Source organism: Alosa sapidissima, chromosome 11 (assembly GCF_018492685.1).
Source record: "Alosa sapidissima isolate fAloSap1 chromosome 11, fAloSap1.pri, whole genome shotgun sequence".
NCBI classification, from domain to species: Eukaryota; Metazoa; Chordata; class Actinopteri; order Clupeiformes; family Clupeidae; genus Alosa; species Alosa sapidissima.
This window is the reverse complement of record NC_055967.1, coordinates 17762961-17906022: the sequence shown is the minus strand read 5'-3', so window position 1 is coordinate 17906022 and position 143062 is coordinate 17762961. Positions and strand designations below refer to the sequence as shown.

At 41.1% G+C, this 143062-nt stretch overlaps 9 protein-coding genes across 16 annotated transcripts; 6 read left to right on the top strand and 3 right to left on the bottom strand.

The window, feature by feature from the left end:
* Positions 1–27213: 27213 nt before the first annotated feature.
* Positions 27214–30495, top strand: LOC121724010 (arg8-vasotocin receptor-like). The gene is made up of 2 exons (XM_042110311.1): positions 27214–28287; positions 28677–30495. The coding sequence occupies exons 1-2, from the start codon at positions 27414–27416 to the stop codon at positions 28973–28975; spliced, it is 1173 nt and encodes a 390-aa protein (XP_041966245.1). The 5' UTR covers positions 27214–27413; the 3' UTR covers positions 28976–30495.
* An 18239-nt stretch (positions 30496–48734) lies between these two features.
* tdg.1 (thymine DNA glycosylase, tandem duplicate 1) lies at positions 48735–54205 on the top strand. Of its 2 annotated transcripts, XM_042110296.1 has the most exons (11): positions 48735–48883; positions 49527–49582; positions 50310–50464; positions 50613–50908; positions 51189–51258; positions 51369–51504; positions 51605–51687; positions 51797–51891; positions 52003–52174; positions 52273–52434; positions 52528–54205. In XM_042110296.1, exons 2-11 carry the CDS (start codon positions 49527–49529, stop codon positions 52632–52634), a joined length of 1332 nt encoding a protein of 443 aa, XP_041966230.1. In that variant the 5' UTR covers positions 48735–48883; the 3' UTR covers positions 52635–54205. The 2 variants fall into 2 exon arrangements, with proteins under 2 accessions (XP_041966230.1, XP_041966231.1); XM_042110297.1 differs by lacking the exon at positions 49527–49582 and having other exon boundaries at positions 48738–48883.
* Positions 54206–54642: 437 nt separating this feature from the next.
* On the bottom strand, positions 54643–61549 carry LOC121723997 (patatin-like phospholipase domain-containing protein 2). Of its 3 annotated transcripts, none has more exons than XM_042110292.1 (9): positions 60731–61549; positions 56920–57152; positions 56631–56696; positions 56135–56344; positions 55685–55745; positions 55399–55608; positions 55169–55301; positions 54899–55000; positions 54643–54791 (listed from the first exon to the last, which is right to left on the bottom strand). In XM_042110292.1, the coding sequence occupies exons 1-9, from the start codon at positions 60930–60932 to the stop codon at positions 54671–54673; spliced, it is 1338 nt and encodes a 445-aa protein (XP_041966226.1). In that variant the 5' UTR covers positions 60933–61549; the 3' UTR covers positions 54643–54670. The 3 variants fall into 3 exon arrangements, with proteins under 3 accessions (XP_041966226.1, XP_041966227.1, XP_041966228.1); XM_042110293.1 differs by having other exon boundaries at positions 54899–54997; XM_042110294.1 differs by lacking the exon at positions 55685–55745 and having other exon boundaries at positions 55399–55627.
* Positions 61550–61653: 104 nt separating this feature from the next.
* Positions 61654–72416, top strand: efcab6 (EF-hand calcium binding domain 6). 3 transcript variants are annotated; one of them, XM_042110213.1, is made up of 30 exons: positions 61654–61776; positions 62225–62388; positions 62619–62839; positions 62923–63002; positions 63086–63155; positions 63279–63415; positions 63898–64016; positions 64156–64280; positions 64380–64528; positions 64625–64708; positions 64800–64911; positions 65013–65192; positions 65297–65422; positions 65526–65686; positions 65929–66051; positions 66308–66482; positions 66575–66689; positions 67105–67229; positions 67419–67648; positions 67993–68125; positions 68234–68352; positions 68484–68672; positions 69294–69396; positions 69529–69726; positions 69884–70111; positions 70217–70426; positions 70611–70800; positions 71503–71687; positions 71845–71994; positions 72121–72416. In XM_042110213.1, the coding sequence occupies exons 2-30, from the start codon at positions 62244–62246 to the stop codon at positions 72241–72243; spliced, it is 4305 nt and encodes a 1434-aa protein (XP_041966147.1). In that variant the 5' UTR covers positions 61654–61776; positions 62225–62243; the 3' UTR covers positions 72244–72416. The 3 variants fall into 3 exon arrangements, with proteins under 3 accessions (XP_041966147.1, XP_041966148.1, XP_041966145.1); XM_042110214.1 differs by lacking the exon at positions 61654–61776 and adding an exon at positions 61783–61930 and having other exon boundaries at positions 64156–64277; XM_042110211.1 differs by lacking the exon at positions 61654–61776 and adding an exon at positions 61783–61930.
* A 214-nt stretch (positions 72417–72630) lies between these two features.
* Positions 72631–80350, top strand: samm50 (SAMM50 sorting and assembly machinery component). Its single transcript, XM_042110288.1, has 15 exons — positions 72631–72788; positions 73281–73391; positions 73479–73580; positions 73664–73751; positions 73829–73935; positions 74082–74212; positions 74672–74759; positions 75789–75917; positions 76064–76135; positions 76296–76382; positions 76565–76635; positions 77625–77692; positions 77975–78121; positions 79641–79782; positions 79978–80350. Exons 1-15 carry the CDS (start codon positions 72768–72770, stop codon positions 80021–80023), a joined length of 1410 nt encoding a protein of 469 aa, XP_041966222.1. The 5' UTR covers positions 72631–72767; the 3' UTR covers positions 80024–80350.
* A 631-nt stretch (positions 80351–80981) lies between these two features.
* si:dkey-10o6.2 (uncharacterized protein LOC100124608 homolog) lies at positions 80982–86164 on the top strand. 3 transcript variants are annotated; one of them, XM_042110317.1, is made up of 7 exons: positions 80982–81058; positions 83854–83978; positions 84076–84142; positions 84253–84406; positions 84796–84941; positions 85402–85512; positions 85647–86162. In XM_042110317.1, the coding sequence occupies exons 2-7, from the start codon at positions 83866–83868 to the stop codon at positions 85842–85844; spliced, it is 789 nt and encodes a 262-aa protein (XP_041966251.1). In that variant the 5' UTR covers positions 80982–81058; positions 83854–83865; the 3' UTR covers positions 85845–86162. The 3 variants fall into 3 exon arrangements, with proteins under 3 accessions (XP_041966251.1, XP_041966250.1, XP_041966253.1); XM_042110316.1 differs by lacking the exon at positions 80982–81058 and adding an exon at positions 81768–82039 and having other exon boundaries at positions 85647–86164; XM_042110319.1 differs by lacking the exon at positions 80982–81058 and adding an exon at positions 82831–83722.
* A 467-nt stretch (positions 86165–86631) lies between these two features.
* Positions 86632–132095, top strand: cacna2d4b (calcium channel, voltage-dependent, alpha 2/delta subunit 4b). Its single transcript, XM_042110342.1, has 43 exons — positions 86632–86981; positions 88776–89195; positions 92829–92910; positions 93862–93978; positions 94367–94426; positions 94548–94710; positions 95040–95171; positions 95333–95393; positions 96202–96352; positions 96882–96956; positions 101666–101755; positions 102237–102350; positions 106617–106695; positions 106813–106946; positions 107191–107208; positions 107497–107574; positions 107665–107745; positions 107942–108016; positions 108206–108295; positions 109457–109528; positions 110219–110280; positions 110422–110489; positions 111141–111186; positions 111513–111610; positions 111841–111934; positions 112027–112119; positions 112746–112876; positions 112977–113045; positions 119456–119517; positions 119714–119728; positions 119972–120016; positions 120352–120414; positions 122302–122372; positions 122608–122683; positions 122859–122911; positions 123506–123561; positions 123899–123919; positions 124193–124310; positions 124736–124851; positions 129347–129429; positions 129648–130896; positions 131365–131788; positions 131950–132095. The coding sequence occupies exons 2-41, from the start codon at positions 89089–89091 to the stop codon at positions 129738–129740; spliced, it is 3312 nt and encodes a 1103-aa protein (XP_041966276.1). The 5' UTR covers positions 86632–86981; positions 88776–89088; the 3' UTR covers positions 129741–130896; positions 131365–131788; positions 131950–132095.
* On the bottom strand, positions 114626–116734 carry LOC121724011 (leucine-rich repeat and transmembrane domain-containing protein 2-like). The gene is made up of 3 exons (XM_042110312.1): positions 116577–116734; positions 115690–116367; positions 114626–115298 (listed from the first exon to the last, which is right to left on the bottom strand). The coding sequence occupies exons 1-3, from the start codon at positions 116587–116589 to the stop codon at positions 114820–114822; spliced, it is 1170 nt and encodes a 389-aa protein (XP_041966246.1). The 5' UTR covers positions 116590–116734; the 3' UTR covers positions 114626–114819.
* Positions 132096–133673: 1578 nt separating the features above from the next.
* On the bottom strand, positions 133674–138467 carry si:dkeyp-73b11.8 (BPTI/Kunitz domain-containing protein). The gene is made up of 6 exons (XM_042110328.1): positions 138368–138467; positions 136097–136300; positions 135491–135667; positions 135074–135118; positions 134725–134803; positions 133674–134500 (listed from the first exon to the last, which is right to left on the bottom strand). The coding sequence occupies exons 1-6, from the start codon at positions 138432–138434 to the stop codon at positions 134416–134418; spliced, it is 657 nt and encodes a 218-aa protein (XP_041966262.1). The 5' UTR covers positions 138435–138467; the 3' UTR covers positions 133674–134415.
* Between the last annotated feature and the right edge of the window lie 4595 nt (positions 138468–143062).

Below are 143062 nucleotides of genomic sequence, written 5' to 3'. Positions count from 1 at the left end.
TGCCTTTGCTATATTTACTCTCACCAGCCCTAATTCGCTCAGACTAATGGCTGATTGAGCCCTCGCCGGTTGTGATGCTTTTATGAGACCAGGGCTGTGATGCATTTATGATACTTTTGTATATGCATTTCACTGCATGGGAGGCCCATCAAGAAGTCATGCGAAGTTGACCTCACTTGTCACTGAAGTCAACAGGAAGACTATGTCCATAGTTTTTATTGTCCAGATCCTCCCAAGTGCGAGTCTGGAGAGAAAGTCTGGAAGCCCTTGAATTCACAGGGCCCCAGAGCTGCTGTTTGAAGAAACTGTCCACTTCCTGTTGATCTGAAAGGGATGCAAAGCACTTTTCCACCTACAGTACAATAGGTGGGAAAAAAGCTGAGTGAAAGTTTGCAATAAGTGGCACACCACCATATCTCTGGTGTTTCTCTTTCCAGAAAATACAAAGCTCATTAAAATTATTTTGAAAGAAATGTTTGAATGTCCTCTAACTCTTCACAGCAAAGGGATTCTACAAATGTTTGTTCACTTCAACAAAAAAATAAAATAAATAAATAAATACAATATTACCGGTACTTGAATGTTCTTTTTAAAAAAGATTCAAGAGGGTTAGCCTTACCTGCAATTCTCAGTATGGTTATTTTTTCCTGGATGTCAGTTGCTCATAAATGAAATGTGTTAGATCAATGCAGCATTTCTCTTTTGGTTTATGAAATTGATTCATGCCTTTAAAACACAATGTGAGCAACTAAATTCAAATGAAATAGTTTAAATTAAGTTTACATGAGGTATACAGAAAGAAAATGTTTTCTTGATATGTTAATATATGATAAAGTCAATTGGATCTTGTAAATGTATAGTCTTCTGGAGTCCTTCAGTCACATACTCCAGTTGTGGTATATCTCGAAATTTTAGTGACATATTGCAATGCTTTCCCAGTTCCAGTCGTCCAACCAGTTTTGAGTAAGTATCTATGCAGATATTTATCACAAAAGCTCAATTTTGTTAAATAATCAATTCTATTAAAGTTACATTTAGCAGACACTTTTTGACAAAGTGACTTATTGTGTCAACTATATTTCAAGGGATTACATTGTCCAGAGCAACTTGGGGTTAAGTGCCTTGCTCAAGGGCACAACGGTGGAAGCCGGGAATTGAACAGACAACTAGCCCAGCTCCTTAACCACTACACTACCACCGCCCCGCATAATACATACATACATAATAGTTACAAGTTCGCTGAAGTAACTAAAAGCCAAACTAAACTTAGAGTGCACTACAGTGTGCTGATGCATGCCGATTCAGTGCTCTTGTACACTGCACTCTTCCTGTTGTGTGCAGTCTCAGTGGAATGACACTTCACACAGTGTCAGGTGTGCACTTGCTTTATCTGCACTGCTTCTGACCCAATGAAGATATTGACTTTTCCGACCTCCTATACTTTAATTTAAATACGTGTTCTATTTTTTTGAAAACTGCTGCTCTGTGTACCATGCACTTTCAATCAATATTTCTATGTGTCTTTACAACAGCCGATAAAAAGTTTCAGGAAATGAAGCGTTGAGATTGGACACATTATCAGGAGACAGCACCATGACAACCAATCACCCCAAGCTCCAGTGGCTGTGTTCTCCCGATCTTTATATGCTGAAGTCTGAGGTGAAGTCTGGGTGACCGATTTAATGACAAGTGACATGTCTGATGAAGGATAACAGAGAACAAAATATTGCACTGTATATGACGCACACCTCTACCTGATTACGCCCCTTAAGTAATGCTATTTAAAACCTGACAAACACTAACAGTTTTGATCTCCACTCATAAAAGGATATTAAAAATGTTTTTAGAATGTAAAGTTGTCTTTAATTCTGCAAAGGTTCCATGAGAAGGAAAAACATGTCAAGTTATGTTTTTTTTTTTTATCAAAGCAAATTGAGTTTTGATAGGTGTGGAATTTGTCTGGGGGCTGAAGGTTCAGTGAAGCCAGAGGAGCAGGATTAAGTAAACTATGTGAAATCTCTCATGTTGGAGGGCACATCTTGAAATAGGGATTATAAAACAAAAGCTTTGAGGATGAAATAACAAACATTTTGCGTACCCTGTTCAAAGCTGCACTCCTTGGTGGCATTACTCTCTCTCACACACACACACTCTCTCTCTCTCTCTCACACACACACACACACACTCTCTCTCTCTCTCTCTCTCACACACACACACACACACACACTCAATCTTGAGAGCCACGTGAGAGTGTCACCTTATGGGACTGCCAGTTATATCGCACGTCCCACATCAAACTCTTTGGTGGCTGGCCAGGGCCAAGGCTGTGACGCCATCCCTATCCCCGCTAGGGCCTCGGTCTACTTCAAAACTAGAGCCAATATGCCCCTCAATTCCAACACCATTACACTCTATGATCAAGGCACATCAGTGAGAGGAGCCATCTCAAGGGTCCACACACATTTCTTCTCCTCTTTTTACGTCTGACTGTGTGCCTGGGACCTGCTTTTTTTGTGTCATTGGATTTTTCCCTACCCCAAGAGCACCTATTACGGACTATATAACTCTACCTGAGCGCCGGGTTGAACCTCTTGCGGTCCACACACATCCTTCGACCAGTCAATATCTTTGCTGAAATGTCCAGATGGGAGAGGAGATTGTGTAACCTTAATCTGATCATCTGTTCTCATTCGCAAACTTATCAGAAAGGGAGTATTTAATCTGGCAGCAGGGCAGGTATTTTACATGCACCCCCATCTGAGTGTCTTGTTAGACTCTTCCTGAACAAGGAGTGAAAAGTACAGCAACTATATTGTCATAGTGCTGGGTAATCATGGACTTTTTTCATCCCCGCTCACTCTCTATGATAAGACCCCAGATAACACGTGATTAATTATTCGGAGTGTGGACGGCATTGGTACCGTTTTGCAATCCTTCTGTTAGTAAATTTTGTAGTAAGTAAATCTTGTGAAATCACATGTGAGAAGAGGGTGAAGAGTTCAATTTCTGCTCTGAAGTTTCAAAATCAACTCAAGCGTGTGTGGACATCTCTTGAACTGTAAACATGCTAGGCCAACTCAAAATCAGGCATTTGGCAAAGAAGACTGTTCTAGCTTACATGTACACAGTGTGGGAGAGATATGGGCGCAATGACGGTTTCCCAGCAGGGTGCACTTTCATGCTATTTCATGTCTCCTTCCTTGCTTAAAAAGTCTTAATAATGTAAATTGATGTTGTGGCAAACAAATGGCAGGCCTATGCAGTCAACAATGAACAATTTACATACAAATTAATCATTCTTTATAGTCTCTGAGTTCACTTGGAAGGTTCACCTGTGTGAATAATAAGAAGCAATAGTTATCCTTCAGTGAAACTTTGAACACTCTGTTCAGAGAAGCTGAGCACATTCTTCATTATTTGTGTTCATAATTCTCTATGGTTTCAGTTTTCAGTTGGATGATTATTTGAGTAGTTCAGCAAGTGCTCATGGATTTCCATCTAAACTTTGTTATCAGCGTAAGCCTGGGCTAAGTCCTACAAAAGAGGTGGCTTTAAATAAAGATAACACAAAGGCTCCTGATTAACGGAACAGACATAAAGGGCCTGGACTCTTGGCCACAGTATTGCAGTAAAGTATCTTTCCTCTCAGTGTCACAAGGTGAATGCCATTTTTATGGAGTGCTCCTCAAGATGGAGTTGGCTGTTTCCTGTAATTGTGCAGGTCAAACCGCTCTAGTCTTCATATTGGAGACTCTGTTGGTACATTGGTGCATGTCAAAGGATAAGAAAAGGACAAAGAACATTAATCAGATAGAGCTCTCACTAACTGCCTAAGCCTATTTAAGTTGCACAAAAATAATAGAAATGATAGAGAGTAATTAATTTCATTAATTACACACTGCACACTGTAAGGCATTGGACATCATGGTGTCTTTAAGAGCGGCATAGGGCTGCTCACATGATATGGATAATAGTCTTTGAGGCTCAGAGAGTTAAAACGTTTTAAGTGAGGACAAGGAGATTAGTATATATTTTCTGATAGCACAGCCTGCAGTGCAGGCCTACTGAGCAATATGTCACAGGAACAGAAATGGATTGCTGATGCAGACAACAGTTGCTGTGATTGAATTACTCCCCAGAAATTCAGAAATGATAAAGCTAATGAAGCCTCACCAGGCGAATTACTGCTTGAGTCATGTTTTCACATCAAAACAAACTAGACTACAGGACTAGTTCTTTCATTTTGCCTTCAGAGAAACACCATGCCTCTCTCTGCTTTCTCTGAATAATCAGGTTAAAATGTCAGCAAATTGATTTGGGCTCAGGCCTGTCCTTGGTGCAGATTTTCCAAGGCCAAAACTTAATAGATTATATGATTCTTCCCCTTTGCTGGTCCTTTCTAAAAGAGGCTACAATCATATTTGTAAGGTTGTTTACTTTGACCAGTACTTGCCTAGTTTAGCACCTTTGAAAATATGTCTTTACAGGCTGCTGAATTTCAAGAGATTGTCAGATGGTCAAGGACACAGACAGAAAAGTGTCCGATTTCAGGGGCATTTGACAGTTTCAAAACAAAATGTACCCCAAGGCTTAAAGCAGTTTCCTGTATAACAGATTACACACTACACTGAACCATGAAGTCTGCCTGACCACACCATCGACCATGCTGACGGTGCTGATTGCAACACAACTCACATATCGGTAATCATATTCAAGGCCAGCAGAGTGTCTATCGGCAGTGCTAACTGCAGGTTGCTGCAGTTGGTCAGATCTAGGTTCAGCAACATTATGTGCCCAAAGACTGAGGTCAGCTGACTACCTGAATATACTGAATGACCAGATTATTCCATCAATGGATTTTTTCTTCCCTGATGGCACGGGCCAGAGCCGTATATACGGCTCTGACACGGGCATATTCCAAGATGAAAATGCCAGGATTCATCAGGCTCAAATTGTGAAAGAGTGGTTCAGGGAGCGTGAGATATCATTTTCACACATGGACTGGCCACCACAGAGTCCAGACCTTGCGACCTTAACCCCATTGAGAATCTCTGGGATGTGATGGAGAAAACTGCGCAGTGGTCCGAATCTCCCGTCATCAATACAAGATCTTAGCAAAAGATTAATGCAACGCTGGATGGAAATAAATGTTGTGACATTGCAGAGGCTTGTGGAAGTGATGCCACAGTGAATGCGTGCCGTAATCAAACCTAAAGGTGGTCCAACGAAACGAAAGGTGTAACCTTTTTTTTGGCCAGACAGTGTATATAAACTTGGACTATCTATCTATCTATCTATCGATCTATCTATATAACATGTAAACTGCAAAATCTTGACTTGATGTCACATGGGACAGTCAGTTTGCAAGGGCGCGGGAAGGGGGGTGCTGAGGGTGCTGCAGCACCCCCTGCTGGCAGGAGAGAGATTTTTGAAATGTATTATATATTTAAATAATTACTAATTTGCTGTCTGACATGATGAGTCAAATAGCAAAAAAGGGTTATGGATTGGTTCGAATATAGGCTACTAAAAATGAACAGTTATAGAGATCAACGTGAACGTGAGTCAGTTACTGTAAGAACCGTAGCGTGGTTTCAGCTATGTGATAGCGATCAAGTGTGTAGGCCTACGGTTGATATAGGCCTACATATTCTATGCTATTTACACGTTCAAAAAAGCATGGATAAGCTGAAAGAAACTTTAATTGTGTTGTACAGTTTTGCAAAATTAATAAATTATAGCTAGTGAAATCATTTCACTAGTCGCTAAGATAGAAATTATTAGGATACATACTTGCTGTGGAGACGACACACTTTAGGCTATTCAGGAATTATTTGCGAGATCATTGCTGCCTGATTATTAGCCTATATTTAAAGCCAAACATCTCTGGTGTGGTTTTGACGATCAGAAAAGTAATTTTCCTTAGCTATACTGAAATAGGCTAATAATGTCAAGTGCGCTTCTTTTGGGTTAGGGTGGGTGCAGTGGAGTCGGAGTGCTGTTGCGGAACATTGGAATTTGTGGCTGCCCAGGACTTTTCTAAAACTTCTCTCTATCACCCGCACACTGCACTAAAATGACGTATTTAGCAGTCAAAATCCGAAACATGTCCAGGAGGGGAGAAATCGTCGGACATCCATTATTTTTGTTATTCAGCACCCCTGGTCAAAAATAGGTTCCCGCGCGCCTGTCAGTTTGTGTGTCTAGAGCTGCCTCCTTTGTAACCTGCCTTTTCTTCTTGCTTTCTCTGCCAGTTTGCTTTAATTTTGTTAGTTAAAAAACTCCTTATTTATGACCGCCACTAGCGGAGCTAGCTAATGTCAAAGTTTTTTTTTTTTCATCTACTTCCTGAATTTTTGGTCAACGATACCTGGGACACCGAAACACCGGTGCACATGAAATTTGGTGGGTATGTAGCCCCACTAGACTTTTACGGAAAAATTTTGTTTCGTCCCCGGGGGCCACTCCCCCCCCCCCCCTCCCCCCCGTGCTGGGCCCCCCGAACCGCAAAAAAGCAGTTTTTCCTAAATAACTACCTGAACCGTGGCACTGAGGATGAAGAATCTTTTATGGTATGTTGGTCTCAAGGGCCCACATCAACCTGGCCCATAATCACTCATTTGTGATTTGCACCCCCCCCCGGTAAAAAATGAAAATGCAATATCATTCTGCTTTAATCGCCCCTATCTTCAGTTAAGATGTTCAGAACTGCACCAAATTTTATATGTATGATTGACCTGGCATTCTCTGGGGATATGCCAAGTTTCGTAGAATTTCATCCATGGGGGGGTCTAAAAAAATTTAGGTTATGTGTACATTTTGTGACTGTACACTCATTGGCCTGTAGATGGCGGTGCACACATATACACATGCACACACATTGGTATTAGAACGGCTGATACATAATTACAAATTCAGTAGGATTAAAAGAAAGCCAAATATTCATCATCATCATCATGGCTGCATTTCCAGTATTGGCGATAAGTAGTCGTTTGTCCACTAGATGGCGCATCGTTGCAGTGAGAGTAATTTTGTTGGAAGTTAAAAGTGGGTTGGAAAAACAATGGGCGCTTCCTACAAGGAATGATAGCTTCAGCGAAAGTTCTACTAGGAAGACTCGTAGTGTAGCTTACTCCTCCCATGCTTACACGGAGCCAATCTTAGCTTTGCCTATACTTTCGGGAAAGCCCTGCAATCTGATCATTCACTCATTCAATCAGCGCTAGCCTATAGGAATTCAGTGGGCTCTTTAAATATGTACCACCTAAAGCCTAAAGTATGGTCCCGCGTCTGCGTCCCGCACACGCGGCACTGGTGAGCGCGTGACGAGAATTGCGTCATTTTTACAGCATGCGTCGCGTCTTTGAGTCGACCGAAATTTAAGACCGCGCGTCAAAGTGACGCGTAGACTGCGCATGTGTGAAACGGAACTGCTGTAAACACTCCCCTCCAGTAGGTGGACCACATAGAAGAACAACACTTAAACGTAGAAACAAACCTAGACAGAAGAAGACTTGTTTGGTTACCATAACGACGATGGAACAGAGCGCCTGTCCTCAGCTTGCCTGGCTTTGAGTTACGTGAGACACCACGACATGGAGTCAACTTCGACCGATGTAAAGCCACAATCCACAGATACATTCTTTAACATTATATTTAATGGTCACTTTACCATCTATGATGTAGAACCCAAAGTATTTCAAGACACCACATTTTAGATGAGTTGGGGACGTAATTATCTGTCTGCTGGCCGTTCTGTGCGTTACCTTTGATTGTCGAAACAGGGTGGCTGCATGGGCTCATTGTGGCTACTGGCTATTATATTGGCTTGATTTGGTAATGAGCCCTGGATCATATAGCACTGAATGAGATGGTAAACAATAAAATAAAACTAATCATAGACAGTGACAGCCTTTACTCCATGCATGGAGAGCTGACATGACTTCGGATTAAATGCATCTTTTAAAAATGAGCGTATGCTGAAATCAAATCGCAAAACCCAGAGCCAATTAAAGGTATCTATCTACAATGCTCAGGCGAAACCCAGTTGCTGATCGAGATGCATTCTCGCCTGTTCCTTATATAATGCGTTATCAATAGTGATTATAATAATAAAGGGAATGTAGCCTACCTCTCCCAGGTGCAATCATTATCACCTAGCCTACTCCTGAACAATGCTGAACTCAAATCTCGAAACTCGCCTGTCAACACCGGGAAATGCGCTACACAGCACTAAAAACCGAATAGTTTATTTATAGTTCGACTACGGATATTTCACGTCATGTTCGAATAAAAGTGACAGCCCTACTCCCTGCATAGAGAGCTGACATGACTTCGGATTAAATGCATCTTTTAAAAATGAGCGTATGCTGAAATCAAATCGCAAAACCCAGAGCAAATTAAAGGTATCTATCTACAACGCTCAGGCGAAACCCATGTAACACTTGCTGATCGAGATGCATTCTCGCCTGTTCCTTATATAATGCGTTATCAATAGTGATTATAATAATAAAGGGAATGTAGCCTACCTCTCCCAGGTGCAATCATTATTACCTAGCCTACTCCTGAACAATGCTGAACTCAATCTCGAAACTCGCCTGTCAACACCGGGAAATGCGCTACACAGCACTAAAAACCGAATAGTTTATTTATAGTTCGACTACGGATATTTCACGTCATGTTCGAATAAAAGTGACAGCCCTACTCCCTGCATAGAGAGCTGACATGACTTCGGATTAAATGCATCTTTTAAAAATGAGCGTATGCTGAAATCAAATCGCAAAACCCAGAGCCAATTAAAGGTATCTATCTACAACGCTCAGGCGAAACCCATGTAACACTTGCTGATCGAGATGCATTCTCGCCTGTTCCTTATATAATGCGTTATCAATAGTGATTATAATAATAAAGGGAATGTAGCCTACCTCTCCCAGGTGCAATCATTATTACCTAGCCTACTCCTGAACAATGCTGAACTCAATCTCGAAACTCGCCTGTCAACACCGGATAATGTTATCATAATAATAATTGAAGGAATAACCTAGGCTACCGCTCGCTCTAAATACACCCATTATCACAGTGAGACATACATTATGAACACAAATAGTTACTTCAAAACTTTTATTGACACGTCATATTTACAGGTTTTTGGTTCATACTTTTTGGTATGAGGCAGGTGTGAAGACTCAATACAAATTTAATTGAGGACATCTGTACGCACAACTCTTTCTTACCATGACACTACTGCATGTGTTCAGAAAAATGTCTTTACTTTGTATCGCACCAATATTGCTGCCCTCGCAGCACCGAGTCACTTAGCTACATGAGTAGTCTAATAAGCAAGTAGGCTAAGCTAGTCTCTCAGCTATACCAACAGGTGTGCTGTGTGTGTTCTGGTGGATGATAAATGGAGCGATGCGATGGGCCAGCTTATCAAACTTCCCAGCAGACAGGCGAACGTACTCGTGGTGCTTTTTCCTTCATCAGCTCTTCCTTCGTTTAGTGCTCGCACATCCCAAGTTCTTCTTTTCTTCAGGCGTTTCAGGCTTCTTTGGTGGTTGTGTCCTACTTTCAGGCTCGACGTACCGCCCCCAGTTGGTGGGGCAGAGTATCACAGTTAATCCGTAGTGCGCAGGCGCTAACCTTAACAATTTAACGCGCATTCAGGACAGCAGAAATTGGAGTATGCTTCACGTCCACGGCAAAAATGACGCACGTCTTGGACACGCGCAAATGTGACGCAGGAGCATGCCAGAGCCTTAACACTGCTTCTGCTTCTCAGTACGCTGACTTTGACGTCCCCTCCACCTCCCCTCCAGCCACCTCTGCCAGCAGTCCACGTCCATCGGGCACGGTCTGCCTACCACATCTTCCTTCAGCCACCGCCACCAGTTGGTCCCCGTCTCGTCGTGGGGGGTAGGCTCCCCGCCCCTGCCTTCATCCATCGGCAGGAGACGAGATCCGCTCATCGCTGGACGGATCCGAGACGGGGCCTACGCCAAAGACTGTTACCTATTCAGGACTCTATCATGCTTGCATCCAAGCCGTTCCTTTACTAATTAAATCGTTAACTGATTCTATTCTGTCTACTGAGTCTTTCTGGTAGAACTGTAGTTTACCGCAGAGAACGTCTAATAAGGATAGGACGATGTTCACATGAAATGTAATTCCCATTTCTTCTTGAAGCCGATATAAATCTGAGAATGTTTATCGGACATGCTTGGTTTTTACTGCAGGTACGTTAATCTTATAATATCAATAAGGACCTAGGTACAATAATGTTATATATAATACCATTAGCGTTGGTTGAGTGATGGAGGCCAATTTGATTGCATTTGTAGAAAACTATAAATGCGGTTATACCAAGCAAATTGATAGCAGCACTGTAATTGTATCTTTCGACTGTCATTTGTTGCAAGTGCTACAAAAATCATTCTGTGCAATGGAAGATTTACCAACGTTACACCGGTCTGATACAGTTTTGCCTATACATGCGTGAGACTGAGACGCCTGTTTATTTGTTTTAAGTGCGTGCAGGGTGTGAGAGGGGAATCGATGTGCTTTGATTCCAGCTTGGTAGTTGTAGTCTGTGAGATTAAGAGGCCGTTTACACGACACCGCCGGGTGGATTTTCTCTTACCGCTTTCACACCTTTAACGACTCCGGCAAGAAAAAACCTCGCGTGTACACACAGAGGTGTAACCGGCTAAATGTGCTGTAGTGCATATGCCAGACCGTCGATGGCGCCGCTGTGCAGAAGCTTCACAATAATTTCGCGTGAATCGCGTAGAAGAAAACATTGTTAAAACAGTTTGTTAAGCTAGAGAATGTCTAATAAGTCCTCTGGTTAAGCTGTCGCATGAAATAAGGAGACTACAGACAATTCGGTTTTCAATTCAAATGTTAAACTAATAAAGTTCATTTTCAAGGTATGTGACTGCTATGTGACATTTCAAATGCTTAGCCTACGCATTGCATTAGGTCTGAGCACCACTGGAGAAAACACTAACATGCAGTAAGCTAATGTTTAACTAAGTTTTTTTTTTTTATTACTTTATTTAAATGTAGTGCTTTCATTTACAATCAAATCATTATGACAGGTCTTCTACTGCACTACTATTTAAAGGAACCATATGTAAGATTGTGGCCAAAACTGGTACTGCAATCACTTTCAAAATACTGAAGAGCGATGTATCCCCTCCCCCTCCCCCCTGACTCGAGGTTGCCAACCCTGATGGCGAAACACTACTGACTTCGTGATTAGTAGATAGGTGGAGGGTGGCGCATCAGGCCAAAACACAACATGACATGACAAAACACAACATCAGTTGAGGGCTGCAACTTCACTTTTTAAATGACAATATCCTGGCCGGACTACTGTTGTCAGTGATATAAGTATTTGAAATGAACATGATTTCTTAATGTCTAGTGACATATCAGGGCCATTTTATGATTAATTGAAATATTTTTCTTACATACGGTTCCTTTAACATTTTTACATTTTGTCCTTCAAAAAATAAACAATCACCAACAGAAACAAAACACAAAAAACATAACATTGACAGACATTACATTGACAGAAAAAAAAAAAGGAGGAACATCACAACAACAAAAACAAACATCCCCAGCAAATGACAAAGACAAAGACATAAATACAAGACATAAGTAATTAAATAATAGACATAAGTGAATTGGCTTACCTGTGTTCATGTATGTATGTATATAAGTGTATGAATGTGTGCATGAGTGTGCACCTGTATGAGTGTCATTGTAGAGGCAGGTCTGTTATACACATATATTTTCAAAGTTTATTTATTTATTTATTTATTTTGTTAAGTATAAGTTCTGGATAAGTTTTATTCGATATTTCTGAACGGTTTCTAGTTTTTAATATCATTTTCTCCATTTCCAAAACTTTTTCTATTGTATTGTACCATGTAAGTATTACAGGCAAGATTTAAATATTCTTTAAATATTTACAAGTTAGAAGTTATATTAAACAAAATGCAGAAAAGGAAATCAGAAATGAGGTATTAACTTTTTTATTAGAAACCAGAAACAAAAGTAGTGATGGACTCGCAAGTGCTTATAAGATATTGCAAAAAATGACAAACGTAGAATATAAAGCAAAAGAAAAATGGGGAAAAGAGCTATCTGTAAACATATCAGATGAGGCCTGGAGCGACTCTTTAAAAGAAAACTTTAAAACAACTCAAAACACTGGAAAGAGTTTGCATGGAAAATAAGCCAGAGGTACTTCACTACACCTGACCAATGTGGAAAACACATTTTAGGAACAGCATGTTGGAGAGGATGTGGTGAAGGTAAGGCAAATCACACTCACATTTTTTTCTCATGTCCGGTAATAAGGTCCTTTTGGGAAGAGGTAGGAAGAGCCATTTCACACATCTTTGATTTAAAAGAACCCCTCACATTAGAAAACTTTTTAGGCATTGGCATAAAATCTAAGATTAAAACAAAGTACTGCAAACTTTTTAATATCCTGAGACTAACGGCACTTAAGCAACTCACAAGGCTATGGAAACAACCAAAACAACATGTTTAACTAAGTTAAGCTAACGTGTGCTTCTAACTTAGCAACTAAAGGCTGATAGGCTACATTGTGCACATAAATCATGACAGTGGAAAGAAAAAACATTTTATTTTGATAAATAAATGGTTTGGTTTGTTTTGACAAGCAACATGTCAGGTCGAGTGCCTTGGCTGAGTTGAGAGGTGGGGCTATGTCGTCATAAAGTTGCCGGCTTCGCACCTACAGGCGTCTACACGGCGAAAGTTAGCCGGCGGTTTCAAAAGTTCCCACTTCGTAAGCCGGTTTCAAAAGCTATCGGTTTCAGTCTCCTAAACTGCCGGCGTCGTGTACATGCAAGGCGTAACCGTTAACAAAACCTCACCGGTTTCACAAAAACCGGCGTCGTGTGCACAGCCCCTAAAAAGCATGTGTGTGTGAAGTATCCAAACAATGACACCTTCATTTCATTATGGCTGCTTTAGCAACACACCTTAAGCTACTGTGTAGTGGGTCCCATTTAGAAGTGGCTTCATTCGCGCTTTCCTTGACTCATGGAGCTGAGTGAATTTTATTACAACTTTTCGCACGATATGGCAGTTTAAGTCCGCTTGATACTGTTAGGTGTAAGCCATTGGTTTCCAAAGGAGATTTTATTTGTGTCGCCAGCATAGCCTATTGACAATTTATGTTGTAAATAGGCCTACATTATAGGCCTACCTGTAGCTTAGGGAAGCTAACAGCTTTCTATTAGGATCTAGTTTGTTAGTTACAGTTTTGTCATAACTCCCTGATGCATTTTTGCATTTAGAATAACCAGAGCGTGGATATCTCAATCGGAAAATTAAACAATATCGGGCGCCTATGGACTAGGCTGGGTGAACCCAGCCTGATCTGCCAGCTATTTATTTTTTGATTTCTTAAAAGATTGAGCTTGGTCTGGTGAAAGCCAGACAAGCCATGGACCTCAGTTACACAATGCAAGGGAACATGAATCAGCCTATATTTGCACGAACAACAACGGACAACAGCTCTTCAACTTTGGCCCGTTAAAATGTGTATGAACAGTCTAGCGACGCATTTCATCAAGGCCCATTTGGACATGTCAGTTATTTGCACCACTGGTTAAATGTAAAACAGCATTTCGTTTCAGACTACAGTTACTTAATTTGTGCATTGAAAATAAAGTATCACATGAACTAAAGATGACTAAAAGAAACATTCACAAAAAATCCATCCATCCAAAAATGACCTTTGTTTTTGATAGCTGTTGAAAACGGCATGGAACTGGCAGAGATGTTTTTGTTTATTAATAAATAATAACATTATGCTGATACCTTTTGCTTTTCCCAAATACAATGTAGCCTACAGGTGTAAGTGACCTTTCATCAATCCAGTTGCAATGGATGAACTATGATGAACTGCCCTACTTGTGATTGTTTAGAGATTTTAAAGGTTTTATAACAATGCTACAACTTCTTTGGCTATTCTACAATCTATTCACCTTTTCAGCTAGCCTTTAAAATGTAGGGTCTGGGCACTCACCGTTCGCAGTGCTCAGTCCGAGGGGCGGGATAATCAGTTGTCTTTCAAATTCCCTCTGCACGCAATAGGACGCAATAGGATATGTTTCAAGTAGCAGGGAATTCAAGCCAAACCGTTGCAACTCTGCCATCAATCATTATGTTAAGCCCACCAAACGACTCTATACACGATTTCAATGCCCTGAAGTTTCGATTTCTGGAGCTCACAAGCCAACGGAGAGTTGCTAGACTAGCCCTGGCAGCTAGGCCCTAGGGGCGCGTCTAGATTTCTAGGCTACTTTTCAGCACCAGTAGGCTACTTTCTGTGCAGCCACACACACACACAGGCATGCCAAACAAGCATACACAAAAGTTTCAAGAGTGGGGGATGGAGTAAAAGATGGAGACAAAATGATTAGTGTGATTTATCTTCGCAGAACGGATGTACAGGACTGAGCGGTGGTCATATTTTGTACCGCTATGCGGTACATCTAGTTTGGGGTAGACATCCACAAAATACATTACACACAGATATCTGATGGATAGTTTGTCTATGCCAGTGTTTCTCAAAGTGTAGTCGGCAAGCAATCCCAAGTGGTCCGCGAGCAGACGTGGTAAAATATAATAGGCTATAGATTAGTTGAAGTATTGAACCAACTTGTATGTAAATCCAAACAGTTCTGCAACACTGTCTATGTAAGCTACGCCAGTTTCATATGAATCCTCTGACACAATAAGCAAGGTGCGAAGACAATAAGCAAGGTGGTTCAGTGAGTAGGCCTATTGTGTAATGTACTGTTGAAGTAGGTCTATTTTTTAAAAAAAAATTTAAGCTAGATGGTCTGTGATTTTTTTTTTATTGGTTAAGTGGTCTGAAGTGGTCTTGGTCTGAAAATGTTTGACAAACATTGGTCTATGCCCATTGGTCATATCCTCTATGCCCCAACAATCACTTACACTGACCAAACATTATGTTTGCCTGGTCCTGTTGGTGCGAGAACAAGGTCAATCAAAGTCGTTTTACACTTGATACATCCCACACATTCCGGCATGCAATTCTTCTGGGCTGGTGCTCTGAATCTAATGATGGAGGGTGAACACAAACATTTCTGGCCATCCGGACAGCTTTAATGCCACAAACAAATCAAAACCAAGTGCCACGCAAACAAATGCATGCCTCCACACTGGCATTATTTAATTATAAATTGTCAACTCAAATTTAATTAGTTAATTAAGTTGTCACACCATTGAGTAAATACATGGATTAATACTTTGGAATGTGCTGGAAGTCATGCCAATGTCAACACCACATGCATGAGCTGACTGTTGTTTAGCATCAAGAGGACGGCTCCATGCCCCTCTCTCTGCCTGAAACAGGTGCCACTGTATGCTGTGAGTCAGTTCGCACAGGAATTTTAATCCATTTTGGTTTTATAAACACACCATTTTGGGGTAATTTGGTCATTGTAGGACATCCTGCCAAGCTTTTGTTTCACCAGTGGACAACATTTGGGCCTGGGAATGGATATACTTGCTTTTTGACCAACGTGGATATGGTTGCTTTGTTACCAACATACTTGCACAACCAACGTGCCAAATGGATGCAGGATGTTGCAGCCATGATGTATAACAAGTACAAGTATAACCCAGGCCTTAGAATGCCAACTCCACCTAGTATTTCTACGAAACCAGACTAATCTTTCCCTGAAACCAGATTACATCCTGGAGGGCCCTATAAAATGGGTTCCTGTAGGCAAATACAGTAGCAGTGGATGACTGCATATTTAACAACAAACAGCTCTCGAAGTGGATAACTGCATATTGAACAATTTTCGGGGAGAGCGCCAATGTTCTGATGATGCACACTATGTCCTCTGAGACATTATTTTCCCCCACTCCTTGTGAGCTGAAAAATAAGTAATGTCAAATAAAATAAGTTAGATAAGATTGATATGAAGCAAAACAAGCAGAACTAGAGATCTCACAAGAGTAGACCCTTGAACCTTCCCTCACAATGTGCCCCTGGGTGAGTTCTTCATGAGTCAAGGTTACACCAACACAATCCATCATTCTGACTAAGATGCTCACCAAGGCCAACACTGCTCTCATAAAAGTTGTCATTAAGCTGGATCATTATCGGTGAAATGTTGCTGAGAGAATTCCACGAGTATTAGAGGGAGGACAGGACAGAGAAGGGAAAGAGTACTAAAATGGCAGCCACCCTCCGCTCTGAGCGCAGTCATGGCACACTCCCAGATGGGTGACTGGCCAATATGAGGTGTTCTGAAAAAAAGCTTTGGCCTGGAAAAATGCCACTCTTAGTAGACGTGATGTAATACAGGCTGCTCGAGGTGAAAGTATGTCAACAAAGGAAGACAGTGTAGTGACACACTGTCTCTCTGTCATCATTACTCATGACATCAGCACTTCATCAGGCTCCGACTTTTGGGTTTTGCTCACAATGTAGGAAGACAATTCCTTGGCCATTCCAACACACTGCTTATCACATTTTCCAGAAGAGCAACCATTTGACGATTTCAGTTACCATAGGTGTGGATAAGTTATGCCTCTCAGAGGCCATGTCAATTAATCAGTAATACACCACTGCTGGTGAATTTATGGAAATCTTTTGAAATCTGTTTTTATGGTCAGAGCAGTGGCACCTGGTAGTGTGCTATTATGTGCATGATATACTGTATTTTCCCTAGTCATTCATTTAACCTCACCGATTGTTTTGTAAACATCCAGAACATGCCAGTTTAATATTAAAATTAATATTAATATGAACAAAAAAAGATTTGAAAAAGTGCTGACATCACCTAGGTCAGAGTGGTTTGGCAGTTCATTCCTATAGTATTTAAGAATTTCACAGCTCCCTGTGAGACCTCTGACGGTTGCATGTGTGTGTGTGTGTGTGTGTGTGTGTGTGTATAATACACTCCACTCATACTGTATACTGTAGCTATGCTTCTGTGCACTCCTTCAGGAACAGTTACTTCCTTTGTTGATGTTAAGCACTTAACAACCCTTTGACAAGTGACATATAACTTACATCTCTCTTAATAAGGTAGAAAGTAGATGGAATGTGAAATACAACTCTGGCCAATACTTACTGAGGGGGAATGAAGTTGTGAAAATGTATTTTTCCTATGTTGTTGCGCTAGTTCTATACTACTATAACACATTAGTGTTGCTATGTTTTCATTCAACACAAGAAGATTACGGACAGGTAAAGCTGACTCATTTGCTCATTGTGTATGGCACGGGTCAAACGCACTGTGCTCAGTGAAACGGTGGAAATTACATAATACTCCCTATTCAAATATAGCATACATACGCGCAATGCAGAAAAAATGATGCCGTGAAATTCCATGGACCATTTGTAGGCACTGGTATGGTATTTGCCCTTGTGTCCATATGCATGGAGACAAAAAGCAGTACACACAAGCAGAACTCTGCACATGCAAGGAGACTGTTCCCACATACACGTAAGCAAGCAATGAAATTTTACAAAGTATACAATGCATTAAGAGTTATTGTCATGTGTCACATGTTCAACATCAGTTGGTAGGAGAAAATCAGAGATGACGGACTGAGGAGAACGATGTCAAACATAAAAGTGGATCATGTGGGGTTAAAGCATGAGCCTAGCATGATCTCAGCCTTGCCAGACTGAGGTGCCGAGCACAAGGACTACTCCCACTCACGTTCACAGTTATCTATAGGTCGTGTGTGTTCTGTGGACAGATAAACAACTGCATCTGCTGCTCACAGGACACTGCATAACCCATCTGGACGACGGAGATTCGTGAGAAGAGAGTGGTCTCTGTTGTAGGGAATACAGGATGTAGGCTACTATCAACATCCCAGGAAGCTCAGTGCATTGTCCCTTGAGTTTCACTGGCAAAAAGTTTTTTTTTTTTTATCCAGCTTTGCTGTTTCACACGTGAGCTTTACTTCCTGTAAACCAAGTACAAAAACCAAAAGGGGTCAAAGCTAATAAGGCTGCCCTTAAGATCGTGGCTTAGCTGCTATTAAGTCCTCAGAACGTGAGAGACTGACCGGTTAGGGGACAACAACAAGAGGAAAACACGTCCGCTGTTCCCCCGGGGCCGGCACTTGTGTCCAGACAGTCTCAGGCGGGCACGGCAGGACTCAGTCGGCGCGGGCGCTTTAGCTTAATCATCAATCTCGGACCAGCATAGCCCAGTGGAGCATGGTGCACCAGCCAGAAGTCGCTGAGGGGAAAAGGAAGCATTTTAATTGGCTTGCGATAGGGGCAACCTGGAAAGGCCTTGTGCTCTGTTATCGCAAGCGCTTTCTCCAGAAGGGCCTGGCGGAGGCTATTTCTGGGCACAGCGTGCTCGCTCCGTGTCCTCACGGGGAGGCGTCAGGAGAGGCACGGCTCGCGCAAGATGCGACACGAGAGCGATAACAGGCCAGAGAGCGGTCGTTCTTGCGGCCTCAGACAGCCGACAACCCATATTTTCAAGGCTGATATGAGGCGCTCATAAAAACAGCTATTTATGCTTATTTTCTTTCGCGGAGGCCCAGGGCCTGTTTTTCACCACGTCGGTGAGGGCTGCTCTGGGAGGCCGCAGGGCAGTGGGGGCGGCTGTCGGCCGACATAACTCAAACTCGGACTAGACACCACACATGAAAACAGAGCCCAGCGTGCGCTCACAGGATTGGCTGAGATATGGGGCTGGTGGTGGTCATCGCAGGGGGGTCGGGGGTGGTAGCCTATGTGGAACCGTGCTGTTTGCCGTTCTCCACCACTCAGCTACTACACTACAAGCTCACTCCCAGCCACATACACACACTTGTCAGAAGTCTCTCAGCTGTGCCCAGATGTGTGGACATGTGAGCGCATTTCTGAATGTATTTGTGCTCCTATGTGTGTGTGTGTTTGTGTGAGTGAGTGTTTGTGTGTGTGTGTGTGTGTGTGTGAGTGTGAGTGTGTGTGTGTGAGTGTGTGTGTGTGTGTGTGTGTGTGTGTGTGTGTGTGTGAAAGAGAGAGAGAGAGAGAGAGAGAGAGAGAGAGTAGGTTGTTTGTGCCAGCAGGAATGTAAGCAATCTTGCCTTGTTTCTACCATGAAATGACTTGGCAGAAGCAGCGTGACATGTGTTCCATTTGAGTGAAAAATAGGAAGGGATGAAGCTCCTCCCGTGTGACCAAGGCGTAGAGGGGTGGAGGCAGGGACGGGGCGTGGGGAGGAGAGCAGAGCAGAGGAGAGGAGAGGAGATGTTTGACTGAGGCAAAACCCAGCATAAACCCTCATGTCTTCTCCTTCACATGAGCTCTGCTCCACGGTCACAGTTTCCCACGTGCCCCTGTCCAGACAGAAGTTCACATGACACCCACAGCCACAGGAGGATGCGTTTCCTTTGCAGGCGGCTCATTATATCATCCCTACAGAATGACGAGTAATGAAGACTCGAGCTGTGCTATTCTTGGAAGGCATTCCTTTTTGTGGCTGAATTAAGACGTGACTCACATGAAAGGGGAGTGAACTGTTGAGAAAGTGGGGTGGACGTCAGGCCAAAAAACCTTTGGGACCTTTTGGACTGGGATAAAAGATTAGAGATACAATGTCCAGACAGGGCTAGTGGAGTGACTTCCATTTGCAAGAGCATGTTATTTACACAGGGTCCCTCCCATGTGGGCTGAAATCCGAACAGTGTTTATAGGGAGCTGGAAAATCCTAAACCTTTGTTGTGCTGTGTGAACATTTTGGAAGTAACTCCTGAAATTGGACCGAACGGAGATTAAAATAAAAACAAAACAAATTTATCTCCCAGTAGTCCATAGATGGAGGGTGAGGACATAACCCTTGAATCCACATTGTCAGTACATTTGATTAATGTTTTTTTTTATATTGTTATTTCATATTTACTCAGATTTGCGTTCTTGCTTTCTGGTTTTAGGAACATAAGATCACTGAATTCCTTGGTCGGTGCAGAACATGCATAACAAATTGACCCCAATTAGAATTCAATTAGGGTGAAATTGAAAGTGGTAGGAAGGCTTTTCTTGGGAGACGGTTAGAGTCATATCTAGCAGTTAAAAAGTGACTGAATGAAGGTTTGTGTAAATCAAACATAGCTGACATAGTCACGTAGACCTTAGCGATGATAAATGGCATAATTATGGCTCCCTTTAGATTGCAACAAATGACCAGCTGTTCACATGCCGTCTATTTCCACAGCTATTTTTAGCTTTTTGATACAGTTCCTCTGGTGCAGACCAACATGTATCAGCTTGTGTTTATGTTTTCTGTGAGTAAAGGGAGTACTTTCTAAGAACATCTCAGACGAACAATATATATTTTAAAGACACATGTTCCATTCTACTCTTACATGATCAGATTTGATGAAAAACACACATTTCTGAAAATAATGACAAACAAAAACAACTTTGTAAAGTTTGTAAATGTTTAGATATTGTAGCATGTCATTTACTAGATGTTGTTACACATCACTCTTAGATAACACTGACTGAAGTGAATGTACTGCAGCTATTGATTTTTTCCCCCATCATGTCTTGAACAAGTGTGGATTGAATGAGCAATAGCACTTTAATTAAAATGCTCACAAACCCATAATGCATGCAACATGAGACTACAGGGATAGATAAATACTAGCTGGAGTATCCTGCCTGGATTGTTAAAAAATGCATTGGTCTGTGTTGTAATCAATGTCCAAGTCAGTGGCTGTATCAGCTGTCTGATATGCTCTAGTTATACAACAGCGAGTACACATACAACATGTCCTGACTAGCTGGAGCCGTGCTAGTTGGAAATCTTGGCAATACAAAGACAGACTGACAACGTCAAATAAGCCTTTCATAAAGTTCCATGATTGCAGGTTATATAAGCCCGTAACCCTACAGGTGTCTGTCGTTGACCTGTAAAAAAGGGCAGTCCCTGTTTGCTGAGCTTTCTCTAGTGCACTTGTACAGAAACTAAAGCACACATATCAACACATATAAACTTACATAAGTCTTCATTTATTGCTTTTACCGATCTCCATCAGTGTCTGCTGTCCAGTTGAGTTTGGAGCAAACTCATAAAAACTGAAATTGAATTTCCTTCTTCGTCAAGAGTGGGTCATTCTGCCAAATTTCAATAAAATGCTCCACCCTTGTGATGCTATTTGTTTAACCCATAATCAAGGTGGTGGGGCAGATCCGAGGAATGTTAAATACTTAATAGGCATTTTTATCTTTAAATTATGGCCTGTTAGAATAGAAATTTTGTTGCCAAAATTTACATTTATACAACTTATTATCATGCAAAGCTACATATGATGTATGTGTATTCAGTAATTTGTGTATAGACCCTTTATTATGACACTTGTAATTGAGCTCTGGTGCATCCTTTTTTGTGGAGTGTTGGAGTATTGTGTGTAGATTGATGAGTCTGAAACATAAAAAAATTAGGCAAAATGAAAGCACTGTGAATACTTTTCGTATGCAATGTATATATAACTATTATGTGCTATTATTGTTATTTCATTATTGATAGTTTCAGGTGATCCTTTTATACTCTCTGTGTGTGTGTGTGTGTGTGTGTGTGTGTGTGTGTGTGTGTGTGTGTGTGTGTGTGTGTGTGTGTGTGTGTGTGTGTGTGTGTGTGTGTGCGCGCATGTGTGACTATTTATACATATGTGGAGTGGTTTTATTTTAACACAAATAGTTGGGTCCCTGGCAAAGGGAACTGTGGGAAACCAACAGAAGACTGATGAGCATCACAAAAGATATCCGAGCACACTGGCCTCTGGAGCTGCTGCCTGCTGCTGAGCCAGAGTCCAACAAATAAAATAACAACACAAATAAAGCAGCAATAAAGCAATTTCCTGAGACTTGCTCATATGTAAACTAGAAGACAACTTGTGGGGGGTTATTGTAATCTTCTCCCTCCCATGCAGACTCTTCCAGACTTCTCCCTCCCATGCAGGCTCTCCCAGACTCTTCCATCATTTGCTCATGCTGTGAAACAATAATTTTCCCATTTTCACTCATTAATATGATACCTTGATTGATTAAAAAAAAAACTTAAAGCAGCTGGAACTCTGCTCACTGTCTGAGAGGCAAACACTTTTTTTCTGGGGCAATCAAGACTTGATTGACTGAATTGAACACAAGATGCAACTTTTTGAAAGTTTAACTGGCAAAAACCTCATCAACTTGACCTGTTAGTGAAAAACTATATCACCAAACTTTACCTCCACATCCGTTTTATCAGCACTGTATGGCTAGTGAAGGGGAGAGCATACGGGTTAGGGAGATATTATATTTCAAAATAAAAATTATATATGATTGACCTCAATTCAGTGGTCAGTCACTGGACAAGCTTATTATTGTAATAAAAAAAAGAACTGGCCATCTTTCCCACACACTCTAGCTGAGAGGTTCTGCAGTCTTTTATAGTATATTCCACACATAAAGCAAAAGCCTAACAGGAATGTCTACTGGCTAAAGATTGAGAAGCAAATGACATATATACTTCCTCAATTTATTAGCTGACCTTTCCCTTTAAGACCTATGAAATAGTTGGGGGGTATTATGTAAAGAACATCCACAAGTTTAAACAGGGCTTTAATCACAGAAATGTCCTGGAACAAATTTCATCTCGGCGTGAGCATTTTTCTCTTCCCAGACACGCTGCTTACACGGCTGACACTGAACAGGCGATCGCTGGGAAGGAGCTTCCGTCACTAATGAAGCGCACTGAAGCAGAAAAAAAGGCAGAGAGAGAGAGAGGGGTGGGGAAAACGGACCGCTAGTGTCAACCCACACAACACAGGGCACAGGGCAAAGTCATTTTCTGCCATTGCTGAGAGCAGAGAGGTGATCATCAGGGACGAGGCGAAGAAACACACACTCTCTCTCTCTGACACACACATACACACACACAAACACCCTGCAGGCTGAATGGGCTATTGTCTGCACCAGTTCAGTTCTCCACTCATTTCCTCATAGGAATGTATCGTCCTCCGTTCAGTTGGGTGGTTCGACTGCGAATTGTGGCTCCACTAAGAAGAATGACTCACTCTGACACCGGTAAAATGTCACGTAAACAAATCCACAATAACTTCACTGCAATAACTCAGTTGAAATGACTTTGGCATCCCTGTGAACACGGGTTTAAGGTTACATCTGGCATTGATAAAATAATTGCTGGTAAGTCCAGAGGACATTGTGTGGGTAGGCACAAAGTTTAGGCAAGTGTCATTTTGGTAAGACATGACTGTCATTGTGTCCTAAAATGAGTGTAGTGACCTGCAGGAGGAACCACAGTGTTGCTGGAAAGGAGCTCTTAAGAGACTTCATATGCCAATCATATTGAAAGTTTGGGTAAATATTGCATGCTTCCCAAAACAAAATCCACAGAGGTTCACAATGAATCATCTCAAAAGGTTCCCCTCAATACAGTCAAATTTCTTTCTTTTTTTTTTTACTGTATGTAATGGAAAAGTCAGGAACGGTTGAACTGCAGTCAACATTGTGTTGGGTGATGAGCAGAGGTCAGAGGAATGACGGGACGGGACTGACCACAGACATATGAGACTGTCCTCTGCTATGAAACGAAGCCTGCTTCCCATGTCAGTGGGGATCTGTAGAAAATAAAGAGACGGAATTAGACAAACATGCCTTGGTGCCGCAGAGATGCTGACAGCAACAGATTAGCACAGGGTCCCATCTCTCAGCGAGGGAAACCCTTCGGCCTGAGAGGCTGGCTTAGCATTTAGAGTAATCTGGAGAGTTCACGCAAAGAGAATATCGCACAAATGTGTACACGAATCTTCCGATGACTGCATGATTGACTAGGCCTATTCAATTGATGCTGGCACTGTCTCTTGGAGAGCAGTCTCCTGCAGCCCTTTCCCTGGGAATTCATCTCATTACCAAAACATGGAATTGAACAAAACTCAAAATATTCGTTCATCTTTACTTTTCGGTCTGGGTTGCATATCTGTGTCGAAGGCTGAGTTAACTGCCACAGCTAAATCGAGCTGAGTCTCAAAGGACTACGACATATAACATACAGGCTCTGACTGGAAGTACTGAGAGACTGGGATAATTATATTTTCTGACTATATAAGTTTAAACATATATTGAGTTGAGTTCCACTCTAAAGAGTTAGTCCATCAGGTGGTTTTCTCAGAGGGTATGTCAGGGTATCAGTGATCAATACTTGATTTACTTGAAATGAGCTGGAATGCTTGAGGCTTGTGTGAAAGTCATGTGATTTGTTGTTGCGCTGAAACATTTTGGCCAAATCTCTTATTTATAATTCTGGACATTTTCCAGTTAGATTATTATCACAAATGTAATCTAAAAGATTGCAAATGTGATGAATTGTTGAGTACTCCTAACTAAAGGTTGGATATTGATAAAAAATGTTCAGCTAAACACCACACATCACTACCCATCCCAGGCTATTCTTAATAACACTATGATGAACAATCAGCCGTTTGACACTAAAGAATACCCTTTGGGTGCTTCTGGTGTTAATCATTTGAATAAATGTAGTGGTTAAGCAAGAGAACTAAAATACACTCTGCTGAACAACAGGTTAGAAGCAACTCAAGGCTGTCACGCTGAAGACCGTTTGCATTGTGTTTATCTTATCTCTTATCAGGGCTGCCTGACTTCCACATATTGTTCCTTTGTTACTGTACAATGCAGTGACATACCATGACCCAAAATGTAACGATTCTTCCAGAATCTTTGCATGCCTAGACACCGTTGCCATGGCTGCTCAGAATCCAAACTAAACAGTGCAGTGCTGACACAAAACTTTGTCTCAGTTGATTAATAGGCAAAGTTTGGGTTCAAACTGACATTTCACCACATTTCAGGAGGGGGTGTCAAATACGTAGTATTCACCTTAAAACACCAGGGAGGGGATTCATCAAAAAGAACGGGATTTAGGTGAGCTCAATGGAATTTCCTCTTCCTATTACACAACCCATGAAAGACTTCACCAAGGGGACATTTTCTCTCTCCTGTCAGGACAGTCTGTTTACTCTCACAGGCAAGAATGTCAGATACCTGAAGGATTACAACAGACTATCTTCAATATGAATAATTAAATAACATACACAAAATATTTTGATTCCTTGAATGAAAATAACATTAATTTAATATTGTATAATGACTTTTGGAGGCATTATTATGATTATTTATCACACTTAAAAAACATGTAAATAAAAAAAACTGAAATGTAACTGAAACAAAAAAACATGTATGTTAGGGTAGAAAGACTGCATCTCAGAAATTAGGTACTTGTGGATTGAGAGAAGATAATATGACATTTTTCCAACTCACACACATGCTATGTAAATAGTATCCTCAATGCTTTTTTTGATGAGGGAAATGCTTTATTTACACAACTTGTAGATATGGTCAAATGCTAATTAAGATCAACTACTGCGCACTCTTTTTGTTTTACACAGGATTGATTATGCTGTCAAACTCAAAATCTTAATCTGGAACTCCAGACTGCATATGCTTCCTATGTTGGGCACAGAGTGACATTCAGTGTTTTCCTTACATTCAAAATATTATGCTGGAGAATGGGTGGGCACTCTTTATCAGGACAAGAGAGCAGTGGCCATATATGCACCATATGACTGGTCACTGAAGTAAACATCGGTGGGTTTGGTTCATGACACAGTGCGCATGCATGCCAGGCACGTGCAGAGAAAGGGGGCTACAGGGGCTCTAGCACCTGCCCTTTTGCCCCTTTGATGTCCAAGTGCCCTTTTGACAAGACCCGTTTTTTACTTTTTAAAATGTGTAATACTTCCGCTAGTTCCAACGTGAATATTCGCTAAAATGTCTCATTAATAGTTTGTGAAATTAGAAATTTACAAAAATAAAATTTTTCTGTGTTAATTAAAATGCCTTGCGGCCACCAATCCGTGACGTCATACATTCAGTGAACTCTCAGAATGTGCACGCAGACACAGTGCTGCAGGAGACGTTTGGGAGCACGTTACGGTCACTTGGCAGTTAGCCTATCTGAACATGCAATAGTATTCAGCTTAGAGATAGAGAATACAATGTTTAAAGTTGTCTCATGTTTAATTAAGTAGGTAGGCTATCAAACCCGTTTTAACCATGTCATGGTCCATCCATTTCAATAACCTGGCAGCTTCGAAGGCTGAACGTTCATAACATATTCTGATTAGGTTACTATGTTATAGTAGCTTAGGTTAGTAGACCTAGTTCATAAAACAGAGTAGGCAAACCTTTTCTAAATCGTCATAAGCCGACGACATAGGCTACTGTAGTTGTTTAACTAACCCAACTCCACACGTCGTTCTCTGTTTACAGAAGGCTACATTACGCGTCATTTCACTCAGTGGCCACACGCACAGCACGTGAATCTGACACCAGCTTGCTAATGGTGGTAGTTCACTGTGATAAACATTAAAATTATAGCCTGACAAGCCAGACTAGGCAATAACATATTTGCTGCCGCTAGGGTGCGTCTAGATTTCTAGGCTATTAAAATTAGTTTTGAATTTAATCAATAAGATGTAGCCTTATAGCCTATGATTGATAATGACTGACTGACTATTATTGTGTTACATGCTTCAAATGTAAAGCACTTTGAGCTGCATTCTGTGTATGAAAGGTGCTATACAAGTAAAGCTTATTATTATTATTATTATTATTATATTATTATGATCTCCGTGTAGACAATAGCCTAATGAAAACTGAAAAGACCTATCTGTCTGTGCCCTGGCTACAGTAGGCCTACAGTACATGCACTCCTATTGAATTTTCAGAACCAAGGAGAGAAATGAGAAAAATGTGTTACAGCTCTGTCTGCTATTAACACCCATTCTCCTTGATACATAATGAATAAATGTGAAAATGTATAAAATGTGGATACAGTGTGATGGAAGATGTTTTATTTTGATATAATTTGCATGTAGCCTATGTATTCTTTAGTGGGTTGTAATCAAAATTAAGTTTTAAATAAAGTTAACACGTTTTCTGAAAATTTTGTTCCATGTGCCCTTTTTTTAAATTTGAGCCCCTGCCCTTTCAAAGGTCTCTGCACGCCCCTGATGGTTGCTGGAATATGACTCCAGTTTAAAATACAAGGAGACCCAGAGCGCAGGCAGTGTGCGCTAGGAGGGCCAGTTGACGCTGTCTGAGTTTGGAGACCGTTGATACGAGAGACGCAGCCTCTACGCCACATAGCCAACCACACAGAGCGCACTGGAGACATTCTGCCATGCGTTTTTACGCAAACGCGTTTTACTTGAAATAATTTTTATTCACCTTCTACCAAAGATCATAATAAGCAACCAGGTCTGACAACGAAACACTTTTTAAAATGGAACTACAACAACTCAACGCTTCTTTTTCAAAAAACGACAGCGACCCATTTGGAAGAAATGAAGAAGTCGCTAAAATTGAAATAACCGTTTTGAGCATTACTTTTGTTGTGGCAGTCATTGGTAACATTAGTGTACTGGTAGCTATGTACAATACCAAGAAAAAGACTTCCAGAATGCATCTTTTCATCAAACACCTGAGCTTAGCCGACTTAGTGGTCGCTTTTTTCCAGGTTTTGCCACAACTGTGTTGGGAGATTACATTTCGTTTTTATGGACCGGATTTTCTCTGCAGGATTGTAAAACACTTACAGGTGCTGGGAATGTTTGCTTCTACATACATGATGGTAATGATGACTGTAGACCGCTATATCGCAATCTGCCACCCGTTGAAGACTCTCCAGCAACCGACTCGCAGGTCCTACATCATGATCATCAGCACCTGGGTCGGCAGCCTGCTGCTCAGCACGCCGCAGTCCTTCATCTTCTCCCTGAGTGAAATAAAGAACGGGTCCGACGTGTACGACTGCTGGGGGCACTTCATCGAGCCGTGGGGTTTGAAGACCTACATCACCTGGATCACAATTGGGATCTTTTTAATCCCAGTTTCTGTTCTGATGGTTTGTTACGGATTCATATGTCACAGTATTTGGAAAAACATTAAATATAAAACGAAAAAAACCACGTCCGATGCCACGCATAAAAAGGGTTTAATTGGCAAGAACTCCGTTAGCAGTATCACCACTATATCCCGTGCGAAGCTGAGGACAGTCAAAATGACTTTTGTTATTGTTCTGGCATATATTATTTGTTGGGCGCCGTTTTTTACGGTCCAGATGTGGTCGGTGTGGGATGAAAACTTCTCATGGGCCGGTATGTATTTTTATGAATATACTATGTAGATTCCGATTATCCCTTGCCATAGGTTTCTTTGTTCTGTTTTTGTTTTTGTTTGATTTTTTGTTTTTTTCTTCTTAAGGAGATCAAGAGAGTTTTCTTGTAAATAAATTGATTATTTTGAATTTGTGCACTGAAGCTCAAAACAAGTTTCCCTCTGCCTTGTTATAGAAATATTATTAACTAACTTTCAGCCATTTTACGTTTTCACACTGGCAGATAAAAACTTTAACTTGAATAGACTGTATTTGTGTACCACAACAGCCTACTTTTTAAATGATAAACATCAAAATTACAGGAACTCGCAATTACCCTTCTAAGCACCTCTTAATGTTTTTTCCATTCCCGCTCTTCCTCCATGTCAGATTCTGAGAACACCGCTGTCACTCTCTCTGCACTGCTAGCCAGTCTGAACAGCTGCTGCAACCCCTGGATATATATGATCTTCAGTGGTCACCTTCTGCAGGACTTTGCATACTGCTTTCCATGTTGCCACAAAATCCACCAGAAGTTCAGGAAAGAAGACTCAGACAGCAGTATCAGGAGAACCACGCTCCTGACTAAAATAACAAACAGAAGTCCCACGTGCAGTTCAGGGACATGGAAAGATCTGGATAACTCACCGAAGTCAGACAGGTCAATTCCATTGGACCTGCAGTCTTGATTCCCTGTATCAGTGCTCCATATTTATTAACTTTTTTATTAAAATGGTGGCACGAGGTACCTCAAACTGAATGTGATCTTGCCATAGACTCTGCAGGACATGCCCTGCCACATTTAGGGCATGTCCTGTCTGAACTAAGGGGCATGTTATGTCTGACTTAAAGAGTGTTGGGGGGGGGGAAGGCACAATGTGGTGTGAATCGGTCTGAGCCAAGGTCTCTCGTTGGTATAGGTCTGGACCGGAGAGCCCAATCTGTCTGATTCTGTCCAGACAGAATTTGCTTATCTACATTTACCCTCCATCCCTCAATCTGCTTTCCAAATGCCAAGTCTGACCGTTTGAGATTTCATAGGGGCAGCAGGGGCACGTGCGTCAGCAGAGGTATTTGAGCAGCTCAAGAGAGGATTACTAATGGAGAGATGGCCGGTCCCTTATGAGACCAGAAAGTGACAAGCCAACTATAAAATACCAGTCCTGATTGCAGTATAGTTTTCACAGATTTGATAGCTCTCGGGGTTATTGGCCGGGAATTCACAGTGCACGAAACAGGTCAGTCGAAGGAGGTTGTGAAAGCACTCCCTGGATCTGTCCATCACTGTATATAGACTTGAGATGTTCCATATGTGCTACTCATGAATGTAAACATGTGTGTGTGTGTGCGTGTATGTGTGTGTGTGTCTGTGTGTGTGTGTGTGTGTATGTATGAGTGTGCTTGTGCTTGAGGTGGAAGGGTATTTCTCCATTCTTCCACTATGCTGAAAACATCTTTGTGGTTGCACAATCATGCTGGGAATGAATATGTTTAAATCACTTCCATCAACTCCACACACATTGCTTCTTACTCCAGAATGTTGAAAAAAGTTCCCTTTGCTCTATTGTATTTCACAAGGCACCACGCAGTGCACGCAGTGTAAATATAAATATAAATGTCCTCTTTAGTGGTTAGTGTACAAAAGCACTAGTTGAAATCACAGCAGGGTTTTGAAGAATGTATATGAACTATGTGGGGGTGGGAGACCAATGCATAGGGGACAGGAACTGGTGGCCAAGCGACTGCAGAATCTGTTCTGCAGTTATATGGTGTGAGGAAAGGGGTAAACACATTTTTCACATTTAGGGCAATATAAAGAAAGCATGCTTTGCCATTACGGTCATATGACTCTGTCTGGGGTATAGGAATCTATAGGCTATTTTGTCAAGCAAATTCTATGTCAAGGTTCTCTTAACTGACAAAATGTAATGTTATTTATCAAGGGAGCTTGTCCCCTTCACCTCAACTAGAGATTGTGCATTCTTGTCAACACGTATAAACATTATTCATCATTTCTGAAATCATTGTCCTCAGATAATACTTGTTGTAGGCTATATGAAGAAATTGCACATCAAGTCAAAAACACAAATGATGTTACCTGTATGTAACACCTAATCATTTCAATGTTAAGTGATCTTTATGCTGTTCTGCTTGTACACTGTGTAAAGAAAATATATATTGCGTAATATAAAAGGATGCTATGCTCTGACTGCTCGTCTTTTTTTTTTTCATTCTGACTTGGACCACACAGAATAGTTTTGAGTCTTTGCAAAAATGTAAAATGTAGCAGAAGACATATCCACCTTAAGAAACACTGCTACATTTTTTTTCGCTTGAATTACACTTCTGCATGTCCTGGAAGCAGCAATAGAGGGGTTTAGAATTCACATGGGGTTTAAAATGGCTGTGACAGGACAATTGAGTTAATTCTGTTAATGTGCTACAGTGGCAAAAGTCAGTGGGCTCTTCACTGCTAGCAGACACCTGAGGTGAAACGTCTGAGCCTTTGAAATCATCAATAATTAGGAGGAATACCTCCATGAGATGTATGAGAGGCATACTTAAATGTGACTAGATGAAGATGTTGAAGACAAATTGCTTTAATGACACAGAGAATCCAGCCTGTTTAAGTATAAACTCTGTGTGCGTGTGTGCTTGAGTACCATGCTGAGAGAGAGAAGAGGGAGGGAGAGAGAGAGAGAGAGAGAAAGTGAAAGAGATACACTGCCAGCAGTCAGTTAGTGCCTTCCAAAAACGACAAACTCTCCTTGGCTCTAGTGATGAGCTTCACTTGCCCTGAATTAACCAGCTCCTTATCCCCAGCTGGCCATGACCGAGCCCAGCCACAGGCCAGGCCGGGCCAAGGGAAAGGGCTGGTGACCCTATAAGAGGAGGACCCCCCTCCCAGCTCCATGTGACGGAGCATTCATCATCATAGCGGCCTCCACACTGCCCTGTCCGGCACTGGTCCTCTAATACATTCCAGACCGACCTGACAAGAGGGGGCCATCTGACAGCGCTGGCCTCCTGTCTCCTGCCCAGTATGGAAGTGGAGAGGGTAAGAGTGTGTTTGTGTGTATTAGTGTATTTGTGTGTGTATGCAGTGTTGGGAGGGTTACTTTCAAAACGTATTCAGTTACAGAATACAGAATACATGCCCAAAAATGTAATTTGTAACATATTCCGTTACGTTACTTAATCTGAGTAACGTATTCTGAATACTTAGATTACTTCCGCATTGAATTGCATTTTATAAGTGTAGGAATGCGGCCATCAAATCCTGCTTAGGCCTACTACACAGGCCTATTCTGGTGTGTTCTTCTGTTCCAAATGGCTGAAGTGTTATAGGCCCACATAGGAGAATGTAAAGTCAACTAAGCAACTTTAATTACCCCCCTCCCCCACCTCCCCCCAACATTCTAAATCAATTGTATGCACCATATTGCTATGTAGCATAGTAATGTTATACACCATTTCAAAGCTTTGACTGTTGGGAATCCAAAAATGACAACTTTTTTCATGTACAATCTGTATAGTGCTTTACATTCTTAGATTAATCTTATTATGTCTCAATTAAATTTGATCCAAAATGCTCCCCTCCACCCCTTCCGCTTTTGGTGCTACCCTGACTTCTGGCTGCAGTGTAGCTGCAGCACAATAAGTAGATGCAACATATTGGGTAATGAAATATTCACAAGAATCCATAGAAATTGAATCTTCATGTTGTGTTATCCAATATTAGTTGTACAGATGTATAGTCTATCTTATACACACTCATTGAACCAACAAAGTAAATGCAAAAATAGAGACATTTTTGTAATCATTCCATATTTAGTGTAGTCATTCCATATCAGAACCCCTGAAGTATAATCCAAATACAAGCATGAAACCTCAAAGTGTTACCTTTCATTTGAGACCGGGATTATGCTTCTACACAAAGGGGTTCATGTGCAGTAAGCATTTGATTGTCAGTATGCATTTTGGATAACAAAAAGTCCTATGGGGAGTATCCATAGGCATTTTACAAAACGCATGGGCATACCTTGGCAAATAATAGTCTAAAGCACTCATATTTTCATTCTATATTGATCTACTTTTGCACACAACTTCACAAGACCTGGTGCTAGGGCTCAGTTGTGTTTCTAAGGGATATCAAAAGACCTAGAGGGCTGAAATGTGGTCAGTTCAGAGATGCTTGTAATCCGGCAGAAAGAAAAAAACTATATTCTAGCCTCTGTAACTCTTTGTGAGTACATCTCACATTTATTTTAACTGTTTCCTACGAAAACTAGAGGTTCTCAGCTTTCTATAGAGGTCCAACATTTGATGGTAGGCCCCAGAAGAGGTGGGAACAATGCCCTTGTAAATAGGCACAGTGCAATTTCAGGCAAAAACTTGAAATTCTTTTTGAGAGTTATGCTGTTAAAATAGCAAGGTGACCACTAAAACTACAGCAGGCGACTAGGCTAATTAAAACAAACAAAATAAATAGGCTACTTTAAGGGCGTAGCCAGAAATTATAATTAAGGTGTGCCTGTGAGATTTTTCGGTGGCATCAACCCAGTACAAGTGAGGGGCGCATATGACAGGTGGAATGCAAATGACCTGTAAATGTAAACACTATGCTATTGTAGACTATATCAGTGCTCTCAAAATGAACGTGATCGCGTAATGAAAATCAAAAACCGCACGTTAAAATATGCTACTAGCAAGAATAATTCTTCAGAGGCTGCACCATATAATTCATTTTAAAACGTAAATGTAAAAATAATAATCCATAAAGCTATTTTAAGTTAGAATAAAAAACTTAGAATGCAGTGCCTATTTTAGAGATTGGTTTTATTGTAGGTCTAAATCAACACGTGAACTAGGCTTTGTTTATTGATTAGCAAACTGTGTAACCGATTGGCTGAAGTAGCCTGAGCTATTAATACTGCAAACAGTCATTTCAGGGTCTCGGTGCGTTTTGAGGCTAGTGCAAGACTGCGAGACTTGTATTTAAACATGGAAACAATTTCATCAGATTGCTTTCAGGAGCTTCTGGGAAATGGAGTTGCCTTCATTTATTTAGAGAGTGAATAAACTTATAAAACAGAGAAGTATCGTCATGTAATCCATTGATTTTAACAATGTAACTGTATTCTAAATACCAACTATTTAACTTGTAACTGTAACGGAATACAGTTACTCATAATTTGTATTCTGAATACGTAACGCCGGTACATGTATTCCGTTACTCCCCAACACTGTGTGTATGTATGTGCATGTGTGTGTGTGTTTGTAGCAGGGGAATGGGAAGGAAGGGGGGTGAGTGTGTGTATGTGTGTGTTTGTAGTGGGGTAGTGGGAAGGAAGGGGGCTGGATGTGTTTGTGTGTGTGTGTGTGTGTGTGTGTGTGTGTTTGTAGTGGAGTAGTGGGAAAGAAGGGGGCTGGATATGGGTGTGTGTGTGTGTGTGTGTGTCCGTGTCCGTGTCCTTATGACTTCCAGTGATTGGAAGTAATGGAACTGAATGAGTGCTGGACCAGCCGTATCAGATCACTGTAGCACTCTTAAGCTCCAGGGGCCCCAGCTCCCACATCTGTTTCAGACACACACACACACACACACACACACACAAAGACACATTCACACACACACAGACACACATGCACGCACACACACACACACACAAACACACACACACACACACAGACAGACACACACACACATACACAAACACGTACACACAACACACACACACACACACACACTCACCCTGTGAAGTTGCGGCAGCCGGTGTGTAATCAAATGAAATTATGAAATACATGCCTTTGAAATCAGAAGAAAAGGACAAATGTTTCAGATTGCATCTAGTGTTTCCTGTGACTTCGCTGTAAAAGATCAAGACTACACAGCATAAAAAAGAACACTTCTGGAACAAAGACTCGAGTGCCTTGGTGATTACACTCATGCCCTTGTTCTTGAGGTATGTGCATAGGAGCAAAATTACTGTCATATTCGTTCACTCATCTAGTCAGCAGAACAGCAGAATCTGGGTCACATGGAAAATAGTACACACTTTGAGATCATATGCCACAGCACAAGCCCAAGTCTCCTGCAAATTCATTTGTTAAGATTCAGAACATGCTCAAATGTATTGATTGTTGTTAAGTGATGTCTATTAAGAAGATCCATTTGTGGGTCAAGTGCACAGCAGCTGTCTTTGTAATAAAGGGGGATGATGCCTAAGGATTAGAATCATTTTCACAGCTGTCTAGTTGTCTAAGGATTGCTGACGACGCAATACACATAATGCTACTTGCACACTGCACGTGGCAGAACCATACTTTCAAAAGATGCAATGATTACACATGCTTTTAGGATCAAACAGCCAGAGAGACAGACAGACAGACAGACAGACAGATAGACAGATAGATAGAATGCAGGCATATGAAGAAAATATTATAAATATAAAATAAGCAACTAGGTTTTAATTATAGGTACAGTAATATGCCAAAATTGTAACTGATAGTCCGAACACAAACTCAAAGTTTTCTTCTCACAGTTATACAGTTGTGTAATGCTATCATTATGGAGTCTACGACTGGGTGAGCGCCAAAGTTTACATTTCAGCGAGTGCTTACGAAATGGACTATTTCCTGAAGCCAACTGGCCTCAGGGTAAACAATACAGCATGAAAATACAGTTCATTCACTATCACTCACTCACTTTCTCACTCACATTTCTCACTCACTGGCCTTTGCTCAGCATGGTCAGTCATATGGACACACATTCTTTCCCTGTGTTTTTAATAAGCATTTGACTGATTCATGGCTTCAACCAGCAAAACAAATCTGATTTAGGACTTTCACTAATAGACCGATATTAGTGTCTTTTGAAGCCAGTGTCTCCTAGGTCTTATAAAAATAACCCTGACAGGACATAAGCCTTGGTTGATTATCGCACTGTTCATTTTCATAAACAGGGAACTGGGCTGTGTTCAACATGGCAAAGGGAAGGCAGTGTCCGTTATGGACCCTTTCAAGAGAGTTCCATTATCAGCATCATAGTTGGCCCCACAAGACTTCCTTTTTAACATTCCATATGTTATCTTAATGCAGAGGAAGTAGATTGGGGCCCAAATAGAACGTTCAAGCATTGTTTTTGTTTTTATTGATGAAAGGGTCTAGGTTGGGATGCAACCCCACCTAAGGCTCGCATGATGATGAAAGTGCCTGCTCCCGCATAAACGGTCCAACAACGTGTGCACTTCCAATCCCAAAACAGCACGCTTCCCCTTCCCCTGTTATTGTTCTCCCGCACTCTTTACGACAGCAGAACGGCCGCCATGTACAAACGTGCGTCTGCCAGCGAGGCTCGGAGGGCTTGCCAGCGTTTCCAGCGGAGGCCAGAGAGAATAGGGGGGAAACTCTGAGCCACTCTCCACTGGAAGGGCTTTTGGACTGGCCTTGAGAGATTCCACAGGCCAGGGATCCTGCCACTGATTTCTAAGCTCTTGTGGGTAATGGATGTCGAAGGCAAACACTCCAGTCACTCTGAGCTCAGAGATATTCGGTCACAGCTCATAAGTCATTGGGGCTTCTCAGAACTGCATGCTGCGTTCTCTCCGCATGTCCATCTAGCACTGGGAACGGGGCCCGGTGCAGTAGCAAGCATGCTTAGCAGGGCTCCATCTTGATTTGGGACTATGAACACACAACTGACATGGCACGCAGTAAACGAATGTGTCTCTCCCGCCACATTAGACCATGTGTTCATCTTTTTGAACCAGACAGACTTCTGCTTGAAGTAAATAAGCAGGGGAAGGAAAGAAAGATAGAGAGAGCGAGAGAGCGAAACCAGCTGTGTGCTGTTGGTGATAGTACAAGACCCGATGAGCAAGGCCTGCTCCGATTAAAATGACAGAGAGATCCCAAGGCTCTCCTCAAGGATCTCTGAAAAAAGGGAACCTTTCATCTCCAACGTGCACTTGTGTCCCGAGGAGTGGAGGAGACTGGAAGTTGTGTTTGTTCCAAAGCGGAGAGTTTTGGGATGAAATCAACCGCAGCAGCAGAAGGGTTATTCTGAGTTTTCAGGGTCCACTATCGTTTGTGCAATGGGGCCCCCCCATTCCAAAAGGTCATGACAAGCAGCTTAGAGGAAAAAGGATGAAAACAGCTATTGATTTGCCGCTGGCATCCAAATCTGCAGATGCTTTAATGCCCGTGCCACGAACACGCAATCACTCAGGTATTCAAGAGGAGACTCTCTGGATAGCATAGTTCTGAACTGAAATGACTGTTTGGGGCTAAACATTTTATTCATGACAAGAACGTGATGTGTAAACCTTACACAGATTTAAAGAGTCGGTAACTACTTACAGGTCAGGCAGAAAATTCACAAAACTATGTTCAAAATAATGTTTCCAATATTTTTGTTTGCGAAAAAGCCATTGTCTCTTTATTGTTAAGCCCATGAAAACCTAATCAGAGTTATATTGTTCTCCTGACCTAGCTCAGCTTAGCTAATGGCAAGCAGGTTGTTCTAAACACACTAACAAGCACATTTGTCACAGCACAGTGAGAGGAGCACATAACATCCTCATTAGCACTGTGACTGTATTAGGAAAAAACACGCGAGAGGTGAAATGCCACAGCAAAATGCATCTGAGTCATCCATGATTACATCCATTTAGAACAGGGGTCTCAAACTCAAATGAGCTAGGGGTCAATTCTGCCAACGTCATCTGATTGGAGGGCCGGCTATTTCTGAAAATGCAATGTTCTTTTTTTCAAATACCACACAAAACTGCAAACAGAAAGTGCAAGTGTTTTTATCTAGTTTTAGACACCTGTGCTAGCAACCTTAGCTTATAAATAAAATAATGATAAAATAAATATTAATACAAATGATAAAATAAATGAAAAACACAAAACAGGTATGTGTGTGTGTTTCACACCAAATAAAAATATTTCCTCTCATAACTTTTTTAAACCTGGCAAACTAGGCATCAGGGTTAAGAAAGCCATTGCCAACACCATTGGATTTTTATATCAAAATTTCAAAAGGCCATGGCTTGAAAGTGGTCAGAGATAAAGTCCTACTGTAAATGTAAAATCTACTTCACATGATTCATAATTATTACTATGGGTGCTTGATGACTTGATGAAAGATCTTGATTGAAGATTTTAAAATATCTTGTCGTTGACTTCGTTGATTGTCGTTTTCATTGCACACTGCTGCCACTCTTAATGCAAGATATAAACAAGTGACACCAGCAGTGCTCAGGACACAAAGTAACTTACAACCAAATGACATGTTAAACAAACTGTCATGGTGTACTTATTTATTATGGAGCTTTTAAGACCAACATGTGGAATTTAAGAACAGAATATGTTGCTGAGTGTGACCATAAATATTGATGTAAATGTAACAGCATTGTCTTTTGTAAATCGATGGCCTTGGCCTATAGACACCTAACCTTTCACTTTTCTTTTATGCATAACAGGAAGACTTTGATGCTACAACATGGGTACGTTATGTCCCTGCAGATGTAAATGCATTGTTTTACCTACCCCTAACTCAGATGGGCTTGTAACCATGGCCTTGTCCTTGTCAAGAGGAACCCATGAGGAAGAGCCGTTCAAGGTGCCACTGATGAGAGCACCAACCCATCACAGACTTCAAACGACACATGAGGCAATGCCTCTGATGTTTATATTGTGTGTAAGTTCTGAGGCATCATCTTTGCTTATCTCTCCTGACATTTGCTGTCATGTGTTATTGAAAGGAAATGTCGGCTGTGGTGTTTGCGAAACCATCAAAGATCAATATTTTGCTGTCAAAAAGAAGAAGTTTGCTTCCCAGAGTTGACACACATTTTCTCCATCTATTTGCAGTAATCAGCCGCATGTTCAAAAAATGCCAGGGAATAATTTTCACCATTTGTCTTCATTAAGGAGTATTTCAGTCTGGTGCAAACTACAGAGAGAAAGTCAGTCAGTGAAAGTACGACAAGTCATGTTGGAGAGGAAACCCCATCTGATATTTTGAGAGATGTTTCATTCTAAAAATGTCAGGCTCTTTGTGGTGTCCCCGCGAGGCTGCTCCCTGACCTAGTCTTTGTACTGTGGCCGACAACTGTCTGGGCGATCGGGCCTCAGGGTGAACTGAGGTCTCTCAATCTGGGATCAATCAGGGATTTATTGTGTGAAAGCCCCCCCGAGGGAGCCCTGTGGTGGCATCATCGGTCTTGGTAATTTGTCGTGTCTATGAGAGAAATTATTTTTAAAACGCCAACCTCTATTGGTGCGTGCTCGGCTGACTGGGAGAAGATCATCGCAACTTGTCTGAGTCTCAAGGGACGGGACTCTGCGCAATCGATGACATCCTGCAACAAAACATCTGCCTCCGCATCCTCCTCTTGCAATTCCAATTAAATTTTCCACAGTTGATATGGGTCCAGGAGGATTAAAAGTAATAAAAATCATGATTTATGGGGTTGCGCTTGGATCAAACTCTGTGAGAGCCATGGAGCAGGACTCTATGCTCTTAATTGCATGGCCAGAGTATGCAACACCTTCCTCGGCCATAAATGCAACACACTAGTTAGAATGAAACCCTAGGATGCACTGCCCCCCTCTGGCGGACTGAGTACAGAACAAGCTTTTGTCTTTAGAGTTGACTCCTCAGTCTCCACGTAAGAAGAGATGAGTATAGTATAGTATAGTTTACTCTTTTGATCCCGTGAGGGAAATTTGGTCTCTGCATTTATCCCAATCCGTGAATCAGTGAAACACACACAGCACACAGTGTACACACAGTGAGGTGAAGCACACACTAATCCCGGCGCAGTGAGCTGCCTGCATCAACAGCGGCGCTCGGGGAGCAGTGAGGGGTTAGGTGCCTTGCTCAAGGCCACTTCAGCCATGCCTACTGGTCGGGGTTCGAAACGGCAACACTCCAGTTACAGGTCCGAAGTGCTAACCAGTAGCCTACGGCTGCCCCAATGAGGTCATGGTTCAACTGAGAAATGAAAAGATGCAGTTATTATAATAACCGTGTTTCAACAGCTAGACAGGAAAAAGTTAGATTTGTGAAATGTATGAATCAACAAACGTCTATCAATGACATTATAGATCTCCACATACCCTCTTCCCTCAGAGGGTAGAAAAAACATATTTTCAGAAGAGCAAGTGTTCCCAGTTTCCTTACTTTTTTCCCCCATAAGAGTATACAAAAACCATTTTCCACGCTGGACAGGGGGTGTTTGAGCCAAGAGGCAATAAAAATAATAAACTGCTCCGAGGGCAAATCCCTGAAGTCAGCGGCAGAACATCCTAAGCTTAGCATCGCAAAGTAGCAGATGTCAGTGGAATTTGTGCATGTTGGGCCGATAAATCTCTCCATCAACACACAAGCATGGCTTGTTTTCAGCACAAACTCCCTGCACAGCTGCCGGTAAGAGTGTTTTTGGAAGGGAAACACAGTCCAAAGGAAGGACTCCCTGCTCTCACTCAGGTACAGATAATGGACTCTCCAAGTTATGAGTTGCTCCGTGAGTCCTGGAGGACCCTCCGTCAACCCTATCCTGAAACACCCTCTAAAAACACAATCTAATGCAATGTGGGTGTGAGTGTGTGTGTGCACACACTTAAGGGAATGACACATCACCTGTGGCTGATGAAACTGACATGTTCTGCAGATTTCACTGTACTTTCATGGCTTTTCTAGAAACGTGACTGGTCATTTACATTGGACATCCAGTTCTGATCTGAGTGACTCTATTTAGGTTATAATACACAGGAGAATTGATCCATGCAGTGCAACAGTGCAGGCATCTATAAATAAAATTGTAGTCTGTTCCCCATTCCCCTTGTTGACACTTGAAACTGAACTATATATCGGAATGGGCCATGAAGAGAACATTCAATTTGAACATTTAGCTTCTTTTTGATTTAATGTATCTCTATAATTAAGCATATGCACACTCATTAAGCTTTTCAGTCTTGTAAAAATAAAATCATGTAGGCCTATCACCCTCCATGGCACTCGTTCTAGGCATAACTTTGCATAGGCGAAGACAGAGAGAGAAAAATTCCATATGGATTTGACAATTAACAGACATATCTACATGAGAGGCAGAAGCTGTTGCTTGAGGGATTTTAGACAGGAACAGGAGATGTTTCCTCCATTCCTGATAGCAAACCTGACTCCGTAAGCAGCATATGGATAGGGCGAGGGGCAAACATTTCAACACATGCCATAACATCACACATACTCGCATACGCATACCAACACCCCCAGCTGTGATGAGGTCCATTTTGGAAAACATGTTTTGGGTATTTGACGCAAAGCTGAACTGGAATGGACCAGCAGGAACCAGAGACACGGCGAGAAACTGCAATTAAATGAATTAAATGTCATCATCTTTGGCTCCACGGATGTATGAGTTATAGCCTGGCTACAGGTGAGATTAAAAGAAGCCGGGGGAAAATAGAACACATGGTGTGTATATTGGTTCCAAGTAGACCTACATGACCTGCGGTGGACAGCAAGTCTTCAATTATTTCAGTATCTTCAGTACTCCGATTACTGCTTAATTATAGGGTGGATTGTATTAGCTGGTTGGGTAACCCACTGTGCGAGCTGGTTGGGAAGAAGCAGTCCGCCAGTTGGGCAAGCTGTGCACTGGAAACCCCATTATTTTTAACGAATCAATATGAGAGTCTTCAAATTTAGTTTGCAGCTTCTGCGCTCTTTTACAGCCTCTGCGAGTTTATAAAAAACCTCAAGGACTGAATCAATTGACTGCTGTGCTGAGGCATATGTTAGCGTAAGCCATAGAGCATGTGAAGTGGGCTAAGCTCTGACCTCATCCACTCCCTGGCACAGACATGCATGGAGTCCACCTTGAGAGCTCCCATTATCCCTTTCATTACGACAGGGGCTCCTCTACATAGCGCGGGAATGATGCCAAAAACATCCCTTCCTACCAACCGGTGGATCCATCAAACGGCATGTCAAACGCCTACCAGCACGTTGATGCTTTATCATGCAACAACAAATGTGTAGCTACCTCTCCGGAGGTTTTGTTTTTGGTGCATTTTGTCTGTTTGTCTAAAATCTAAGACAGTAGAAAAATATGTTTAAAGACTTTAAACATATTTTTCTACTGTCTTAGATTTTAGTTTCACTTTGCAAGTAACGCTTAACATGACCAATAGGGCTACAAATTGTGGTTAAAGGAACCGTATGTAAGAAATGTATTTCAATTAATCATAAAATGGCCCTAATATGTCACTAGACATTAAGAAATCATGTTCATTTCAAATACTTATATCACTGACAACAGTAGTCCGGCCAGGATATTGTCATTTAAAAAGTGAAGTTGCAGCTCTCAACTGATGTTGATGTTGTGTTTTGTCATGTCATTCTGTGTTTTGGCCTGTTGCGCCACCCTCCACTTATCTACTAATCACAAAGTCAGTAGTGTTTCGGCATCCGGGTTGGCAACCTTGAGTCAGGGGGGAGGGGGAGGGGATACACCTCTCTACAGTAATTTGAAAGTGATTGCAGTACCAGATTTGGCCACAATCTTACATATGGTTCCTTTAACTAGTGTCGATAGCATATTGCGAGTAGTTGTGAACCATAGGAACTTTAATCGTAGCCTACAGTATAGCCAAATTGAAATAAATGCAAATTTATGATAAGCCTGTCAGTTCGACTGGCGATCCACAGTTGGATAAGCAGGTTCCCCCGAGCAGTCTGCATTGCTACACTGAGGGCTTCTCTGTCTGCTGATGTTTTGCTCAAAGGTCCAGGCGGTCCACATATAGCCTTCATGCCATTTCAGCTGGAAACACTTTTCATTTGTTAGCCTACTTAATAAACGTATCTTTATTAGTGTCAACATTACAGTATTTAGGCTATGTTAATCTCGCCACTCTAAGAAATGGCCGTTGGCCTACTTTTACAGTACCTACAGCACAGCAAAATCTATTCAAATTGCAGTCCGAGGGATATTGTCCATAAAACGTTGTTTAACTTAGCCTATAGGCTAGGATAGGCTACATAATCACATATTTGGAGATGATTTGAAGTGGGCTCATATGCTTCTATATTGATGTAGGCCTAAGAAAGAGAACATGTGGTAATGCCAGCCTATGGCATTTATCATATCTCGCAGATAATTGGTAGCCTAGTACTGTTTTGCAGATGGTTATTAGGCCTACACATAATAGTTTAAACAACAGTAATAGCTTGTCACTAATAACGACATGACTAATGAATGTTCATTTAATGAAGTTTCCTACAGTTTTACTACATGTATCCATCATGTTCCAACAGAATAAGTAGCCTACATGTTGCACCAATTCTGGGCACATGTTGGATACGTGTAGGTTAATGTAGGTATATGTAGGCTGCTTATAAAAAGGCAATTATTCTGATACATGTAAGTAAGGCGGGTGGTATGACGTTCGGTTGGTCGATCGGTTGGTTGATCAGATGGACGGTCGGAAGGTTTTAGGCACGATTCCCGCGCCATAAAGGAGAATATCCTTTTGGAGATTATGATCGATCGTCTATTAACAGTGATAGTCACGGTGCGTCTGTGAATGGAGGTGCGTCTTTGCGTGTATACGACGGTGTCCACGCTTATTTCGACCCTCTGCCCAACATAGCTTGGAGGTTGCAGTGGTAATCGTGATGAAAGTGGTACAGACAGCAGGTCTAGTAGAAATAGGGCTCTAAAGAACTAGGGACTGATTTGACCAGAATACTTGTAATAATTGTAGGCCTTGTGGTTTAGTAATAGGTTCTTGTGGTTTAGTAATACATTATAATACATTATAATACATTACTAAACCATATACATCTTAGGTGTTGGTATACATCTTAGATGTTTTCCTGTTAATTTGTTATGTGGGTAATATGAAAAAAGGAAAGTAAACCTGCTCAAATATGTTCATCCAGTATTTACTGAAAGGTGCATAATTTGAGGTGCTTGCCATCCAGTGATGGGTACATTAACCCCCTTCATAAACTTTTGTTTATACTCAAAGATTTTTACATTTACAGTAGGACTACAGCAGGATCTCTGACCACTTTCAAGCCATGGCCTTTTGAAATTTTGATATAAAAATCCAATGGTGTTGCTTTCTTAACCCTGACGCCTAGTTTGCCAGGTTTAAAAAAGTTATGAGAGGAAAATATTTTTATTTGGTGTGAAACACACACGTACCTGTTTTTATGCTTTTTGTTTGTTTTATAATTTGTATTAATATTTATTTTATCATTATTTTATGTTTGCAATTTTGCTTTCTGTTTGCAGTTTTGTGTGGTATTTGAAAAAAAGAACATTGCATTTTCAGAAATAGCCGGCCCTCCAATCAGATGACATTGGCAAAAGTGGCCCCCAGCTCATTTGAGTTTGAGACCCCTGTTTTTAACGATGTTAGCCGCTGTGGTGAACGGTTCGCGAGACAAGTATATAATATGATTAAATTGAATCATAAATTCTAGGTTCTGCGCCTATCTTCCTACCCATTCATCTCGGTGGAATACTTCACGAACCCTTTGTTCAACACATGACAAACCATATATCAAAATAAACAGCAGACCTTACCGAACACAAAAGTTAAAGCAGTCCCCTGTACAGTTTGCCGTTCCAGAGTAATCCAGTTTTGAATTTGCAGCAAATTTCGACATGCATGCTCCAAATTTGGGCTTTAAGTTTCACAATGTTACATTTTTCTACGATTTCATAACAGGCCAAATACAAAATAAATGTTACAAATATCGCCTAGATATATCAGTAAATATTAAAATCAGAGGATATACAGCTGACTAAGAGTTTGTGAAAGTAGCCTTAATGATCACAAAATGCTAAGCATGCATCTATAGGCCATTTGAGTTTCTTAAAGCTGAGCTGTGCTTAAATTGTTCAATACATGATTTCATAACAGGCCACATATAAAATAAATGTTAAATATAGCCTAGATATCTGTAAATATTAGATGATCAGATGATTTACAGTTCTATGTAATATGTCATGTTTCATGTTTTTGTAATGTTTCTTACAGTGATGCAGGTCTACTGCTGTGAATAGGCTAAATACAATTTTGATCATTTTTATAGCCTACTACTGTATAGTTAACTTTGGCCTTGGTGCCCTGACATGTGGCCTTTGTGCCCCCCACCAAATATGCCCAACTGAAGGCCAAGTGGCCTTGCCCCTAAAATGGTGAAATTCCAAACCTGGTCAGCAGTCAAGACAGTATGGTCGGACAGAGCTCCACACCGACCCCGTACATGCTCCGTGCCCGTGCCCACGCAAGTGGTTATCCTTGCTGTCTGCTATGGATGTTGTGGTAGCATGAAATATGTCAGGCTCTCAAGAGTGAACTCAACACGGCCTTGGTGGTTCAGTGACCTCCCTGACAAGCTTTCTCAATCGCTTACGTAAAGAAGCTGGGAGTTCAGGCCTTTGGGATGGGGGGGGGGGGATTAAAGTGTGAGAGAGTGAGCAGACACTGTGCTGCCTGCAGACACAAAAAGAAGACAGAAGAGATTTAGCGGTGCTTACTCTGGCTTGCACACATCACAGGGTATTTGTAGTCTGCTCAAATAAAGGCCCATTAAAGAGATGACTGTACAGCCCCAGACAACACAACTTCGGCTGCCAACCGAACAGCAAAGACTGGGGCCAAAGTATTTGCATGCTTGTCTGGGACAACACAAGAACAAAATGACCAGAGCCTCTGAGGCCGTCTCTTAACTTCACTCACAATCCTTACAAATATTTTTGTTTCTGAGAAAAGACAAACTTTAGAGAACGACAGTGTGACAAATGCATATTGAGGCAAAAATATTTAGTCCCTATACAAGACTGATTAGATTGTACATTTTGTTATAAATATCTCAATATTTGGATGGAAATATGTGGGCGATTTATCAAATAGCCATAATCCCTGTCAAATTATTTGTGATATTAATAATCAACTTCTTGTATTTTGGCCTTTTGATAAAAGAGGAGCACGACTGATTTTGATCAGCTATGCCATATGGCTTGGATCCATCCATAATCAGAAAACATCATGTTTCAATTGCAGTGTCTGCAGTCTCCAGTTACAGGCTCCGGGTTTACAACAACAATGAATTTCCTAATAAATTGCCTGAAACAAAACATGTTTATGAACAGTCTTAGTAGACTGTCAAACCTCTGCCGTTTGTCTGTGCTCAACAGTACTGCCTAGCCAGGGAAAGAAAGCCTGAGAAGTTTTTGAAACGGTCATAGTCTAAATCATGTAATGTGGTTCTTTATAGTATAGGCCTACTTCAGAGGGATTCAGTGTCTCCTCTAAAAATCAGACTTTGGCTTCACTCAGTGCTAGCAGATGGGATCACATTCTCAAGAACTTGTCAAGAACTCAGCTACTGTGGAGTGGAGGCCAGGAGTATTTCAAAGCCAATTGATGTCACTGGTTATCAGTGCTCATCTCATATTAGGCATCATGACCTGTGTGCCATCCATTCTGAAATAGCCTGGAGACTGGTAATGATGAGCCTACAATATATTGTAGTAGGAATCTATCGAGACAAGCGTATGGAGGCGTCTGTAATTGATGCAGAAGTGCAACAAACCCTCTTTTTTCTTCTTTTCCAGGACCCAAGGCGTGGCCAGGGAACACTGCCTGGCTCAGTGACGCTGGCCTCTACCATTTCCTGGACTTTCTGCTCTGCTCCTGCTTGATTGGCTTAGCTGACAGGCCTTCAATAGCCTGTATGATCTCAGCTACTGCTGCAAGACCTTCAATAGCCATGATCCCAGCTACTGCAAGACCTGCTAAGGCTTGAAGTGTGAGCTCCTCTTGCCGGTCATTGCTGAACATGGGGTAGTAAGTGTAGAGCCTTAGGTCACTGCAGCCAGGCATCCCCAAACTCTTTCTCTCGCACTGACATTTAGTGACAGGTTTATGTCTTCCATTGTCGGCAAACACTTGACTGACAAACTTCACATTCAGACCAGCCCTTGCTGACCAGCCCTTGAGCACAGCAGCCAGCTGTACTTGACTAAGGTACGTGCAGAGCTGTATGGAGAGTAACCTAGAAAACAATGGGATAAGTTCTGCATGGCACCCAGCCGATCAGAATACAGTCACGCAATATCTATGACAACAACAAACAAACCTCACCTTTCTCTGCTTGTAGAAAGTTAGAGACTCTCAAACATGCTATCAAGCCGTGGTATGTCTGGATTCATTTTACTCTCTATGAGAAAGAAATACTCCAAATGTGACTTTTCTGCTGTTTTGAATGTTGAATGTTTTGCGAGTGCATTGTGTCCCTAGTTCCACAACTGCAGAGTGGCTTGCACTCTGTACATATGAAAATGTGCTATATAAATAAAAGTGACTTGACTTGACATGTGTGATACTTCTCTGGAATCATTCCACCACTAGATGGTGCCAACTGAGATATTTTCCTTAATCTCTCCATATTTTACCCAGGGGTGTCAAAGTCATAGGCAGTGGGCCATATTTGTTTGAATGAGACTTTGTGGGGGCCATCATTGTCATTATACATTTTCTGCATGCGGGATTCAGAGTGTTCTTTGATGATACTTCTTTACTATACAGTACACACTTATGAGCAAACAAGTACATATGTATGTACTGCTGTCATTTACTGCTCTTTCTCTCTTGAAATACCTACTACCATACCATGTCAGTTTTTTCGGCCCCTTTCTTCCTGAGGATGGTTTGTAGTTTGAATCATTTTGATTTAATGTGTGTGTGTGTGTGTGTGTGTGTGTGTGTGTATGTGTGCATGCATGTGTGCGCTTGTATGTGTCACTTGACAAACATTTTGCAGACCTAACAAAAGCAAAAAGGCCCCTTAAGAAGACACCACAGCGAGAGGCTATCCGAGAAGAACACATTGATGATTGTCGTAATGCTCATTTCTCACGAGTTACATTAACATGTAATAGAGTGACTCTTTTATGTAAAGTGTTTCTTCATTCTTTCCCAATAAATGCCACAATACCACCTCAAGCAAGCTCCTTATTATATGATTCACTTACCAGTAAGAGTAGTAGGCCTATAATCTCTGTATAATATTTAAATATTTGAAACAAGTGTAGGCCTATTTTGTGTGTCATCCTTTTGAATGTATTTATTTATTTATGTAGGCCTAAAGATTCCCTTTGATGTGTCATATGCTCCATATACTAAAAGTTGGAATTAGAACCATATCGTAGGGTACAAATTTGATGTGTAGGCCTATGTCAACAGCACAAGTTTAGAACCTGACTTTATCCAATATTCAGTTTACTGTTTTGGAAATTTGCCAAATTATTGCTTATTCAATATTGATTCAAATCAATAATGCCTCATCGGAAAATTATATCATAACATTTCTGAAAACTTGTAATACAAAAACTAATGTCCTTTACATTACATTAGGCATACATTACATTTGGCTGACGCATTTGAGAAGACAACTGATGAAGGTTCATAATTATATCTATTTATTAAAATATTCCCCGTATTCATCTGTAGTGCCCCTCACCTAGTGTGAAGTTTAGGTCATGGTTATGGTTAGTATTTAGCAGACATTTTTGTCCAAAGGACTTTTTTTAGGCTACATTTTTTTAAAAACTTTTTTTTAGGTAAGCCTAAATTAAACAAAATGGTAATGGTTATAACAAAAATCAATAACAATATCAAATATCAATAATACAAATAAACAAAACCATATGTATAGGCCTACAACCATAATTCTAAGAGAATTAATTAATTAAATGTAAGCTGAAGAGATGAGTCTTTAAACCTCTCTAGAAAGTCCCAAAACTAGTGCAGGAACGCAGAATACTGGGCAACTCTTAAGAAAATGATGTGTGGAGTAAGACGCATCTGACTGCCTTAAGAACCTTTCCATAGTCATATTTTATTTCTAAATACAAAAAGCTTTGGCTTTGATGGCAAACATGACATGCTCATCTCTAAAAAAAAAAATTGGCTACTATTTTGTAGATTGTATGTGGTAAAAAGGGGGCATGGGATGATGATGTAATTTTAATGACATGCTCAATTTTTGAACTAGCACCTCTTGAACATTTTCTGCAAAAACATTGCATTCGGAACCGTCCATCACGGTTGTGGTGAGGTTCCACTTGCCTACTTAAATATGCAATAATGTAACCAATGACAAACGAGCCACGAGTTCGAACGTCTGTGTAGATCAAACCAAGATCAAAATGTGTGTGTGTGTGTGTTTACAGTCCGCCGGTCAAATTTAGAGGGAAAAAAAATAAATAGATTTTGTCATTATTTCCAAATTAATATATGTTTACTATTATATCAGTAAGGATTTCATTGCCCCTATTCTTACAGCGTTATAATGCAAAAATGATCATGTTTCCGGAAATATTATACCCTGTTTTTCACTTGGTACGTCTTCGTGTCAAAGTTGATTAGCTCCTTTCAGCCTCTTTGTTGAATTGTATGGTTGTTGGTCGCTACAGGATTCCCAAAGCGAACACCATTTTAAGGAATCGTACCTTGGTTTTTTTGCATGTATATTAACAAGTAGTGTTGAACGCTTAACGGTATGTATAATTTTATTATTGGTGACCCCATTGAGCTATCTTGCTAGTAAGCAAAATAGCTAGCTGGCTAGCTGGTGTTAGCTAAATCATTATGGAAACCCATTCATTTCTTCAAGTAACTATGCCACTGGTGGGAAAGATAACGTACTCAGGTCCTTTAACATTTGGTAATAGAAATAACTAGGCATTAAGATATTGTATTCGTTAAGAATCGGAAACCCCTAAGCAAATTGTCCGTTTACTCACTGTTTCGTTGTCTATGCTAGGTTAGCCGAAATTAGCGAACAGCATCAATGGAGGACATGACGTTACGAGAAGTTAAAGCTAATGTCGTCTGTGACTCGCAGTGTTTAGAAAGGACTCTTTTAAAAAGACGGAGGACTTATTTTAGGTAATTTGTTTCAATATGCGCTATATTGTTTTCAGATACGAGTTAATAGACAAGTACAACCCCATTTGCCTAAATTGCTCAGTTAAGACATAAGCAATGTAGCTTGTTGACGTAGCAACTTGATAAAACGTTAACGTTAATCAAAGCATCTTCTAGATAATAATGATCCACTCCAAGGATTAGTTTATTCCCTCTAATTTTGCAATATCACAGTGATACTTATATGAACTAATTTGACATCCCCCTTAAAAGATGGAAGAGAGGCGTTATGGATCTGTGCCTGTCCCCTCGGAATATCTTCAAAACTGGTGAGTTCACCCCTTTGTCAACCAGTGGCACAGGATCGTGCAGTTCCCTCCATTTGGCTTCCAATTCTTTGGAAAGGTCTTATGTGCACTCATAAATAGATTACATTTACCCACTTTCTGAATCTGAAAAGAGTAAAGTTGAGAAATGGGTGTTCTTGGTCGTGTTTTTTATGCAGATGTTAATGATTGTATTTGGGTTAATTGTAGTATGTTAATACATACTACCACATTCATTGGCCATATTCATGTTGTTTTACTCCATTAGCACATACTTTCATATCCACTTTAAGAGGATAGGAAAAAGTGTTTCAAGTAGCATATTTTGATATCACAGACGATTTTAATTTTGTCACAGACATTTCATTTATTCACATGAGTGAGTTTGTAAGGTCTCTTAGGTGCAGTTTGTATTTTTGTTGTCATCAAAAATCCCTCTAGACTTGCATTACATTTTTAATACTCAAAAGAACATTGAACATTTTTTTCTGATGATTTTGTATGCAACCTGTCTTTAATTCCCACTCATCATTGTTGTAGTAAGGCTGTGCATACTTTTTGCTGTCAACAAATACTGCATTCTGTACTTTTTACAGGAAAACATGTGAGATTATTTCTGACATTGACATGTTTTTCACAGTGCCGGAGGAAATTTAGAAATGGCCGTTCTTAAGCAGTTGTGCTCTGTCAGTGTTGTTCATGGAAATGGTTTGTGTTCTTGTGTAAACAGGGTACAGGCTGCACAGCAGCACCTGCAGACATTACAGTCCCAGTACCCTCACTTGGCAAACGGTGCACACTACATGGACAGCACCATGGAAAATGGGGGTATGATGGAGATGCCTGGTCACCCACTGGCCATGGTCCAACAAGCTCCTCAGCCAGGTGGGCATCTTCTTGTTTTAACTGACCAGTACAAAATTATTTAGAATGTTGAGATGCCTTGAATAGTTAAGACTCATGCCTGAGATGCTCACAGATGTGTTACATATTATTGACTTGATCATCAAAATTTGTCGTTTCCCCTCTGAAGCACCAGCCAAGGGCAAGAGAGGGCGTCAAGCTAATAAAGAGCCAAAGGCTAAACCGGAGCCAAAGCCTAAACCAGCGCCCAAAGCAAAGTCTGAACCAAAAGCCAAACCAGGCCCAAAGCCTAAAAAGGCCAAGCTGGATAAGGGTGCCACGGAGGGTGAGGGTGGTCAGGAGAAGATCGATGAGACATTCAAGAAAGTGAAGAGGAAAGTGGATCGATTCAAAGGCATGTCTGAGGAGGAGGTTATGACCAAGACACTTCCAGACATCCTCAGGGAGAATCTGGACTATGTGATTGTAAGTTGCATATGCTAACGGCTCAGTTGGCTTATATTGCAGATAGCATTTCAGTACAATCTCCTCAGGGGCAAAAACAATCTGTTATTGATGTGTACCGCATATGGATAATAATGGCATGAATTACTATTCCGGTTATGCCGGGTGGTTTGCAGCAGGTCTTCATACGAGTTCTGCAATGTGAACTTTTCCTAATAAGGACTTTTTCTGAATGTTTAGGGTTGCTGTAAATATGATCAAAATGTATTTGTGTGTGTTTGTTTCATGTAAACTACTCAAGATTGGAATAAACCCTGGACTAATGGCAGCTTACATAGGAAGATGGTTCCCTGGTCCAGGAAACCATTTCTGTAAGTTTTGTGTATTTTCGGAAGGTAACAACTTCTAGTCCTTCATGCAAAATATGGCAGTGAATTGGGAAGGTGCTGATTTTTTTATATTTTTTTCTCCCCCTTACTAGGGAAGTGCCTGTTCCTTTCCGGATTCACAGATCAGCTACTTAACCACATGGCTGATGAGACCTTACCCGAGAAATATGGAATTGGTTTCACAAACATGGTAGCCAGGGCCACCCCAGGAAGTAAAGATCTCTCAACGTGAGTGCTAAAGGAGCTTTCAAAGGAAGAATTTGCTGAAGTAGATTCCTTTGCGTTTGTATATGGGTGTTTATTATTTGTTCTTTCTTCCTTTTTTTAGCAAAGAACTCAGGGAAGGAGGCAAAATTTTGGTTGAGAAACTAAAGATATTCAAGCCTCTCATAGCAGTATTCAATGGAAAATGTAAGTCTTAAGTATTGCATGCAAATTGAGGCTTGCCCTCATTTGTTTTGTTTGAAGGTGTAACTGTGTGTTTGTTCACATATCTCTTTCTAATATCGATCTTTTAAAGGTATCTTTGAGATGTTCTGCAGGGAGATCTTTGGGAAGAAGCCAAAGAAGCTTGACTTTGGCTTGCAGCCTCAAAAGATTCCTGACTGTGAAACGGTAAAATATCTGCCTGACAACTAAGAAAAGCTTAGGTTACTTTTATGTATTTTGATAATAAAAAAAAAGCATCGCCTTCTATAACCATTGCCTTCTACCAACACTTTGCAGGCCTTGTACCTGATGCCTTCCTCTAGTGCGCGGTGTGCACAATTTCCACGCGCCCAGGACAAAGTGCACTTCTATATCAAGCTGAGGGAGTTACGAGACCAACTGAAGGGTCAAGCAAAGGCAAAAGAAGTGCAAGAAGTCAGTTATAGCTTCGACCTGGGATTGGCCAAAGGTAAGGATGATGCGATTGTGGATGTAGAAATTGGTGTGGTTTGTATTATCTGCCATATTCTTATTGTGCGGCGTGTGCGTATGTGTGCGTGGTAACAGAGGATGCCAAGAAGATGGCTGTCAAAGAGGAGCAGTATGACCCAGGTTACGAGGCAGCCTATGGAGGCGCGTATGCGGAGCCAGGGGTCGGTAATGAAGCTGAGGCAGGACAGAGCAATGGTCACTGCACCTTCTCTAATGTACCGTCTAATGCAGAGATGGGTAAGTGCAACTCTTCAGGACCAATTTACACAGACGTTGTCAGAGTTTGCAACACATTCGTGTCTCACACTGTTTCTGCCTGACCATTTCCAGACTCTGCAGAGAAGCCCTCCACTCCGCCTGCAGCAGGACTGGTCCCTGACGGCGGGTGGATGACTCAAACCTTTGATGATCAGATACCGGACATAAGCACCTCATAATCCGAAACTGAAATCGGATCGGCTCAAAACCAGACTGAATAGCGGTTTGCTTGTGAGTCGTTTCCGAGGAATAGCCAATGGTGCTCTCCTGTTGAGAATGGAGTATCTCTTGACCTGGTGGGTCCCGTTTATGTGAGCGTTCAATCAAGCTGGGTTTTCATGAAACCTGGAACTGTCTTCAAATCTATTGGACAAATAGGAGTCTCCTGGAGTCTGAATGGAGAGTGGGGTATGATGGGCCTAAATGGAGAGTGGGGTATAATGGGCCAAGGTCCAAGACTGAGAGAGGCTGTATCAACTCCATCTTCAACCTCTTTCCTTACTTTTGCAATGATCTGTACCTCAGTACACCAGCTGAAGACTCTTGGAAACAAATGGCCTTTTTAACAGAAATTACCTTGAAAAAAATGTATGAATTCCACAATTTGTACCTTGAATTTAAACTAGTTGGTTTTAGGAAGTAGTCTTTTTTTTCTGTTGAGTGGTGCAGACATTTTTAAACCATTGGGTTTTTGATAATGGTAAGTAACATTTTTTTTAAACAGCAAAAAAATATTTTCCCTTTTTTAATGAATGAAAACAATGTTTTCTCATTTTTAAACTACGGAAGTAATGTTACATTGGATTGGCATGGTACTTCAGTTGTCACCTCATACTGGTGTAGAAATTACATCTTGTTTCCTTTGTGGCTGGTTCAGCACTGCTATATTTTTAATGTTATCATAAATCAGGGAATAGTACTTGATTGTGTTGCGCTCTTTGGAAAATGTTCACTATTTAAATGACTGTTTCATGTTGAGTTTGTTTATGTGCTGGTTGCTGAAAATGTTGAAGCATAAAGGTTTATGCTGTTGAACATTTCTGTGACGCGTTACAAGTACAACACAACATCGTGTTCACATTTCTTAGTTTATGCAATTAGACAACTGTAACTGTAGTGAAATAAAATATAGATTAATTTTGTGAATTTTTGAATTGATGAAGGTGTAATCAGCCAAGGCCTCTAGGGTATAAGGAAGTCTTAAAGGAATGGTTGCCTTTTATCCCTAAAGAAATAATACATCTGCAGTCTAACACACATGGCTGGATTGGTAGTCTCTGAAGCACTGGGCTGTGTTCTGGAAGTGTAATGTGCCGTTAAGTCTGTCCAAGCCTGCTTGAGTGTGTCCAAATATTCATCAGATGTTTGATCCGGAATCTACGTCCAGACTCTTGTAGTGCATAAAAGCCAGCACTCAAAACAAGGATGGTATTCTAATTGTATCTCTTGTTAAATAAAGGTATGAAATAAAATATACAAGCACAAATAGCACATGGTGGTCTGTGTAAACTGAATGAATATTTAGATGCCCTTTTGTGGAATGGACACCTTTTAACACCACTTTACTGCTTCTGAACTAGAGCCCATGTTTACTGATAATCATTGCCAGGTACAATTTAACAAACTGTTGAAGACTGGTTTAGATTACAAGCCTTTTGTGGTGTGTATACAGTATGGGTGCTATTTTTTTATTATTATTTTCTCTTTTATTTGTATTTCATTTCTGTTCATTAAAACACTTTTGCAGTAATTGCAGTGATTATGGTGTTTTATTCAATTCATGCGGATTGTGTGAGGCAATATGTTTTTCTGTTTGCTTTTGTGGTTAAAAGAGTGCCAGGATAATTTATCTTAAAAAAGGAATTTGACTATTTTTACTACTTAAAAATGTGATTAATCAGAAGCCTCTGAGTAGTAATCTAGCTGAGAGATGTGAGCATGGCAGATTATGGTAGGAATTTAATGTGTTCAGTATAATTTACCACAATTGACACACAAATAACTGTTCTCTCCCCTGTCTTTAGTCTGTCAATCAAAATGTTTTTTTTTTTTAACAGTTACTCATAATACTGTTTTGATGCTTACAAACCATTTTAGTGCATGCTACATTTTAGAGTCATTTAATCAACACCATCAGTCCGTGGTGGAGTATGAATCAACTATTTACAAAGGCAAATACAAATAATGTGACTAGTGACAAATGTACTATTGTATACTATAGTGGTTTAGGATACAGAGGTGATACATCTGAGTCGTCCCATTCAGACAGACTTTGAGAGGAAAGCGTCTGTAGATCAAGGCAAGACACATGACTGCTCTTCTGTTGGACTTCATTTCTGCAAAGAATGTGAAGAAAAACAATCTCTTTAAAATCCTCTCTGAACTAAGTAGGAAACTCATCTCAGAAAACTCATAATCATGTGTTAGATGGAAATTGTTGTACCCGTTTGTGTATCCATTGTGTATCAATTTACAAAGGTCCCAGGTTAGACTGCACATCCACTGCAAATCTGAGGTCATCTCTGGGGCCCACTCGATCAGTCTGCTATGCCAACATGTCGAGTTACAAATACTGTACAGCATTATGTGAAAATATACTAAAAATGATTGACAGCGTTACCAAGTGAGACTGCTGTTCCAACAGTCAAATAGATTTTTCAAAACACGGCAGCCCTTAAAATCACATGCCCTCTGGACAGGTTTGCCACCATACCTGTAAACAAAGGCAAAGGCAAACTCCACAGGCAGAATGCACAGCATCAGGATCTCGACCAACACCCGCACAAAAACATACTCTCTTGCTGCGGCAAATGGACCATCCATCTCCTTACATGACTCAGAAATCACTAAGGAACATACACAAAGCAGCTCACATCAGACACGGTAAGCATTGTGTTTTAATGGATCAGATAATGCTCTGGAGAAGACAGCTCTCTCCTTTACCTTTTTCAATGGGAACGGGAAGTACGTTTGTAGTCTCTTCCTCTTGCCAGTGTTGCTTATGTTTAACATGACTGTTTTTCTGCTGTATGGCATTACAATTAATTTCTTTATTTTCAGAGTCTAGCAGCTGCTTCATTTCATTCCAGGTCGTGGGTGTGAAAGGGACCTCAGCAAAAGACAGTTCTGGTAGTGGGTCCATCTTCAAAAGGTCTGAGAAACATTTTTTTAGCTGATGGAAAACACCAATGATAAATAAAGCAATTATTTACATCTGGCTCACACTTACTGTTCCCATGTAGGAATTGTAGTGTATCTCTGTATCCATCTCGACACATTTGTCCCAGCACCTAAGGTAGATCATCCCTATCTTTACTTAACTGCTGTTAAAGGTGAACATTCAACAACAAATAACTTGCATTTCCTTTTTAGATTAGATTAGATTAGATTAAACTTTATTGTCATTGTGCAGAGTACAAGTACAGAGACAACAATATTCAGCTTCTAACCAGAAGTGCAAAATGCAGAAAAGTGCGCTGTAAACAGTATAAACAGGTAGTGCAGTGTAGACAGTATAGACAGTTAAGCAAGAGGCATGGTTTACAGTATGTGCAGTGTTTTAACAGTAACATTATAAGAGCAGAATAAATATGGATATACTGTATGAACAATATAGACTGTACAGTAGGTATGTGCATTGTGTTAACAGTAAAATTATACTAGTAGTAAAAATAATTACCTCAGGCTCTGGGGGCAGGAAAACACCAGCCACCCGATACATATTGTTGAGGTTCAAATGTATGCTGACATTGTTGTACTGGACCTCATGGTAGTAAAATGGACTCTCGCGTGGGCTAATGTCACTCTCACCAGAGAATGGCGAGACAGTGATAGTGCTCTTCAGCTTCCAAAAGGGCAGATTGTCACTGATTGCACCATCAATGTACCGCTGAAGAGATGTGATAAGAAAGCATTGGTGTGAGACTGCTGTCGTTAGACACAGTATCCAAACAGACTTCTCCCTCAAGTTAACTGTCTTAAAACTGTCCACTTATTTAAACACCATATCTAGGCCATTCAAACAATTAGCTGTTTCTGAAAAACAGTGTTTCGATTTTTTATCAACGCAAAGAGTAATAATGTTATGAAAACATCAGCAGCTTTGTTTCAAAATCACAGGAAAAGCTATCATATAACTTGTTGCTATCTTTTACAGTCTGTTATCTCAAACTTACTCTGCCACGGAAGGAGGGAGGCATCCAGCCACAAAACGGTGGGAAAAAACAGCTACAAATGAGAGCCTAGACATACAAATCAATACACATTCAACATGATAGCAATATGCAAACAAAATATGAATACATGCAATGGTAATCAGATCAAGTAACACAGACAGTATATCTCCTCAAACAAAACAAATCTGCATAGAGTGAGCATGAGTCATAAATGAGAGTCATGGGGTTATGTAACTTAATTTATGGCAGGGTCATGTTATTTAGATCTGATTGATACATTCCCCACTACCTGCATGAAGTCTTCCTTGGAGTCAAAATGGGACACCAGCAAGTTCTTTCCATCAGACACTCTAGTCAGGGATATACAGAGTTTGCCACTGGCGAGCAGATGGGCATCATCTGGTAGCTCACGGACCATAAAGTCCTTGACAAGCTTGAGCAGGTTGAATGAAGGGTGCAAAGCACCGAGACGTCGCTTGCCGGCCTTTCTGGCCATCTCCATCATGATGGCACAGGTTTTGCCTTAAGGATAGGTTTACAGTTATCAGTGGCTGCAATCATTGTTTTATTTGATTATCAGAGCTGCCTGTTTGATTGCACATCACAAGAAATGTACCTGCCAATATGTACTTGTACTACTTCCTACATTTGTACTAGTTCCAATTTGAAAACAATTCCTTGGCATACAAAAGCAATGTGCATAGTGTAAGGTTAAGGTAACACTAGGTTTCATGAACATTTCCTGTTGGGCAAAGAGAAATGGAACAACAATACCATTAAGTACAGGTATATGGCTGGGAAGGTAACCGCATTACCGCGGTTACGTGACCCCTACCGCGGGTCTGAGCTCGTCACCGTCATCAGGGATGGATTACTGCACGGGCCTACCGGGCCCAGGCCCAGGGGCCCAAGGGGTCAGGGGGCCCTGAAGCCCAAGCCTTTGCATGGAATCATTGCCTCAATATCAACAAATCAGGATGGAGGCTATGAATCTGACTGCCCAAAAAACCATCATTTAAGGAAAATCTGCAGGCGAAATTATATAGCTGTAAATATTAAGGTACTGCAACTGCAAAAATGGTCCTAGAACCCTGTATATTTACATGGATCACCCTGTCACATAGGGGAACCAACCTGAAAAATGTTTCAGGGCTTGGTGCTTTTCTTCTGTCAAATATCATCTTTAACATACCCAAAAAGCCCAAAAAATGCTTGTCCGCCTGACAAATTGTCCCTCAAATGTAAATAGAAAACTACCCAAGTTCATGAGCTTCAATTTAAGTCCAAGGTGACCTTTCTAGCTAGAGTACAACAGCTGCTATGTCCAAAGCTATTCACTGTAGCCTATCCGAAAATACTAGCCTCCTGGCCGGCATTCAGACACTTTCAGGCATTACCATTTCATATGGGATTATGAACATCAATTTCACATAAACCATATTTTTAAAGTGTTTGACCTTGACTTGAAAATGGCTATGAATGAAAGTATGAAGTGAATAGCATCAAATATAACTAATGTTACCACCTATTGGTGGACTGTGAACAGGATGCAACACATGGTACTATCACACAAAAGGAATGTATCAAATGAGAAATGTATGTAAGGAATGGTTTGTATTGTACAGCAGTAGTGTAGAATGTGAATAAGAACTTTCAATCATCATTTAATAATCATCATTATCATCATCATCATCATCCTCTTCCTCATCTTCATCCACATTTGTATGGATTTCATCAGTCATGTCATGTTCATCCGTGTCCTCCTCTGCCACGACATCAATTAAAGCTTTTGGGATTACATCACCCTCAAACCATAGTGGTTCAAGCTTCCCAGTATCTGTGTTTATGTGAAACCCATGGTCAAGTGGACTTGGGATCTCTGGGTAATGCTCATGGGCCCTCTTCCAGATGCACACTTGAAAGTTCGTACGTTTGATGTGCTGTTTGAGGACCCTCTTGCATGCTGGGAAAGTTGATAGGTCAATTGAGAGACCCTGACGAATCCGAAGGTTTGACCCACACATCTTCTTTATTTTAATTTCTCTTGCTTCATCAACGCTTTTCACTCTGCAACAAAATCCATACAAGCAGCAGGTGAACTCCTCAACACCATTGAGGAGCTGTTCATCAAGATCCCATGAGTTTCCTACTTCTGCAAAAACTTGAATGAATTTTGATGTTTGATTCAGTATCTTCATTGTTCGCACCTTTCCTTTGCCTTTGAATGCTGACGTGCAGTCAGCACCAGTGAAGGCATGTAGGGCCAGAAGAGCTGCAATGTGCTCCTGCGAATAATCTTCAGCCAGGAGGTTGATGTCAATTAGTCTATCTCCCATGTCAAAGATGATGTTGACAGTTGATGACTTGGCATAATACAGGAGAATGAAGAAAATGTCTGAGTCTTTTGCTCTGACTCTAACTGTCCTGATGTGAGGCATTTTAGTCTGGATGTAGTGCATGTAAATAATCACCCTAACATCTGTTTCTTCGTGTTTTGAGCAGATCTCCGGGAGAAGTTCCTTCGACACAACTCCAGCATTACATTCTACCCTGTAGGCGTGACCAGCCTCTATGAAAATGACAGGCCTTCGGAGGACATTTTCCATCATATCTTGGGAGCTCCAGTGATCCAGTAGTAAATGAATGAGTGCCTTCTTGTTTTCATCGTTTGTGAGAAAGGCCTTCAATCAGCGGGGTTTTTTGGGCCCTGAGACCAAACGGGGCCGAGTTGGGAGTTGTCCCTATCAACTCGTTATGGCCCAGGGTATAGGCTAACAGGAAATCATAGTGAAAAAAACATAGCAAAAAAAATCCTGAGGGGTGTGGCTTCCGGCCTAAACTGGCACAATCGTAACACTTTTCTATTCTCTCCGTTCAAACTCGATTTGTTAAACGTGAAAGCTGTGAAATTAGGCCAGAAAGGAGTCATACATAGTTCATGAAAGAATTACAAAATATGTTCTAGTTTGTTAAGAATTTAACTTAACAGCGACATGTAGGTCTAGGACATTTGTTAGCCTACAACCTGACGCAGCCATTAAAACGTGCGGTAGCCTACTGTTGTAACATTAGCATAAGAGTCATGAATGTAACAGTTATAAAATCGTGATAGCCTTGTTGATAAACTACTTATTTCTTTCATTCATGTCTGAAGCATTTGGTCCAGTGGTCTTTGAAGTTGCTGCGGCTGTCTAAAGTTTAATTGGCTGTGGCGGCACACAATTCATAATCCATAATCCATTTTTTTTTTTTGGGGGGGGTATACCACGGAACCGCGGTAATTTCTTGCTTAGGCTTAAAACATACCGTCCCAGCCCTATACAGGTAAATGTACATCCACGACCTAGACCACCAGCGTCAACATGGACATTTTCCTCAGGTAGAATTCTTGAGGCGGAGTGTAGGTATTTATTTGGGTGATGTAATTCTCCCACCCCTGAATCAGAATTTGGGATTTTTGGGGTTTGGCAAATACAACTGGTTTTCTATGGGCACTAGGTGAGCAATGACGACTGACCTATAGTCAATTCAAGTGATAGGCACATAGCCTACCAATGCTAATGCAATGTGTTGTTAACCTCTACCAATGTAAAGTTGTTTTCCCTTTTACATGAAGTTTTGGTTGACATAGGCTACATGTGAGAAACACTGACTGCCATTTTTAACACATCCACTTTTCAGCTTTGATACGACTGATTGACGTTGGATTCTCAACCAGTCTGCCTGTGAGACAAAGGGATGTGTGCCGTGCAATTTAGAGGAACCAAATGTGTTTTTATACAGGCTCATAATCATAAAGTAGTAATAGAGCATGCTAAGGCTACAGAATAAATATTTTATGCAATGCAGCTTAGTCTATAGTATGTGAGCATAATAGCCTATGGCTGTTGGCTCTGCTCATGAACACTGTATAGAAAACATATATAAAATTTTACTTATAATAATGTGTGTGACATAGCCTACTTCATAATCATTAACCATAAGTCGGTCTGCCATGGCATTTTGGTTTGACCTTTACTGTGTCTTAGCCCCAAAAATGAGAACCTTTGGTCTAACATAGCTTATTTCTATTCTGCTCATTCAGTGACATCGATACGTACCCATTGATATTTTACATACAATTGCCGCCCCAAACAAGGCACCCGACGAGGCTCCGCAGATCTTGGTAGCACCATCAAGTAAATAACTGGCTCTTTCCTGTAAACAGCTCCCCACGCCAATATAGTAAATGCCCATAAAACCACAACCGGCCACTGAGATATTCCATCCGTTTTTCGTTTCGAACATCTTGAATCCAGACATGTAAAACGTCTTAGAGCGAAAATATCTCTATGACCAGTCGATCACTAGAAATGTTAAGATAACAGAGTAACCTTTGAGCCATTAGGTGTACCTGACCTTTTGACCATTTACTCAATGGACAAAAAGGATGGTAGGTAGCCTAGGCATATAGCCTGGGAAACCCAGACGAACTTCCGGCAAATTTGGAATTTGGGCCTGGTGTCAACTAGGCTAGAGTAACCTACTAGGCATATTGTTGGCTAATCAATTTTCGATAATTTTCTATCTCCATCGCTTCAAAGTCTCAAGATGTCAAAATAAACCATGTTGACGATTATGTAGCCTATTTTATGGATAGGCTATCAGCCACTTCATGCCACAAAATGTCTGTAAGTAGGCAAATGTTGATGTTAGGCTACTAAGTTATTAAACTACCGAAAAGCCCAAGGCCCTGTTTAAGGCATCCAACTCTACTCTTGACACCAGGAAAATCACTGTTCTTTTTTCTCCATTTCTTCAGAACCCAAGGACCCTAATACAAAATAAATTTTAAAAAAACGAGGCGACTAGATGTTGCTGTCTGACATTCTAGACAAGGCAACACAATGCAACAGTGTTACCAAAGATTTTTAACTTTATCAACCGTCTCTGGTGTTACTTTACAGCAAAAATCTTAGAGCGCTCTAGAATCTGTGCTTTTTAGGTGACTTAGACGAGCGCTCTAGAATCTTTGGGCGGGACTACTCTAGCTTGTCTCCATGGCAACCATTAAGCGTCCTTTCAAGTTACAATGTGTTTAGCACCATCCAGGACAAACCATTCGCTAAAACTACCGCAACCGTGCTATTTCTAGTATGATGAATAGGTAACTGGCGTTACACGATCATTTTTGTCTCAATTATGCAATGCTTGCTCACTTGTTGAATGTGAAGAATTTTAAGTCAGAGAATTGCAGGGATCTTTGGAGGATAACACGTTTCACATGCTGAGAAATGGAGGAATGATGTCCGGCGACAAAAGTGAAGAAGCTTCACTTGTTTGATACAGTTAACAGGAGGCCTACTCAACTAAATGTTAATCGGTGAACTAGTGATAGCTGCTATCAGTTTCTAAGCTATCATTATCTGTTTGAGTAAAATGTTTATCGAAATATATGACTAGTTCTAGGCCTAGAAGCTACGATAAGGGATGACGAGGGTTAACGTTACGCCTATCGTTAGATTCATTCTAATGAACATTACAGTAGGCTACCCCAATGATCATGCATATTATTCAGGTAAATCTAATGGTTGCTTTCTTGTGTGTCTGCTCAGACTTAGGTAATTGACAATCATGTATGTGGGCACCCTGAACGCTGATCTTTCGGAGTTGAGGCCTATCTCGAGGGGAATGTTGATGGCCCCTAGGATCCGGAGCTCCCAGTGCTGCCTGTCCCAGAGTAGGGATTCCAGAGCCAGTGATCTCAGATCTGACTCTGGTGAGAAACCATTCTTTAAATTTCATCTAACACAGTGGAGGAAAACTAGGCTACTGAAAGGCAGTAGGCTACAATAATTATAGAATAACTGTACCTAATTAAATTAGTAGGCTAGGCTATCTTTAGCCGTCACTTAAGATTTCAGGACAAATAGAAGCCAACATTGTTACAGACTTGAGCCATTGGTCCAAATGCAAAACGTTTGATTAAAGAATGTTTCTTGTCCCCAGCTACTTCAGTCCAGTCTGTTGCAGATGAAGACCTAACACTTACAGACATTGAGAGAATGTTTGTTCAGAAGGTCGAGGACAAGAAAGAGGACTTAAAGGCAGCCTTTCAAGCATTTGACACGGAAGGAAACTACACCATCACCAAAGGGGAATTCAGGCGTGTCATTGAGCATTTTCTTATCACCCTCACTCAGGCCCAGTTTGAAGTGCTGCTAACCAAGGTTTGAAGCATGATTCCTTCCTATTATACTCATATTAGACACTGTTCACGTTTATACATTGTGATTTCTTGTCCTTACTTCAGGTTCCAAAGAGAGCAAATGGCAGTGTAGCCTATATGGAATTCCTCAGAAAATACTGCAAGATTTCATCAGCTAAGCAGAGGTACTGCAGATTAAGGATCCTGACCATTATGCCTTCTCGTATTATAAAGACCACTCAATCCAGTGTTTTGCATGTTCTTACAGAATCCCCAACATTTGTGAGAATCAACAAAACCAGACCTTGGGGGAACTACAGTGCAACCTAAAAGATAAGGTACATCCTTCCAAACAGCACAAACATAGCACAATGTTTGAGGCTAACAATTTAGTTTTTAATCAAAACATAGGACTATGTATGACTTCCAATTCATAATTCATAATTTGACATTTTTAACAGATTGGAAGCAACTTGAAGAATGTTACACGAGCTTTCCGCCTATTTGACTTCAATCTTGATGGGCAGATTCAGCAGCATGAGTTCAGAAGAGTCTTGGAGGCGTACTGCTTTCCTCTCAGTGACCAGGATTTTCAGAGGTAGGTCTGGTAATAAACTATGTTGGCAGCGTGTCACACATACTGTACGCAGTAGGTGGAACAACAAATTGCATATCATGAAAAAAAAAACCTAGACATTTCATAAAAATATCGGATATTGTTTTACTCTGTGATAGGCAGTATTTTGCACTAAACTAAGGTATTGTGTTTAAGTTTCCATGGACACCCAAACAGAGGTTATAAATGTGGTTGTGTGCTATTGTTTACGGGGCAGTGTTTGCACTCATGATGGATGGCCTCACCATGGGCACTGTGTTACTTAAAGTTTATTGTAAAACAAATAATGAGTTTACAATATTAAAGCCTATTTTTTATTACATAGATACTGTGTAATTCCATATTTATGTGATCCATTTGTCTCTTTTGATTTGCTCTGCTTTAATTTCTGTGCTTGATTTAGAAGTCTCAGATCTCAGATACTTTCTGTGATGCCTCTCAAATATGTACTTTCTCCTGAACAGACTTTGGTCTCACTATAGAACTAGCAATACAGAGACGGTATTCTACAAGGAATTTCTTGAAAGACTTGGTATTGACTGTGAAAATTATCACAAGAAAACACCAGAGTGTGTTCAGCAAGGTAGGATACTGTTGTTCTATGTCTGGTAAACCAGATGCGTTGTTTGCAGTAGTGCTTAATTAGGTTACAGTCAATATTTTGTTAAGGTTGTGAATCTAAAAGTCTTTTGGAACTTATGATAAAGGATATGTTTTTTCAGCTTTGAACTGGGATATCTGTGATCAAATGAGAAGAACAAACCGAAGTATAAAAACGGCTTGGGCTGACACAGATAGGAATGGAGATAACTTTGATGAAATCCAGACAAAATTTCTGAAAAAAGTAGTATACTGTTCTTTAATGTCAGAATTAACATAAATATTGATGTAATAAGTAGTGTTTAGAGTTGTGTTTACAGTAATTTTATGTGTATTCTTGACACAGATGAGCATGAACTACAATCTTGTTCAGAAGGCTCTTCATGCATTTGATATCACTGGAAGTGGTTTGATTTCTCCAGAGGATCTCAAGTCAGTCCTCAGTAGTTTCATTTTTCCTATGAATGAGCGAATTTTCAGTGGGCTTTTAAACAGGTATAATGACATGAACACATTTTAAATAGGGATTTGATTTTATTGCATATTGGCATACTTGCAACTGAAATTGAAATGCCTCCATGTGTGACTCAGGCTTGGAGTGGAAGCTACAGAGCCCATATCCTGGAGCCAGTTTCTAGCCTTATTCCAAGATAGGCAGCAGCCCTTGTCAGAAAGGTGGGCAACAGGTTGTCTCATCACCCTCATCTTAGTATAGAAGAGCAGCGGCCTAAAATGCCCTTTACTTTTAATGCCCTGTTTCTTTCAGGAAGTGGAGTGCGCCCATAATGCCCGGTGTTGAGGGAATCTTGCCAAAGCTCCAGCATCAAGTTCAGCAGGTTCACACTCTACTTAAACGGGGCTTTCAGATCTTTGATGAGGTATTAAAGTATATCCATGATTTCACAGCCATATGCATATGTACTGACCTACATGTTTTTAGTTTTATATAATAAATATGCATTTTTTTCTCTCTCTCCAGAATAAAACTGGAGTCCTTCCATGCGGTGAGCTGCGGAGAGTGGTTGAAGGCCTCACCTTTCGTCTGACAGATGAGCAATTCAAAGGCCTTGTTGATCTTCTAGATCCTGAATGTTCTGGAGTTATCAATTACGGCCAATTCATCGAGCTTTGTCAGAATCATACAAAATCAAGACCAATGGTAATCATTTAACGGGTTAGAAAAAATAGTGACAATACGATGATGGCACCTGTTCTCTTCCTGACAATTTAAAACAAACTGCTCACAGATATGTTTCTATGTAGACAGCAGTGCAGCGACAAGCAGTGTTTGGTCTGCAGGAAATGCACAAGCAAAGGAATTATTTGAGAGGGAGGAGTCTAACTGATCAGAGCCCAGTGTCCTCCGTTTCCATTCATACATGGAACACGGTAAGATATGACAAATTATAAGACTAATTACTAATTGAACTAATTAAAAACTAATTTAATTAAATGGGTGTCATACAGACTAAATGTATGCTGACTGACATAGGTGGAGACCATTTTGAGGGACAGACTGTCAGAACAGCTGGATGCAGTCCTGAATCTTCTTGACCAACTTGACCACACCCAAAATGGAACTGTCAATTCTGTGGAACTCAAAAGGGTTGTTCAGCAGTATGGATTGCCTGTATCTGACAGTCATTTTGAAAAGTGAGACTTTGTCTTTTTCCAGATGGCTGCACTGTGTAGTTTTTAAAGTCCATTTCCACACATGTTGCCTATATTTTTTTTGCCACTTTTAACTCCCACTGTCTTAAGTTGAATGATGTGTGATATGTGCCTCTTTTGTTCCCCATGTGTGTGTGTGTATGAGGACTCTATACTGCAAACAAAATCTACCTTTGGGTACAAATAAAGTAACTTGAACTTGAACTTGAACTTTCCCTCCTCAGGCTGTGTGTAAACTTCAAAGACTCTGGAGGGATCAATTATAAGCGGTTCCTGAAGGGCTTAGGCATTCAGAACATCAGTGCTGAAGACAGAAGTACTCATGGCTCCCTGAGCCTTTTCCAGAGGTAAAATGATGTCGATTCATAGAGGAAAAAACATTTTGATGCAGCTGTGGTAGATTTAAGCAATAAGCCCCGAGAGGCTGTAGGTTACACTGATTCTACAACAGCTAAGGGGCGTTGTTAGGCACGACGCGCAAGCGGAGTAGAATGTGATGCCAATCACAATCAAGGACTGGAACTATCAGTTTTAGAAAGCACTAAACTGGCAGAATGAAATGGTTGTATGATACATTTTAAAACATGGTCAAATTTATTGCAGGACTGGAAGTGCTTATCATGCTCACCTCAAGAAACTCAAGGGACAGGCATTACAGGATGTTGTCCTTAAGAAACTCAAAAATGGCCTGGATGGTCGTGGAGTAAGCCTGCAGGACTGTCTGAAGATGTCAGGAGGAGGCCCAAAAGCAACCCTCACTCTTGCAGATTTTAGTAAGGTGAGCACAAACACAGACTTTATCAAGAACAAAATGAGATACTACAGTAGACTCTAACCAATGTATGCTCATCCTGTATGTGATGTTGATAGATTCTAGATGACTGCAGGATTATGCTGGACAAACCACAATTTCAAACTCTCACTCAAGCTCTTGGGTTTCACAACGGACAAATATCACACTTTGACTTAGTTGGCAAATTTGAAAGTAAGTCTATGCTTGAAATTTCCACTAACATGTTCTGAGATAACATTGTCCAGTAGGGGGCAGGCCTGTGCAGCACTGGACAGAGCCGTATATAGAGATATTGTATAGAGATCTCTATATAGGCTCTGGCACTGGACAGCTTGGGTGTGCTTTGCAGTGTAGCACCAAAGCAGCAGAATACCCATATTCTCAAAGAAACGGTGACATTTAATTTCAGTCTCGACTTTCATTTACTTGAAACATACTGTATGTATTCCCCACAACGGGAGCATCAAGTTTAGTCAATTTAGTCCATTTGTAAATCAAATCCTTTCCTCTTTTTAGGGTTGCAGCAGACTGTTTTGTGATACAACTGTGACGACTATTGATGTAGCCCATGTGCAACATGTCTAACCAGGTTGACCTGTTTTTGCAGAAAGCACAGCCAAGGAGAGAAATCACAAGATAGAAAGGGAAAATTTGGAAGGGATGCCAACCAGCCTCATTTCAGCGGAAGAATGTCTGCAGCAGCTCAAGAAGAAAATTAAAGATTTTCATGGGGTAGCTTTCAGTGAAATATTGCTATAGTCTTACTCTGGCAGTCCTTAGTCAAATATCATCATACCGTTGATTTGTGGTTGCGAGTGGCAAGGCAGTTGTGTAAAGTTTCCATATCAGTGTGCACAAGTATCTTGGTCCAGTCCAGAGATGGGAAGTAATGAAACTTCAATTCCATGTTCCTGTTCCCAGGATGCCCTCTCTGCTTTCCGTGTGATGGATAAAAACCGCGATGGTGTGGTCAGCTGGAGGGATTTCAGGCCACTGTTTGACAGTCTCCAATTTGTCATCAAGGAGAAGGAGTACCAACGGCTTTTAGACCTCATGGGATTTCAAAATGGTGCAACACTGAACTATGCAGAGTTCTTCGACATAGTCCATCGCAATAGCAAGGAGGAAGCAGCCATTTTATCAATCAAAAAGTGAGGATTCCACAGCTAGACACACCATGATCAGTCAGCAGTAGCAGAATCATGGCAGGCCCATGTGAAGTGCCCTGCACATTATAAAAAATATCACAGAATACAGTATGTTTAGATTTACATTTACAGTTCATTTACATATAAGGTTTCCACAGAGTTATTCTTCAAGTACTGTAACCTACAGTACATCTGAAACATACTTAAATAACCACAGACATTAGAATATGTTTTTGTTTAGATTTCATTGAAAAATGATTTGTACATCTTCTGAAAAATACCACATTTCTATTAGTATAGAGTTGTGCTACCAGTTGTGCTACCAGTTGTGTACATTTGTTGGCCAGATCTGGGAGTGGAGAACCTTGTGACAGTGTGGGACATCCATCTAGACCTGATCAGTTGCTTGATTTAGCATGTGAACAAGTTCATGCTCATCTGGTAGCAGACATACGTCATCGCTGGCATGAGATTTCAAAGGTTTGTGTCGCTTGTCTAGACCGGTGCAGAAATATTTAAAGGATTCAGAACAGCATTGGACATCTGAACAAAGAATAAGTAGACATGCCTCACTTTTGTTTTTTGTAGGATCTCTGCCACTTTAATGAAGATGGTGAAGCCATTATCCATAAAATAGGTTTGAGACGTCATCTCTTCAAGTACTCTTTACCAATCACGCCCAGAGACTTTGAGAAACTGTGGATGAGGTAGATGAGATATTTTACTAAATTGATACAGTACTAAATTATACAGTATTAACATCCAAAGAGACGTTATTGAATATTGTGAAATGTAATAAAGTTAGTAACATTTGATCTCTCCAAACGTCTTTGAACAGATATGATAAAGGAGGGAAGGGCTACCTGACCCAGACAGAGTTCTTTGAGACGCTACACATCGTGCCTGAGGGACAGGACCATTTGTTAGAACCTCCAATTACAGAAGGAGAGCTGGATACTCAACTGGAGCAACACGTGGACAGAGAGGCATCCCCACCCTGCAGGGATGTGATCTCACAGGACCTCAGGTCAGCCAAGGCCAGATATAATAGCCTATAACATTATTCATTATATTATGTAAAAGTTCCTATGTCTGTGCACAACCCTATATAATTTGTCTAAGATTCACAGTTTGTATTACCATAGGATGACAAATAAAACATGCTTTCAAATAATTAGCATATTTATTTTGATCAAGAAATGCAATGTAATGCTACAATACAATCAAAGATTGTTATAAGGATACAAGGAGGTTTATTTGTCACATACACATACATAGCAATACTAACATAAAGCATGTAGTGACATTTCGTTTGGTGTTCAGCTTTTTCTGTGCAAGTGTGAAGAAAGAAAGATCAAGAAATATTTTAATAAATAGCAAGAGAGAATAAAAAGTGCAGTGTGTGTACAGTCCATGTGCAAGTGTGTAATAAAAAAAACAATAATTTAAAAAAAATCAAAAAAAATAATAATACAAAAATAATAATGTGCTATTAAATTACACTTACTGTTCACTATGAATTTAAGTATAATTGTCTTCTTTGTCAACTTCGATATCAAGATAGTAAGACAGTGTTGTACCAGGACTTCCCGAATAATTTTGTCACAGGTCTTGATTAAAGTCTTTTGGCTGACTTTCCCTTTATCAGACATTCAGTCCAGTCTCCCCAGAGTGTTGAAGATCTAAGTCCAGACAGAGCCGTGCAAAGAATCAGAGAGGTTGTAACTGCTGCCCCTGATCATCTTCATAAGGTATGATACCTTCACATTATGACAACTTAGAACACTGTGCTGTACTCAGTTTGTGATGATAAATGCTTTAATGAGTGATAAATGATTTCAGCTACATAAATACCTTTACGTAATACCATAAGTGTGTCACAGGCCTTTTCAGCGTTTGATAAGACGGGACGTGGAGTTGTTTCACCACTGGAGTTTCGACGAGTCTTGGACCACTTCTGCTTTAGGCTGTCTGATCGGCAATTTAACCACTTACTGATGAAGCTGAAGGTCAGACAGGAGGGAAATAGCATGGTGAACTGGAGACAGTTTCTTGAGACGTTTCAGTTCAACAGGGAAGAGGTGAAGAGAAGAGAAAGAAGAAAATAAGTAACATTGTAGACAAGTCATAATTAACCTGCATTATAATAGATTTGAGACAATAATGTTTAACATGAATTTATTCACACTTAAATCTATATTGGTGTGTGTGTGTGTGTGTGTGTGTGTCACTGAGTAGACAGCAGAAGAATGGCTGGAAAAATTAGAGAAGGTTCACTTCCCCAGTCAAGCCCGTCCACTGTCCATCAATGAGATCCTGGAACGAGTTAAAGACGTAGTGTCGACCCGTCTCTATGTGATCACCAAAGAGATGGTGGCCCTTGATTATGCTCACATTAACACGATCTCCAAACAAGACTTCAAGCAGATCTGTGATCGACATGTCATGAGGCTCACCAGTGAGCAGGTATACTCTCCTATATTCACCCTGGCACCTTAGACTTAACATGGCAGGTAAATGCTAGAGAAGTGCTTCGGAAGCTTTTGTTTAATTATGTTTCAATCCATTCAGTTTGAGAATTTGTGGAACATTTTGCCAGTCAACGCTTATGGTAACCTGGACTTCCATGAGTTTCTGACTAAGTTCAGTGGGAAAGAGCGTGATGATCATGTTCCTCAAGAGGGGCAAGGATCCACATCGCCAGCACCTTTATCACCTGACTCTAAAGCAAGCATCCTCAAACGTCCTAAAACTGCCTCCTGCTCCATCAGATCTAACAAGGTAAACAGTTATCTAATTCTTCACAAAGCACCTTAAAAATAATTTTTTGCTCCTCATAGAATGTATGAACTATGATATGGCTTTAAAGTGCAACCTAAATCCTGTTGGTAGCATCAGTAGTTAAAGAATGCCTCAAGATTTCTGAAGAGTCTATGACCATGCATCTTCACTTGTCTCGCCATAGGCAACGGAGGTCCCTAAACAGACCAAGCGGCCACATTCAGCGGGGGCGAAGACGGCATCTTCACTAAATGGAGAGACTGTGAACAGGAGGGTTAGATGCCAGATTCATAGCTGCTGGAAGATTATCCAGAGGAGGTGCAGGGAGGTGGACCCTGATAGACGTGGGGAGATTGAAACTGGAACCTTTTTAGGTGTGGTGGAATAGTGGATATAGATTCGTCAGGCGTTAAAGTTACCGCCCTCATGAGGGGGAAAACATGGTAGCAGCAAACAATTGAGTGAAGATTTGCTAGTAGATTCATATTCGTTTTAAAATCCACCTCTTGTGAAAATCAAGGGGTTAACCTTGTTAACATGTCTGTATATGATCTGATGTCTGCTATGGTTTACAAGACATATCATGGACAAAATAAGCAGTAGTTCCTCCGCGCTTCTGTAATTAACTAGCTGGTGCGTCAATGGGAGAGGACTAATTGTAGCGAGAGAGAGAGTTTTACCGGAGCAACACAGATGTTTAAACTTCATTTTTATTTTAATATGCCAACATAAGGGACTAACGTTTCCACGTTCTGCCACATCTTTAGTAGACTCTGATGAAGACGTGGCAGAACGTCGAAACGTTAGTCCCTTATGTTGGCACATTCAAATAAAAATCAGAAATTTAAACATCTGTGATGCTACGGTAAAATTCCTCTCTCTCGCTACAAAATAAGCCGTCTCTGTCATAATAGTGGATTTCTGCTTAGGATTTACATTTTGCCCAATCACCGCCCAGGCGTGCCAATTCAGGCATCAGTCCAGTTATTTAAGGCCCAGTGGTCAAAACAGCCAAATGTGTGCTTCGCATTGAATTGCACTGCATGGTGGTGAATGTGGTTTTATTTGTGTCTAAGGTATCATGGAGGATCTCCGTATCCAGATGACTCCACTGGAATTTGAGCAGTTGATGGCAAAATATGACCTTAAGAGTAATGGATGCATTCGTTACTCGGACTTCCTGCGTCACTTTGTCCTCCCACATAGACCTCTGGCCACCAGTTTGCTTAGCAGGAATAAACTCCAACTTCCAAAGATGCCAGTAAGATGGAAAACATAGTTTGTAAATGTGTATCTCATAGATATGTGATGTAATGACACTTGTAGTGATAAAAGCCCTGTCTGTGTAATATGTAGTTTCTGTGTAGATGTTTACAGTAGATTACCTAATATTCTTGTTCCTGTTCTTGTGTTGCCAGTTGAATTCTGGACCGCTGACCACTCAGTGTGCAGAGGCCATGCTTAGGATATATGGCCCTGTTAAACAATTTTGGAGATCCATAAGGCAGTCCTTTGTGTCTTTTGACAAAGACCGCAGTAGAAAGATTTCTCTCCAAGACTTCAGAAAAGTAATCTTTGTTTTTCAGTTTTCATTGTGAGAAGTAGCTGTGCAGTGCATTGACTTAACATGCAGTTTGGTCAATTTTATGCCATTTTGGTCATTTTTTCCCTTTCATGTCATGTCATTTCTACAGGTTCTAAGGCATTACAGTGTTAACCTAACAGAGGAAGAGTTCTTCCATGTCACTTCTTTCTTTGACAAGGACATGTCGGGGAAGATATCTTACAATGAATTTCTTAGCACTTTCCTGGGATGAAGTCAAATAACCATTTAGAGATTAATAGAGTTTATGAATTATGTCTGTGGTTTGATTAGAAAGACTAGTTCTTTGGAGTTATGAGATTTAGTTTTGTACTACTTTTGTACTTTGATGATTTTTCCAAAGCTGTTTTTAAGATCACAGTGCCTTAATAAACAGCTTGAATATTGGCTCCTGTGATTTGTTGCAGTGTGTAATGGCATTTATATAGTTTATAGTTATATATTTTTTATTGAAACAAATTTTAAATAAATATTCACCTGAAAATTACACAGCTCATTCATTACCAGAAAATATAGGCCTATTGTATAGTCTATGTTGCTCAGGCCTATCCATTTAATTTTAGAGATTAGGTTACCACTGCGTCCAAGCCATATAGCCAATCAGACGTTAGAAGGGCGGGTCCACCGACTGTCATGGCGGCCTTTGTAAGTGGGGCTTGACTTTCCATATCGTGTCAACTGGACCTCCAACTTTTTATTGACTTTCGTTAAAGGACTTTTGCATCGAGAACTATTAACATGGGGACTGTCCACGCACGGGTAAGACTGTGAGAATGATGTGAAGAAATGACCACTACATGACCTCTGATTACAGCATGTGCAGCTAGCTTAGCTCTGCTCAGTCAGTATTCAGCTAATGTTAGGCCGAACCGGGTATCTTCCGAAAAAATGAATGAATCAAAGTATACAATTTCACAATTAATGTGTAACATTAACCACATTTAGACTATGCCCTAAATCACGACGTATGTAGGAAGATGGGAATATCTGTGAATCAACTGAATTCTCTTGGCGGCATTTTTCAGAAGGTAGTCATGCTCTGTACATGGCTATTCTACTTTGCAGTGACACTAATGTAAAGCTTGCTCACCTGTGTCAAAACATTAGCTAAGGTGCGTAGAAGGCTTCCTAGGCCTACGTGGAAGAAGAGAATTCTTGTCAGAAAGACGGTCTCACTTGCTGTTGAAATAATTGTTGTAATAAAATTGACAATCCTCCTGATCTTAAACGTTTGCTGTATTCTTCGTGTAGGCTCTGGACCCTATGCCGATGCATGGTCCTGAACTCGGTGTCCAGGCAGATGACATTGATTTGCCAGAGCCTGAGCAAGAAGCCAAACAAGAAGTTCTCGAAAACAAAGATGTATGTTTGTTTTTAATATGAAACAAATGATATTTAGGTAAATGTAATTTTTCTTGTGCACTAGTTTCTAACGTATTTTATTTTTAGATTGTTGTCCAAAGGGTGCATGTAGATGGTCTTGGTCGCACTAAGGAAGACCTTCTCACATATGAAATCGCAGATGTCTTTAAGGCTAGGAACTTGATTGATGTGAGTATCTCATGTGCATAATTATACCAGAACAGTTTGTCAATGGGCCCTCAATGGGTTACTTAGCATGATGATGCTTACAGGTCATGAAGAAGTCCCATGAAGCCAGACAGAAACTTCTGCGACTGGGAATATTCAGAAAGGTTGAAGTTGTTATCGACACATCTCAGGGTAAGAAGTCAGTGAGGAGACAAGGACAGAAATGTTTTCTGTGGGGGAACGCTTGTTTTACAACAGTATCTCTGCAGGTGTTGATGCATTGCCGAATGGGCTGGATGTGACGTTTGAAGTGAAGGAGCTGAGGCGGATGACTGGCAGCTACAACACCATGGTCGGAAACAATGAAGGAAGCATGGTAAGGGACGTCATACGGCATTCATCAATTCTTAATTTTCTTGTACTTCAAGGGTTGTGCTTTTTAGTAAAATAAATTGTTTTTCAATCACTTGAAGTTTATAGTACATTCTCATATTTTATGTTTTTTTTTTCTTCTGATCTCAGGTACTCGGTCTTAAACTTCCAAATATTTTTGGGCGGGCAGAAAAAGTCACCTTCCAGTTCTCTTATGGTACAAAAGAGACGTCTTACGGCCTGTCATTCTTTAAGCCCCAGCCAGGACACTTTGAGCGCAAGTATGTCTGGTTTCAGAGAAAGTGAAATGAGGCTTAAAAACTTAATTTGTCTTTTAAATTGTATTCGATTTTAGCCTAGGTGAGCCCAGATGAGTCTCTTGGCAAATTTGAACTTGTTCTGCAGGTCCGTCTGGACAGAAGCCCATTGACACCCGTTTTCGAACTTGCAGTTTTACTACTTCCAGAAGTGCAGCAAACATATCTTTCTGTAAACAAAGGTTTTAAATGCAGTTGTTTACTCAATTTCAAAATACACACTCTTGGGTTTTTGGTGATTTGGAAACGGAACGTCAATGGGCTCTTTTACAGACTAACATGCAGAGCAAATTCAGATTTGCTAACCGTTTCGTCTGGGTTCACCCAAACTAATTATTCATTCATTCATCAAAAGGGCTCTGTTTTCCCCAGTGGTGTACTGTGTTCAGCTTGTGAGTTCCACTGACAGTGTCTGTGTTTCAGTTTCTCCATCAATGCATATAAAGTCACTGGCCAGTTCCCGTGGAGTTCACTCAGAGAGACTGATAGAGGGATCTCTACAGAAGTCAGTGTAAGTAATCCAGCTCATTTTGTTACATTCTGTTTCATTTTCTTTCAAAAAATTGCTTTTGGCCTGTTATATTTGGCATCTGTCACTGTACATGTCCCACATAGTGATGAGCCATTCTGAAAATGTTTTGCCTGAAAATACTTCAAGTTGTTGCCTGTCATTAGCTATGATTATTTTTGATTATTCAGCCATGATCCAACAACCCTTTGATTATTTAAGGAAATATTGATGTTAAGTGACAGGTTAAACACTGTAAAGTCATTATGATTTTCTAAGGTTAATTACACAATCTATCCAATGTAATGGCAAATCTAGCATGGTGGCAGGGTAACTTGTCAAAGAAGAGCTTTCTCTATAAAATCTTTGTGGTGTTTGCTCAAACCTTAAGGTAGGTTTTCTGTGTTGTTTGCAAACAAAGTAGCCAGGTTTCCAGACTCTCTACTTGCACTTTGTGAAGAGCCTGACCTCTCATCATTGTGAAATGTTTCCAACTCTAGCATCGTAATGGGCATAGACTTTGTGTTAACTTTGGTTAGGCTGGACCAATGATTTCAGTCACATTAATCAGGATCCTACCGTTCCTTCCTATTTCGTCTAAACTCGCTACAAACTGATAATAAACCATGTCGTCAGTCAGGAAACAATGTATTTAGGCCTACCACAGGCCTACTTTCGATTTCGAAACTATCTTCATCCCCTCACGTTGCTGATTGGCCTGGCACCTGGGTGGTGGCCGAGGGAAGCACTAGTGTGTTGTCAGATACCAGAGCAGTATCTCAGTGAAATGAAAATAAACGGAGATACTAGGCGGGCAGGGTTAGACTACAAATAAAGCGATTGTGAAACATGTTAACACATAGTGATTTACCAATCTGAAAATCTAAAAATAAGTAGTTGGTAAAATGAAAAAATAAGTTGTTGATAATTAAACTTTTTAATTAAACATAAACACTTGATGTGTGCCATGGTTTGTACAATTGATGAAATGCTCTTCCCTCTGTGTGTGTCTTGTACCCATCTCCTCACTAGTTTCCCATCTGGTGGACCAATCACACTCTGAAGTGGGAGGGAGTGTGGAGAGAACTGGGCTGTCTGGCTCGCACTGCCTCCTTTGCTGTCCGTGAGGAGAGTGGCCACTCGCTAAAATCCTCCCTCTCGGTACAACCTTTTCAGGGCTAAATTTTTTTGTGTTTAGTCTAGATTGTATATGACTTTAAAGAACAATAAATAGACAAGACCTGTGTGTGTGTGTGTGTGTGTGTGATATCAGCAATTGGTTCATTCTGTGGATTTCTTTTTTACAGCATGCCATGGTCATTGACACACGAAACTCCTCTATTCTTCCAAGAAAGGGTGCCTTACTCAAAATTAATCAGGTTAGTTTCGTCTATGTGAGATGCACTTACACACACCTCACTTAATAGGCCTCATTGATTTCTCATTTAAATGAAGCCATTTGTCAATGGGCCCCCAAAGGGTTACTTAGCACGATGATGCTTACAGGTCATGTGATTTTGTGTGTCATGTGAACTCTAGGAGCTGGCTGGGTACACAGGTGGAGATGTGAGCTACCTTAAGGAGGACTTTGAAATCCAGCTCAACAGACGTCTCCCCTTCGATTCGGTGAGTAGCACAGAAAACACTATTAATCAGGGAGATGTTTCTGAAAAGTAAATCGTAAAAAGAGTATTGAAATGGTCTCCTCATGTCATCAGAATGCTACCTCAGTTGGCATGATTCAGCTGGAGAATTGCTGTTGATGTAGGGGAAAGCTTTCTGGAGTCATATTGTCTTATCTTTTCTAGATCCTGTCTACCTCCTTCTGGGGTGGTATGCTCCTGCCTATTGGAGAGAAGCCCACCAGCATTGCTGACAGGTTAGTGCTTTAACTAGTGTGTATCACTACCACCATGACATGCACCTCATAGAGCACCTTACCACTGCATACTGAAACACAGGGTCAGTCCCTGCCCTGTCACTGCAAGTGCCTCGTGCTTATACATCCTTAGTAAAATCATGTGGATCCTTGATTTAGTATCTTTTATTTTACTGCTCTTATTAGTAATGTGGATTTGTTTTTTTTTTTTATCATCCTGTGTATGTTGTAGTGTATGTTGTGTGTGATGTCTTGAGCTACAGGGACCTTGAATTTCTTTCTATCTATCTATCTATCTATCTATCTATCACTCACTCACTCACACTCTCTCTCTCTCTCTCTCTCTCTCAGCCTCTCTCTCTCTCTCTCAGCTGTTGTGTTTCTGGGCACTGGTACAATTCTGTTGCATGGAATGTAGGATGAACATAACTATTCAAGTTATCAAGTAGTTAGGTAGTAGTTGGAATATATTTTTGTCAGCAACAAGAATTACACTACGATCATAAGTTTTAAAACATTTTCTTTTATGTGTCTTTCTTTTTCTGACTATTGAAAAAGAGTGTACATACAAATCAATTAACATGGTAAACAAAAAGCAGCCAACAAGTGCCCAACATGTATGGGAACTCGTGCAGGGCTGTTGGAAAATCATTCACTGTCTTCAGGGTGTTGAGAGATTGCCACAAGTGTGAAATGCTGTCATCATGAAATGCTGTCATCACTCATCAAAGTCTTTTGAAGAGCCTAAAATATACAATTTTTTGCTTTGTTTACTCTTTTTTTTGTTGTTGTTGATAACTTAACCCCCTGTTTGTTAATTGATAGTTCTGAGTTTTGTTCTACAATTTAAAAAGAATCAGGAAAAGAAAAGTTTTTGACAGGTTGTGTAAAATAAAGACAAATAATCACTGCAATGCCTTGAAAGTGTATTATCCACTGTTGTCTGTATTTCTGTAGATGTATTATTGTTTCTTTGTTTCTTGATACAGATTCTATCTGGGTGGCCCCACAAGTGTAAGAGGTTTCAGTATGTACAGCATCGGGCCACAGAGTGAAGGTACGTGTTGTCTGCATCGTCTTCTGAAAACCTGAGAGCATCATATCTATGCTTTGTGGCACTACAAGCCTCTTCTAAAAGACCTTTTTCGAGATGTCTTCATCAAATTATATCTAGCATAATTGCTGAACAGATTATACTGATTAATTCTCTGGTGTGAGTGTAAAATATCTCCCTCACTCAAGACGAATAGCAGGTGTATTTTGCCAGTAACGCATCAAAAGACTGGATGCTGCAGTTCGTGAAATGTTTCAATACAATCCATCTCCTTTTGGTGGACAGGCGACTATCTTGGTGGAGAAGCGTATTGGGCAGGAGGGGTCCACATGTACACGCCACTCCCTTTTCGCCCGGGCAGAGGAGGCTTTGGCGACCTGTTCAGGACCCATTTCTTCCTGAATGCTGGGAATTTGTGTAACCTAAACTATGGTGAGTAGCAAGCAGAGGAAGTAACCCCCAGCATGTGGAGAGCTGGTGGGTTAGTGGCTAAGGACCAAGGCTAGCACGCAGAAAAAAGAACAAAGTTGTCGTGCCAGTGGTGCGCAGGCTGATCTAAATTAAGCCCGCAGTCATAAAAAATACATTAATTAAAATGTATTAAATATATTTTTAGAAAATACTTAAAATATCAAGACAAGACTAACATCAATATTTAACTCATAATTGCTTTTCAAAGATATCATTGGCTAAATGACTTCAATCGATGCAGCATGAACTTGCCACATAGGCTAGCTGTGTGATAGAAGTATGAAGATCGAGATGGTAGGATAGATAGATAGATACTTTATTGATCCCCAAGGGAAAATTCAAGAAGCTGGAGACGCAAGAATCTAAAATAGTAAAGGCACTCCTCCAGGAAGTATGGGAAGTAGGAGAGGTTCTTAAATAAGATGACTGCAGTGCTGGTTATGTCCCGTGCACTTCTTGCAAAGCCATTTAAAAGTATGACCGCCACAAAACAGGCACTACCAATGTGGCTCGTCACAAATGTGGCACTGGTAAGCCCTCCTAGCCTAACCGAGTAGCCTAACTTCAAGTGCAATTCCCAGACCTCAAGCAATAGATTGCTTCATGCACACTGACCACTGGAACAGCTTTTTTTAGGCTACTAGGCACAAGACCTAATGACAAGGAGCTCAGTACTACTAGGCACAAGACCTAATGACAAGGAGTAATGCTGATACTTTACCACCTTTCGTCAGCCTACCTGTAATTATGATCCCACACAGGTCATGTGTAGCCCACGTTAAACTTGTAGCCTACAGCCAGTGTTGTACAAGTGAAACGCTTTGTGTTTGTGAGCATTTGATAAGGGATGTCATGGGTAGAGGGCGCCTGCAGGTGCATATTCGCGGTTCGAGTTGCAGTCGAGTTGATTTTAATGTCTGGTGAGCGTGGGCCGCTTGGGATCGGACCCATGCAACACTGGTGGGTGCGATTTCCCAGCTGCCACCATTGTGCCCTTAACCCGGAGTTGCTGAAAACGCGCCCAGTAATTAATTGATGTCTGTAAACCGCATTGGTTAAAAGTGTCAGCCACAAATACATCAACACAAACAGATCAGAACATCATGCAGAAATTCAACCTTAACAGTCTAAATAGAGTTTACACTGAAGAAAGGTTGTTGATATTTGAAACTGAATTTACAACTGCACCATTCATGATCGTAAAGCAACATGGTTGACTGCAGAACAGCGCAGCACTAAGACTTCTGAAAGGCCAGAGCCTGGTACCAGGCCAAGCTTTGACACGACCTGAGGGCATTCTAAGCATTATAATGGCAGCCTGGCCCTCCAAACTCTTTATCTAGAATTTTCAATAAATTCTGACTGACTGAATTCATTGCATATTCAGTAGTAATTCCAGCACTCAATCAGTCTTAGTTAATGTCTCAGTCCTTTGCCGTGGTCTTGCTTGGCTAATATAACTTATTTCCTCATTGTCCAGGTGAGGGCCCACGGGCACACCTGAAGAAATTGGCTGAGTGTATCCGCTGGTCCTATGGAGCAGGTATCGTCTTGCGCCTTGGGAACATCGCTCGCCTGGAACTGAACTATTGCATTCCCATGGGTGTCCAGAGTGGAGACAGGTAACTGTTGAGCGTGTTTGTTAAACGTCATCAAATGTCCAAATGAGTCCAAATTTGACAGTACTATATTGCAGTAATTTTACATGGTGTGTAGAGTGTGCTATGTGCACTAGATTTGAGTAGCCACAGAAAAGAAATAATAGAGAAAATATCCATTAATTGACGTAGATGCTGATAAGCCTTTTCTTTCTTCAGGATATGTGACGGTGTCCAGTTCGGAGCAGGCATTCGATTCTTGTGAGGCAGGACCTGTGGTCCAGTAGTCTTGCGCATAGACATTGGAATGAAACATTTTTTTCTGATGGCTGGAAGATTCCAGAAGGATTTCATAGCACTTACAGGTTTCACAAATCGATCAAACCTGGCGTCATGGCCCAGTTAAAAAATGAAGTAGGGTGAGACTGCAGCAGTTGAGGGGGCCAGGACCTTCAGTCCAGGAGTACCGCTCTTGCTCACTGTGTTTGGAAGCTTCTGCAGGAGAGATATCAGCCATCAGTGCTCTTAAGTCAAAATATTTATTTGTAATATGAATGTAATTCAATAAATAATTCCCCAATCCCCCATCCTATTCATGTTGGCCATGATCAGTTTTCCCTGGGGGGAGAAGTTAATTTTAAGTTTCAGCAACCTATGTGTCCGGTGACAAAGACCGATAAACTACATTTTGAATGTAACAGTTTCCCAATAGTATGTTAAGTCATTGTTTAGTTTTAGTGTATATTTCTGGATCTTTCTGCCTCATAGTGAGATAAGTGGATCACTACCAGCAAAAAGGATCTGGGCTGAGAAGTAGAGCAGGTAAGGAAATGTATAATTGTTTGAGTTAAGTGGAATATTAAAAGGATCCTATGCAGTTTTGGCAATTTCTTCGCTGTTAGTAATCAAGGACCTTTGGTGAGACTTTCTGACTGAGACTGACTGAAGACCAAAGTTGCAAGGCTGGTTTTTCCGCTCACAGACACTAGGGGGAAGCGAGACGGCCATCATTCAACCTGGAAAAAGTCATATAACCATTCCAATGACTCAGAAGCTGTTAAGGTAAATGAAGTAAAAAAAAAACCTGCATAGTTCTCCTTTAATGATAGTTGTGGTAGCGTATCCTCAATGGAGTCTGTATAATGAAACTGTTTAACCACATGACAAAAAAGACAGAAAACTACATACTTGAAGACTGTTCTTCAAGAGAGGGCAGATCAAGCAAAACACTGGCCTGGAAAAAACATATTTTAGGATGGAGATAAAAAAAAATTGAAAGGAAGAACTGTTAATTGGTCAGGTAAGAAGAGAAACAGTGTATGGCAATACCAACCTGGTGTCTGTGTGATTGTTGTGTGTTAGTTTTAGACATGGTATATCCTCAGTGAAGATAGGTGTGTAACAAATGTGTGCAACAAACACTCATGGTGGTTTGGTGTACATAGAAGGATGATTACTGAGAAGACTACAAATAATTATGCCTCTACAAAAAAATAAGTGAGGTTTCTAGAGTCACACATTAGACCCACCATTATACTTAAGCAGCACTGCAAAAACTGCTTATCTAATACAATCTAAATAAGTGTTTTTCATGTCATTAAGATATATAAAAAAATATTTTGTATTGTTTTTAGTATAAAGACACTTACCTAGCGCTCTCTCATAAGATCTAGTCGTAATTTAATAAGACTTTAACTTATTTTAAGGAGTCTTATCAAGACAAATTGCTCAGCGCACTGGCAGACATTAGCTTGTTTTAAAGACAAATTTGCTCAACGCACTGGCAGCCAAACTTGCTTGTTTTCATGATGAGACGTCTCACTGGCAGCCAAACTTGCTTGTTTTCATGATGAGACGTCTCACTGGCAGCCAAACTTGCTTGTTTTCATGATGAGACGTCTCAAACTACGTTGTGGATATAAAGAGTTTTAGATCCTATGGATTTGACTAAACAATCGGAGGAGGGGCGGGACTGTTGAACTCTATTGACAGTTTGCACTGTACAAAGGTCCAGCACGCATCACGTTCAGTCAGATCTGTGCAGCGGTCAGCTTGTGGAAAGCCTTGCTGTGCGTAATTGTTACTGTGAAATCGCAATAGATTACAAGTAATACACTGCAAATTTATCATGAATATACCCATTGTAAACTTTGAGGACTACATGCTAGGAGAAACAAACATCTCTGCCGAAAACCTGCAGGAATTATGTGCCAGCCTGAAGACAGCGTTCATAGAAGTTGGTTTTGTTTATTTGAAGAACACTGGAATAACGCAGCAAGAGGTTAGAACAAAACAGATGTTGGATAGACTTAACTTCTTATAAACTACCTGCTAGCCAATGTAAGCTCATGTTGTAAACACAGACTCGACCAAAGATTAGATAGCACATGGCTGATCTGCCTATCTGTAGTCCCTGTAGTTTTTCCGCCATTCTGCGATTTTCAAACTATATGCAGAATCACCCAACTAAGAAAATGTACCTTCTTTCCCTCACAACGCATACTCAACGCAACCTTCTTTCCTTCACAACGCAACATCATTTCTGATTTAGCTGCATGAATTAGGCTACGCTTTTAATGGCACAAAATAAGGCTGATTGCAAAACGCTTCTTCCGGCCTCCTGGTGGTGGATATGGCAAACCCAGAGCACTACAGCTCTGGGCAAACCAATATGAGCCAATTCTTTCACACAAACATACGGGTATTTGTGGGCGTTTAAGGGCGTTTTTGGGAGGTAACAGGTACGAGAAGCCCCTGGCTGCAGCTTGCAGATCGGGGCTGGGCTTAATGTGGGGCAGAGCGCAACGTTGAGCTCAGCCCACCTTCAGAACGTCTTCTCACGCTGACAATGTCCGTAGGGCCTACCTTGTTTCCTACTGTCCAAGTTATATTTCCCAAAATAATCTCTAGGAAGAATGCTTAAAATCTATAAAAGCATTTCCTCAACTTTAAGAAAAAAAAACACGGAGGTTAGACTGTTAGGCTAACAGTAGGCTAGGCCTACTATAGCCTGTATGCTATGGGAGAACTGGTACAATTGTAACAGTGGTACAAATGTAACAGTGTTTTATTCTCAAGATATGGTGTAGCTACGGGAAACGTAAATAGACACATGTAGGCTAATTATATGGAGAATCTTACAGCCATCTAAATATGAATGGTCTACTTAAATACGACCAGAGATAATAAAAAGGTGCAAAACCGCAACTGTTTGTTTAAGTTTGCTTCGTGAAATTTGAGCAAGTGTGGACTTCAATCACGTCATTCATATCTTCAGTCCCTGTTTCAAGTTAACACCAGTGCCAATTTATATAGTCATAGCAAATGCAATTAAATGAAAATAACAGTTGTAACACCCGTCTCTATGGCAAAATTAACTGATTTTATCGCGCGAACACTTCTGATTGCGAGTTATATGATTTTTGTGCCGTGATCAAACCCAATTAAATTTATGTATAAACAATAGGCTATAATAGAGGCCAATATTATGTTCTCTACTCTTAGCAGACCTTGTTGACCATATAGGCCTGTTATAGGGATGCTAAAGAGGTTCATTGTTGCCAGTTCCCTTTGGGACTCGCACAGGCTACTAAACTTCTATAAAGAAAATACCGATAGGCTAGAGATAAAATGCATTGATAATGTTATTGCTATAGGCCTATGCTTATGCAGACTGGATGTAGGCTAATGATCTTAGCGTAGCTAGGCCTACTTAGATTAGGCTACCCAAGAAACGCCGATGGTGTAGCACATAGGCTATTCTAGAACGCTAGGGGGAAGTTCAAGGAGGATACGGTTAAGCTTTCTTCCTTGAGAAAAATTGAACTCCGAGTCCGGGTAAATAGATGGACACAGAGGTCAACGGGTAATGACAAGCAGATTTTGGGCTGAGCTCAACGTTGCGCTCCGCCCCACATTGAGCCCAGCCCCGATCTGCAAGCTGCAGCCAGGGGGTACTTGACAGGTACGGCTGCTTTTGGAGGTGCAAACAAACGCTGCGTTGTATTCCTAATTAATTAATTAATGATTGATTGAATTGACTGATTGATGAAGTCTGTGTTAGGTCAGACTTCAAGACGTTATTCTTTCTGCTAGGTAGATGAGGTGATGAACATTTCTAAGGAATTCTTTTACCTTCCTGAGGAGAAGAAACTTCCTTTCAGCAGGGGCAGTTACAACAATAACCCCAATCATGGTTGGGTCTCCCTAGAAAGAGAGAGGTATGCTACCAAGAAATTTGACCAAAGCACATATGGTGAAATTATGTGATTAAGAATGTAATTTTTGTACAACTTTTTTCAACAATTATTTATACAGGTTAAATCCAGCGAGACCTGGTGATCTAAAGGAAGCGTTCAACACCAGCTCACTACACCCTGATATAGTAATTGTCCCGCATATTGTAACACATAATATCCACACAAAAGTTACCAAATATGATCTGATACTGTATGTTTCAAAAGGATCTCTTTGGATTTCTGTCCTTTTTTTTAGAAATGGCCATCTGAAGATGTCCCTGGTTTTAGAGATAAGCAAGTTTCCTTCTTCATGCGGTGTAAAGAGCTTTCTCTCAGGGTTCTCAGACTGATGGGTCTCAGTTTAGGCCTAGATGCGGATATCTTTGTCAGTGCACACAAACAAATTGGAAGTAAGTAGCACATTGTTGTTGAAAAGATTGAGAGTTAGAGTGGACAAGCTGTCAGAGACATTTGCATCCATGATCATCAATACTGAGGACGTCACCAGATATTGCTTGTGTAACCATTATCAGTTTGGCCACTAGTGTGATCAGTTGACCTTTACCTGATTTGGACAGGTAAAGCAAAAATAAACATCAATACTATTAGATCCCTGGCGTGAAAATACGCATTGAATATGACTCTTAAAGCCACTGCTCACAAATTCCATAGGTTAATTGTACTGCAGAGGCGAAGCTTATGGAGCCCTTTAAACTTTGACCTTTGTAAGTAAATGCTAACAGTGGATAATATACAGTAAAAAGCCCACCTTGTCATATGTATGTGTTGTCTCTCACAGCTGATGAGAATGGCTCCACTCTGCGGACCCTGTACTATCCCCCGGTGGACAGTGGTCATGTGAAGGAGGGCCAGTTGCGCTGTGGGGAGCACTCCGATTACGGCAGCATCACTTTCGTCTTCCAGAGCCCAGAGGGAGGACTGCAGGTAACTGGAGAACGAAGAAGACAATTAACCATCTATCGCAGTTCTCACTGAAATCATGAGTTGTCCAGGGCCTTGTCATGTGACATGATGAGTCACATGAAATAGTGGAAGTATGTGTATTAGGAATGAGCAACACTGAAAACCATTAGAATCTCGTCAGAAGCTCCTCACATTCTGTGCTCTGAGCCTCCAGATGTGCATGTGCATTTTGGGGCTGTTAACATTCAGTGTGATAAATTGTTTTGTATTTTGTAAATGATTGAATTAATTATTAGAAATATAACAGTGAATTATCGCTGTTGTGTTCCTGTTTGTGGAGTAAATTGATTTTGTTGCCGTCAGAACATTGCAGAGCATTGCACTGAGCTGCTGTTGTCATGTTTGTTTTGAAATCTTGTCAGCATTTTATATTGTTTATACCCTATAGGTTTTGTAATTTTATATGGTTTATACCCTATAGGTTTTGTCACGGTCAGGACAGTACATTTCAGCTCCATTTATCGCTGGGACAGTTTTACTAAATGTTGCTGATCTAATGCAGAGGTGGACCAGTGATGTTTTTATTTCTGCGGTAAGTTCAGCTTTGCAGGATCTCGTAGCCTCCTTGTGATGTTTCTCCACACGCATTATAGGTGAATGTTTTAGTTTTCCATTCCATCTGTTCCATTCGCCTTATTTTTTAATGTATGTTTTTATCTTGGTCAGATCCATCGAGTGCTGCTACCCTCTCCTGGAGATTCAACCACACGCCAGTCTTTGGCCTATTTTGTGCAGCCTGATGATGAGGCCTTGATTACTTGCTGTGATGGCTTGAACAAGTATCCCCCTGTAAAATCAGGGTATTACCTTACGGAAAGATTTAAAGAAAGTTATGGACGTAAGTCAGGCTCCATGGAATCCTAGATCATAAAATGGTTGGAAACTTTATAATCAGAATGAATTCTAGCAGTATTATTTTGAAAAAAATAATAAGACCAAGAATAATTTAAATGGGACCAAATATTGATTTCTTCTTAAAGACTTGCTTTACTGTAGGGATATTTGTAGATTAATGTCAGATTATAATTCTAATGTCATCATTGTTTTTATAGCAATGTTTTAATATTGGAAGTTGTCTTTTCAATTAAAGCAATAAAAAAAATCTCCTCTATGTTTTTTCGTGAAGCAAAGTTAAACATATAAATACCCCACGTCATGTGGTAAGTAAACAGCACAATGTGCTCCAGAGGGCAATAATCATATCATTATTGGAAATCTTAACAAATGTAGCCAAATAAAAGCACGCCATCTTAGGTACATGTGTGGAAGAAATGTTGACACTGACTAATCTTACTGGCTCAGTGGAATAATGGCACCATAAGATGGGGTATTGTGCAAAAACTACTGCATGACTTGACCAAACAATGTGGGATCTGTTGCTTCCTATAGTGCCATCGCAAGCCCGGGTTTCCATGGGCACGTGGACCCAAATGTGGTATGGGCACTGTAGCCATGGGCACATGGACCCAAATGTGGTATGGGCACTGTAGCCATGGGCACGTGGACCCAAATGTGGTATGGGCACTGTAGCCATGGGCACATGAACCCAAATGTGGTACGGGCTGTCATATCACTTGAACTATCTCTTGCCAGGATGATCTCTAGATGATTGACAACTAATCATTTCATGAAAGAATGCCTAATGGCCAAGATTGAGTTAATTGGTTGGTTGTTGTGTTTTAGGCATGCGGAAATTGGTTGCAGAAAAAAAGAGGTCCTGTAGATTTAAACGTTTTTGAAGAGTTTTTGCTCCACTCCAATGGGCTCTCTCCAGATACTCTCAAAACAAAAATGTGCTTTTAGTGCAAGTAGTGGCATGGCTGTCATTTTGCTGCATGAATCACTTCACCCATTTCAAATCCATGGTCAAGATTTGATGCGTTGCATATGCAACTTGTGATCTTGAGCCCATACAGTTTTGGAGGAGAACAAGAAGTAGAAACGGAAGAAAGGAGGAAGAAGCACGACAAGCACACGGTTTGCTTGGACCCCATGATAATGGTAGTTATTAATATGGAGGGTGTATGGATGTAGTCGATAAGATACATAATAATTATAGCCTGTAAACACTGTACAAATTTGCTGTTGTTAGTGTAGCACTATCTTCCACCATAACAAATGAAGAGGTCAAACTAAGTGTTCCTAATGTTAGTCTGCATTCCAACTTCCTGCATGATCATGAAGAGAATTGTATAAAGCCTACACACATGCAGGGAATATAATGTTTTTTGTCCCTTGATAGGCATATCCATTTGCAGAGAAATGCCCCCCTAGGAAAAATTCTACTTTGGCCTGCCTGAACCCTGGTGATGGCTGTGTGCATATCTTCAATTCAGTTCAGCTTTATTTGTATAGCATCATAACATAATACATCCCAAGGCACTTTATAGGGCCCCTCACATGGCTATACATGGATATGTCAATTCTATGAGAAAGATGTTTAATGCGTCATTTGAAAACTTTTAGTTAGTATAATTTGTTTGATTAAATAATATGGACATAATGTGATGGGTCTATGGGTCATTTAGATTTGAGCGATGTCAAAGAAATCAGACATAGAAAGTTTTTATTCTGTCCCATACAAATCCCCCATTGATGTTGTTCTGTCCCATTCAGATCAAACATAACAGAATTTTGCTTTGGCTATAAAGAGCTTGCAGTGGCAGGAATTGAGGGAATATTGCTGAAATGGGACATTTGACACAAACAGAAGACAAAACGGATCAGCGTACCACTTGAATAGTTAGTTAACAGTGTTTACATTTCGGAGTTCAATTCACTTCTCCTATTTGGCCAGTAGATGTCAGATGTTTCAAGTATTTTAGCAGTCCACACTAGTGGACACACTAACTTAGACCAGCAAACTTTTTTTCTCACTAAATAGCACTATATAGCACAGAAAGGATTTTTTTTTTCTTCAGTGAAATTGCAGGATATCACATTTTTGAGGCATCCTCTCAGATGGACACTTGGCATCTCAGACTTGCATGCATTGTCATTTGTAGGTGTTTGTTAGCCTGGCTAGTGCTGCCCCAGCTCAGGCTGGGTGTAGATCTTTGTACTACTTTCATGCTAATGTGAAACGCATCCTTGCAGCTGATGTTTAGTGTGCGTGCTCCATTCTGTGAGTCGTTATTCCCAGATGTTAAGCCCTGTGCCTCTTCCTGCAGTGCCAAAGCAGTTGGCCTGACTAGATGTGTTTATGCCAAAGAGGTCTATCAGTACACTAGATGCCCCAGTCCCATTTGAAACCAGCCTGTGGAAGGGGCTTTATTTCACTCACACTGATTGGATGGACGAATGCCCGTCTCCAGAAATCACTAATAATCCTCTTAGATAGCTCAAAATTCCAACCAATCCCAGCGGGTAGCCTCTCCTTATTATCTCCTCCCTCCCTGGCTCCCTCCTCAACTCCATCGCCCCCCCCCCCCCCCCCCCCCCCCCCCCTTCCTGGTGTACCCCCTCCCATCTTGATGCCTGCCAAAGTCCAAGTGGGAGGAGAGTGTAATCCAAATGGATTACGCAGTGAATTGGGTGACAGTGGATTGGGCTCTGTGTGACTGAAGCCCATCAGTTTGGATGTCTAGGCTATTCTATGGCAGTCAGTCTCGACACAGATTTATCAACACGTGGTTCGACGCACCTGCCTGGTCATAGCTCATCCAGAGAGCCACAACATTCTGCACAGTAGACAGAAAGGCTTTCCAAGTGGATTCCAAATAAGGAGTATATCTTTTTGCCTTTTTGGATTTTTGTTTTTTCAAGACCAACTTGTGGCTTTGGATTTCATTGCAGATTTGTGTTACTGCACGTGGAAGAAGTGGATCTACGGTTGGAAATAGTGATCAGAATGAGGGAAGTGGTCTGAGGAATATCTGGCAATGGGATGAGGAGGATCCAGGGCCCAGAATGCACGATGGGTTGCTTTTGTCATGGAATACCGACCATGGCAGTTTAAGGCCACAGATGATGGTTTTTGTCATCATGAAAAGACTCCTACTAATGAACGCTGCTCTTTAATGAATCTGTTGTGATATTGTACCATGCACTTTTAAACTTACATGTACTATTGCATTCTTCACCTCGAGAAGCCTTGCTAAGGCTAGCTATGACCAGCATGCAACATCGAAGGGTCGAGGGATGGCTTTCAGTGTGGATAGTCTCAGGCTGGCTCTGCCTCCTGGTGAATGCACAGATGAAGATACCACCAGAAACGTAAGTAGGCTACTAACCTACAACCTTACACACCTGCATGTCTAGTTAGCCAGTGATGAACTAAGAGTGGATATATGAATGTCTCTGTCTTGATATGGAACATGACCCCTTTAACACCGCTCTGTCCACTCTCCAAGAGGTTACCAGGGCTGTTAGTAGATTCAACTCAATTAAATCATTGATTTCAAATACATAGCAAATGGGCCAACATTGGCCCTGTTTTAGGTATTTACCATGACAACGGCAAAGAAAAAACCTACGTCCATTTAGCTTTTTATGTAGTTTGCATGTGATTTGGATTTGACATAATAGCCTAATAGCACCATGTGGGGGAAATTCACTAATGAACAGAGACATTTCAAATATAAGTACAGTGTATACTTTTTCAAACACTATACACCACCATTCCACCAAATAGCCTGTCTTGTTTACCACCACTAGATACTATGCTTTGTTTTGGTGCTTAGCAGAGCTCAGTAGCATATGGAGCCATTTGAGGATAAAGAGCTCATCTCAGACTAACTGGATTCACATAGTGCCACACAGTTCTTTAATAGCGTAATGCAAAGAACATGTCCTTGTTTTGTTTCATTCACATGCTATCAAGTAATCTTTCGACTCCATTTTGGTTGTCAGGCTAGCAAACTGGTTTCCCCACAGATGTGATTTTAAGGCCTGATTACACAGTGACCCTGATTGCGAGTTCCTACCCTTTTGAAACTGAACAACATCCAACTGACACCAAAATAGACAGGATAGGAAAAAAAAAACAGCCACCATCAAGAGATTATTTGGGCTGGAATCTGCGTTCGCTAATAATCCATGCACATGCAGGCTATCATTTGAGCAAATTTTGGATAGGAGGCCCACAGCTTTGCTGTCTGACTGGAATCATGCCGTTCTTAAGTGAACCAGGCCACAGAGGTCGTAACCCGCTTCACTCTGTTATACTCATTTCTGTCGAATTGACAATTTTGGTGTGATGTCCACTTCAAGAACAAAGCCATTAAATAGAAGACAAATAGCATACCGCCTAAACAGTTCACATGAAAGACTAGATGATAGATCATATGTGCTGTGTGACAGATCAGACAGATGCTTTCAAAAGTGCAAAGAACACCCACATGTATTCTACATTGATATGACCAGTTGTATATCTTTTGCCTTGGTTTGATGCATGTTTGAATAATAATACTTTTTTTCAAGACACTCAAAGACGCTTTACAGTTTTGACATAGGCACATAACAAACAGGCAACCCATCCATTTATCATCCATTGGATGGTCTGTCCTATTCCCCCTTGCCTACATGCATTGTCAGTGCCAAAGTGCTGTGAGTGCTGTGTCTGTGCTGTTATGGTGGGACTCACAATGCATGGTTTACAGTAGGTGTTCAGGCTGTAAACATGTAGTGTTTGGCTGGATCTCATCTGTTTTTGTTTGGAGATGTATGAAGAGCCTCTTCAGAAAACCAGTCATTCTAGTGCAACATGCCTGAGCATTAAACTGGCACCAGTTCTCATGTCCCGAGCAAAACATTGGGTCCTCTGTTTCCTCAGCCTCCTGTGAAGTCACAGGAGATATGTGAAATGAACAAGTTTTTTTAGGTTATGTTAAGTGATTTTGATGTTTGAGATCCTTCTTGGGGTACTCCTGGTGGTGGTGTGACATTTGTCACCAAATTAATTTTGTTTTCAATATTAGAAAGGACTATATGGTGTATGTCTTTTAAGGATATCCCTACAGTCTAATGACTGGGAGTTTCTATTTGTGTCTCCCTGAGGGTTTCGGTAATCCCTAGGGAGATCCTGATAGTGTCATAATCCAGAATCCTGCCAAGACCTGCTGAGCTCTTCAGGGCACAGACACTAGATACCAAGTATGTTTAAGGCCAGAGACATGCCCTCATAAAGCTTGAGAAAGCGCTTAAAGCCTACTGTGTATCACTTGCAACTACCAGTGGAGAGTGAACTTGAAACTGATGGATCCTGTCCAGACATTTGTTTTTTGCAGGGGGTATAGTACTATATATAGCCTTCACAGATTGAATCCTACTAACTAGTGGCAGTACACTTCTGATTGCTCTCTACTCACAACTCAATTTTATGTGATTTTTCTATGACAAAATAGTGACTGCACATTTGCCATAATCCCTGCTCTTTTTCAGGTGCTCTAAGCGGTGTTGGGTAACGTCACTTCTGCTGACGTTTAAACAAAACAGAGAGCTTGCTCACTACTCCCTCCCCCTTCCTCCTGTGCAACTCTCCTAAACGCGCATCTCGTCGGTGATTGGCTGGAACATTGTCTTATGTTTTTTTTGGTCCAGGCTGGACCAAGTTGTTTTTGTTGCCGTTTTTGGAGCCTGGGCTTTTATTTTTACAGGGCACAGGCAGCTAGCGGATGGTGAGGTGATGTTTGCTGTATGTGACAAAAAATGTTTTAGCTTAGAAAGCGCGTAACATCATTTAGAGCACCTTTAACCAAGACCAAAAAGAGATCCCACATCATACTGATCTGAAAGTCTCTATTGGCCTATTATTTTTAGATTACGGTATTTTATTGTATCAATGGTCTTGCACCCAAATACTTGCTTTTACCATATGCTCACTCAGGGACACTTAGATCAGCCGATTCAGGCTTTTTAGTTGTTCCAAAGGTGAGGTTAACAAATATGGGGAAGCAGCACTCAGTACGCACACCCCCGGCCGCTGTAACAGCCTGCCACAGGAGCTGAGCACGGCACAATCAGCAAATACTTTTAAAATACATTTTAAGACTTTTAAAATGTTTCAGCCTAGCCTTCCCCTGATCTTTCATTTCCGTGTATCTATTTTAGAATTTTGTACTGTATATTTATCCATGTTACAATTTTTATCGATAATATATCACGATTTTACCTTTCTCTTTAATTATTTATTTGAAAGGCTTACTGTTTTCATGAGAATCACTCTGCTGTGTCTTACTGGTTGCTTTATTTCTACCATGTCTTGTTCTTTTACATGCTGTATTGATGTTTTGTTCAGCACTTTTGTATTTCAATTTTGCAAAGGAAGATGTGATTGACTGATTGATTGACACAGTTATATGATGCCAGTTTAAGGTGAACATCACATGCATCATCTTTAAAATCCTCCTCCTCACCTATAAATCGCTCAATGCACTTGCACCCCAGTATCTTACTGATCTCCTCCACCCCTACATCCAATCATGGTCTATGTGCTCCTCTGACAAGGATCAGCTTGCCACCACCTGCGCTAGACTGTGGAACCATTGGGGACAGAGCCTTTTGTTTTGCTGCCCCCACTCTATGGAATAACCTGCCACTCCACGTAGTGCCCCTCTCTGGGCAAAAAGCACATCAAAGTACATGGTACATGGCATAAAGTACATGTGCCCAAAGTGCAAGTCCTATTCACCTAACCTCCCTCCCCTATGGAGGACCACAGGTGTCACTTAAATGGCACCCATACTCCCCCACCTCATCTTTTTTGTTAAGCAACCTTCAGTACCTTGAAAGGCGCAATATAAATTATATAAAATTGAATTATTGTTATTATTATTATTATTATACATCACACAAGCACATTTTGTTAAACTCCTTGTTCATTTTTTTCTTTCTGTTTTTTTTCTTCAGGGTTCAGGTGTGGGCCAATATCTTTGCTGATCAAGTAACTGCCCTTGCAGCCAAATACTCTGGAGCACCTCTCTTGCAAAAGGTAAATAGCTTTAGCCTTACGGTATGAACAAGTGCACTGAGCAAAATTCCATCATCCACCAGCTGTTATTGAAACAGGATGAAACCAGATGCCCGACCCCTCTCCTAAATATACTGAAAAGGCTTCATGTTCAGCTCCCCCCTTCTCCCCCCTATCCCCCACCCCCTCCATCCCCATCAGACACACTGAGGGATGTTTGTGATTTGTTACAAAACAGGGATTTAGATGTTCTGGTGTTCTGGACACAGAATGAAGTACACGTTGCCCTAAATATTTATGAGAATCTGTTGTGGCACCTGTGAGGTTAGAGGGAGAGTGAGTTTGATTATGTGATAGTGTAAGGGAGAATACAAACATGTACATTTTAGATTGCATCTTTAAACATTTAACTACACTGAATAGAAATTGTTGTCTTTATCCAGTGGCAACACACTCTCCTTATTTTGAAGGTATTGGTATGATTTCCCAAAGTAAAAGTATTATCTTCTTGGTTGGGAACAACATGAAGTGGACACCTTACCCTAACAGGATTAGACCAAAGCTGTGGTTAAGAATTTAGCGATCTTTACCTAATGCTAACACAGGTTTTGTGGATTAAGCTTTTTGAATGGATAATCTCGAGGCACTCTGGTTTACTGTCACTGAATGTAGGTGTAGTTAGATAAATTGCTCTTTAGTTAATTACTATTATTATTATGTAATGAAAACAACATCCTCCACTGAAGGGTTTGCATCCTCACACTGTCAATCTTTTTTCCTTTCATTTCAAAATGATACAGCACTGCCATGTGCTTGCTTGAAAATTGTTAGGCGACCTTCACCAATGCCAGACAGGAATGTGCTGTGGATTATATTAAGGATTTGTGTGATCGTATCAGTGTGAATCATATGAATCATAAATGTGCTCAGAAAACCAAGGGGAAAAGTACCTGACATCATTTTCCACCACAGAAACTTAAAGATGTGGAGCCCATAGTCAAAATTGAAGATGTGGATGGAAGGGAACTTGTGAAGGAGTTCTCTGATGAGATTGAAAGGATGTTGGGCAGTAAAATGAAATCTGTCAAGGTAAGTTTCCCAGTAACTTTTCTCTCATTATTTCATGTGTATGGCTTTGGATGTATTCTCAATAGTACATGTAGTTACTGTTGTGTGGTTCATAGAGTGACATTCCATTTCATTATTGTGTCAAAGCTGATTCATCAGAATGTTCAGTGGGGAAAAGATACTTTTTTAACCTTTTATGACAGATATTAACTAGAATGCTGTAATTGAAATCACTTTTTGCCACAGAACTTTTTTTTATACTAAGTGGAATCTGAGATAACAGGGGTGTTGTGCTGTAATAGCCAATATACATACTAACTAGCACACTTAATATTCAACATGTGTACTAACTAGCACACTTAATATTCTACATGTGTACTAACTAGCACATTAAATGATGTGTCCACAGAGGCTTGCAGATACTGCAGAAGATGCTGATTACTACCATGATTACAATGCAACATTACAGGTCTGTATTTTGTGTATTTTCATTACAAAATGTTTCTCTTGATGGTAATGTGAATAAAGTACTTATACGATGCATTCGTTCATTGGTTTTGAACAATAATTGTGACTTCCTTTACCTACAGTTTGATTACTACAATGCAATGCTTATTAACACAATGGATGATGAGGGAAACCCCATCGAACTAGGTGGCGAGTTTATAGTGGAGGAAAATGAGCATTTCAACAAACTACCTGTGAACACTTTACAGAGCGACATCCAAGTGCCCACAAATGTCTACAATAAAGGTGTGATTATGATAACCTACACTTTGTTTTATGTATCTTACACCAAGTTATTAATTAACTTAAACATAAGCCATGCACATCAAGTTATCTCAAATCATATCACCATCTTCATGGCCAAGTGGTTCATAGACATAGATAGAATACGGTTCCTGTGACAGTTTGTCAAAGTTGTGACATTAAATTTAAAAAGATTGTTGTCTTGCTGTCTTCTTGAGAAATATAGTATGATAATCAAGGATTGCCAAGTGTAACTTGAATGTCATGGCTAGCATAGTCATAGACCAGGGTTCTGATGCTAGTTCTGCCTTTTCTTGTGTGTCGCCCCACAGAACCTAATATCCTTAATGGTGTGTACATGTCAGAGGCCCTAAACGATGTCTTCGTTAGCAATTTCCAAAAAGACCCCACGCTCACATGGCAATACTTCGGGAGTTCCACAGGATTCTTCAGACTCTATCCAGGTGCAGTGATGACTCTGCTCGAATATCCAGGCATTCATCCACAGAACTAGAGGGGATTTTCGGACTGGAGTGGACCTGTACAATCAAACTTTTTTGCGTCTGAGTCATGTTTTGTGTTAAATCTGAATATGACTTAGTCAACCATTGTATTTCCTCTGAAGGCATCCAATGGACCCCTGATCCCAACGGTGTGGTGTCTTTTGACTGCAGGAACAGGAACTGGTGAGACTAAAATCACTGCTTGTTCATTATGAAGCCTCTGTGTGACCTGAGGTCACCAGGAGTGTGGAAAGAGAACATAGTCTGATACTGGCAGGGCAGGTGCCATGTAGATAAGCTGTCCACAGCAAGTTTACATTTGGCTAAGGATAGTCTGGCAGACTATGTACACGGGTAGCACCCAATTGCCTAGTTATAGGTATAGCAGTACAGTGTTGTCATGATCCTGCAGAAAGACTTTAATCTCATCCTTAAGTGGTTAGCTGCTAAATAGCCAGGTCAGTAGGATCCACATGGGCACCATATGTAGGTGTTTGTACCTTTAAGTAATAGTCTAATCAAGTAGCCATGTGCTTGCAGTAATATTTCAAATAATATAGTAAAGCAATGATTTATCTCCATATGTGTGTTTTAAATCTGAATTGGTATAAATCAAAGAGACGCTATTTGTAGTTAGCAGAACAGACTGGAATATATACATATATACATATGTACTCTATGTTCATGTAAATATTATATCATGAATATTATCAAAATGCAGATAGACCTCATAACCGAGAAATGGAAGTGCATGTAAACACAGTCACTCTGGTTGTCCATTTCAGAACCAAGGCATGTTTTAATGAGTCTGGTTGTCCATTTCAGAACCAAGGCATGTTTTAATGGGTCTGGTTGTCCATTTCAGAACCAAGGCATGTTTTAATGGGTCTGGTTGTCCATATCAGAACCAAGGCATGTTTTAATGAGTCTGGTTGTCCATATCAGAACCAAGGCATGTTTTAATGAGTCTGGTTGCCACTTTCATCGGTAGGTACATTCAGGCTGCCACGTCGCCAAAGGACATCATCATTGTTGTTGATATCAGTGGAAGTATGAAAGGGCTGAAACTGACCATCGCCAAGCACACCATCAACACCATTCTGGACACACTTGGAGAAAACGACTTTGTCAATGTCATTGCTGTAAGGGCCAACACCAACAACTTAACATGCATGGACATAAATACATTTAGCCATTACATGTGAATGTAACAAAAGCAGATTGCCTTTATGCTGAGCAGACAAAAAAGACAGAGTATCACAGGAACAGAGACAGACTGAGACAGAGTATCACAGGAAGCATGTGAGATAAACCACAAAATAAAAATACTGCATTTATTTCTGATAAGATGTTTCTGATATTATGGCAAGTACATTTTGAACATGCTACAAACAAGTTCCCTGATATTCCCTGACTTGGTCTAAGAAATTATCAAATCCATTGTCTTGCCATGTGTGGAATAGACAAAAAATGTCTAACTATGATTCTACTCAGGAGGGATCTGAACCGTACACGAGTCATTTAATTAAAACTAGATGCTTTTTGTTATGAGGATGTCAAGGTTATGTAGAAATGCTCAATGGGTCCTATACATGTTATTGCAGAATAACAGGTATACAGGATCTGGCCATTAACTTTGACTCTAATGGTGGTAACTGTTTCTCTCTGCAGTACACTGACTACGTTCGGTACGTGGAGCCCTGTTTCAGAGGCACACTGGTGCAGGCCGACTTGGACAATCGCGAGGTAAGTCGATTATCTGCTTCATTTAAGCCGAGGGACCCTAAGCCAGTGAGACCAAACACCGCAGCAGGGCTCCTGCACTCTAAAAGGTGCAGCCCTGCTGCCTGGAGCACTTTCCATCCTCACCCCTCGCTGGGAACTCCCAATGTGACATACACACAGTTGTTACATACAGATGCTGCATGTAGCTAACATGCCATACTTATCCTCTCCTGGAGTCTGATGTTGAAGCTTCGTACATTGTAGTGAACATTAGTGGCTCAGCCTTCACAAGTGACTGAAGAAGGCACCAATAGGAAGGATGGGTGGAATCACCCACGCATATATGCACCAATACGAAGGATGGGTGGACTCACCTACGCATATATGTACCAATAGGAAGGATGGGTGTAATCACCCACGCATATATGCACCAATAGGAAAAATGCCCACAAATGTTGTATACGTGAGTGTGTGAAAGGACCCTGCGTAAGCGTGTACATATGGTCAGTATCCCAAGATGCATCAGGTGGTGTGCGCGAGTTGATGTGTCTGTGGTCGCCATGCCTGTGAACCCTTGCGTAGGTCAGTGTGCCACTGACCGCTCAGCCTTGTGAATGAGGCTTAGTTCAGTCTCCATGGTGGAGCTGATGGATTTATCCTCAGGCAGAGCTGGTAATGATATCCTGACCTTAAGCTCAGGAGCATCTGGTCATCACAGATCCTCTAAGGAGACCTCCAGAGATTTCAGGGCACCAAGAGTCTGACTTCATCTCCCAGAAGTGCCTCTTGAATTCAGTACAAATCATACTTTTCTTCCAAGAGCCAAAGAACCACAGTGAGCCATTGGTGGCCTATATCAGTAGGGTTTCTGTGTTGGTGCCCTATGGTGGCCTACAGTATATCAGTAGGGTTTCTGTGTTGGTGCCCTATATAAGTAGGGTTTCTGTGTTGGTGCCCTATATCAGTAGGGTTTCTGTGTTGGTGCCCTATGTCAGTAGGTTTTCTGCGTCCTTTCTCTGATTTAGGCTATACCTTCTTGTTTCATAATTTTTAGAGGTGAAAATTTCACCCGGTTGCCTATAGTGGTGTGAAAAATATGGACCTTCATCTTGCATTTTTAAAAGATTAAACACTGTCCAGCTATGTGTTTGTAGAAAACAGTCTTTTTTTAATTTAACAAACTGTTTTAAAATGGCTGTTACACATACAACTTGCACATCTACATCGGTCTGCCTCCACACACCAAAATCCTGGACGTTTTGTAAGGCACCAGAGTGGGTGTCGCCCAATTAACCCATTACCCCACCTGCAGACAATTAGCAGTTAATAGTCCGACAGGCCATGTGCAAAAGCGCATTCAATTAAAACAGTGTCTTAAAACAGGGAAGATGTAGTCAGCATCTTCACAAGTGGCAATAGTCATGCCTTTATAGCACATAAAGGAAACAAGCTGTTCCGTTTAAAAAGAAGCCAACTTGTTCAGTTTGTTGTACAACTTTCTCTGGCCCTAACAGCCATAACATGGACAGTTAGCTTGTTTCCAGTTGCTTCCATTGTTTGCAAAGTCTACTTCCAGGCTCAGCCGTCGTCCTACTATGGTTGTTATAGTAACCATTTATAAGCATTGATATGGAACGGTGATTAAACTTTTTTTTTACCAGATCTACTTCATACGTGTTATTCAGAATTACAGTTTTTTTCAAATGCCTACACACTAAATCTTTGCTTGTCACATAATTTTCTAATCATGTCTTCCAAACATCATAACCCCACATCAAATCTGCAAAACCATACACTAATTCTCAGTGTTTGACTCAGTTTTCAATTGACTAAAACACATTTTGCAAAACACCACACACAATTTTCTACTTAACACACAAAAATCGAACAGGAAGTAACTTGATTTCATTTTTCAAACACAACCCATCAAAATGCTACACTAAATCACCAGTGCTTCACTCTCTCTCTTCACATGTGTAAACACTCATTACTTTACGGAACACCATCCAGTCATTGCCTTAGTATAGGCCTATAAATAGATACTCTATATGTAGGTATGGACCCTTTCAATCTGGCCCTAGAGGATTTCAGAACCAATGCAGATACTTTGAAAGGAATGTTCTACAAAAAGACAACTTTATGTACAGTAAAAACTTGTCTTTTTTACTGTATTTTTGTGTCTTTTTTGTGTTTTTGTGTCATTTTTCTATAGACCTATGAATACATACACAACCCCCCTCCCCACACACACACACACACACACACATACAGACAAACACACACACACACACACACATAAACACACACACACTTTTCTTTGGAAAAAGCAAAGTAATTTGATAGTAGTCAGTCATTTCCATAGGCAAAATCAGCTTTTTCAGAACTCCATGTACATCTGGTGGTCATTGCCTCGTCTGGTGGTCTATTTTGCTTTGCTTTGTTCTTGTTGGCTGTAAAATACTGTATTCACAACAGCAAATTATTTGGAAAAAATCACTATTTTTTGGTTTCAGTATTTCTTGCATTTTTACTGTGTATTTCAACTTCTCTCTGTAGATACCGTAACTTTCATTATTGTATGGAAATACATAAAGCCTATGAAAGACAGAAGAGCGATAGTGTGTACATGATGTATCCAAAATGTCATATTATGACAAAAGTGTTTGTAATGTGAGGCGAATGTTTGATTTAAAGATGTGTTTATGACATTTTGAATGTTGTGTCATTTTGCTGGAGATTTGAGGCATTTTGCATTTTGTGTGAGCAATTGTTGGTTTTGTGTGTGGAGTTTTGAAAAATAGACACAGAGTTTTGAAAACGTGTGTAAACAGTTATAGCCACCCCACCAGCCAAACAGAAGAGTATTTCTTCTCTCTGGGTGATAAATATCAATACCTTACAGTACCCTCCAAAATTATTGGCACTTTCGGTAAAGTTGACTAAAAACAGGTATAAAAAATAATCTTTTGGTAATTTATTGTACTCTCACAATGAAAACGAGTAAACAAGTAAAATCCACCCTTGAAGGAAAGTGAATTTATTCTGAGAAAAAGGAAAATCTCATAAAAAAATAGATATTTTTAACGAAAACACGTTGCTCCCCTAGAAACATCTTATACACAAAACCTAACAGAAGCGTTTTCCTATCTAATTTCAACTTATTTAAGTTAATCAGAGTGTCTGTGAACTTTCAGAAGTAGTTCATGACTTTCTTTTTCACTAAGCTATGACACAGAGGCCACGTATATCCATTAGTCATTTTTCAACATTGGAAAGACAAGAGAATACACTAAATTTAAATAAAAAGAAAGTGTGTTGACATTTGTAAGTCAGGGAATTCCCATAAAAACTACATACTTTGTTGAAAATGCCTATATTTACAGTTAAAACAATGATTGAAAGGTTCTAATCCACTGGAAATGTGACAGACATGCTTGGACAAAGACCCATGGTTATCTTGCCCCCACGCACAGTATGGAGGATGGTAAGATAGGCAAAAAAAAGTTACAGAAAAAAGTATCATCTTTGGTCCCCCAGAAAATCTTGAAAAGTGACCTTGGTGCTAATAGATTATTTAGAGGGCATGCCAGGTAAAAGCCTGTCCAGTCATTTAATTACCAATGTAAATGGCAGGAGTTACTGAATGGTACAGTGACTTTGTCTGGAAGTGTGGTCTAATTGTCAGATGAAATGAAAATTGCACTCTTTGGCTAGAAACACACTAGGTGTGTTTGAAGTAAGAATGACTATACTGAAAATAACCCCATGCCTAATGAGAATTATGGTGGAAGTGCTGTGCTATGTGGGGCTGTGCACGGGATCATGAACACCAAGAAAAACCTGAACATTTTCAAAGAAAATCTGTCAATCTCTTCCAAGACACTAAAAGGTGGTCATGATTGGATCATTCATCAGGTCAATGAACCAAAACAAACGTCCAGATCAAAACAAATATTGTTTACTGAACTCAAAATCAATATTCGGCCATTGCCATCTCAGTCCCCTGATCTAAACTCCATAGAAAAACAGTGGGTTGAGTCGAAGAGGAGAATGCACAAGTGTGGATTTACAGTACAGTAGGAATCTGGACGATCCGGGGAGATTTTGTAAAGACGAATGGTCTTAAATCCCTTGCTTCTTCAACTTTATGGGGTGTCATAGGAGAATATTACAAGCTGTTTTATTGGCAAAGGGAGGCTTAAGAAGGTATTACAAGCAGGAATGCCAATAATTGTGAGCGACGTGGTTTTGTTAAAATATTTATTTCTTTATGAGATTTTCCTTGTTCTCGTTCCCTTCAAGGTTGAGATTACAATATATCACCAACAGATTACTTTTTATACTGGTTTTTAGTCAACTTTAGCAGATGTGCCAATAATTCAGGAGGGTACAGTACATAATATAATTCAGCAATGTTGTGTACATTATCGGTTCAAATGATTCACGTCGTCCTGTATCAGCAGGTTGCCTGACTGGCGATATGATGTACTTTGTGAGTTATTTTTTAGATAGATAAAGGTGATTCCACACCAACGTCATGGATTTCTGTGCTTGATGTAGAAACTGTGACACTGAGATCAGTTCAATCACAATCTGATTTGGACAGGATTGGCCATGTTTACTGACTGCTCACTGAAGGCAGATAGTAATCAGACGGATCAAATCAAGTAGGATCCGAGATTGCGGCCAGATTGTCTAATCCCGCCCGTTATCCTCCATTCTTTTGACAGCATTTCAAACTGCTTGTGAATGAGCTGCACGTGAAGGGTGAGGGAAAAGTAAAGAAGGCCATGAAGGAGTCATTCAAAGTCCTCAATGAGGTCAGTGCCATCTTCACCAACACACACACATACACACACACACACAAACACACACGTACACACACACACAAACACACACATACGCATACACACACACCACGTACACATACGTACACACACACACACTCACACATACTCATATACACACACTCATATACACACACGTACACATAGGTACACACATACACAAACACACAAACACACACACACATCTACGCACATGTACACACATACTATACACACACACACATACTCATATACACACACGTATACATACTGTACGTACACAAACACGCACCTACACACACACACACCTACACACACACACACACCTACACACACACACACACACACACACACACACACACAAACACACACACACACACACACACAGTTCACACAGAGACACACACAATCCCAGAGAGAGAGATTCTGCTGCCAACAAAACTGTGATTCCCAGTGCGATCCTTCGTCTTCTCAGGCCTCAGCCAATGGCAAGGGCAGCCTCTGTAACCAGGCCATCATGCTGATCACAGATGGGGCCATGGAGGACTTCCAGGAGGTGTTCGAGGAGTTCAATTGGCCAGAAAAGAAGGTAAAGCTAAACCAATCATGGCCTATGGCTAATACACACTGATACTGTAAATACATACTGATTAAATGTCAATAACAATAGATTAAGAAAACCAAGCTTTCTACCCAGGGTTAAAGATCTGCAGCCTTATACTAATGTATTGAAACAAATGTATTGAAAACAAGCACTTCCTAATGCAATAATTGCTGTAATTACACCTGACATTTTAAATTGCATTAGACTGCTTTTCATTACTTGAAACTGAAGGGGCGCTTAGAGAGTGCAGACCTCAGCCTAGGCCACATGGTGTATCTTATAACGTCAGCCAAACTATAATGTGAAACTTAATGTGAAGATCCTCTTTGAATTGGTTCTTTTTTGGGGGATAGGCTACACTTTTCCAGCAATTTTCATGATTTCATTTTTGTGTAATCATACTTGCAAATAAACTGACGGACAGACAGACAAACTGCACAGAAAACATAACCTTCTTGGAGGAATGGAATTAGATTGTAATTTGAGGAAGTCATATTAGGTTTCTGCTGATTTAGATAGATAGATAAGTAAACTAAATGATACCCTCCGATCGCAGCACACCAAACTCAGAGCCGCGGAGAGGAAATGGCACAAATCCAAAGTAACTGATGACCTCAAAAACTACCAGACACTCCTGACCTCCTTCTCAGCCAGCATCACTGCTGCTAAGACGGCTTTCTACAATGACAAAATCAACAGCGCTACAGACACTCGAAAACTTTTCTCAACCTTCAAATCGCTACTTAACCCTCAGCTGCCTCCTCCTCCATCCAGCCTTACTGCAGATACCCTCGCCTCATTTTTTACAAACAAAGTGGCGGCAATCAGCAGTCAATTCTCTACATGCCCACTCAACGCATCTGACTCAGATACCGCACTCCTACAACCTCTAGGGACTGCTGGAACATCTTTTTCAGCATTCACGCCTCTCTCCGAGAATGAAGTATCTAGACTCCTGACATGCAGCCGTCCTACCACATGCTCGCTGGACCCTATACCTACGAGCCTACTTCAGTCCATCAGCCCGACCATCGTACCAGCTATCTCACATGTGATCAATGCCTCGCTAACCTCCGGCACATTTCCAACAGCGTTCAAAATGGCCCGGGTAACACCGTTACTTAAGAAAGCTTCTCTCAACCCTGCTCAAGTCGTGAACTACTGCCCTGTCTCACTCCTGCCTTTCCTATCCAAAGGCATTGAACGAGCAGTCTCCAAACAGGTCTCTGACTTCCTTACACAGAACAACCTTCTGGATCCAAATCAGTCTGGGTTCAAAAGCGGCCACTCTACCGAAACGGCTGTCTGTAACAGAAGCCTTAAAAGAAGCCAGGGTGACCGCTCGGTCATCAGTACTCATTCTGCTTGACTTATCGGCTGCCTTTGACACGGTTAATCACTGCATCCTTCTCTCTATACTCGCTAACATGGGAGTCTCCGGTTCTGCTCTCTCCTGGTTTGAATCCTACCTCACAGGACGCTCGTTTAACGTATCATGGCTTGGTCAGCTATCTGCACCTCACCATCTCACCACAGGGGTCCCCCAGGGCTCAGTGCTGGGCCCCCTTCTCTTTGCTATCTACACCACCTCCTTGGGACAGATTATCCGTTCACATGGCTTCTCATACCACTGCTATGCAGACGACTGCATAGCAGCTCTATCTGTTCTTTCCACCTGATGACCCCTTGGTTTCAGCACGGATCTCGGATTGCCTCTCAGACATAGCTACATGGATGAAGGCACACCACCTCCAGCTGAACCTCTCAAAGACTGAACTGCTGGTCCTCCCAGCTAAACCTACCATACACCACGACATCAACATCAAATTTGACTCCCTGTCTGTTTCACCTACCAGGACTGCAAGAAATCTAGGAGTTGTTCTCGACAACCAACTAAACTTCTCAGATCATGTTGCCTCAGTCGCCCGGTCATGCCGTTTCGCACTCTACAACATACGGAAAATCAGGACTTACTTGACTCAAGATGCTACCCAACTTCTGGTTCAGGCAATAGTCATCTCACGACTCGACTACTGCAACGCTCTCCTGACAGGTCTCCCAGCCTGCGCAGTGAAACCACTTCAGATGATCCAGAACGCGGCGGTGCGCCTGGTCTACAACCAACCCAAAAGGGCACATGTTACCCCGCTGCTCATCCAGCTACACTGGCTACCTATGGCGGCCCGCATCAAATTCAAGGCTCTAACGCTTGCCTACAAAGTAGTCTCCGGTTCTGCTCCCACCTACTTGAATGCCCTCATACAGACATACGCTACCTCCAGACCGCTGCGCTCCTCAGACAAACGACGTCTAGCTCTACCACCGGTACGCTCAGGCCAATCCAAACTTTTCTCATCTGCTGTTCCTCATTGGTGGAACACACTGCCAGTTCCTACAAGGGCAGGGACATCCCTCTCCATTTTCAAAAAACTCCTGAAGACCCAGCTCTTTAGAGAACATCTCCTCTCATAGCAACACTTACAACAAGTCTTGATGATCCTAGCACTCACCAGCCGTCTTAAACTGACACGTAACTGTTAAAAACAGCACTCACTGATGCACTTATTCTTACTGTAGGCCTACTCTAATGTTTTTTAAATTGTCCTAAAATTGTTGAGAATTGCTCTAAAACTTAAACTGTTTACCATGTTGTTAGTCGCTTTGGCTAAAAAAGCGTCAGCCAAATGTAATGTAATGTAGGGAATCTAATTCAGCCCCTTTGTGTATTTGCTTGACTGTATGAATATGTCTGTGAGTGAGAGTAATACGAAGCATACATCCACCAACATGTACTATGACAGATGGACTAGAGCCCCAGTAGCTCACACCTAAAGAATCCTGTAGGCTTACAGTGTTGGAATCCGGCAGTTTCACAATGTCATATGAATCAATTTGTATCTTAAAGCAACACCAAAGAGTTTTTTGTACCTTAAAATAATGTTTCCAAAATCGTTTCAGTGGTTCATCAACTTGTAACAGGGTGAACGGCACTTCTGTATTCGCTTCGCAGCCCTCTATCGGCTATAACCGCACTAGGTAAGTTTGCCAGATCGGGTAGCGGATCTGTAGTTTGATGAAATGAGACATAAGAAACTACAAATTTGACTTGCATTTGATGTCGCAATACATCGTACTTTCATAAATCATGCAACATATTCTACCTTGTCTGTGGACATTGTTATTTGCAAAGCCACTGGATAAACAAACAGCGTGCGTGCGACAGAGGGAAAGTTCTTTGGTGTTGCTTTAATAAAGGCAAGGTCATACACAGTTATTATTTACTGATTAAACTAACTTCTAACCCAACCCAACTGTGCCTTTTCAATGTAGTGGGTGAGAGGATTTTGTTTCAAGTGAAGGATGGTGGACAGTTTTTCCAGACTATTTAGCCCACCCATAAGGCTCTTATTTGAAGGATGGCATTTTATCCACTGGAGACGCCTGGCAGCTTAAAAAGATTTAAGTCTTATGTTGATCTCCTGCAAATGCCACATCTTTTATGTTCAGTTCATATCTAGAATGTGCACGTACAGAGAATAAAAGGCTTATAGGTTTCTAAAGAGTGAAAGCACATATTTTTATTACAATGTCTGGCTTCGAATCAAATATATAGTGAGTGAATGGTTGACATTAGCAGTCGTTAACACTGCACTCTTCCTTTTGATGTTGGCTGGGTGCGTAGTCCTGTATGATTCTGGGTGCGTAGTCCTATTTCATTTTGATGGTGGCTAGGTGCGTAGTCCTATATGATTCTGGGTGCGTAGTCCTATTTCATTTTGATGGTGGTTGGGTGCGTAGTCCTATATGATTCTGGGTGCGTAGTCCTATTTCATTTTGATGGTGGCTGGGTGCGTAGTCCTGTATGATTTCTAGGGAAGCCGCGCACTGAGGGAGGTCATGTGGCCATGTGGCTGAAACGTCTGTTTAGAACTCGTGCTGCCAAAGAAAAAAAGACAATAAAAGCCAGGAAATAATGTTTGTTTATTGGAGTTTGACCTTCTTTTGTGATCAGTCAGCCTAGCTCACAGTGGAACAAATATACCCTATTCTGTAGGACTGCCTTCACTACCCTCTCTTGAGCCTGAGCTTCTGTGACAAGCCCTCTATCAATGTCTTTTGGGTTTTGTCTCAACCTACAGATTCATTCCAATGCACAGATTTACTTTGAACACACTCACATGTCATCTTAACAACATGGGACTTGTTTTCTAACAGCAGCAGAACTTTGACATTCAGCTTTTTTCATTCCAGGTCCGAGTCTTTACTTACCTTATTGGACGTGATATGACTTTTTCTAACAATGTCAAATGGATTGCTTGCAACAACAAAGGTGAAGTGATATCTGACGATGAGTTATTGATTTTATTGTTTACACAATAAAAAAGATCTCTTGTACAGTAAGATTTTGACATGTTTCTATTTATTTTTTTGCATTTTTATATTGCAGGTTACTACACCCATATCAACACACTGGCAGATGTGCAAGAGAATGTTATGGAATACTTACATGTGCTGAGTCGACCTATGGTCATAGACCATGACCATGACATCATCTGGACAGAGGCGTACATGGACACTGTGGTAAGCAGACTCACCTGTTATTATTGTTTACCTAAGTGTTATTATCGTTTACCTAAGTGTTATTATTGTTTTCCTAAGAGATGGCTACTTGTTGTTATTGTTTACCTAAGTGTTATTATTGTTTTCCTAAGAGACTTGCCACACAGCCTCAGTCTCCGACTCATTTCCTCATTCTGTATTTCCTTGTGAACATTTCATCTCTCACATCTGTGCTTTGTCCTGTGTCCATTTCTCATATTTACAGCTCCCTAACACAAAGGAGGTAAAGCTTATTCAGGCTCCAATAGTGATGTAGCGTCATGTAATAATATTGTGGGGTATCCGACAGCCCTGCAGGTGCAGACTGATAGAGTTGTAGTTGTGTAGTGCCCTCTAGTGTCAGATTCCTGTAAAAACAGTAGCTCTCCATAGAGGCCCTGTTGTAGAGGATCACAGCTCTCACCACTCCAGTCTCTAATTAGACTGACCTTTTAGTTGAGGTAATTTTGTTTAGCAGTTTGTTTCACAGTGTCTGGATAATATTGATGCTAACTAAATGTCTCTCTCTTAGCTATTCAACACCATGGCTCACAGTTTGCTGTTAATGACATCTGTGGCCATGCCAGTGTTCAGCAAGAAGAAGGAGACGGTCAGTATAGCTGTTATGTTGATGGGTTTGATACTGGACCCCTGGTGGGAGTTTTATTGCATCCTCATTATGGGTCTGTTTTTTCACCAGCTTTCCCATGGTATTCTTCTGGGTGTGGTGGGGACTGATGTTCCTCTAGTAGAAGTGATGAAGTTGGCACCCCGATACAAGGTCAGCTTTGTTAAACCATCCGTGTTACAGTTTGTGCATTTTGTGGACTCCAATACTCTATATATAGTAGACTAAAGGGGGGGGGGGTGTTCAATGTGTAGTAATGTAAAATATGGTTAAAATAAAATATAAAATGATTATGGTTGTCGTGTTGCATTAGCTTCCTATTTGTATGTTGTCCTTGTTGCTGCTGTAGCTGGGAGCTCATGGCTATGCCTTCCTCATCACCAACAATGGCTACATCTTGGCACACCCAGACCTACGGCCTTTGGTGAGCATACCCCTTTAGCTTCATGTATATGTATTTTATAAGTTGTTAACACAATGTGTTCTGTGTACGTGCTGACTTAATGGCAGGATTCGATGTTGCTCTGAAAACTGTTGCTTTGTGAGCACTACAGATGTGATCTCTGTTCTGCCTGCATGAGTGTGTTTCTGTGGTAAACCCTCTGACCCACAGTACAAAGATGAGAAGAAGAGGCTGAAGCCCAAGCCCAACTACAACAGTGTAGACCTGTCTGAGGCTGAGTGGGAGGACACGGAGGAGAATGTAAGACCCAACACACACACACACACACACACACACACACACACACACACACACACACACACACACACACACACACACACACACACACACACACACACACACACACACACACACACACACACACACACACACACACACACACACAGGGGCAGCCGTGGCCTACTGGTTAGCGCTTCGGACTTGTAACCGGAGGGTTGCTGGTTCTAACCCCGACTAGTAGGAACGGCTGAAGTGCTCTTGAGCAAGGCACCTAAACCCTCACTGCTCCCCGAGTGCCGCTGTTGTAGCAGGCAGCTCACTGCGCCGGGATTAGTGTGTGCTTCACCTCACTGTGTGCTGAGTGTGTTTCACTACAGTAATTCACGGATTGGGATAAATGCAGAGACCAAATTTCCCTCACGGGATCAAAAGAGTATATATACTATACTAATATACACACACACACACAAACACACACACACACACACACATACACACACACACAGTTCACACAGAGACACACACAATCCCAGAGAGTGATTCGCGCGCACACAGTCACACACACATACAGTCACACACAACACGAGTGCCGCTGTTGTAGCAGGCAGCTCACTGCGCCGGGATTAGTGTGTGCTTCACCTCACTGTGTGCTGAGTGTGTTTCACTACAATAATTCACGGATTGGGATAAATGCAGAGACCAAATTTCCCTCACGGGATCAAAAGAGTATATATACTATACTAATATACACACACACACACACACACACACACACACACACACACACACACACACACACACACAGTTCACACAGAGACACACACAATCCCAGAGAGTGATTCGCGCGCACACAGTCACACACACATACAGTCACATACAACACACACACACACACACACACACACACACACACACAATCCCAGAGAGTGATTCGCGCGCACACAGTCACACACACATACAGTCACACACAACACACACACAGTTCACACAGAGACACACACAATCCCAGAGAGTGATTCACGCGCGCGCGCACACACACACACACACACACCCATTTACATGAACTCAGACATACTCACACATACAGACACAATCAGGAGCAGGGAGACACACACGCACTCAAACTGTATAAATATCCTCTCACACTTGACAATGGTTTTGTTGTGTGTGTTACCTGCACAGCTGAGAACCTCCATGGTGAAAGGAGAGACCGGTACTCTGACATTAGATGTGCGAGCGTCTGTGGACAAAGGAGTAAGTCAACCCTACTCTGAGTGTTCTAAAAAGCCATTTCCTTTTAAACCAGGGGTTCTCAAAGTTTTGATTGGTGAGGGCCAATTCAGGAACCCAACATTGAACTGAGGGCCGCCAAAGGGGTGGGGGGAGAAAAAAAAAGAAAAACCTGGAAAGAAAATCATATTTGTAATCATTTTAATGACTAGGTTGCATCTCTACAGTTTATATTTATTGCATTAAACAGATTTAATTCATAACTGAGGCTAAACCTGGCTAAAATGCAATGCACACACAATCCCTGCGGTTCTCTACCCTCAACAGACAAATCTGGGATATAACAGTTCTAGTTGCAGTCCATTTCAAGTACAAACTCTCAGTGTGCCTTGCTTCTTATCAGCATAGGCCTTATTCAGGGCCAATTCCAGCTACCAAAGCACCACAGGAAAACCTGACGGCCACGAAAAACTGCTAAACGGAGATTCATTCTTTTCAAATCACACAGTACAGTTGTACAGTTTAACAGTTTCACAGATGTTGTCAGATGTTATCGCGGTCCGCCAGAAATGTTCCCCTGGGCCGCACTTTGAGAACCTATGTTTTAAACCATTCATATGGATCTAGTATACTGTATCAGAAGATCTGTTGCAATGTGAGCTAAAACACCTGCTGAGTAGCTCTATTTATCCTGATTCATTTGTCTTTCCATAGAAACGGCCCTTGTTCCTGAAAAATGATTATTTCTACACAGTCATTGATGATACTCCATTCAGGTACTATGGGACCCTGTTTTAACACATCTGTGACCAAACGCTCCATGGAAATGTAGCACTTTCCTGGTGCTGTCATGACGACTGTTTTATGTCATTTGAATATTTTAATTAAAATTCATAAAATTGTCATTGTCCTTCCAGTTTTGGAATGGTGCTCACTCGAGGCCATGGCGAGTATATATTCTTCGGGAACGTGTCCGTGGAGGAAGGTAATAGCATCTTTGCATTCAACTGCCTTACACGTATAGTTTTTAAACACATGAAGCTGCCCTGTATCGTGTTTTTTAACGCATTAAGCTGTGTTGGTTTTTAACTCTGTGCGATTCTTATTATTACCAATATTATTACTCCTCATTTTCTTTTGTCAAAATGTGTGGGGAACTAAATCTGTAAGATGTACTGACACCAAATGTGGAAATTGGTGCCTGAGATGCCCATGCTCTGTAGTGCAATTACATCTATTGGCCACTATAGGCCGCTATAATCTGCAAATGTAGATTTTATTAATCACAAGAGACATATGGTGTAGCCAAATGCTTTTCTGTGTGATTCCTTGAGAAAACACTGGACTAATTTCCATCAATCTCTGCCAAATTCCCATTCCATTCTCCACGTTTCATACTGTAGATAGGAAGTGTAATAATAGATGGGTGTATTGGTTGGTCATAAGCGTTACAACATTCCTTGGACCCCAGTGATTGCCTCTTACAGTGATCTTTGTATTTGATTTGTTTATTCATCTGTATTTATGTTTAGTATCTGTCCTCTGGGCCTAAAACAAAGTGTGTATACAGTACAAAGTGTGTACTACAGTACATTCAGTATGGCTCAGTAAAGCTAACCGTGATGCTTTCCTTTAGGATTGCATGATCTCAACCAGCCAGACCTCAGCATCGCAGAAGACTGGTAAGTGTTCATGTTCTCATGGCAAGTGACAAGACAGCCTTTTGTTTCCTGGATCTTTGTTTCTGCTCATGTGTGTTTTCCGAGACACCTGTATGGCGCTGACTGCTCATGTGTGTTTTCGGAGACACCTGTATGGCGCTGACTGCTCTGTGTTTTCGGAGACACCTGTATGGCGCTGACTGCTCACGTGTGGTTTCGGAGACACCTGTATGGCGCTGACTGCTCATGTGTGGTTTCGGAGACACCTGTATGGCGCTTACTGCTCATGTGTGTTTTCGGAGACACCTGTATGGCGCTGACTGCTCTGTGGTTTCGGTCCTCTCCAGGACCTACTGTGAGACGGACATTGACCCTGATCATCGCAAGCTCACTCAGATGCAGGCTGTTCTCAAATATCTCACAGGGAAGGACCCTGACCTGGAGTGTAAGTATGTAAAAAATTACTGAAACTAAAAAAAAATGATAAAAATGTTGGAAAAATATACCACACATTTGTTACACATAAGGTTCACATTTATCTGTTTCACTTGAATGTTGTGTCAGTTATCTTGATGGGCCATTATACGTTGGAGTCAGAGACATTTGTAGGAGTTCTAACAGATGGCAGATATATTTGCATACAGATGTCTTACAGACATATTTCTGCCATTTCAGGTGACGAGGTTCTGCTGCAGCAGCTGCTGTTTGATACTGTGGTGACTGCTCCGATGGAGGCCTACTGGACCGCCATGATGATGGATGCTGCCGGGTACGTGAGGATCTTTTAGGTGTCATGGCAAGTGCTCTAAACCAGTGAGACCATCCAAACCCAACCACATATCCCTTCCTCTGTCTTCCCAGAATTGATCCAGGAATTGAGACGGCCTTCCTGGGGACTCGGTCTGGACTGCTGCGAGTCACCAGATATGCAGGCAGTGAAAGGCGCGTGGCAAAGTAAGTGACAGACCTAGAACAAGTGGGAATGGACTAATGACACGTGGAAACCTTTGCAATAGTGGCTGTACGTGTGGTTTATAGACGGCATACACACTCATAGTTTGTTATCATGGCATTTACATTTAAAGCAACACTATGCACAAATGCTTTTCAGGTATGGTTTGAAATGGTAACTGGTAATACCAAAATGGTTTTATTGGTATTATTTCCAAGCTCCATTTGATGGCATATGGTCATGTGAAGCACAGATAAACACCTCACGTCCACTAGCTACCTAAAATATGCACTATAGTTCTGTGGTCTGGGTCGCCCCAAAAATTTGAAACTTTTCAAATTTTAGACCAAAACTTCTTACTCCTTACAGCTTTAATGTGGCAGTTTAATTTTTATTCTAAGCGACTTACAGACCAATAGTTTCTTTAAAGAAAAATGTAGCAGCAGAATGCAATCATTTTATATATTTAAATTTTACTTCATGGTCAGGCTCACAAGGCTTCACTTAGGTGGTCAGCACCTCAGGAATCTAGATGTGCATTGACCACTCTCCTCTGTAATCCCACAGGAAGTTCCTCACTACTTCAGGAATCTAGATGTGCATTGACCACTCTCCTGTAATCCCACAGGAAGTTCCTCACTGCATCAGACAAGAAGAACCTCTTCACTGTGGACCACTTCCCTGTGTGGTACCGGATGGCAGCAGAGAATCCCCCGGGGAAGTTCCTATTCTACGTGCCCACAGACGAGGACAGCAAAGGTGCACCCCCGTCACCGTAGCTGGCTGGTGTACGTCTGTGTGGTTGATTGCCATTTGGTGAAGATAGCCTAAGCTTAACTTATCCCCCTTTGCCACACAGGTGGGAAGTATGTCATTGCCGTTACGGGTGTGACGGTAACATCTGGACCACGGACAGCGCTGGCTGGAGGTAAGGACCTGCTTTTTGTAGTTCTGCTCCTCTTTGTGTAACATCTACAGTTCACCTAAATCCATTATAATTAATCTTAATGCCACATTGGCAGTTATAATTCCATTCAATGCTTCTTTAAATGGGAGACGTACAGAAAAACAGACATCTATAGCTAGCTGTGATGATTATTGTGATTGTGTTGAAAGTGTTTGGTGTATGTGGTTTGACAGTTGTTGTATGGGGTGAGACAGTTGGTGATCAGTTAAATTAATATAAGTATATATACTCTTTTGATCCCGTGAGGGAGATTTGGTCTCTGCATTTATCCCAATCCATGAATTAGTGAAACACACTCAGCACACAGTGAACACACAGTGAGGTGAAGCGCACACTAATCCCGGCGCAGTGAGCTGCCTGCAACAACAGCGGCGCTCAGGGAGCAGTGAGGGGTTAGGTGCCTTGCTCAAGGGCACTTCAGCCGTGCCTACTGGTCAGGGTTAGAACCGGCAACCCTCCGGTTACAAGTCCGAAGCGCTAACCAGTAGGCCACGGCTGCCCCAAATGTAGAGTAAATATACTGAATGTGATGCTGATTTACAAAAACTTTGTTTGCCATCATGTGAATAATGCGAAGATTAGATGACCATTTCAAAACAAGGGACTGGTTCAAAAATAGCAGAAGCCTGGATTTCTAAATATTATTTATTTATTTGTATACAATCTCAATACAAAACCGAGATTTGACCTTGAAAACTAATATCATCATGACTCATGACAACAACTCTGAGACAGAAATAGTGATGCATTCATCATTTTGATGCATTTAACAATTAACAATTTGATGCATTTAACAATTAAACAACTAATGCTCAATGATTTCATGTATATATGACAATGTTTCCCACAGAATTTAATTCCATTTGTGGTGGTTGGTTTGCAGAATTAACTTGAATACAGTTTTTAACAAACCGTTTTTAACAAATTATGATGCTAACCAGATTTAAGCACAATTTAGTACAACCTGGAAAATCATTGTGTGGTGGTCAATGTTGAAATTGTGGTGGGCCGCCCCAAATAAGTCAATGTATGGGAAACACAGTATGATATTTGTAGACATATACAAACAAACAAACAGATTGTGTACTTTAAGAGACAATGAAATGTTTACACTAGTGGTTTGATAATGCAACTCAAACGGATGATAACTTAGTTTAATTAAAATCAATTCCCTTTCATATGTTTCATTTTTAAAAAGATTTCTATGTGTTTCGGCCTCCAAAGTTATAGTTGTCAACCCCTTCTATAGGAACTGAGACAGCCCATGAGCTATGAAGTTACATTATCATATTGACACATTGGAATGGAAAACTGTCACTCCCCCCCCATAGTCCCATATTAGGTTCACTTCCCACTATACGGTACCATCATACAGTTCCATAAGTCCTACACTGATTGTTCTTTTCATGAAAAGAGCATGCCATTCTCCCTTCTCTTGTACAATAATTCATAGTTTGTTATTGTAGAGTCCTAAATATATCTTCTCAGACAACAGTACTTGCATCTTATTATAATAATAATAATATGATTGAGTATTGATATGAGTATTTGATATGAGTATTTATTAAGCCAACTTCAGGACAATAAGATGGACGACAATAGCACAAGATACAAGAGGACATCAGGTGTAAAAACCAGACTGTCTATTTCTGTTAGAGAGGAAGGAATGGTGGGTGCAGCTCCTTCTTTTTCAGAGGGTTGGCAAAAAACAGTGACAATGATGATGTCCCACCAGTCAGACACACACCTCTCGTGACAACACTACCTCAACAGCAGGCGCGGTCACCTCTGTCTCTCGCGCCACGTCGGGCAGGAGCTCGCTCTTCTCCTCCTGCTCTGGGTCCTTCTCTTCGCCGCCATCTGACGGCGGCTTGTGCGCCTTGCCCTTCTTCTCCCTCTGGTACTTGGCGGCCAGCGAAGCGTAGACGCAGCCGTAGGTGGCCGCCACCACCATCATGACGCACACCACGCTGCACACCACGCCGGCCACCACCACTGTGGCTGCTGCCCGCCGCACGCTCACGGCCCGGTAGCGCTGGCGCACACAGTCGGCGGTCCCGTCGTCGCCCCCCAGCTCCTGACCATCTGGGGCCCTGAAGCAGGGCAGTGAGCTGTCGCGGGTGCAGTGGCTGAACATCTCGGCCGGGACTGCCCGTATGTCTCGGCCCCAGAGCTCTCTGGGCAGACTGCACTCCAAAGCGTCCACCTGTCCCCCTGTTCATTCATGGAGCAATTCAGTTCATCTTAGTCAGCAGAGCTATTTAAAACATCTCAGTTTACAGCTAAGTAGAGAAAGTCATCTCTCAGTTTAGCAACGTTTTGGAATTAGCTATGCATCCTGGGATTGGAATTAGCGATGCATCCTGGGATTGGAATTAGCTATGCATCCTGAGATTGGAATTAGCTATGCATCCTGGGATTGGAATTAGCTATGCATCCTGGGATTGTATTTGGCATGTATTTGATTATATTGCACTGCTACAAAGACTCTTTTACACCAGTACCTACTGTATGGTCTATATATGTATATATGTTATATGCAGTCCAGTGTGCTGTGGTCTATATATGTATATATGTTATATGCAGTCCAGTGTGCCTGACTCACCCCTGTAGAGCATCCACTCCAGCCAGTGCTTGAACTCCACCAGAGTGCAGTCGCACTCCCAGGGGTTGCCCACCAGGAGGAGGCTCTGCAGCTCTGACAGGTGCTCAAACTGGGCCCGCTGCACACTGCGCAGACTGTTGGCGGCCAGCGAGAGCCAGGTCAGCTCCTGGAGCCCTCCCAGCAGCCCCCGGGGCAGCGAGGTCAGTCTGTTGAGAGACAGATCCAGGCGCCGCAGCTGCGTCAGGCCCTGGAGGAGGTCGGTGCTGAGAGCGTACAGGCCTACGTCGCTCAGGACCAGATCGGTCAGTTTCCCCAGCTCACTGAAGAGGCCCACTGGCATGCCGAGTAAGGGGTTGCCGGAGAGGTCCAGCCGCTCGAGCCGGCTCAGATTGGCAAATGCTCTCACGTGCAGCACAGAGATGTTGTTGCTGGACAGGTCAAGGCTCTGTAGGCTGGCCACACTGGAGAAGGCCCCAGGCTCCAGAGCGCTGAGGTTGTTTCTTGAAAGCTGGAGGACGGAGATGTCTTTGGGTAGCTGGTCCATCATGTAGCGTAAGGAGGCTATACCCTGGTCATTGCACACGGCATCCGTGCCCGCACAGACACATGCAGCGGGGCAGCCCCTAGCGAGTGCTAATGCCCCCAGTAGGCAACACAGAGATGCACTTGCTGCAAGGGCTAGGATGGAGAAAGAAGTATTTGAATGTCTGAAAACGAATGAAGCTCCTTAAACTAGGCATGGGAATGTTGATTAATATCTAAAAATCATTGCTTCACAAACTCTCATGTCATAATATTCTACTGCTAATCTATATGAAATTGTAAGACTTTGAAAAATGTAGGATTTTTGTCAAGACCTAGAGAAAAGAACAGCAGTTAAGACTTACACAGTGGGCCCATGCTGCTCCTGGTCACCTTAGTAAGGTACCACACGTCTGATCAGTGGATCATGACCCAGCACTAAACTGTTCATCAGCCCTGTGACACGGCTCGGTTCTGATGGCCCTGTGACACGGCTAGATCCTGATGGCCCTGTGACACGGCTCGGTTCTGATGGCCCTGTGACACGGCTAGATCCTGATGGCCCTGTGACACGGCTCGGTTCTGATGGCCCTGTGACACGGCTAGATCCTGATAGCCCTGTGACACGGCTCGGTTCTGATGGCCCCAGTTGCCCCTCTATGATCTGGTGTTGCTACAGAGAATCAGATCGAACAACAGAAAACCATCAAACCAAACCACACAATAGAAAACAAAACTTGGGATTTTTATTGTCTGATGTTTTTTTTAATTATTATTATTATTATTATTATTATTATTATTGGTAATTTGACTTGGCTGTATTAACATTTTCAAGTCAGTGTGAATGCTGATGGCCTCATGCAAACAAAAATCACTATCTTATTCAAAATGAAACGGTCACATCCTTAATATAGCATAGGTGTATGGCTTTTAACACTGGAGAATCTTTAAGTATGTTTGTCAGTTTCAACAGAGATTCAACGTTATACCTTTGTTGTCTGATGGTACTCTTTGCCTCATAGTTGAACTGCGAGTATATCAGGAGATCAGGGACTGTGTGGTATTTAAAGTGAAGGGGGAAGAGAGTTGTTCTTACAACCATTTATACTTATAGTGTCAAAGCAGTATACAGTATGCTTAAAGTATTTTGTTTTTCAAATGGAAAGGATGACATGCGTTGTTGTCACTGAGGTGATAATGGTACAATAAGTTTGCAATGTTCTTTAGCCTCTCAGATAATCTGGATTTTCATACTACTGCATGTTTTTTTTTTTCCATTTTGTATGGTTACTATCTTGGTCATGCACCTTGGTTAGTCCTCTTAGGATGTCGGGCATTCTTGCCTCACACTGAACATGTATATCTCCCATAAAACTCCTTTGGAGCAGCCACATGTGCAATGTAGCACACTGACTAAATGACTGAATGGCTTTTCAGGGCGCAAGCGAGATGGCCTCTCATGCTCTCCGGCTCTTGTAGAAAGCCATTAAGTGCTGGCCCTCAGGCTTGTCCTTTGTCATGGCAGCATGGAGCCGCAACTCTTTCTCCGAACGAAGACTTTCGTTCCCAGAGGTGCACTTAAGGGCCCGATGGTCAGTCACGAGTGGCACTTCTCCGATTTTTGGTGGCAGGCACATTAATAACCGTAAGCATTACACCTAGTGAACTGTGCAGCGATGACAGCTGTTTTAAACTTCATTAGCGCAGTGAGTCTAATTTGGCCTTTTTGTCAAGACCAGAATATGCCACTGCTGTAGCTTTGGCTGCTTGAGAAACATTTATTGGCCTTTTCCTGTTCCTGTTTTGTGTTTTTTTTTTTTCTGGCCGTTATAATTATCAGTAATCTACCAGGCATACAGTAATCACTACTAGGTCTTAACTGCTTTAGATTATGTTTCATAGCTCTGTGCTATTTTTGCATCCGTCCGCGTTCTTAAGAGCGAGAGAGCAATCTGGTGGAGCTTAGGGATAACCGACGGGCATGGTACGGGATCACCCACGTGTAAACGAACCCAGATCAGACAGCTAAAAACCCATTTGCTCACACGCCGCACCGCGCTGATGAGTCCATTAGAAGCAGCGGGGGCTTAATCAAAGTAAAAGGGTTGAGGTTCTCCATGCCAGAGCGTGGGTCAAAAGGTCCCGCCGGAGCATGACATCTAAATGGTTCGGTGTGTCTGACTTTCAGATCAGCTTTAATAATGCAGTGGAACTGAGCTGATCAGTGACTATGTCCAGTTGTCCAGCACAGAAAAGCATAATGACACCCATTAACGTGGATCTGTTATTGTCATAAACATGTATGTGCACTTTTTTTTTTACTGTAGTATTTACTGTTTATGGTTACAGTTTCATTTTTTAAAATATATACAGTGTACTATGAGTAGTTTATTTATTTACATTTATTCTAATTTAGTGATGTAAGAGTTCACATCATTAACACCAAATGTTCCGTTTCTAATTGTAGTCCAAGATTAGAAAGATTGATAAAGTGCCTGTACTCACCGCACGCTTCCCATCTATATTCCTTGTGTCTTCTCTAAAGTAAATGAAACTGAATTTTGCATTTGTTTACAAATACATAAAAATTATATTGAAAAAGTCCGTTTCGTTCTCCACATGGGTAAATGAATACTTGATGTTCATGTCCAGAAGTCCGGTTCTGAGTCCGCTTGTCTTGTGTCTCTGTGGCTGATGCTGAGACTGTGGCTTAGCCAGTGTGCATCCCTACATCTGGGAAATGCGTTCCTCTTTTAGGACATCTCCCACTCCCTTCCTCCCTCCCTGCCTCCTCCCTCTCTCCTCCCTCTCCCTCTCCCTCTCTCTCTCTCTCACACTTGCACCCCCACACACTGACACACAACTATATAGTCTCTCATTCTCTCTTTCGCTTTCTCTCTCTTTCTGCAAGTGTTGATATATATGTGTGTGTGTGTGTGTGAGTTTAGCGCGGCTCATCAGAGATAAACATATGTGTGTGTGTGTGTGTGTGTGTGTGTGCCACGGCTTACTGTGAAAGTGGGCATGTGGCAGAAAGAGGGGGAGGGAAAGGAGGACTGCTAAAGTGGTGGGATGTGGTGCTCGGAGGAGGACACTTTCCTCTCCAACTCAGACCTTTTTATAAAATGGCAGAGAGAAAAAAAAAAACATCATTGCACAATGGCCACTGGCACACAGCTCACTGAATCCACAGATTAGTACTTTCCCATTTTCACGCCCCGATTTTTTCTGCTTTTTAACACAGCTATTGGAGTGCAAATGTCACTGACTTTACTGGAGTCCCGGCTGCTTTCTATTGCAGTTCAGGTAACTTACTGTTGTGGAGGGCCAACAGCTCTCTCTGTCTCTTATCACACACACACACACACACACACACATACACACACATCATAGTCACACACACACACACACATCATAGACACACACACACACACACCTCATTGGTATTCAGCTTCACAATGCATCTCCCATTTATACTCTCTCTTTTCACCCCTTTGAGCAGCCCAATGATACAGACGTAAGTAGCCTGCTTCATTGCTTCATATATTGTATCCCTTCAAGTAGAATTCCAGTGCTTTTTGCATTCTATACACACATACTGTACATCTATACGAGATCAAAAGTTACGCATTTACGCCCTGTGCAGTTATCTCTATCCATATACAGTGTATTAAGTTATTCATTTATCCTCTAATGTTTTTCTCTATCCATATACTGTGTATGAAGTTATTCATTTATCCTTTAATGTTTTTCTCTGCAGTGCAGCAATGTGGAGGGTGTTTGTCCTCTGACTTGTGAAAGCATTGTAAGTTGTCATATCACTGTCCTCTTACTTGTGAAAGCATTGTAAGTTAGTAAGTTCTTTACCCTGCCTCTCAAATCAACTAATTCTGTCCATTATGAATCATGCTCATGTGGAGAAGCCACTGAAGAACCTTACAGTCATGTCAGATTTTCACTAGAACAATCTTGCTCGCAGTGACATTTCAGCCAGGTTAAAGCTGTGTGTGTGTGTGTGTGTGTGTGTGTGTGTGTGTGTGTGTGTGTGTGTGTGTGTGTGGTACAATTTGGGGCACAATTTGGGGCTTGCTTGCCAAAGTTTAGCTTGATGTCAAGTTTTATTCTCTCCTTTACTTCTAGGACCTCAACTGCTACATCATTGATCACAATGGATTCATTGTAATCTCTAAAGAGAGAAATGACGTGAGTATTAAACTATACTTATGTGCACTCTTACATTTACATCACATTTATAATCTCCAAAGAGAGAAATGACGTGAGTATTAAACTATACTATATGAAATGACTGGAGTATTAAACTATACTTATGTGCACTTTTATATTTACATCACATTTATTCATTTTGCGGACACATTTGTCCAAAGTGACTAACAGCTATGGAATAACATTTAGGCTATCAAGATTTAAGCATGTTTAGGTTTAAGCTACTGAACTACACTGCAGCAGTAGAATAACATTTAAGCTGTTAACATTTTAAGAGAGCATTTTAACAGCATTTTAATATTTAAGCTTTTAAACCACAGGGCTACAGCTACAGCGTTACAATAATGTTTAACTACAGGGCAGAGGAGAATATAGCCAGGAGTTATCGCTGTATCTGTCAATACTAGTGCTAGAGGATAGGAGTGCTAACATATTAAGTACTAGTGCTAGAGAATAGGAATGCCTTCATATTAAGTACTAGTGCTAGAGAATAGGAATGCCTTCATATTAAGTACTAGTGCTAGAGAATAGGAGTGCTAACATATTAAGTACTAGTGCTAGAGAATAGGAGTGCTAACATATTAAGTACTAGTGCTAGAGAATAGGAGTGCTAACATATTAAGTACTAGTGCTAGAGAATAGGAGTGCTAACATATTAAGTACTAGTGCTGGAGGATAGGAGTGCTAACATATTAAGTACTAGTGCTGGAGGATAGGAATGCCTACATTTTAAGTACTAGTGCTGGAGGATAGGAATGCCTACATTTTAAGTACTAGTGCTGGAGGATAGGAATGCCTTCATATTAAGTACTAGTAGCAGTATGGAGGAGGAGAAGTGGATGGTGGTTTACTACCACTCAGTAGTGAGACAGATAGAACACTTTACAATTACAGACCATTACAATTACATTCAAAATAAGGAAGCAACAAAGAAACTTGAGAAACACAGATATCATTTGTTTTTGCCATAAACATGTGTGTATTTGCAGGTGTGTGTATGTATCATAGCATATCAGCATGAGAGACAGCAAGAGTGAGAGTGTGTGAGTGTACATGGGGGATGGTGTAACATATGTGCTATAAACAGTCTCCGGAGCATCTGGCGTAGCAGGACACTTATGGTGCCTAATCCTGCACAGATGCATCACGGCGGACAGAGGCCAAGGGCATCTGTATGGCAGCACATCAGAGAGCATGTGTGAGACAGTGTGTGTGCTCATGTGTTTGCGTGTATGTGACACGGTGTGTGTGTATGTGTGTGTGTGTGTCAGTGTGTGCAGATGTAGGATGTCCATATTCACACAATATAAACTTTCTTTACCCATCTGCAGCTGGGACAGAGCATTTTGCGGAGAGAGAGTAGCTTAGTATAGAGTGCACTGCAGAGACCTTAGCATCTGTAGACAATGGATAGGTTCTGAGATTTGGATTGCGTAATCTGAACACGGAGCTGATTGCATGTTATTGGTACTGCCTGGGATGTGCACTGTGGGAGGCCTCCCTCCCGGCCCGCCCGCTGTGCCCGCTGTGCCCGCTGTGCCCGCTGTGCCCCACCTCAGCGCCAGGCTCTGCTCTCCTTCCAGCGCAGGCCCATCCAACAGCATCACAGTCAGGGACACTCAATCAAGCATGCCGTTACATCACTGTAATTTAGTCTGGCAGGCACCGGGAAACAGGAAATCAACGGGTTTAGTGTTTGTGTTTTTACTGGATATGAAGGGACAAGCACGCACACGCACACACACACACACACACACTCGCACGCACACACACACACACACACACACACACACACACACACACACACACACACACACACACACACAGGTACTTATGAGTGGGCAAAATCTCTTCTATCCCTGTCAGGTTGGTAAATTCTTTGGGGAGGTGGACGGGTCAGTGATGGCACAGCTGCTGAAAACGGGCTTGTACAAGAGGTAAGAGAGTCATGGATCTGTGCGTCATAATGGTATTATACAATATTCACACTTGGCTCGGCTGTTATATGTTATTACTAAATGCTAAATATTACAATTATCTTTTTTATCATATTATTATATTATGTTATGTTAAATTAGGTTAACATGTTCCCACAAGCAGTCCAAATGTGTGTTCTTGTCAGTCTGTCAGTGGGATGTTTGCTGTTGTGTTAGACTCAGTTTTGTAATGCAGGGTGGTGCTGTATGACTACCAGGCTATGTGCAAGACTACGCACGGTCACTCGAGTGATGCTCGGCCACTGCTCAGTGTGAGTTTACCTATATCCCTGTCCCACCAGGGCTTGCCGCAGGCCAAGCGCTGGCACACATAGAACACCCGAGGAAGGCACCTTGACTGCCGCTCTCTCTAAACATCACTGAGAGCACTAGGCTCAGCACACCCCATTTGTTTGCTAATGTTTTTTCCCTCATTTCTTTCGGCAGCCTTTCTATGGACTAATGGGTGTGGTTAAGTGGTTCATGTCCAACTTCCTGATGTGAGTGCTCTTGGGGTTTCAAATAAATTACATTGTTTAGATAGTTACATAATAATAAAAAAATGTCCTACTTGTGATTACACTTTAGTTTAGGGAGAACATGTTAACCATACTTTACTAATTTATGTATGTATAAGTGCTCAACAAGGTCTGTATTAAGCATTATTGCACATTTATTAGGTCTTTATTGAACAGTTTCGTATTCTTACTTAATAAGCCATTTATTCTTGGTAAATTCTTAATTAGGTTACTAGTATATAGTATGGATCAAAATAAGTTTATAGACTGTCAGAATATGTGACTTATAGTGAGAGAATAGTAACATAATAAAACAATGTATTACAGTAGAAGGCTATAAAGTTTCTGTTTTGATCCATTCTATTTATCAATGACCTTAGTTCAAGGGCAGCTAGTTGGTTATCAAGGATTTACAAAGAATAAATCACCTATTCAGTAAGAATAACACACACACACACACACACACACTAAACTAAAGTGTTACAAAAAAGCTATTTTATGTATTGTTTTGAATCATATTTAGTCAGTAATAAAACTGTGAAAAAGCTGGCTGACTTGTTTTGATCTCACTTGAAGGTTTTTGCTGGAGTTCAACATCTGTGGACTTTGGCACTCAGATTATGTGGCAGATGGTAAGTTGTGGCATTTATGTGGCTCTAACGACTTTGCTGCAAAAGATCAAAAGTTAAAGAAGCTTAAAGCCTTCAAAAATGATGGAAGATTAAAGCGTCACTTGACAGTCAATATGTGTATGTGAGAGGGGGAAAAAAATCAAAGTGGATGAGCTCTTTTGCCATAAAAAAGGAGGGATTTTGTACAACTTCGTGTTACCAGCTTCATAAATCCTCTGTAGACACTCATTTCATACAACCCCTCTCATTTCCTATGTCCTGGGATTGCTCATTGCTTTTCTCATCTGTGCCTCCATGATGTGCTCTCATCTGTGGCTTTCTCATTGTCCATACACAGCCAAGTCTGTGTACCATGCAGGTGAGTACACCTGTCATGCCATCACTTTGCCTCATTTTGTTTGAGTATGTGTAGAAACTAACTAGTGCTTGGGTCCAGCCTTAGTTATGGGACTGTCATAGAAAACATCAGAAAGATAGATTGTGGCTATGTATCTCTCTCTCTCTCTCTCTCTCTCTCTCTCTGTGTGTGTGTGTGAGTATGAGTGTGAGAGAGAAAGAATTCAGGAGAGAGAGTGTTTGAATCAGAAAAGAAATGTGGAGTCAGTGTAACTGGTGAATGCTCACTTCCCAGGCCATAAACAAAAGAAGGTGGAAATCATGCAGCCCTGTGACACTGAGTATCCCGGCTTCATGTATGACACGTCCATTACTGAGACCAACAGCATCATCAAATGTGGCCGCTGTCAGAAGTAAGTGCTTGCAAGAGATTAACCCGAAGAGACTCATCTCCTGTAAAACATCACACCGAAGACCCATCTCAGTAGCTATGCTCCTCCTGTAACAAGGCATTAGTTGCACAGGGAATCTGCCTGCAATTTTGCTTTCACATCTGTGTGGTGCTCTTGTTTGGCTCAGTCTTTGGCACTGTGTTATTATAGAGTGTAATGACTATTCTGACTAATAGAGCGCTCCAGTTGCTGTCCATGGTGCTACTCTAGAGGGGCTGTACAAATGCAGCATTTTCCAGTGTTGCCAACCCCTCACATGTTGTGTACCTGTACTAGATAAAGTCACACAACAAAAAATCACTAACAATCGCATGTAAGATTAAGCATGTAATGCCAGATTACGATAGAGGGCAGTCTTTAATCATACATACTTATTTTTGTTCCAGGATGTTTGTTTTGCAGCAGATCCGTAACACTAACTTGGTGATGGTGGTTGCACAAGCAGACTGTGACTGTTCTCGCCAATACTCACCGATCACACTGACCCCAAAGGAGGTCAAATATATCCTTTCCAGGTTATGTTGTTCCTGTGTTATCAAATTTGTGAAAGGTTCAGGCAAGTGAATCGTAACATAGTGAAAACCCTCGGTTTAAGCACACATTTAATGTAACCAAATAATATGGCTCCTCAATAATTTCTAAAGCACCCTTAATGAATTGATCCTCCTGAGTTAGTCCCTGTTGTGCAATATGTGGGCACCTTATGTTTATCACTATTCAGCTGCCAGTTTGCCACCCATCAATCAATCAATCAATCAGATTTATTTATATAGCACGTTTAAACATGACTTGCATCAACCAAAGTGCTTTACAGAAACCAGTGGGAAGCAAACATATAACATATAACAAATAAGACAGAGGCAGGCCATACAAAAACACATCATAAAGCAGACCATACAAATACACAAAAGAGACAACAGTACAAGCAGGGCTCCAGTCAAGATGAATCAGGAAACGCTAGAGAGAAAAGGTATGTTTTGAGCTGGGATTTAAAAGAGTCAACTGAAGGGGTGAATCTGATGGAGGTAGGGATGCTGTTCCACAGTTTGGGGGCTGCGACAGCAAAGGCACGGTAGCCCCTGTGCTTGAGATTGGCCTTCAGCTCCGTCAGTAACCCCTGCATGGCCGATCTAAGGGACCTAACATTAGAGTAGGGGGAGAGGAGGTCTGAGATGTAGGGGGGGGCTTTTCCATTAATGGCTTTGAAAGTAAAAAGAAGGACTTTAAAATCAATTCTGTAACAAACCGGAAGCCAGTGGAGGGAGGCTAGGACAGGGGTGATGTGGTCTCGTTTCCTTGTGCCTGTTAACAGTCTAGCGGCTGTGTTTAGGACTAGCTGCAGGCGGGACAGGGTTGATTCAGTGATGCCGGTATAGAGGGAGTTGCAGTAGTCTAGTCGTGATGTGATGAGAGCATGAATTACCCTTTCAAGATCTGGGTGGTATGAAATATTTCTGAGTTGAAAAAAAGCTGGCTTTCACCACTGCGTTTTTCTGCCTGTCAAACCGGAGCTCTGAGTCAAAAATGACACCCAGATTCCTAGCATGGGGCCTAGTGAGGGTGGAGAGGGTGCCTAGGCTCCTGGAGATGGTACTGACTGAGTTTGGGGGACCAAAGAGGACAATCTCACAAATGCTGATTCGGTGCTGTGCCCCGTCAAGTCAAGTCAAGTCATATTTATTTATATAGCACACTTAAACGCAATGTTATTGACCCAAGGTGCTCAGAAATAAAATAAACAGTAATAAAAACAAAAAATAAAGACATAAAGGACAAAAAATAAAAATAAATAAATGAAAATACAAAATAATAATAATAATAATAATAATAATAATAAACAGATTATGATTGTAGATAAAAATAAACATATGGTTACTGAAACTACTACTACTATAGGCCTAGAGAAAGATGTACAGTAAAGTTAGATGCCAGTTAATATAATGCAGAAAAGAAATAGAAATAAGATTAAATAAATAAAAAATAAAATATCAATAAACAACCAAACAAGGGGAGAAATTAATGGACATTATAGGCCAAAGAAAATAGATGGGTCTTTAAATTTGATTTAAAACTACTGATGGTGGGAGAGGACTTAATTTCTATAGGGAGATTGTTCCAAAGTCTAGGGGCAGCAACAGAAAAAGCTCTATCACCTTTAGTTTTAAGGGTTGCCTTTGGGACTGATAGAAGAAGTTGTGAGGAAGACCTCAGTGGCCTAGAAGGACAGTAGGGACTTAAAAGGTCACAGATATACTGTGGCGCCATTCCATTTAGGACTTTGAAAACAAAAAGTAAAACTTTAAAATGAATTCTGTAATTGACAGGTAACCAATGGAGTTGGGCCAGCACAGGACTTATGTGCATATGTTTCTTTGTTCCAGTAAGCAGCCTAGCTGCTGCATTTTGGACTAATTGAAGTCTAGCAAGGGTAGATTGGTTCAGACCTAAATACAGAGAGTTACAATAGTCCAGCCTAGATGTAATGTAACAAAAGCATGGATTACAGTTTCTAAGTCAGTATATGAGAGCCAGGGCTTTAATTTAGCTATTTGTCTTAGTTAAAAAAAGATTCCCTTAACCACACTACTGACTTGCTTATTGAAATTCAAAGAGGAATCTAGGAAAACGCCTAGATTTCTGACCTCACTGTGGCAATTTACAGCCAGTGGCCCAAGTGCTTTTCTTATCTTAGGAACAGAGCTGAGTGGACCAAAAATCTCTTTTCTTTTCATTTAATTGTAAGAAGTTTGCAGCCATCCAACTCTTTATGTCATTAAAGCAGTTAAACAGGCTTTCCAAGGTGCAGGAACTATCGGCTGTTAATGGCAGATAAAATTGAGAGTCATCAGCATAGCAGTGATATTGAATGTTATGTTTGTTAAAAATGGAGCCATGAGGCAGCATATATAGGGAGAATAGCAGAGGGCCTAAAATGGAACCCTGAGGGACACCACATTTGATAGGTGCAATGGACGAAGAGCAATTACCTAATCTTACAGAGAATGTTCTATCATTCAGATATGATGTGAACCATTTCAACACCACCCCTTGCAGACCAACTTCATCCTCCAGACGTTTTAACAGGATGCTATGGTCAATGGTATCAAAAGCAGCACTAAGGTCAAGAAGTGCTAAGAGGGCACAAGAACCATTATCTACTGAGCAAAGAATATCATTTTGCACCTTAAGTAGAACAGATTCGGTGCTATGAAGTTTTCTAAAACCTGACTGAAATTTATTTAGGATGTTGAAAGCATTCAAATAAGAAGTGACCTGAGAGAGAACAACTTTTTCCAGGATCTTTGAAACAAAAGGTAATTTGGAAATAGGCCTATAGTTTTTCAGGTCACTATAATCGAGACTGGGCTTCTTTAGTAGAGGTTGGACAATTGCATGCTTAAAACTAGAGGGGACCACTGCAGTAGATAGAGAGCTGTTGATAATGACCAAAACAACAGGGCAAATGATGTTAAAGACTTCCTTAAACAGGTGTGAAGGTAAAACTTCTGAGTGGCAAGAGGAGGATTTCATATGAGAGACCACTTCAAATAGCTGGGAGAGAGACAAAGGTTGCCACTGCTGAAGTGAGAAGGGTGAGTGTTTTATAACTGAGGGATCAGAAACTAAGGAAGGAATTTGAGATTTAATGTTATTAATCTTATCAATGAAGAAATTGAGAAACTTCTCACAGTTTTCAGTGGTGGGAGTGATAAAGAGAACAGCAGCAGGAGGATTTAAAATAGAGTTGATGGTACTAAACAATATTTTTGGTCTGTGAGCATTACTGGCAAATCAACTTAGAGTAATACTCTGTTCTAGCTGACTTAACAGAGTTTTGGTACATCTTTAGAGAATCTCTAAAAATGTCATAAGAGACTTGGAGTTTGTCTTTTTTCCATTTTCGCTCATTTCTCCTACACACTTGTCTAAGAGAATGGGTAGAATCATTAAACCAGGGAGTGGAGTTGGTTTTTGACCATTTTAGTTTTAAAGGGGCAACACAGTCTAGAGTAGCAGAACAGGAAGTGTTGAAGAGATTAACTAATTCTTCCGTATCAGAGCAGGTGGACAGGGCATCATTGATAGCAGGTGACTGAGTAAGCATAAAGGTGTTAGAGAAATGTAAAGCTGTCCTAAACCCTGACTGGAATTTATCCAGGATGTTGTTCTGTGTAAGATAGGGGGACAGTTGGGAGAGAATGACCTTTTCTTTTGACATGAATGGGAGTTTAGAAATTGGCCTGTAATTACTGAGCTGGGTGGAGTCTAGGTTCGTTTTTTTCAGTAAGGGCTGGACCACTGCATGTTTGAAGCAGGATGGGACGGTACCAGTGGCTAGGGAGCAGTTAATGATGGAGAGGATGGTGGGACCAGTTGTGACAAGGACATCTTTCAGAAGGGGAGTGGGGACTATGTCAAGGGGGCAGGTAGTAGGTTTCATGGCAGAAACCACCTCAGAGAGGGAAGTTAAAGAGATGGGATTGAAGCAGGCCAGGGAAGAGGAGCAGTTGAGGCAGACAGTAGGGATTAGTGGGGGGGGGGGGGCGGGGATGTTACTTCTTATGTACTCAACTTTAGTAATCCACTAATGTAATTATCATTCTGCTGTTTAGTCTAGACTGTCTACATCAAACTACCGTACAGTATATCAAGAATTGTGAACTACAAATGTCCTTCATCTATTTTTTGGCTTGCTCTCGTTTTTATTAAAATTCAGAATGCCAGAATCACCAGCTGGTGATGGGCGGAGGCTAAAAAGAGGTGACAGAAATTAAAATATTGCATATTTCTCTACACAATAGAGTATGACCTGTAGTCGTACTTTTTTAATGTTAGTTTCACACTTTACTTTAGAACATTTGACCTCAGTAGTGACCCTGAGCACTGAGGCTACAGTGAGCACAGCTCAGCTCAGTTATGTAGTTTAGTTTCCAGGGCTGCAGGAGCGTTTGAGAGCAAAGCCCACTGCAAGTGTCTCACCCTTAACACCTCTGCACATAACGCCACAGTCAAGTGTAACCGCATGAAGTCCCAGAAGATCCGCCGGCGCCCGGAGTCCTGCCACGCTTACCACCCTCATGTAAGGGCCTCCCGCTCAGCAAGAGTCAGATGCATCCTTCCACTGGCATCACATCAGCCAATGAACACATTCAAATGCATTTCAAATTTCACACATCTATTTTGCGAAAACCTCACAAGAATGACTTAATTATAATAATTCAGTGTTTTAGTATACACTATTTAAACTAAATAATTGCAATGTGTTACTTGACATTCACATGTACTCTGTGGTTGCAGGAAAATGCAAAGGACTGTGGAGGAGCTTGTGAGATCAGTATATCAGTGGCTCTGCTGTTTGTGTCCTTGGTGACTTCTCTTGCTTTGCGATGATGGGAAGATGTCCCAGAAGAGGAGTTGAGAAAATGTATTGTAACTCTGTAATTTTCCATTTAATGCTGTTTATAACATCAGAAAAATGCAAACAAATAGGCATCCAAGGTTATCCAAAACAAGTGAAAACGGCTATTTTGTCAAATTAGAAAATTATGGACTTTGCTGAAATGCATCATACATATTCTTCAGTCTTATTCAGAATAGAGCATAGTTGAATTCATGAACTCAGTGACTAAAGGCCAAATAACACACCACATGATCTCCAGAGAATAAGGCTTCTGTGGACAGTTCATCACAGAACACGGAGGAGCTTGAGTGCGAGGACCTCTACTGGACTTAAGGTTGCAGTGCAACCGCAAACATTTTAGAGAGATCTTTGGAACGATGGACTGATTGTACATGCTCAGAACAGTGTCATAGAGTAGAGAGACTCTGTGTGAATTCTACCCTACAGTGAAAGGAAGGCAGAGGTCATCAGAACTGTCTGTCATGTAATGCTCCAAGTCAAATTACCTATTAAGATAACTCTATGTGTAACAGCAGTCAGCACGGATGTTCACTGGTGTGTTTCATGTAGACTTGATTTGTAGGACTTGCTAAGGCTTAAGCATGTGTTTATCTTAAACATGTCTACAGATTGGTGGAAACAATCAATTTAGAAAGCATTGATAGAGTTGGCAAGAGTTAAAGGAAACAAGATACTTATTCTAAACTGCACAAGTGTACCAAACACGTATTTCTTATTCCATCTGTATGTTTTTTTCAGTTATCTTTTTGTTTTTCAAATAAACTTTATAAACTTGTGTTTAGGCAAACAAATGTTAGGTGTTGTAACTGGTTGTGAGCTAACTCATTTCTAACGATTTTCTCCATGTACCATGGTATCCCCTTCATCATACTCGACTAAAGTATGAGTAAACTGTGAAGCTCTATATCTGTTGCTAAAAACTGCAGAACAAGATACCTAACACTGATGCATAAAGGGCCATTTTACTAAATTCTACTCTACTCACTGTAAGATTCTGTTAATGTATGTAATCTATGTTATTGTATGTAATAATGGCATTGTTACCACAGACACAGAAGTGCTGCTTTTTCCCTCATCATGTACCTGCCTGAGCATGTGAACATGGATCACTGAGACAAACACCTGGTAATGTGACTTCAATGAAGTAATAACAACAGAGCATACCATATGTAGTCTATGAATAATAATGTATGATAATCTCAATCATACAATTTCAAATGAAATTTTGGAATGTTTTTTGTTGATTACAGCCATTTTTATTTTGTACCATAGATGTGTATTAGGGCCTATGTAATTAATACTGTTTAGACAAAGCTATTATCCAAGGCAACTGAAAGGCTTATTAGCCTATATTTTATATCATGGGAACTGAAACTATTGAGTTGAACTGAAATTATTGAGTTACAAGAGCTATAGAGTAATTCTTGACAGAATTAAAGTTAACTGAATTGTTTTATTTTTGTCACATACTTGAGATTATTTTCAGTGTTATGGACAGTATTTTAAAGGGAACCCAATGTTAAATATGTGGATCTATAAGTTGTTAGTAAATTATTATTATCATCTGACCACTCTAATATTGAAAAACTCCAGGCCTCAATGCTCAGGCACAGCAGCAGGTTCTCACACAGGGCCCACCCAGGAACATGGCCCACAATCCCTGGGCCACCTCTCTAACTGACGCTTCAAGAAACCTCAAGCCACAGTGCCCACCCTGGGGCAAAACAGACCGAGCTAAACGGGGCGTTCAGGGGAAAGAGAGTGTGGAGAGCCGGTGTGGTCTGGCCTCCCTTCCTTTTTTTCCTTGGCCGTCTCCCCCCAGAATGGGCTGCAGCACCCTTGGCAGCTACACGTCCCAGTGGGAGAGATGGTCCCGTCACTACACAGGCAAGCGGCTCACATGCCCACAGCAGCTGGAGCCAGAGGACCGTCAGAAGACAAAGATGCAGTGGCTGAGCCTCTCAGCAGCGCCACCTGCAAAACATGCAGGGAATGCTCCATCATGTAGCACAAAAGGGTATTTTATCACTCTCTACTGTTTAAACTATGTGACTCTCTGTGATCCAATGTGAGAGAACTGATATGGGTTGCATAGATTTATCATGTTTGCTCTTGGTAGAGTCATATTCTAAAAGAGATACCAGACTGATACATGCCTGAACACATTTGTCTGTACAGAATGACCCAAAGATGCAAGAAGTCCCAGCAGCCTCCACCATTTCAGATCAGTCGGGTAACAGGAGTTTCCCCCTCTTGGTCTTTCAAGGGCATGTGAGAGTCGCACGAAAAGGCAATAAATATTCGTATTGGGCCAATGACACAAATACCAGAATGTTTGAAAAGTTATTTTCAGGTATACTACAGTAAATACTATCATATGATTTTAATATAAGCAATGTAGGCCCTGCTGAAAAAAAAACAGCTAGAAACCAGATTATGCTGGTTTTAGCTGGTCTTTGCTGGTTTTCTTCCAGCTCTTGCTGGTGTAACTGGTTGGGCCAATGACCAATGTCATTTTAGCTGGTGTTGCTGGTCTGCACTGCTGGTTTAACTGGCCATGCCAGCTTATGTTGGTCATTCTAGCAAACCAGCATGATCATCTTACACCAACAATGTCAAGCTTGACAGGCTGGTCACCAGCATGACCATCTTGCGCCTGCTGTATTTCACACGACAGACTGGTCACACCAGCATGACCAGCTTCCTCAGATGGTCACGCCAGCATATCCAGCTGGTGGCCCAACCAGCTACACCAGCAAAGACCAGCAAGAGCTGGAAGAAAACCAGCAAAGACCATCTAAAACCAGCTACCAGCATAAGCTGGTTTCTAGCTGTTTTTTTCCAGCAGGGCATCATGGCATCATGTTGAGGTGTAATGAGCTAAAGACACAACACGAAGGTCATTTGATATTATCACCAGCATACTGATATACCGATGTTCCTGTCAAATACTCCCTGTCCGATGGCTGTCCTCCAAGGCAACTTGAACCAGCGCCAACATTGCTGGTGTAATGCATCAACAGCATAATCCTCAACTATTCAAAATACAGTATGTCACAGTTCTTACAGGACTCATTGGTGGCACACCATTAGGACAAAAGGACAGACATGGCAGCACCTGCCCATGTGACCAAAACAGAGTGTGGTTATTATAAGCCACCAGAGATTAGGCCTGTAAATTCATAGGCACCTGGACCACGGATATCGACATTACTGTTAAATGAGAAGTGTTGAATGAGTAGTGGCCAGGTGTACGCAGGCCAACAGGGGATACACAATGAGTTGTGATTGTCATTTTGCTATTGTGTTTTTTGGCTTACTGTCGTGATTTTTTATGTGTTGTTGTGTTTTGCACTTCAGGGCCACTGTAACAATATGTTCTAACCTATTTAACATTGACCTGCCACATCAGTGGCAAGGCATGGAAATGAAGATCACATTTTATGTATCCCTGATATGATTAATCTGTCTTGTGAACTATGAGTATGATTAATCAAAATCTTGCGAACCCATCAGAAAACGCCCTATAATTTCATTTAGTCTACTTCTGATAGCCCTTACGAGAAAATAACTTCAGTACTTTAAGTGTCAAAATTATAGTTTTGGAGGAATTATTTGAAGTTAATATTCAGGAATATACATCGATTTGCCCTGACCTGGTGAGTAGACCTCCGACTTCGAGTATGAAGGAATGCACTTTTCCTTGTCAGAGGTCTGAAATTTTGGACTTTTAAGCTGTCTGGAATGCTGTGTAAGTTTGAACGCATAAAATATCAGACCAAAGGGATACCAATAAATTGGACCACATGTATGCTAATCTTTATATTAGCCTGTTTGGTGAATACAAACAGACTCAAGGACTTAAACTTAATGGTGAGTGAGTCATATAATAATGAGCTTGCTTGAGGTGGTATCGTGACATTTATTGGGAAAGAATGAGAAAACACTTAAAAAACACATAAAAGAGACACTCTATATCACATGTTAATGAAGCCAATGCACAAAGCAACTGGTTATGGTGTTTCTCTAGTCACTTAAAAAAATCCTTGCCCTTCACTGTAATGAAAAATAGTTTCTGGTTTTATTTAATAAAAAACACACACATTTGTATCCAAGCAATAGAACGCTCAAAATGTTAATTTAGTTCTAAACAAAAGTGTCAAGGGCTTCACACCTGCATCATTAAAAACATCATTACACACAAAATAAGACAAGCTGAATTAAACCAAACTAACCTTTACAAAAGTAATGTTGAAATGTTAAAACAACACTTTTTAAAATGATCATGGTCCAATTTGATCACTAATCCTGAGCTCAGTTCAAATGGTAGCCTTAAAAATTCATGGACAAGTTTAGTTCTGAATTAACCCTTAAAGGAGTACCGTCACACCGGTGTGACGGGAATGTTTGGAAATGAACGTTCTAAAGAATATCTGGGTTCATTGAATTCAACATAGAATTTTAGAACCTTCAATTGTTGCGTAACGGAATCTTATGTTAGAATGTTCAAAAACCTACACCTTTAATTAAATGCTGTTGTTTAGGCAATGGTAGTTGTGGGACATGGGTTCAATGCAGATTCAGAAACAATTTAACCTTTTGCCCCCCCCCAATCCAGATGTTCAGTCCAGTGAGAAATGAGCATTAATGTGCTGTCTCCACGTCTTCGTCGCCCTGCATGGCCTGTCTCGCTGTGTCTTCTTCTTTGGGGGCCTTTTTACTTTTTTCCCTAGATCCACACACACAAACACACACACAAAATAAATCATCATTATTCTAGTTTTTCATAATGATAAATGCATATTAATTACAAGGCTGCCCATCAAAACGTCATAACGTGCAGTAGACAAAAGGAAATACTGTGCATGTTTTGATCCGAAAGTGTACATCACAGATGAAGACAGGCAAGCAGCTCTGTGTGAAAGTAGGCAGATTTCAGCAGGATATACTCACTTTGACTTTATAGCAAGAACTATAATGGCAACAAGAATGGCAGTTCCAACGAGACCAAAGACCACTCCCAAAATCAGTGCTGAACACAAACCAGAGCAAACAGAAAAATATATTGTGTACCTTTTTTTTTTTTTTAAATGAATAAACATTTTAATATGTAGGCTATACTAGCATTTTTGTATTGTATGCAAAGGGAGGCTACTATTTATTGTTACACTAAGGTCTCCTACTGCACTGCAGCTAGAATGTTATCCGTCATTGTAAGTCGTGTTAGACAAAAGCATTAGCTGAATGAATAGATCAAATGTATATGTACAACATTATGAGGAATTCCCAAGTGTTAACTCACCAACTGGTGTGTCATACTCATCTTCCTCGGGGCCTTCACCAGGATCTGTTCAGCATTGGGACAGAGAACACAGGTCACAGTTCATACTGTAGTTCATATCACAGACCAACTGTATGCATGACAGCTTCCTGTATGTGGACTTTGTTAGGAAGAGGAATTTAGAATTAAAATGATATTGATATTAACTTGCATTCTTGTTAGCTTTGTTTGTTCATTCATGTATGTTACTCTTTGTAAACTGGCCTTAAGTTTGAGAATAGTTGCTATATAAATGCAACAACAACAACATAATTGTAGCCTAGGCTATTATTATTATAGTTGTTCTTATATCGTAGACTTGCAGTGTGAACTGTTTTTCTGTTCAATAGCATTCATGTGGGATTTACTGTAGCCCACATGAAGTTCACACCGACTCACCTGCGATCCCATAACACGTTTTGTTGCAGGCTTGACTGTCCAGGAATCGGTTGCCGTTCCCGACGCAACCGGTCCAGAAGAACGTCTTGCATTTCCGATGGATGGGGTCATAATAATACCGCAGGTAATTAGACAGACATTTTCCGACTTCCTTTTTGAAGTGACATGCCTCTGTCTCTGTGAGGGGTGAGGGAATCCGATTGGTAAAATGGTACAAATAAATTATTGCTGTAGCTGTCATGTAAATTCACCTGATTCTGTAATTATGCATAGCGCTATTACACCACTAGGTGTCAGGAAATACTCAGGAAATGTTCCTTTCTTCTCTGTCTTCTCGGCTTTAAGGGCTAAAGCGTGAAATTGTCTTGATAACAATCCTATAGGTAATCATCCCACTAATCTAAACCTACTTTCTGGTGAAATGACTAGTCTTGTGAGGTGTAAGGAAAGATGGAGATTATCCTCCTGGTATGTTGTGATGGGTGGGATTTTGATGATGAGCAGCAGTCTGGCAGGACATTCACTGACCTTGCTCAGTCACTTTCAATTTCAATGTTCTGTGCATTGTGTGTTTTCTGTAGTGCTATCCCTAAATTTGATACTTACCATCAATTGGGTACAAAGCGGTTCCACTGCTTGAGCAGTTTCTCATGCAGTACTTTTCAACATTAAAGCGGTTAGCATTGCCACCGGCTCCATAGAACATAAATGGATCACACTGGTCTGTGACGTTGTCATAGTAGTAGTAGACCATGGGTTGGATTCCCTCAGCAGCCGTTCCTTCATTTTTAGGCATAGAACAGATCTCATCTAGGAAATGGACAGAAAAGATGCAATGTCTACGTCCAGTCTTTAAATCATTTTTAAATAAATGTTCCTAACAGATGACAGGTTTGCCTATAATTGCAATAGGCCTAGCTTAACTGAATAGGTTGTCAGTGGTAATGGAGTGAACTGCTCCGAGCAGTTAGGCCTACTTTTTAAATGAAGTATACCCTTGATGCACACCTTTATTCCAGTTGTGTTCAATTGTGTCTGTCTGTCTATCACACTGTTGCATCAGCAGAATTTAAGGCCTTGTAGAGCACCAAAGCTATTGATTGTTAGCCTAGCTACCAGCCATCCTGATGCCAGCTGAACTAGAGAGAAACGTGTGGTGGGCTACTCAACTGAGTCTGACTGAAAATTGGCGGGGTCAAGCTTGTGAAGGTTGTTCTTTCTTACACTTTAGTTTGTAGAGCCGATCCCTCTGATCGCTAATGATTAACTATATGAGAGTCCCCACACCCTGGCTTTATGGCTGTTCGGCTGCAATAAAGCCATTTATGATTATGAGAGAGCCTCCACCTCATAGACTTCATTAGGTTGTGGATTTCTTGGGCACTGAATGACCAACTGAATTCAAATGGCTGATGTTGAGATCCGAAAGGCGGCAAAAGAATAATTAATACTATTAATTAATGTATTGCTACAGAACTGCATACCGGACAGTTATCATATGGAAAGGTCACAAAGAGGTCCATTAGCATCAATTTGCTGTTTCTTTTTTTCCGCATGGACCACCTGCTATGCCTGGACATTACGAGCAATAGGGGCTAACCTACTGGTGGCTAACCTAACCTGTTATTACAACAACAACAATAACAACAACACCCAGTTCCAATGCTGCATTCTGAACCCGTGCTTCATCTTTCCTCTATAGCGTAACCTGTCTCATGATAGTCAAACCAGTTCATAGATTAGAAGGAATCTATCTGTTATTCTGCAGTGCTATATTTTGTCTGTCATGTGACAACCAGTCCACCAGCACTTTAGCGTATCTAAACAGGCTAATGAGGCTGAGAGTTGTTTGTGCAATGATGCTTTGACAGAAGGACTGGAGACAGGCTGCAGGGGGAGATTGATGGGGGGATGACTCAGGAACATTGGCCAGTGGAAGGACACATATGCTGCATCGGTAACACATTAAATGCCTGCCATAATGTCAATCAAGCGTGTTCTTGTAGAGTGGCATCCTGTATCCAGTATCTGACTAATACCTTCCACAACTAACTGTGTATACTGTGTTAAATAATGTCATAGTGCACATAATGACCTTGGTTCAAGGTGTAGGAAAACACCAGTGCTTTAAAACATGGGTACAGTAGCACAGCTGCTATAAAGGTGTTTTCACATTCATACAGTATGAGAAAAGTCTAAATTGAACAATTTGCAATCAGATTTCTCCAACTGAAGCCATTTGGATTAATCTACAACGATTCTATGCTAAGGCAATAAGGAAGGACACTCCCATGCAGAGCAGTAGTCCAGTAGTCTTTCAGTGCAGCCGTTACACTCACTTCCGGACCCCAATGACACACGAATCTTAAAGGTTCAAAACGTAACCTTTGCTCCCAATGCAACAGCAATGTTTCATTCAAAATGTAAATCCATATGACACAAACGTAACTTTTGTTCCCAATGCAACAGCAATGTTTCATTCAAAATGTAAATCCATATGACGCATACGGGTTGTTTGTTAGAACTAGCAAAAAAAAAAACATATATGTTGAAATATAACTTTTTTTTTTTATTATTTCTACTTCCTCAGGGCTAATCTAAATCCTCTATCACTTCAGGCCTATGTTACCCTACTCAATAGTGCTATCACATCCCTTCTGTATATATTTCAATGCATTTACCAAAGAAATTCTACTTAGTCAGTGCCTGCCGATACACAACAAAATTTGTTTTGGTTGTGTGCATAACGGATGCTAAGGTATAGACCTAAAATGTTAAACCACGTTTGAATATTAATTCAATTATTGAATTATATGAATTCATATTCATTTAGTTAAGATCACCCAGAAAGACAAAGATATGGCTAAATTCACTTACTATTCATCTGTGCCTGGACAGAGAAAAAAGCGGAAAAAATGACCAAAAATGTCACCAGTTGCCTCATGGTGTTGTTACTCCTTCAGATGCTGCAAAGGCTAGTGAGTTATAGGCCTATCATAAAGGGCAATGTCAGTGGGCTGGACATTAACAGTGGACTTTGTACTTTCACTAGATAAGTTTCATGGGTAATGATGCACTGTGACAAAGACATCAAGTTTCACCCGATCATCACTAAACTATGTACACTCCTTAGTTTGGCAAGTCACTGAAATTGAAGCATTTCTTTTTTTTCAAGCCCTAATTAAGATAGCAAATTAGTCATGAGTGGATTCATTTCACAAGACAATCAAATGCTTTGTATGATCCAAAATAAAACATAGATTTCCTCTATCCCCTTAGCCACATTGGTGGTTCAAACAGCAAACAATAAACAACCCCGCCCTAAAACTGAAGCAATGCCACCGTTATCCTGGAGGTTATCTATGTATGTAAGTACCACTGTGCCCCATGGTCCTGCAAAATTAGTCACCCTGTGACTGTGTGGGCCAGGGCATTCACATGAGTGATTGTCAGGCTAGCTTTTATTGGCAGATGCTAAGGTGCTGCACTTGTATTATCTGTCAGCCTTTTTCCCCATGATAACAGCGGCATATGATTGGCTCAGAGCCTTTTTCCCCATGATAACATCGGCATATGATTGGCTTAGAGAGCTCCGGTTGGCTACGATTGGCTATGAGAGCTCCGATAACCTCGATGAGATGACAGACAGCACTCAAGTCTGGAAGCTTACATATCAGAGGTGAGCTTCCCTTAAGCAGTGGCGTGTGTGTGTCAGTGTGTGTGCATGCACAATAAACACAAATTTATTTCAATACTGAATAAGAGAGTAGCGAGTAGCTTATAATACATACGTGTATGTATTATAAGCTAAGAGAGAGAGAGAGAGAAAGGGAGAGATATGACAGTCTCTATCATTTAACATTGGTCATTGCTCAATATTTCTAGCAAATACCACCCAGAGCACCTTGGCAAGCTCCCAGAATCCCTGCTGGCAGAGATCTGTCCTCTTTAGGGGATGACTCTGTGCAGGAGCTTCCCACTTAGAGAAGGCCACGAGTGGGGATGAGGAGAAGGAGGGGAGGTGACCCTTTAAAGAGACAAAAAAGGGGCGTCAGCGCTGAGGAGGTGACCCTTTAAAGAGACAATAAAGGGAGGTCAGCGATGAGGAGGTGACCCTTTAAAGAGACAATAAATGGGGTCAGGGCTGAGCAAGTGTTCTAATTATAACCAAGCAAGCACATACCTCTGAGCTGGCTCTGTGGACATCTCAGTGTCCAGCCCTCGAAATGTCTCTGGTCATCTCGCCTTCCCATGACGGGCCACACAACATGTTTGCCATGTGGCAGCAGAGCTCGATTTCCAACCAATATGTTTGTCACTGTCACTGGTCACATACAGTACAAACAACAAATATGCACACACACACGCACGCACACACACACACAGACACACACACACAATCACAATGACGTAAACACGCATATATAAAACATACATACAATCACAAATGTACATACTACATACACACAATCATAAAGACATGCACAGTGCCTATAAAAAGCATTCACCTCCTTGAATATTTTCCCTTTTATTGCTTTTATAAATGGAATATTTGTCCTTTTAATTTGTCCTTTTTTACAAGACATACTCAAAGTTATTTTCACAATGTCAAAGTGAAAACAGATTTCTACAAAGTAATGTATGTATCATGTAGAATAAGTGGTTGGATAAATTATTAATCAGTAATCCTGGCTACAATTCCATCATGAAGACAAAAGAACACTCTAACCAGCTCAGAGGTAAGGTTATTGAAAAGCATAAACGAGGGGATGCATACAAAAATGTCACTGAACATCCCCTGGAGTTCAGTGAAATCCATCATTAAGGAATGTAAAGAATATGTCAAATGTGTACATCTGCCTAGAGCAGGCCGTCACCACAAACTGAGGCCACCAAGGCACCTATGACAGCTCTGAAGGAGTTAAAAGCTACAGCAACTGAGATGGGAGAAATTATGCAAACAATAACTATTGCCTGAGTTCTTCAACAGTCAAAGCTCTGTGGTCGAGAGGTAAAGCTCTTATTAATTCTAGACTAAAGTTCACCCAAAGACATGTGGGAGACTCCAAGGTCTAATAGGACCAAAATTTAGCTTTTTGGCCATCAGACTAGATGCTGAGCCATCAGACTAAATGCACCATCCCTAATTTGAAGCACGGTGGTGGTAGCATCATGCTGTGGGGATGCTTCTCGACAGCAGGCCCTGGAACATTTGAAAAGGTTATAGGCCAAATTAATTCAGCAAAATATATGGAAATCCTGGAGGACAATCTGATTCAGTTTACAAGAGAACTGTGACTTGGGAGAAGATTTACTCTCCAGCAAGACAATGACCCGAAGCAGACAGTAAAAACTACACAGAAATGGTTTAAAGAGAACAATGTGAATGTTCTTGTGTGCCCAAGACCTCAATCCAATAGAGAATTTGTGGCTGGACTTGAAAAGGGTTGTCTGTGCCCAATCCCTGTGCAACCTGACAAAAAGGAGTTTTGCAAAGAAAAATGGAGTAAAATTGCAGACGTGCAAGCCTAATTGAGACCTATCCATGCAGACATGCTTTAATTGCGACCAAATACATCTACTAAATACTTGAAGGGGGTGAATATTTATGCAATCGTTTATTTTGCATTATATATTTTTAATTAACTAACATTACTTTGTAATATCCGTTTTCGTGCCACAGCCGGGGGTGAATACTTTTTATAGGCACTGTACAATCACCCACATATAATATACACATCACAGAGTATACAAATAATAGAACTCTCCTCACACACAAACGGACTACAGATGCCCAGATAGACAGGCCGACACACACACACACACACACACACACAAACTCTGCTGCACTGAGGCAGGAACCTATTGTATGAAGATGTTGGTGAAAACAGGCTACCACCAATAATGATACTAACAATACAACCCAATTTACACAAGAGCTTGCACATGTTGATACACACACACTCACTCTCTAACTCTGAACACTGCTGTGGTCCACACATTAGTGCAGTATGAGGATGCTGATGGAAGTAGGTTATTATAACTCCACAACTAAAGGCTATCTGCTGTTAATTCTTTCTCCCTACAATTCACTCCCTATTTCTCTTGACACCAAATGTATTGATTATACGACACCTGCCACTCATCTTTGAGAAGCTCTTACCTCTATACCATAGCTGTCAACATTGAGCTTTGAAAATAAGGGAGATTTCCTGGGTTTCTCACGCAGAATACGGGAAAATGTCAACATTCGTCCCCCAACGTTGGAGGGGTTGCAGTATTAGTCCGTTTCATAATTGCAAGCTCGTGCATTGGTCAGCTAAACAATACAACAAAGCAGCCTACTTTATTTACGCCTAACAACAGCCTATATTAATTTGGTCAAGTTTATACAGCCCTAGCAAGGTTAAAGTTCTGTAGCCTAATCGATGGCCCTGTACGCTGTCATTCTCTCTCCTGCGCAAACAAAATGTATGCGTTCCAAGTAGCCTATAGTGCGTAATTCTTCTTCATAAAGTTGAACAAATGCATTTGGTTATTTTAGAGATTTTAGAGAGAAAATATAAATAGCCTGTCATGCAGTTTATGGGCTACAGTGCAGAGTTGGGAAGTTATGGTAGGCCAACTTGGAGTGAACAAACAGGGAATTCTTTCTCTACTCGTACCTGAGTGGTAGGCCGATACACACAGCGTTCGGCCGTAGCCTTACACTATGCAGGTGCCACTGAATCGTGCTCTCACGACAACCACGCCATCATCTTAGTCTCACTGTCGCCTTCAAGCAAGCAAAACGATGCTTTGAAAACACCTGTTTCGTTGGAAGGGCAAGGGTGTAGCAACAGGACAACAGTACAGAGACTGACAAGTCCGATGGTAGAGCTAATGTTATGAGATTGTTAAAATACGGGATATTTACGGGAAAATATTAAAACGGGAAGACAGCGGGAAAAAAGTTAAAATACGTGAGAAACCCGGAAAAAACGGGAGGGTTGACAGCTATGCTCTATACTGACATTTGCTTTTGGTTTCCTACAAGCCTCGAGGACAACAATCATATTTTACCCAAGACACACACACACACACACACACAAACAAATTCCCTTATGGCATAATTAAAACATATACAAAAGCTTCAAAAGGCATTTTAGTGACACCATCAATCAAACAATGCCTTCATAGGCAGCTACTAGGTATCATAACACTGGCAGTGCCACAGGTCAGCACCACGTGTGGTCATGCCCCATCTGCGCAGATGTGTGAAGCTTGCTTCTGCTGCTAATAAGCCATGGCGTGATTTTCCACAGAGGACAATGTCATATCCACAAACCCGAGGAAATATGAAAATATCCTCCAAGAATGCACGTTAAGCACCCTGTCTGGAAATTTAATCAGACAATAATGAATAGAAAGTCTCTGTAATGCACTGCTAGATCGACTGTTTACCACAGCAGACCGCCACAGTTTCTAAATGAGGTATTAGTCGACACAGCATAATTAAGTGACTGAACTAATACACCGTTATACCACAGCAACTTACCAGAAATGCATTTTCAACAGGGTATCTTGGTCCAA

Coding starts and splice junctions, on each gene's coding strand:
- samm50 (XM_042110288.1), top strand. CDS start 72,768: ATGGGGACTGTCCACGCACGG. Junction 74,760..75,788: donor GGATCTCTACAGAAGTCAGT/GTAAGTAATCCA, acceptor TCTCCTCACTAG/TTTCCCATCTGGTGGACCAA. Junction 76,383..76,564: donor GACGTCTCCCCTTCGATTCG/GTGAGTAGCACA, acceptor TATCTTTTCTAG/ATCCTGTCTACCTCCTTCTG.
- LOC121724011 (XM_042110312.1), bottom strand. Junction 115,299..115,689: donor GGAGTGGATGCTCTACAGGG/GTGAGTCAGGCA, acceptor ATGAATGAACAG/GGGGACAGGTGGACGCTTTG.
- LOC121724010 (XM_042110311.1), top strand. CDS start 27,414: ATGGAACTACAACAACTCAACGCTTCTTTTTCAAAAAACGACAGCGAC. Junction 28,288..28,676: donor TGAAAACTTCTCATGGGCCG/GTATGTATTTTT, acceptor CCTCCATGTCAG/ATTCTGAGAACACCGCTGTC.
- LOC121723997 (XM_042110292.1), bottom strand. CDS start 60,932: ATGTCTGGATTCAAGATGTTCGAAACGAAAAACGGATGGAATATCTCA. Junction 57,153..60,730: donor TGTATGTAAAATATCAATGG/GTACGTATCGAT, acceptor CCTATCCTTAAG/GCAAAACCTGTGCCATCATG. Junction 55,609..55,684: donor ACAATTCCTACATGGGAACA/GTAAGTGTGAGC, acceptor AATGTTTCTCAG/ACCTTTTGAAGATGGACCCA.
- tdg.1 (XM_042110296.1), top strand. CDS start 49,527: ATGGAAGAGAGGCGTTATGGATCTGTGCCTGTCCCCTCGGAATATCTT. Junction 49,583..50,309: donor TCGGAATATCTTCAAAACTG/GTGAGTTCACCC, acceptor TTGTGTAAACAG/GGTACAGGCTGCACAGCAGC. Junction 51,688..51,796: donor AGCAGTATTCAATGGAAAAT/GTAAGTCTTAAG, acceptor GATCTTTTAAAG/GTATCTTTGAGATGTTCTGC.
- efcab6 (XM_042110213.1), top strand. CDS start 62,244: ATGTATGTGGGCACCCTGAACGCTGATCTTTCGGAGTTGAGGCCTATC. Junction 65,423..65,525: donor CCATTCATACATGGAACACG/GTAAGATATGAC, acceptor TGACTGACATAG/GTGGAGACCATTTTGAGGGA. Junction 69,397..69,528: donor CCCCTGATCATCTTCATAAG/GTATGATACCTT, acceptor AGTGTGTCACAG/GCCTTTTCAGCGTTTGATAA.
- cacna2d4b (XM_042110342.1), top strand. CDS start 89,089: ATGACCAGCATGCAACATCGAAGGGTCGAGGGATGGCTTTCAGTGTGG. Junction 102,351..106,616: donor TCAATTGGCCAGAAAAGAAG/GTAAAGCTAAAC, acceptor TTTTCATTCCAG/GTCCGAGTCTTTACTTACCT. Junction 111,935..112,026: donor ATGATGATGGATGCTGCCGG/GTACGTGAGGAT, acceptor CTGTCTTCCCAG/AATTGATCCAGGAATTGAGA.
- si:dkeyp-73b11.8 (XM_042110328.1), bottom strand. CDS start 138,434: ATGAGGCAACTGGTGACATTTTTGGTCATTTTTTCCGCTTTTTTCTCT. Junction 135,119..135,490: donor AACGTGTTATGGGATCGCAG/GTGAGTCGGTGT, acceptor AATGCTGAACAG/ATCCTGGTGAAGGCCCCGAG. Junction 134,804..135,073: donor TGAGTATGACACACCAGTTG/GTGAGTTAACAC, acceptor GTTTGTGTTCAG/CACTGATTTTGGGAGTGGTC.
- si:dkey-10o6.2 (XM_042110316.1), top strand. CDS start 81,887: ATGAATATACCCATTGTAAACTTTGAGGACTACATGCTAGGAGAAACA. Junction 84,143..84,252: donor GCTCACTACACCCTGATATA/GTAATTGTCCCG, acceptor CCTTTTTTTTAG/AAATGGCCATCTGAAGATGT. Junction 84,942..85,401: donor GCCCAGAGGGAGGACTGCAG/GTAACTGGAGAA, acceptor TATACCCTATAG/GTTTTGTCACGGTCAGGACA.